The following is a 144,179-nucleotide window of genomic DNA, read 5'->3' on the forward strand; positions in this document are numbered from 1 at the left end:
CATGAAATTAAAAGACGCTTACTCCTTGGAAGAAAAGTTATGACCAACCTAGATAGCATACTAAAAAGCAGAGACGTTACTTTGCCAACAAAGTTCTGTCCAGTCAAAGCTATGGTTTTTCCAGTAGCTCTCACATCCACGTATGGATGTAAGAGTTGGACTATAAAGAAAGCTGAGGGCCAAAGAATTGATGATTTTGAACTGTGGTGTTGGAAAAGACTCTTGAGAGTCCCTTGAACTTCAAGGAGATCCAACCAGTCCATCCTAAAGGAAATCAGTCCTGAATATTCATTGGAAGGACTGATGCTGAAGCTGAAACTCCAATATTTTGGCCACCTGATTTGAAGAGCTGACTCATTGGAAAAGAGTCTTTCCCTGATGCTGGGAAAGATTGAAGGCAGGAGGAAAACGGGACAACAGAGGATGAGATGGCTATGGCATCACTGACTCAATGGACATGAGTTTGAGTAAACTCCGGGAATTGGTGTTGGACAGGGAAGCCTGGCATGCTGCAGTCCATGGGGTCGCAGAGTTGGACATGACTGAGTGACTGAACTGAACTGAGAATGAAAAGAAATGAAATACAGAATCATAACTAAAAGAAGTGAAAGTAAATAAAAGAAAGTCTTAAGAGTGGAGGGACTTTATACGAATAAAGTAAAAATAATCCACATGCATTTTCACAGGCTGTGAGAATCACCAAAAGACACATACACATAAGTCATATGACAAAGTGAGGGTCTCTCAGAAATAAGACAAGATTTTTTTTTTTAAGGATAAAAATAGATGAATTTTAAAGATCTGATACCCAGGAAGCAGCCAATATGCCACAATGGCACTGTTGCAATAAATGTTTAAGATCAAAGGATAACATACAACTGCCTAATTTCCATAAGATTTGTTTAAGAAAAAAAAAAGCTATTAATACCTCAGTCCTTGTTTAAATATTGCTGCCTGAAAGATTTTGGTTATTAATTTTCTCTCAGGTTGAGGAGACAACGACTGAGAAAAATTACTTGGATTTGAGGATCTGGAAGATCTATTTGATTCCTAATGTGCATTAATTAGTTGTACCTCGACGTCGGACCGACATGCATTAAAGAAAGGCCATGAGACTTCCCTGGTGGCCCCGTGGTTGAGAATCCGCCTGCCAAGGCAGGGGACACGGGTTCCATGCCTGGTCCAGGAAGATCCCACATGCCCAGGGCAACTAAGCCCCCATCCTAGAGCCCGTTCTCCGCAAGAAGAGAAGCCAGGGCAATGAGAAACCCCCATCTCCTGACAAGTATAGAAAGCCAGCGCACAGCAACGAAGACCCAGTGCAGTCAAAAATAAATGTTTTTTTTTTTTAAAAAAAAGAAAGAAAGAAAGCCCGTAACATCAGAGAACAGGGTCTTCCGGTAAATCTCACACTTTAGTTTGGGATATACAGATATTTACCGATTTTCCAGAATCAGAAAATAATAAGATACACATAACGTTAACTAATTTGCAATCCTACCCCTAACCTTCCTTTCCTCTTTCTATCCAGTAGTTAGCTCCTCATACCAGCGCTCGATTTACCCGAGCAAACACTGTTTACGCCAAGGGCCTGGCAAAGCTACTGCCTCCCCCCAGTTCCAACCGGATCCCCCAACTCCAGAAGCCCCAAACCCAAGCTCCAGAGCCCTGCACGCGAAAGCGTGGGAACCGGAGCCGGTCGCTCCTCCTCCCTGGCTGGGCGGAGCCGGGCGCCTCCGGGCCAGTGCGTGCGGCCGCGCAAGGCTCTCAGTCGCGGCAGGCGCTGCTGAGTGGGCAGAGGGTGGCCAGAGGTGCGCTCGCACGGCTCTGGGACTGGCAGAGCCAGTACAGGTCTGCGCGCGGAGCCGCGTCGGAGCGCACAGTACCGACCCACTCAGGCGCTTCGCCCCGCCCCGACGTCCGCGCCAGTGGCCTAACCTGCCCGACTCGCCCAACTCGCCTCAGCTCCCAGCGGCAGCAGGTGGCCCCGGACTCCCCACCGTCGCCGCAGCCGAGGTGGGCCACGCGCCCCGGAGCCCTCGCGAGCGGGATGGAGGCGGATGGGGACCTGGAGGAGCTGGCCCGGCTACGCTCCGTCTTCGCCGCCTGCGACGCTAACCGCTCCGGGCGCCTGGAGCGTGAGGAGTTCCGCGCGTTGTGCGCGGAGTTGCGCGTGCGGCCGGCCGACGCCGAGGCCGTGTTCCAGCGGCTTGACGCCGACCGCGACGGCGCCATCACCTTCCAGGAGTTCGCGCGCGGCTTTCGCGGGGCCCGCCGCGGAGGTCCACGCCGGGGCTGGGGGCCGCGAGAGCCCGCGCCCGCCGCGGCCCTGGTGGGGTCCGACCCCGGGTCCGGCAAGGAGGACGAGGGCGACGAGGACGCGGCAGCGGCTCTGGCTGCTCCCTGGGACCCGGCGAGCTCCGGCCAGGCTTGGCAGGACTTCCAGGCGCGACTCGGGGACGAGGTCAAGTTCATCCCCAGGTACGAGTGTGGTTTGGAGGGCGGGAGGTGGTGGTGGTGTTTCCTGTCTTTCCCGGGACCCTGCCGTCTCTCCCCCTTACCTTCGGAGTGTGCAGACCCCTTGGATCCTGTCTCTCCCTTGTCTCCATTTATTGATTCACTTTAACTGTTCCCAGATGAGACCCTTTAAGGAACGAGAATCCGCTCAGCTGCAAAGGGCACTTTGTTAGTTACACAGGCCAGAGTGAAACCCGCAGCGTCCGGAGATTCTTCCAAGAAACTGGTTTAGGAGTGCTCCCCAAACCTCGGCGACTTGATTATATCGGCTCCTACTCCTGGCCTCCAGGCTGCACCCGCAGCGGCAGCCCCGAGCGGTGACCGGGCCGCTAGCCAATTTGGCATTCTCTATAGTAGTTTTTGGTAATTTCTCCTACGTAGAAAACAAAACCTTGGTGTGCATTTATTTTGCTGCACACAAATATTCATCGCTGCTACGTGCTGAACACTTTACAAGTTCTTTCGTTTAATATTCAGAATAACTTTGAGGGTGGACTTTCTTATCTTTGATCGATGGAGCAATTTCGATCTAAAGACTTTAAGGGACTTGTCCAGTTGCTGAAAGAGCAATATTTGATCCCAGATGTTGTGAACTGAAAAACTCTCACTTTTTATACCACAGAATAAAATTATTAAATCACACAATAAACTACTCTTGTAGCTCTGACAGAAATAGCATAGGATCAAGTTACTTTTCAGGCAAAAGGGGATCCCTGCAGGTTCAGGACTTGGTGGGAAAGATACTCAGGTTTTACTGAGATTAATTTGCATCTGTCTCTGCTTCGAGTCATTGTATGTCTTGAGCCATTCTCACATCTTCCTTGGGTGCTACAAACATCTTAATACTATAAAATGTTTTTCTGCTCTCTGGATTTTCATTGAAATTATATGGGTCTCTGGCTGTCATTGTTGGGAAGATCTGAAAGGCATCATTTTGATTGGCAATTCACATATCTGAGACAGAAGACTGAGGAAAGGAAATAGCTCTGGAAGGCAGCAGTGACCTGGCTCACCCATTCACAGCTTACACCTACAGGGCTAGGAGTTCTCACTTCCTCCACCGCCCAGCTTCTTGTCCCTCCAGTTTGAAAAGTTCAGGGAATACTGGGCATGGAAAGTGACTCACTGCAGTATAAGAGGAATTGTGTAGAGAAAGTGGGTGTGATACCCATCTTTCCTGTTATGTATAAATGAGTGAAAATGCAGTGTATCCATCAGGGAAGTTAAAAAAAAAACACTTTGAATAGAAAAAAAAATATGTATATACTTTGAATCAGCTTCCATCTGTAACTTGGTTTGGGTCCAGCTAGGTAAAAAAGGTAATAATATTAAGAATAAGAAAAGGTACACCCATACCATATTTTGTACATACACACACACAAAAACCAATTTTAAGAGTTGTCAAGTCTCAGCAGCAGATATTTGACTCAGCCTCTAAATGATCAAAATTATCTTGTTAAGGTCAGGATACAAGCAGGACTTAATATTATCGGTGGCATTATTCTTATCACAGTGCCTTTCCAATTCTTGAGAACCTATTAAATTTAATGGCACCAGTGTCACCTGGTAGACTTGTGTCCTAAGCCCCTCCCCTGCCCTCTGTGAGATTAACAAATACAATATTTGTCTTCCTGTACTTGTTGAAGAACTAAACTGAGTTGCTTCATCTGATTGTTTCTATGGCAGCCATTAACTGTTTGGGTAAATTGGGTTCCTTCTATTCCACTTCCTCATATAGCTGTTCACCTTCTCTTTCTCCCATTCAAACTTGATAAAAATCTGTTGTTATTGACAATGCCATTGTCATTATTTTAGCCAAATTAATTCTGCAAACATTGTTGAGGGCCTCCTTGGTGCCAACCACTGTCTTAGATACTGTCCTAGGTCCCTGGAGACAAAGAGCAGGAGACCGTGGTTCATGCCCTCAAGTTCATAGTGTGAGTGAAATATTTCTCAAAAATTTCCTTAGAGGGCATGTGAAGGTGGAAAAATTATTTGCAGGAAACTCCACGTACTGTGGGCTTCCCTGGTGGCTCAGTGGTTAAGAATCCGTCTGCAGTGTAGGAGTTGCACAAGACTGGGGTTGGATCCCTGGGTCGGGAATATCCCCTGGAGGAGGGCATGGCAACCACTCCAGTATTACTGCCTAGAGAATCCCATGGACAGAGGAGCCTGGCGGGCTACAGTCCAAAGCATCGCAAAGAGTCAGACATGACCGAAGCGACTTAGCACACCGCGAATTGTGGGCATAGCCCAACAGACTGCCAGCAAGCAGGAACTTTCTCTGAAGTTTTGAATTTTTATCTCAAAAAAGAAGTCGTGTATTTGTTCATTTTACTGTATAATATCTTGTGACTTGGTTTAACATAAAATATTATATTTTCTTCCAGAGGAAAAACTGTCTCTCTGGGAAAGTGTGCCATTTCACCTGGTGCCTTAATTTCCCACCTGACACTCCATCTTCCTCTGGATAGCACCCTGTCCCATGCCTGTCTTTGGGGAGTATTCATGTACAATTTGAGAACAGATATCAGATATAGGAATGTTTGGTTCCTATAGAGGCAAAACTGGGAGTGATTGGTTTGGTTCCTATAGAGGCAAAACTGGTGGTGGTGGTTTCCATTTCAAAGATCATTCAAGCTCTTAGATGACAATGTTAAGCAAATTTGGGTTAAACTCCTCAGTCATTGATAATTGTGATATTAGAGAAAAATAATTTGTATTGTGAAAGAATAAAAATGGTCTCTGGGATGTGTGTTAATACCCTCATAAGTTTGTTTTCCCTTCGAAAACTGAGGGAGTCTTTGCCTTCAAGCCTGGGGAGGGAAGCGTCCCGAGTAGCCGCGTGACCTGCTCACCTGAGGTGGACAGGTGTAAATGGTCCAGAGGGTCAGGATGGGCCATTGCCATTTCCTAGTAAGCTGGAACAAGGTCAGCCAGTAGGTGAAACCAGAACAGGCAAGGCAGTGTAGTTATGTAAGAGAATTCCAGAAGGAGGGTTGCATCAGGCCAAGAAAAATTCATGAAGTGGGGAGAGAATGTCTGGGGAGAAACAGAGAGCAGACTTGTAACCACCTAGTGGAGCCAATTTCTGGGGCCACAGGCATTATGTTGGTGAAAAGAAGGTTTTTACACAGTGGGTACTCAATAAATATTTGTTCAGTGTTCTTTGATTCCTTGCTTCATATCCTGAGAATGCAGTTAGTTCATGCTGTATGCATTCTCTTCATTTCTTTTGTTGGTTCCCTCCCTTCATTTGCAAGTTCCTGATGAGAGCTCGTGTGTCCTGAGATTGGCAAGTAGAGAAGGATACAAGGTGCGTGCGTGTGTGCGTGTGTGTGTGTGTGTGTGTGTGTGCATGCATGCATTGACCATTTGACCGAGGAGAGGGCATGGCAGGAATTCATCTCTCTTGTTTAGTCAGAGCCAGAACTTTTCAGAGTGTTCTCAGTTCCATCTGTAGAAATTTTGAGTGGCATTTGTGGACTGATTAATAATTTAGAACCCCACATTCTCATAAACAGAAGCACAAGGGTCCAGCTGGCACCAAAACCACGATGGACTTGTGAATGGGCACGAGTTTTGCCACAGTATTTAGAGCAGACCCAGAGTGGGTGCCTCTGGTGTAATAAGTGTTCGCACAGCTGATGACCTGCCAGTCAGGGTCAGGGTGGGATTTGTTCAGGCACCAAAATTAGACCCACGTGGTCAGTTGTTCCACATGGTCTGTGCCCTTTCTACATGCAGTGTTGAAGAAGTCTTTTGTTGAATGACTTAGAAACAAGAAATTTAATTGAGAAGAACCAAAACTACCCACATGTGAACTGTCATGTGGATCATCAAAACAGTTTGCTTCAGCAAACTATGAGGATGACAACTAAAATGAAGTGGAAATACAACGGCTGACAACCAGTCCCACTTAACGTGTAGGACGAAGCTACAGTAGGCAGAGGCATAGTTCCCTTTACATTTCGCTTTCTTGGGGTCCACTTTAGGGCTCTGATCATCTTCTTTTGTAACAGTGCCATTGCTTCCTAAGCCCACTTCACCACTTCACAATGTGGTGCTTGGCAAGATGGAAAAGGGAGAGGAGAGAGGGATGCACGGAGAGAGGAAAACAGAGGGAGACGGCTGGAGACCCAGGGTGAGGAGGGCAGGGTGAGAAGAGGCAGGAGACCAACAGGCAGATGGAGAGACACTGATGACTGATTAGGTAGTGCCTCAGTTTCCCCTCTCTTCCCACTCAGTGTGGTTCTGGCGCTGAGCCAGCTTGAGGTGCGAGAGTTAAATTAGCTCTTCTCTGCTTGAGCGCAGCTCTTAAATGTATCTTCCATATGTGAGCATCTGGTGCTTTGGATGGTGTTTGTAGTGTTTAAAGATAAACATATTTGTCACTCATGTGACCAATCATGTCCGGTGTTCATCCAGAAATAAAGATTTGCTCTAACCTTGAGGTACCAGAGTGGGTTGGATCTCAGTCCTGGAAGACATTCAGAGATGTTTTTGACTGTGTGTGATGCTTACCTTTGGCGCTAACTTTGGGGCCTATCAGTGCTAGCCACAAGCTTTCCAGAGATTTTCTGACTTTTCTTCATTCAGAACTGGGTGTGTGTGTGTGTGTGTGTGTGTGTGTGTGTGTGTGTGTAGTGTTGTTGCTGTTTAGATGCTAAGTCATATCTGATTCTTTTGAGACCCCATGGTCTGTAGCCCTGCCAGGCTTCTCTGTCCCTCGGGTTTCCCAGGCAAGAATACTGGGTGAGTTTTCACTTCCTTCTCCAGGGATCTTCCCAACTCAGGGATCAAACTAGCATCTCCTGCCTTGGCAGGCAGATTCTTTGCCTCTGAGCCACCTGGGAAGCCCACCTGTGCATGTGTATAATACACATATTTTATATATTTTTATGTGTCTGTATGTCTCCATATAGATTATATATGTCTTTGTTTCTAACTGTTGCTTGTCTGTTGCTTTTTGTTTTTTCTTTTCAGGGTTATCTGTGTCATTACCCTACTGCTGAGTGGGAGAAACCTGTCTGTTAATACCACAGCCCTTCCTTGAACCTTCCAAACCTTACTCCTGGGCCCGGCAGGCGTCTCTGTGTGGCTTACGTTTTATGAGCTCTGCTTGCTGGTGGTGGTCCCTTCTGGTTCTGATATTGGAATTTCATCTCAGGGTAGTTTCTTTTTGGCCTCTTGGCCCCAGAAAGGTATTCTGGCCTTCCCAGCCTTAGAGGACTGCCAGCTTTGGCCATAAGGACAGGGGGCTGCTCTGAACTCAGATCTCACTGACTGTTCAAAGCACTGCTGTCACGTTTTGAGGAGAAATTGTTTGCTCTGCCCTTATGGTGTGGGTACCAAGTAAAATGCCTAAGACGGGATGCCATTGGAAGACTACTCTCCAATAACTACAGACTCCTCTAGCTTGTCTTTTAGCCTGAATTTTTCATTTACTCCTCTCCTAAATCACTGTTGAAATTCAGTCGTGCTACTCCTATCACTTTGAGCATGTAAAACCTGTTTCTGGATTTCTTCCCAGGTTATATGATTTGATTTTATTTGTAAAACAGAAGTAGCCAAATTTGGCTAATCTTCCTGGAATGGCAACATAGAGGCTGATTGCAGAGCCTTTAGATGATGGTGAGGTTAGGGTGCCAGGGTGATTCAGATGTCTGCATTTTTCTCCTAAGAGAATACACACAAGATACTTTCTTGCTTCCCATATAGCTTGTTAAAGCTTAGTTGTACCTGACTACAGTCTATTGTTGGAGGGAAGAAATGGGAAGAGACAATTTATCATGGGTATTCGGGCTGCTCCTTTCTAACTCTGTTAGTCTCATATCAGGTTATAAAATGGAAAGTAAACACTGTTTCCCAGAGGAAAGTTGTAATGATGGAATGACATGTATGATTTCTTTGGTATTAGTTCCTCAAAAAAAACCAGTTTCATTGCTTCAACTGGTAAATAGGTGGGGTCTTCCAAATTATAATTGCTTCTGTCAGAGTAATTATAAAAAGAGAGAGGTGAATTTTAACTCTTGAGGCCTTCGTCTATATGCCTTATTAAAGCAAGACATATAGATGCAGTAGGTCAGGCATGTTTCTTTCATTTTTCTCTAATTCCCCCAGTATTCATGTGCCTGCCAGTGTCCCAGGCACTAGAGAAACTCCCTTGCAGACCTGACCCTGACCTTCAAGGAGCTTATTATCACCTTTTTGAATACCTAGGAGTTTTTGACACCCAAAGGAGCTGAGATGCAGTATAATATATGCAGAAAAATGCCTCCAGGCACATCTCCAAAATGTAGACATTTCATGGCAAGATAGTTTCTCAAATTGGGGGACCTTTGGGTCTTTATATGTGTGCTTGGGAATCTAGGAAGACTAAACAGTTTTGTTTTCATTTTATGTTATCATTATCTGATAATATAAAGCAAATTAATTTGAGCAGATTTGGGATCACCTAGGAAATGGCAACCCACTCCAGTGTTCTTGCCTGGAAAATCCCAGGGACAGGGGAGCCTGGTGGGCTGCCGACTGAAGTGACTTAGCAGCAGCAGCAGGTGACTGTGACATGACAGATTTGACTGACTGTTTCAGAACCTGCCTCTGTGGTGTTTAAGATAGTGTGGCGTCCACAGAACTCTGTTCCTTGTCATGGGCGGTGAGGAAGGCACAGCTGTGGGCCTGGTGTAGATGACGTGTCCATGTGAATTGAAGGTGACCAGCAACACAGAGTGTTGGGTTGTCTGCATTCTCAGTCGAAAAGTGATTGGGGAACAGGGTTTTGATCCTGTCAGTGTGGCTGGAGAGTGCAGCACACAGGCTTCCAGGACCATGATGCTATTGGCTTTGGGGCTGTAGTTTCAGCAGCAGAGTGTCCCTTGTCAGATTAAATAAACGTTGCTCATTCTCACTCCCTTGATTCTCCAAACATGTGTTGGTCACATAAGTGCTTGGGAGCTGTAAGGATAAGGAGTTTATATCTGGTTTATGTTTGTTCATAGTTAAGTAACATGATATAAACAATGTTTATGTCACCTCTGGAATCCATAGGAGATATTTTCTTTAGTAAGGACTACATGTTTATTAAGTGGAAGAAATACTGTTTCTTGAGAACTTGAAATCCTCAAGAACTATATAAAATGGAAAACATTAGCTTCCCTGGTTTTCATTGCATATCAGTCTTGTCCGTCATTTAAATTGAAGGCATAAAACAAACCAGCAACCCCACTGCTGGGCATACACACTGAGGAAACCAGAATTGAAAGAGACACATGTACCCTAGTGTTCATCGCAGCACTGTTTACAATAGCCAGGACATGGAAGCAACCTAGATGTCCATCGGCAGACGAATGGATAGGAAAGCTGTGGTACCTATACACAACAGAATATTATTCAGCCATTAGAAAGAATGCATTTGAATCAGTTCTAATGAGGTGGATGAAACTGGAACCTATTATATATAAGTCAGAAAGAAAAACACCAATACAGTATACTAATACATATATATGGAATTTAGAAAGATGGTAACTATGACACTATATGCGAGACAGAAAGAGACACAGATGTATAGACAGTCTTTTGGACTCTGTGGGAAAAGGTGAGGGTGGGATGATTTGAGAGAATAGCACTGAAACATGTATATTATCATATGTGAAACAGATCGCCAGGTCAGGTTCGATGCATGAGACAGGGTGCTCAGGGCTGGTGCACTGGGATGACCCTGAGGGATGGGATGGGGAGGGAGATGGGAGAGGGGTTCAGGGTGGAGAACACATGTACACCCATGTCTGATTCATGTCAATGTATGGCAAAAACCACTACAGTGTTGTAAAGTAATTAGCCTCCAATTAAAATTAATTAATTAAAAAATAATAAATTGAAGGCATAAGATCAATATTGTGGAAGAAGTTCAACTTAAAATTGCTCTCAGTCTTAGGATCATTTTTGTTATTTGCCCAAAGAAGAAACTCTTCTTGCCTTTTTCCTATGCCATTCATTCACTGTTTCATTTAAAACACTGTTGTAATCCATGTGTGCTTGGGACTGCACTAGAAACTGGGTGCTTTAAAATTGTATCCAGTCGAAAAATCAAAGTTTCTTGGCTGTTTGCTCTCTCTCCAGAGGTGATGGCACCAGGGAATGTAATGAAGAGGGAAAATCACAAATTCTGGGTCCAGCTCTCAGTGGGAGTCAGGAAACAAGCAAATGAAGTAAATTCAGGGAGTTTATTTTTCTCTTTAGCAAAGCAGTTATCTTGCATGTTAGTGTTACAGTTCCAACAAGAGAGACTCTCGGCTCTGATCAGATTATCTCCTCAGTCCCTCTGGGGGACTGTGACTAATGTAATGGACTGGGAGCTCCTAGACACCAAGGCCTCCGGGGTTAGGTAGGTAATGTCAACCCAGTGGAGTGGAGTTGGGGCCCAGTACCCACCTCTGCATCATCTGCTAGTATAGACACACATGCTGCCATGCAGGAGGTAGGCCTGGTGTTGTCACTGAAGCCAACTTACAAAGGATGGTAAGATATCCAGATTTTATGCAGGAATTTCCAATTTTGTGTTCTCTGTGAAGGACAGAGCACAAAAGTGGGAAAGATACTTTTCCCAGTTTGCAGCCCGTTTCCTGCCTGACAACGTGCACTGGTAAGTTCAAGTGTCAGATGTGATCTTTGCTTTGAAGGTCGTGTTGATATGAACATGTGGTTCCATGGCACTCTAGCTTAGAACCTTAACCATGCTGCTTCTTCCCTGTCCAAGTTTGTGGGATAGTATTTTGACTCAAAGGTAGTCTATATTTACTGTCTTTTTTGCTCTTGCATGTTCTTGTACTTTCCCCAGTTACCAAGTTCAAGCTCATCAGATGCTACTGTACAGTATTTTCTATCTCCCAGTTATGCTGCTCTGATAAGTGTGTCCCTGGGTGAAGAGGGCTGAGCTCTGAAAGCACTGAGATGTCCAAAACACCTGTTACCCTGATGTCTTTCCTTCTCATCATTTGAAGCTAAAGTATTTGTCATAGATTTAAGACATGGATAAAAATCAATCGGCATGGAATAAAAATAAGGGAATTTAGTGATAAGAGGTTATATTTTCTGGTAACATAGTGGTATATCCTTTCATTATTGGAATATTTTTTCCTTCAGTCAAAAAAGATTTTTGTGAGGATGAAAAGATGCTCATCACTAATCATCAGAGAAACACAGATCAAAACTGCAACAGATCATGTTGATGTTTGGTAGAAACCAACACAGTACTGTAAAGCAATTACCATCAATTAAAAATAAATAAGTTTTTTAATTGCAGTGGAAATTGCCACTTATTGGCTGTTATCAAGAAAACAATTATAAGTGCTAGTGAGAATATACAAAAATCGCAACCCTTGTATATTGTCAATGGGAATGTAAATTGGTGCAGCCACTATGGAAAATGGTATGAAGGTTCCTCAGAAAAGTACAAATGGAACTGCCATATGATCCAGCAATCTCAGTTCTGCATGTATATCCCCAAAAAAATGCAATCAGGATCTTGAAGAGATATCTGCACTCCTATGATCATTGCAGCACTAGTAACAATAGCCAGCAGGTGCAAACAGCTCACATGCCCATTGACAGATGAATGAATAAAGAAAATATGGTATATACTTCAGTGGAATATTACTCAGCTGTACAAAAAGAAGGAATTTCTGCAGTATGTGACAACCCAGATGGACCTGAGGACATTACGCTGAGTGAAGTAAGCCAGTCACAGAAGGACAAATACTGTACAGTTCCACTTATATGAGGTATCTAAAGTAGACAACTTTTAGAAAGTAGAATGGTAATTGCCAGGGGCTGGGGGATTAGGAAATGAAGAGCTGCTGTTCAGTGTTATATGGAGCTTCAGTCGTTCAACATGGAAAAGGCTCTACAGATCTGCATGAAAATAGGCAGGTAGGCAACAACACTGTACGCTTCAAAGTTTGTGAAGAACGTAGATTTATGTTACATGCTTCTTAACCACAAGAAAAGCAAACGTGTAGAATGTAAAACTTCTTTTTTTACAGAGGTAAACGATCTGGATAGCTACAAAGGCTCTATGTCTCATATCTACTTGCATCAGTCCAGAATATAGGCTCCCTCAAGGGTTGCCCCTTAAATGTACTCACACCTGTCACGTTTAGGTAACCAAGCAGAAACATCTGTGATAATGACACATTCTGGGTGCTCCTTCCGACCACACGTACTGAAAACAACCGCTCTCTTCAGTTTTAGTTTTGGGGAAATTTTATGGGAATGTTCAGCCATGATATCCCCTCGTGAGTATTACAATTATGGAGCATGCTCAAGTGGCCATTTTGTGGACAGTTTGTGCCAAGAAGACCCCAGGGAGTGGGCATCATGTCTAGCACCGTGTCCACTTGCAGCCAGCTGCCTTCAGCTGCGGTAATGGGCTTGCACTGGGTGGCTGCTACCTGGGTGCAGAGCATTGACATGCTGGGAAATGCAACTTCCAGTTCTGCATCATTCACCTACTAATGAAGGGGAAAGCTAATTGATGCTGTAGGAACACGCACCGTGTCTGAGCAGTCCTAGTCGTGAGTACAAATTCATGGGAGACTAAAGCAAGGCACCAAGCCAGAAATGAGGGTTAGATTGATTCTGTGTGTATGAGTCCAGAGGATTTACATTGGTCTAAAAGGATAATGCAACTATAAAACTCCTAGAGGAGAACATAGGCAAAACACTCTCAGACATAAATCACAGCAGGATCCTCTATGATCCACCTCCCAGAATTCTGGAAATAAAAGCAAAAATAAACAAATGGGATCTAATTAAAATTAAAAGCTTCTGCACAACAAAGGAAAATATAAGCAAGGTGAAAAGACAGCCATCTGAATGGGAGAAAATAATAGCAAATGAAGCAACTGACAAACAACTAATCTCAAAAATATACAAGCAACTTCTGCAGCTCAACTCTAGAAAAATAAACGACCCAATCAAAAAATGGGCCAAAGAACTAAATAGACATTTCTCCAAAGAAGACATACGGATGGCTAACAAACACATGAAAAGATGCTCAACATCACTCATTATTAGAGAAATGCAAATCAAAACCACAATGAGGTACCACTTCACACCAGTCAGAATGGCTGCGATCCAAAAATCTGCAAGCAATAAATGCTGGAGAGGGTGTGGAGAAAAGGGAACCCTCCTACACTGTTGGTGGGAATGCAAACTAGTACAGCCACTATGGAGAACAGTGTGGAGATTCCTTAAAAAATTGCAAATAGAACTACCTTATGACCCAGCAATCCCACTTCTGGGCATACACACCGAGGAAACCAGAATTGAAAGAGACACATGTACCCCAATGTTCATCGCAGCACTGTTTATAATAGCCAGGACATGGAAACAACCTAGATGTCCATCAGCAGATGAATGGATAAGAAAGCTGTGGTACATATACACAATGGAGTATTACTCAGCGGTTAAAAAGAATTCATTTGAATCAGTTCTGATGAGATGGATGAAACTGGAGCCGATTATACAGAGTGAAGTAAGCCAGAAAGAAAAACACCAATACAGTATACTAACACATATATATGGAATTTAGGAAGATGGCAATGACGACCCTGTATGCAAGACAGGGAAAGAGACACAGATGTGTATAATGGACTTTTGGACTCAGAGGGAGAGGGAGAGGGTGGGATGATTTGGGAGAATGACATTCTAACATGTATACTATCATGTGAATTGAATCGCCAGTCTATGTCTGACGCAGGATGCAGCATGCTTGGGGCTGGTGCATGGGGATGACCCAGAAAGTTGTTCTGGGGAGGGAGGTGGGAGGGGGGGTCATGTTTGGGAATGCATGTAAGAATTAAAGATTTTAAAATTTAAAAAATAAAAAACTAAAAATTAAAAAAAATAAATAAATAAAAGGATAATGCATTGCCTATCTGCCGAAAGATTACAGTGAACAAGCTGTGTTCAGGCGAATAGATATCAGTCCACAGAAGTCCACAGATCTATTAGATAGGCTGTTAACAATCCTAATGAACCCTGATGAGAATTATTATAAAATTATGTTGTATGTGAGCATTTGGACCATTAAAAAGTGACCTATTCTGTTGAGTAATATTTAAAATTAAGGTTCTTATTCAACAACTGAATAATAATTCAGTTCTTATTGAATTTAATTTTGATTCAACTGTTTTAGGCAGTGTTAGCATATATTCACTGTGAAGCTGGTGCATTTGTTTATGTGATTAACCCCAGTGAAAATACAGTGATATAAGCCACTGTGTTAGTAGGCTTCACCAAAGCAATAGAGCCAATAAGATGTAGTGGCTAGGGAACAGTATGGGGAGTGTGGGGGGAGCAAGGGGGGCAGGGTTGGATTTATTTTGAGGAATTGGCTCACACCATTGTGGAGGCTAACAGGGCTATAATCTGCAGGGTAGACCAGCAGACTGGAGACCTAGAGAAGAGGTGATACAACAGTTTGAGCCCCAAGGCACTGGGCTGGCAGAATTACCTCGTCCTTTGGGGTACTCAGTCTTCATTTAAAGGTCTTTAACTCATTAGATGAAGCCTGCCCACATTCTGGAGGGTAATCTGCTGTACCCAAAGTGTTAACTGATTGAAATGTTAATCTCATGTCCAAAACACCTTCATGAAGCAATTATCCTTCAATTTAAAATAAATTTAATTTAAAAAGGACCTTCATAGCAACATCCAGACATGTATAACCAAGTATTTAAGCACTGCAGCCTAGCCACATTGCCACATGGAATTAACCATCATAGCTACTAAAAAAAGTTCTCCAAATACTGTTTCTGAGACTCCCTGTTTTATGTGAATCACCTCTGGAGACATCAGAGAGCATTTTTTATTGCTTCCAACTTACAAAATGTACACTAGAAAATTTTCAAATATTTGTTTAAATCTGAAAAAAATCCCACATACATTATATTCCCCTTGTACTATTTCCAAATGCCTAAACACTTCCAATTTTCTGGGGCAGCTTTAAAATTTATTAACACTTTTCTATCTGCTAAGGAAAGGCTTTGCCTCCTTGTGTTCATGGCTCCGAGATGACCCCCTGGGAGAAGAGGGCTTATTCACCCTGGTGTCTACTCCTCCATGCTCACCCTCCAATCTCACTCATTAAAATGTCTGTAACCACACTGAGCCCCTCATGGAAGACACATCTTGAATTTAAGCAGCCTCAGTCGTCTGGCAAGTCACACCAGCACTTACCATTGCTATACTTCCCCAGGCAAATGAACTGCCTGCTCCCCTCCTTTATTCCCTCCCCTCCTCCCTCCCTTCTGCATAAGCTGTGGGAAAAGTACTGTGCTCAGAAGTCCAAAGATGATATTTGAATGAGAAACAGTACAAAACTCCGTAGGGTAGGAACAGTTCTTACTTTACTGTCCCCAACTACTAGTTCTTGTCCCTGAGTTGGTAGCTTAATAACAGGGGTGCAATCCGAGAGGCATAGGGAAGCCCAGAATGTTCCACCAGATCTAGGTCCTAAACTTCCCCCATTAGAAAGCGATGAGCTCCGTACTCAGATTCCCAGGACCAGACATTATTCTGCTCCCAGGAGCTCAGCAGACACTGGTTTTTAAATCATGTCTTTTATCTGAAGCTTGAGGCCTCAGACCAGGGGCACTGGCCACCCCTGGGAGCTTCTCTAGCAATGCAGACACTAGGCCCCACCACAGACTTACTGAAGCATCTGTGCTTTAACAAGGTCCCTGGGTGATTTGTATGTCTTAAACTCTGATAAAGAAATGAGAAGTGAGAGTGTGGGATGTGGTCGAGAATTCCTGTAAAAAGGTAAAGGGGCTTCCCTGGTGGTCCAGTGGCTAAGAATCCACTTTCAGTACAGGGGACATCAGTTTGATCCCTTGTCTGGGAGGATCCCAGACGGCATGGAGCAACTAAGCCCATGTGCCACAACAACTGAGCCTGTGCTTCCGTGTCCATTAGATGCAGCTACTGACACCTGCACGCCCTAGAGCCTGTGCTCCACAACAACAGAAGCCACTATGATGAGAAACCCATGCATCACAGTTAGAGAGAAGCACCCACTCTCTGCAACTTGAGAAAGCCTGCATGCAGCCGTGAAGACCCAGCACAACCCCAGAAAAGTAAAAATAATTAAAAAAAAAAAAAACACATAGAAAAGCCCCAGAAAGAGCATGTGGAACTGAGGTAGAAAAGATAAACATCACCTGCTTCAAAATTTTTGTCTTGGGTTGCCTCTGAACTTGAAATCTGAATTGTGACATGTTAGTGACTGAATTCCCCATGAGCTTGGTGTACAGCTTGCTGACTCCACATTGACAGAATCCAGATCAAGAAACAGCATGTTGTAACAACAGCGTGAATCAGTTTTATATATACATACATCCTCTCCCTCCAAAAAATAACATACCGTTGTAGTACAATTATACCCCAATTAAAAATAAATAATAATGTTTAAAAAGAACTTTAAAAAGAAACAGCATGTTACCTAGAAGCCTCTGTGCTCCCTTCCAATCACTACAGCCCCTCCCTGACCACCAGGCCTGATCTCCTATGTGTTCTTTCCTTATTACGTGGTTTGGCTTCTCGCACTCAATGTTATGCTTGTCATTCCCACTGCTGTAGAGTATTCATTGTGTGAAGATGCAACTTATTTATGCACTTCACAGTTCATGGCCATTTGAGTCATTTCTACTTTGTGGCTATTACATATCGTGCTGCGGTGGGCCATCGGTCACACAGCTTTTGGTCAGCATATGGGCTCACACAATGCCTTGCTTTCTTTTTTCCTTTTTTAAAGAGATGTATTTATTTTTTTATTTTTGGCTGTGGGGAGTCTCCGCTGTGGCATGTGGGCCTTCTCTAGCTGCAGAGAGCAGGGTCTACTCCCCAGTTGTGGTGAGGTGGCTTCTGTTGTGGAGCACAGGCTCCAGGGCACATGGGCTCTGTAGTTGCAGCTCATGGGCTCTAGAGCAACAGGCTGAGTAGCTGTGGTGCATAAGTTGAGTTGCTCCATGGCATGTCGGATCTTCCCAGACCAGGGATCAAGCCGGTGTCCCTTGCGGATTCTTCACCACTGGATCACCAGGGAACCCCCACCCAATGCCTTGCTTTTAATAACTGTTCACAAAATAACTTCAGCTTTCCTTGCGAACTCAGGGTCATCATTATGGAGTCGAGTTTTATTCTGGACTATGGTGTAGTATGTCCCCAGCATTTGTGGGGATCGCAGTTCAGCTTGGCTTTTTGAGTTCCTGTGTGCATTTTCTGTTCTTACTGTCAGGCTGCCAGGTTAGTTTACCACTGTCAGTTCCTCCTTCCTTCCGTCCTTCCTGGGCACCTTAGTATGCTGAAGATGCAGAAAAGCAAAATGATCGGATATACTAGAATTGTGTTTTAAAACCTCCTTTTGAATGCAGGTTATTCCTGGGCCAAGACGAGGTGGCTCACAGGTTGCTGTTCACAGTTTCTTGATTTTCAGTCCTCTTTTGAATTCTTTATGGTGCCAGGTAACTGAGTTTCAGATAGCTGGAATGCTGCCCTTGTTTTAAAATTATTATTATTTGTAGTGTTCTTTTTCCATTTTTATTTATATTTTAACTCCTTGCCCCCTTTTGTTCATTCTGAAAGTACCCCAGGGTAGACACTGCAATTCTAAATTGTCTTTGTAGAAGTTATACCATCTAGAAAAGTAAGCACAAAACGTGCATTTATATTATTATGAATACATGTGAGAGCTGAGATGAATCCACAGGCGTCTGACAAGATGTAAGCTTGCACCTGGATCTTGGGCCCCTAGCCCGAAGGTTGGTTATTCAAATTATTTTTAATGTTCTTTTTTTTTTTTCTTTTGAGTGTTGGGGAAATGCTACAAAAACTGTACATGGGGGTAAACAGATACTACTGCTGTGTGGGTTCCTCTTGGCCACTCGTGGATTATCATCATAACCTTTTTACAGCTCCTTCTTTAGTATCACTTGTATTTAAAGCAATCATTCAGCATTTATTTCCATTTTTGTTTTGTAGCTATTAGGCCATTTGTACTGCTCAGAAGGGATGTTGCCCACGTAGGTGAGAGAGGGTAGCTCATACCTCAGGAACAAGACCTGGAAAACAGGGAAGGATAAAAGTTTGGGGTGAAAAATATAAACTGAAATAAATGTAAATGCATAGCTGACTGAAATTGCTTTTTCATGATCTAATGAACCAGTGAATTAAGATGATGACTCAGTTAAGACTGGTTTTTCTTTGCATGGCTCTCCTGAGTGGTTGAGGTCAGATTCCATCAGGAGATAGGATTTGTAGATCTGCAGGTCATTTGCTTTTTTCATGGGCTGTGGCTCTAGGAGCGCAAAAGTGGACTCTCTTCAGCGCAACCGATCCTGATATAATGTGAGAAAGTCACGCTTCAACAGGATTTTTGGCTACCATTTTTTAAAATCACATTTCAGAAAATCACCCTATAGTTCTTCAGAAAACCAAATGAAAAGTAATTAAACTTTCCTGCAGTTTGCTAGGGAAGGAATGAATGGCAAAGTTGATGAGCAGTGGGCTCTAATCTCAGGAAACTTCCACCTTGTGGAGAATACACCCCAGGCATTGTTGAATGAGACCAAGAACCTCTCAAAGGGTTTTAACTGTTGGAATGTTGAAATTGAAGATGTCAGCATTTTATGTTAAGGTTTTTTGATGTGGACAATTTTTAGAGTCTATTGAAGTTGTTGCATTACTTCTGTTTTATGTTTTGGTTTTTTTGGCTGCGAGGCATGTGAGATCTTAGCTCCCCAACCACAGATTGAACCTATACCCCCTGCATTGAAAGAGGGAGTCTTAACCACTGGACCACCAGGGAAGTCTCAACAACATTTTATTTTAAAGGGGAAGTGTGTTCAAGAAGATTTGTAAGAAAAGCTCTACAACTAATTTTGTTTTAGTTTAATATTTCTTGGTCCATCTCTGCACAGAGAGACTGAAAGACCATTATTGGTTTATCTTTGTTTGATGGTTAGGTAGCAAGGTAGGTAGGTAAAGGCAATGATCCTAAAAGTTGATTAAAAATTCTTCTGTCATATTTTTATACAATAACTAAAAAAATACTAAATGTTTACAAATAGTTTTAAGATAGTTCAAAGATGCCATGTTAATAGAAAAGAAATTCTCATTTAATTACATGATTTTCAGAGCAAATTCTTATAACCTGTGAGAAAAACTTTAAAGAAGGCCAGTGTAGGTCGTGTGTAATCTCCAACAGATCTTCTTGCCAGTATGATGTATACTCAAGCTTAAGGTCGAGATTTAACTGTTGAAGAAAATGTGCCTATAGCTTATGCACCTAACAGTTCTATAATATCAATAATAATTTAGAGTGAAATGCCAGTCATTCAGTAGTTAGTAGTAGGTATTCAATGTATGTTAAAGTACGAATTCAAGAAATAAATTTACTGCTGAGGTAACAGATAGAATACACTTATATCCCAGAATATGCTAATTTTAGGAGAGAAAATGAGTTCTTTCTTGGAACTCATGATTCTGGAGTATGTTAAGAAGTTTGAGAGATTTTAGAAAGACAAGCAAATCTTTATCTTCTGTAGAAACTGGTGATGAGTTATCTATGTAATACAATCTTTTAAGTCCATGTTGATCTTCATTAAATCATGTGATTTAGTTCATGTTTTTGAAATTCACATATATATGTAATAGTATTTATAAACTTAAGTATAAATATTACTTTGTTTCAGTTCAGTTCAGTCGCTCAGTCGTGTCTGACTCTTTGCGACCCCATGAATCGCAGCACACCAGGCCTCCCTGTCCATCACCATCTCCCGGAGTTCATTCAGACTCATGTCCATTGAATCAGTGATGCTATCCAGCCATCTCATCCTGGGTCGTCCCCTTCTCCTCCTGCCCCCAATCCCTCCCAGCATCAGAGTCTTTTCCAATGAGTCAACTCTTCACATGAGGTGGCCAAAGTACTGGAGTTTCAGCTTTAGCAGCATTCCTTCCAAAGTAATCCCAGGGCTGATCTCCTTTAGAATGGATTAGTTGGATCTCCTGGCAGTCCAAAGGACTCTCAAGAGTCTTCTCCAACACCACAGTTCATAAGCATCAATTCTTCGGCACTCAACCTTCTTCACAGTCCAACTCTCACATCCATACGTGACCACAGGAAAAACCATAGCCTTGACTAGATGGACCTTAGTCGGCAAAGTAATGTCTCTGCTTTTGAATATGCCATCTAAGTTTAAGATGTATACTTAGTTTAATTTCTTGAAATATATTTGGAATTCACAGCATTGTTGTAGCCCACTCAGCTTGGAGTTCTGATTTCAGCATCCTCAGCCCCCAAAAACACAAGTCCGAGGTGGAGGAAATTGAAGGGGCCTCTGTATATCAGAAATATTAAAAATCCTCCCAGGACAGTTTCTCCAGTTGACCATTTCTGACTCTTTTTCAGCTTTCTTAGTAAATGTTACATAGCAAATATTGGACACTTCCCCTGCTGTAAACAACGTGAAAACAAAAAGGTGAAAATCAAGTCAAGGCAAAAGGCAGCCAGCAGGAGAGGAGTGTAGATTTTGAAACCTCTTGCCTGTAGAATTCAGATGCAGTCTGGTGTGTTTTCTAGAATCTCTCTTTTCTCACTGTGTTCAGAAGGGGATTGACCTGTTTCAGCTTGGCAATCAGATTCACCATAGTGTGTCTCCTTCCTGATCCTGTACCCTGAAGTCCCCTCCTCACCACTGTCTTCTTTGCCCTCCGTAAGACAGAGTCCTTCGCCTGCCTCAGATCCAAACAAAGCTCCACCTTCTTCACTTCACCTCCCACTGTGTCCTCCTTCCTCAGACTCCAGCCTCACTCACTCATTCATGCAGGATCTGTTGCTGGTCAGATCTCTGAATGCTTCAAGAGATATGGAAAGATATAAGACATCCACAAAAAACTCAGTACATAGAGTTTCAGATAAAATGTGGCAGGGGAAGAATCTTTTTGTGGTTGAATCAGTCAGGGCATGCTTCATGGAAGAGGTGACTTTTGGAAGAGCCTTGACTGATAAGCAGGGTTTGGTTTCTAGGTAGGAAATGCAAAAAGTTTGGGTTTTGGTCAAAGAGTAATATTAAAAGATAAAGCTGTTTCCCAACTCTTTTCAGTCTCAAAAATTGAAAGAAAAAGAAATGTTAAGGGATGGAATGATGTGAAATCAATTAAGATAATACATTTGTCTCCTTTGTTGAAAATTTATGTATTGTTTGTTGGGCATGGTGCAAAATACTTCGGACTATGAGCACCTAACAGTGTTTAGAAAATGGGAAAGTTGAAGGAAATGAGATAGGCAAGTAGAGTGGCCATAGAATGAGTTTCAAACCAGAATTTTCCTATGAATAAAATGAGAAGGACTAATATACTTAAAATTATCTAATATTATCTAAGTATTATATTATTGTCTGACAAATTATTTTTATTATATATGTTGTCCTTTAAAAGAGTTCTGTATAAAAACTTTTTTAATAAATAAAAAATAAAGTTATTTCTAAAACATAAAAATTTTAGGTGTATTAGCACAAAGAAAATCTTTTGTTAATTCCATGAATATTTTAAAATTACATAAGCAGAATAGTTAGTTTTGGAAAATAGGTAAGTGTTTTAATCAGTTACTTTTTCATGTGTACCTCTAATACTTTTCTGAAGAATATATATATTCTTCAGTGTGACCTTATTATGCTTTTTTCCCCCATCAAATTGCTTGTAATCTTTTTTAGTTATATTTTATGATTATTAAACTTGAAATTGTTGGAATTAGCAATTGACTCTTCTCTGAAGGTCATAATATTTTAATTAAGAAAATTATTCTCTGTACAAGGACGGCAGAGCACTTTAAGAGCAAATTATGTGATAAGCTTAGGGCAAATTCTACAAAATGGAAGATATTCTCAATTCTATTTTTCTTTTGATATTGACATGTATAAATATGGACTTCTGTAAACATTTCAGCCCTTGATTGTCACAAATTCTATATTTTTTGCCTCCCTTCAAAGTACTTTCTTTGACAAATATCTTGACAAGTTTCTTAGCTTTTATGAGACAAGACTTATCAAGTAAGTTGTCTCCATTGAAGACCCATGAATGTTTTCCCATACATAGATGCTTCAAGATTATAGGCCTTTTCAAATTCATTTTATTTTGATACAAGATGTAAATTTAAAAGATGTTGATGCTTCTTCATATTTGTGTCTTCTGGTTCATATGGAGAATAAATGTTGACAGACTTTTTTATAAGCTTATTTTTTTCATATTTTATTTATTTAGTTTTGGTTGTGCTGGGTCTTTGTTATTGCACAGGGTTTTCTCTAGTTGAGGCAAGTGAGGGCTACTCTGTAGCTGCGTTGTGTAGACTTCTCATTATGGTGGTAGAGCACAGACTCTAGGGTGCTCAGGCTTCAGTAGTTGCACTGTGCAGGCTCAGTAGTTATGGCCCACAGGCTTAGTTGCCCTGTGGCATGTGGGATCTTCCTGAATCAGGGATCAAACCTGCATCTCCTGCATTGGCAAGTGGATTCTTTACCACTGCGCCATCAGAGAAGCCCCTATAAGCTTATTTTTAAGCTTGCTGCTGCTGCTGCTGCTACTGCTAAGTTGCTTCAGTCGTGTCCAACTGTGCGACCCCATAGACGGCAGCCCACCAGGCTCCCCGTCCCTGGGATTTTCCAGGCAAGAATACTGGAGTGGGTTGCCATTTCCTTCTCCATTTTTTTTAAGCTTATAGAATCTTAAAGACGCTAATAAGAATCTTTTCAGATTTACAGAAAAATTGTGTAGACAGTACAGAGAGTTCGTACATAACCTATATCCACGTTCCCCCATTATTAACATCTTGCATTGGTGTAGTATATTTGTTAAAGTCATTGAAATGATATTGACACATCATTAGCAAATAAAGTCCCTACTTTATTCAGATTTCCTCAGTTTTTCCCTGGTGTCCTTTTTTAGTTCCATCATTCCATCCAGGGCACCACATTGTATTTAGTTGTCATATCTCCTTAGGCCCCTCTTGGCCATCTTGGACAGTTAAATATTTCAAGCAGATTACACATTTATCAGCATCTTTATTAAGGACAGGAAATTTGGTGCATTAGGCATGCAGTTTTGTTATGTGAAGACATTGCTTCTAAAAGGATTTATTTCCCAAATATAAAAAGCATTACCAATACAATTAAGCCATACTAAAAATGGTTAAATCACAGTAGCAAGGACACTCTAGTTACTGTCTATTGCTCTGTAGCAGGGCTCTCCCCCTTCTGTTTTCTATACCCATTCCACATACACCGTGCCTGTAATTTCCTAGTTTCCGGTCAGTTTGGCTGAAAGGCTGCCCTGCAGTGCTGTGCATGTGCAAACTGGCGGGTTCTCCTGGTGGCCTGCAGGGCAACCCTCTCCATTGTTCTCCATCAGCGTTGAGACCAGTCGCAGTGATCTGTCTCCAGCTTCTCTTGCCTATGCTTAATTTGTTTTATCAGTGAGTATTCCTGTTTCCCCACTCCTGAAAGGAAAATCTTAGTTATATTGTGTCTAGAGAGACTCAGGAAAGGAGAGATGAGTTATCACTGATTGTCTTCTGATTTAGCTACACATTAATGAGAATGTTTCCAACTGCACAGATGTCTCACTACCAGCTGAACAAAGGTGAAAAGAGCACATCTACCAACTCATCTTGGCTTATGTTAACACAGCTGTTTATAACTTTAATGCACAGTATAATAACAGTTACTGTTAATGTAACTTTTTGATTACCGAAAAGGCAAAATGATAAATACTAAAGTGGACTGAATACAGGACAACAGGCTTAAACTGGAATTGTTCCTGGCAAACTTGAGAAGGTGATATGTGTCATCTGAAGGGAAAATTTAGCATAGAAACTGAGATGACACTCTTCAGTTTTTCCCAATCCCTCTCTTTCTTGCCAAAATAGACATTTTCAGTGAAAAATAACTATAATACACTAACATTTCACTAACATTACTAAAAGGATTCTAAAAGGATTTATTTCCCAAATATAAAAAGCATTATGATACAATTAAACCATACTAAAAATGGTTAAATCACAGTAGCAAGGACACTAACATTGCTAAATTGCACTAACATTACTAGATTATGCCTACATTTGACTTGACTTGAGGTAAATTCATAGAAGAGAAATATTGGGAGAGTGGATGTGCATTATAAGTTAAGAATTCTGAAATAAAGAGGTGCATATTCCCACATATATCTGTTTATGGTCTGCATATATAAGCACATTGATAATGTGATGTCCATAAATGAAAAAATTTGTTATGGACCTAGGGGCAAGATGTGAGCAAAGGCTTATTTTCCTGGGCATTGCCCCATCCCCATTCCTGTGCTTAGGGCCTTATGCTAATAGACTATAACAGGAATCAAAGTAAGGCCCATTTGGCCCTTTGCCTGTTAGTATAAATAAAGTTTTATTGGCACACTACCAAGCTCATTCATTGATTGTTGTTTATGGCTGCTTTCATGCTACAATAGCAGAGTTAAGTAGTAACAGAAAAGATGGTAATATTTTATATCTGGTGCTATAAGAAAAGATTTACTGACCCCTGGACTATATACGCTTTGCAGACTGACCTCAAGTGTGACCCAACTCTCATTTGTCAGTTTCCCTTGCACTGGTCCCAGAAGACGACATTCTGTCCAAGGGGCTTCCACACCACACAATTTTCTTCCTTTCAGCCTTTTTCCAAAACACAATGTATTGATAGAAGCAGACAGGAAATTACCACCTACTTCTGTCTAACTCATTTGAGTAGAAGAGTCAAAAAGAATAACAGATTGTAACAGTGGCTAACGTTTATCAATTACCCACAGCGTGCCTTGTGCTGTTGAGTGTACTTCAGTACAGTTAATCCTCATTTTCGTGGTAGGTTCCAGTACTATACCCACATTGTACCTGAGGACGCTGGAGCTCAAGAGATTAAGTGTTTTGCCCTGGGTCAAGAAGCCAGGACGTGCTGAGGAAGCATTTTAATTTGGCCAGGCTGTCAGGCATACCCCATGCGCTGTTCCTTCCTGACTTCAGAAGCCCTCAGCTGTTGGATGTGAGCCATCTCTAAACCTTCAGCACAGTGCCTCTTGCTGGCTCTGTCTTCCTCCCTCCATTGACAAACTCCCATTGAAACTAAATTTCAATGATTTTAAATAGAAAGAAATTTTCAATTTGAAATGTTTCTAGACTTTTAATACATCTCCTTAACATGCTCATCTTCCAGGAAGTTTCCATTTTAAGCCTTTATGAGGAATTGTTACCCAAATAAGTACTTCTGTGTGCATGCTCAATCGCTTCAGTCATGTCCAACTCTGTGTGACCCCATGGACTGTAGCCCGCAAGGCTCCTCTGTCCATGGGATTCTCCAGGTGAGAATACTGGAGTGGGTTGCCATGCCTTCCTCCAGGGACCTTCCACTGCCTGTAAGTACTTAGGCAAGTAAGATATTTTGAGGGTGGCATGAACCCAGGAGGAATTTTACCTACAGGAGGTGTATTCAGGCTGGGGGAACTGAGGGATTCAACAGTGGTTGAATACCTGGACCAGGTCATCCTCTGACTCTGCAGCATCAAAACAACTGGAAAAAGTCCAGGCCACTGAACTGGATGTCTTTCCCAGTCTCAGGAGAGCAGCACCAGGTTGAATAGACCATTGTTTGTTTCCTCTAGAAGGGAGAACCAGTCACAGTTCCATAACTGAGTTAATGAAGATCCAAACCTATTGTGAGAACATAGACTCAAATCACTTCCAGTTACAGGGGGCCAGCGCTAGGCTGTTAGCAGGCAGAGGCATATCCTGTCTGGAAAGCAAGCCTTGAATTAATGCTGGGAATTAATGCTGCCCTGTTCTAGCAGCGCTGCTGGAGTTTGGCTGCTGGAATTTATTCTCCATTTAGTTGGGGCTTATTCTGAAAGTACGTGTACTATGTAATAAATTTTAAAATCATTCATTTTCATTAACTTGTATGTCCCCTCAATTGACATATGACAGTCTGGTTTGTTCAAGACAATACTCTGCTGGTATTACCTGAGTAGGAATATATTTATTATTCTTACTCCCAAAGAGAAATAACCATCAGATTTTTTTCAAGTCTTTATTTTAGAGCAGTTTTAAGTTCACAGCAAAATTAAGAGGAAGGTACAGAGATCTCCCACATACTGTACTGCTCCCACACGTACACAGCCTCGCCCATTAGCAACAACTCCCACCAGAGTGGTACAGTTGTTATAGCTGATGAACCTACATTTATACGTCATCACCCAGTTCCTTATTTTAGATTAGGATTCAATCTCACTGTTGTACATTCTATGTCTTTGGACAAATGTACAATGATGTGTAGCCTTCTTTATGGTATTATACAAAGTATCTTCAATGCCTTAAAAATCTCTGTGCTTCACCTGTTCATCTACCTCCCTGCTCTGCAACCACTGACAACCACTGATACTTTTACTATCTCGAAATGTTCCCTTTTTGATAACGTCATGTAGTTGAACTTTGGCCACCTGATGCAAAGAGCTGACTCACTGGAAAAGACCCTGATGCTGGGAAAGATTAAGGGTAGGAAGAGAAGGGAGCGACCAAGGGTGAGATGGTTGGATGGCATCACTGACTCAATGGACATGAGTTTGAGCAAGCTCTGGAAGATGGCGAAGGACAGGGAAGCTTGGCATGCTGCAGTCCATGGGGTCACAAAGAGTTGGACACAACTTAGCAACTGAACAACAACAATAATTTAGTAATATATATTTAAAGTTCCTCCATGTCTTTTCATGGCTTGATAGCTTATTTATTTTTAATGCTGAAAAATATTCCGTTGTCTGGTTGCTGAATAATTATTCCATTGTCTGGATATACCACAGTTTATTAATTCATTTACCTACTAAGGGACATCTTGGTCACTTCCAAATTTTGACAGTTATGAATAAATCTGCTGTAAGAATAAATCTGTGTGGACTTATGTTTTCATCTCCTTTGGATAAAAACCAAGGAAATCGATTGCTGGATCATATGGTAAAAGAGTATTTAGTTTTATTACAATTTGCCTAATTGTCTTCCAAATGGCTATACCATTTTGCATGCCCAGTAGCAGCAAACGAGAGTTCCTGTTGCTCCACATCCTCAGTAACATTAGTGCTGTCAGGGATCTGGGTTTTGGCCATTGTAACATGTATATAGTTATAGTTCATTGTTATCATTTGTATTTCCCTCATAACATGATGTAGAGTATCTTTTCCATATTTGTTAGCCATCTGTATATCTTCTTTGATGAGATATCAATTAAGGTCTTTGATCAATTTTATAATCAGGTCATTTTTCTTGTTATTGAGTTTTAAGAGTTCTTTTTATATATTGGATAACAGTCCTTTATCAGATGTTTCTTTTACAAATATATTCTCCCAGCTTTTGACTTATCCTCTCATTCTCTTGACATTGTCTTTTGCAGAGCTGTTTATTTTAATGAAGGCTAGGTTATTGATTACATCTTTCTTGGATCATGCCTTTGGTATTAATCTAAAATGGCATTGCTATATCCAAGCCTATTCTGATTTTCTCCTAGGCTTCTCTTCTAAGAGTATGACAACTTTGCATTTTACATTCAGATCTGTGATCCGCTTTAAGGTAGTTTTTATGAAGATTATAAAATCTGTATCTAGGTTCATGATTTTTCATGTGGATATCCAGTTATACCAGCATGATTTGTTGAAAGACTGTCTTTGCTTCACTGTGTTCTCCTTGCTCCTTTGTCAAAGTTCAGTTGACTGTACTTACGTGGGTCTACTTCTGGGCTGTCTCTTCTGTTCCACTGATGTGTTTGTCTATACAATCAGATTTTCAGTTCAGTTCAGTTGCTCAGTCATGTCCGACCCTTTGCGACCCCATGAACTGCAGCATGCCAGGCCTCCCTGTCCGTCACCAACTCCCAGAGTCCACCCAAACCCATGTCCATTGAGTCGATGATGCCATCCAACCATCTCATCCTCTGTTGTCCCCTTCTCCTCCTGCCCTCAATCTTTCCCAGCATCGGTATCTTTTTCCAGTGAGTCCGCTCTTCACATCAGGTGGCCAAAGTATTGGAGTTTCAGCTTCAACATTGGTCCTTCCAATGAACACCCAGGACTGATCTCCCTTAGGATGGACTGGTTGGATCTCCTTGCAGTCCAACGGATTCTCAAGAGTCTTCTCCAACACCACAGTTCAGAAGCATCAATTCTTTGGCACTCAGTTTTCTTTATAGTCCAACTCTCACATCCAAACACGACTACTGGAAAAACCATAGCCTTGACTAGATGGACCTTAGTCGGCAAAGCTTTTTAATATGCTGTCTAGTTTGGTCATAACTTTCCTTCCAAGGAGTAAGTGTCTTTTAATTTAATGGCTGCAATCATCATCTGCAGTGATTTTGGAGCCCAGAAAAATAAAGTCAGCCACTGTTTCCACTGTTTCCCCATCTATCTGCCATAAAGTGATGGGACCGGATGCCATGAACTTAATTTTCTGAATGTTGCGCTTTAAGCCAACTTTTTCAGTCTCCTCTTTCACTTTCATCAAAAGGCTGTTTAGTTCTTCTCCACTTTCTGCCATTTAGTTGTCTATAATTTTACATGTTCTATTATAAAGGAACGGAGAAGACAATGACACCCCACTCCAGTACTCTTGCCTGGAAAATCCCATGGACGGAGGAGCCTGGTGGGCTGCAGTCCATGGGGTCACTAAGGGTCAGACACAACTGAGTGACTTCACTTTCACTTTTCACTTTGATACATTGGAGAAGGAAATGGCAAGCCACTCCAGTGTTCTTGCCTGGAGAATCCCAGGGACGAGGGAGCCTGGTGGGCTGACTCTGTGGGGTCACATAGAGTCGGACATGACTGAAGTGACTTAGCAGCAGTAGCAGCAGCATAATAAAGGAAAATAGAAGCTCATGAAAATTCCTGAGGCCCCACATTGCTGGATTAAATTACAGTAGACCGAGGTTTACCTTTGTATCTGTAAACTTGTTTCACAATCCTTTGCTTAATTCTCTGGTTCAGCCAGAACTTTGTGAAGGTGGGAATAGTTAAGATGTAAACTTGATCATGTCATCTCTTCCTTTAAACCTTCCAGTGTCTTACCACCCTCTCAAGATAACTGCTTCCTTGCATGTCTTATCTTTATCATGCTTTCAGGCTCTGTACAGTCACCTTGCTCCTGTTAATACCTCTCCCAATCTAATGCTGCTGGCCCCTCCCCCACTCCAAGCTCCCCAGCCTCTTCCACTTACAGGGACTTCTGCTGGCCCCTCCCTCGCTTCCAAACCCCTCAGCCTATGGTTGTTGGTTCCTGGGAGAGGTTACCCATACCCCACTTCTGCCTCATTCGCATCTAGTCATGTTTCAGGTCATCATCCCCCAAGGCTTGGTCTCGTTCACCTGCTCTGGGCTGTCAGAGCATCTTATACTTAATCTTCATTGTGAGCCCCATAAGGGAAAGTACTCAGTCTGTTACTTAGCATTTTATTTCTAGGATCTAACATAGTGCCCTTTGGATTGTGTGGGTATTTCATTTCCCATGCTCAGATGTTAGGGTCATAGCATCAGTCTTCCAGCCATCCCTAATGTAGAATGATTACAGGGGAGGCCTGATGTGCTGCAGTTCATGGGGTCGCAGAGTCAGAGACGACTGAGCAACTAAACTGAATGTAGAATGATACAGACGTTGGCATGAATACTCTTTGCTTTTGTCTACAGAAAGTCATTTAAAATTTTAAATATATATAACTTATAGTTTAAATAAGTAGTTTAGCTCTCTATTTCAGTGCTTAAAACAGCAAGACATGGAATCTAGGGGGCAAATTTTCCTACCCACCTTACTGGTTCACCATGTTCTTTAGCCTGGAGTGGTGTTGCCTGTATAGTCCCCAGGGTTGTCCTGACACTAAAGGGGTCCAGGCTTTCTAAATACTGGCCTTACTACATTGTGTGTTAGTTGCTCAGTCTTGTCCAACTCTGTGTGACCCCATGGACTGTATATAGCCCACCAGGCTCCTCTGTCCATGGGATTCTCCAGGCAAGAATACTGGAGTGGGTTGCCATGCCCTATTCCAGGGGATCTTCCCAAGCCAGGAATCAAACCCAGGTGTCCTGCATTGCAAGCAGATTCTTCACCATCTGAGGCCCTACTACATTACCAATATATAAACACAGACAAATATGTGCTATGTTAATATGTAATATTAACATATTAAATATGTAAAACATTAATCCTGTGAAAGTGTGTGACCTTAAAATTTTTTTTACCCATCTTAATGATACCTATTTTTTTCTCCTAACTTCAGATAATTTCCCTCTCAGCTTTAATGGAAATATTTACAGTTTGCAATGTCTGTTTTCCAGGGACAATTTTACATTTTTAAGTTGTGACTTTTTCATCAGCAGTTTGCCTCTAGCACTGTCTTTTATACAAAGTCTTATAATTTATCAAACAAGAAGATGAAAAGGCTCAGATTTTAGACATCTAAAACCAGTTGGTAATCCAGAGCATGTTTTTCTCACTTCATTTGATCTCTTTCCTTAACATTTAAATTAGATAATTTTTGGTATGAGTAACTCTCTATGAACAGAGGAAAAAACTGTTTTTCATCTTGGCTGACTAACGCATACAACCCAACCCTGAATTTTTACCCAGTATTTGTCCAGTACACCTGTAAACAGGTCTACACAGTGTTTGTGAATCCAAGCCCAGTTGTCTTATATGATTTAATGAATCATATGATTTAACCCTGGATTTAATGAATTCAGAATGTTCAGAGCCTTGTCACTACTGGGCACCCTTCTTAGCACCCAGAGGTACCACGCTGGGTCAGGGCCAGGAGAAGACAAGAGCTGTGTGTACACTGTTGTGCGGTCTGCTTGTCTAACCTTTGACGTCAGGAGTGAGGACACTGGGAGAGGATGGTGACTCCTGTCCTCTTGGAAGCAGAACAAAAGACTGTCTTGGTACCAAGCAGTGGCACCCAGCCTGTTGAGCTGAAGAATCTGTAGGTGTTTAGCTGCCTGTACAGGGTCTTACATAGAGGGACCAGGTATCATCTTTTGTTCAGATAAAGTATTTTTTGTTTTTGTTTTGTTTTTTGCATCAGGTGTGAAAATCTCCAACTGTACTGCATTCCAGTCTCTTGGCATAATCCCAGTGGTTCTCTAGTTTTACAGATATGGACTAGATGAAGCAAGCGGGCAAAAGGAGGGGGAGTTGGAAGTGTGCAGTAGTGCTTTCCCCAAATAGCTTTAGGTAAATAAGAATTGATAAGGTCATCTCATCTCAGTCTTAGTCATGCCTCCATTCTTTAAAGGAGTCCCTTTGTAATATAGATGGTCCTTATAGTAGTAATATTTATCTTCCTCTAAAATAATTTTCAAAACATCTTGGTACATCAGTTTTTTTTTATTGGAAGTATGCCCTTCGGACCCTTGAACAGCACATTAGTGCTTACTCTAGGCCTAGAGCTAGTTCTTCCCTGAGAGCTAGACTCTGGAGCCAGATGGGGTGAATTGGAATCCTGGCTCTGAGACCAGCATGGCACTTACCTCCTTTCCTCTGTGGTGAATAGCATACCAGTGATAACATCTTCATAGGGTTGTCACGAACGTTAAGTGACTAGTACATGTAAATGCTGAGATCACCCCAGGACTGCATATACTAGGAGCTTAATAAATGTCTGCTTCACTATATAAATGCTTCAGAATAGTCTTTTATTCCTTTGAAAGAGAGTAGATGGTGGCAGTAAAGATTTACCTTCGTCATAGAAGTTTTATTGTTTAGTTAATATGAAGCTATCAAGGAAGGAAGAAGGTAATTTAATCTGGAAGATGATGATTAAAAAAACAAAATAGGAAAGTGTAATGCCAACTTTTTAAGTCCAAGTTGACTTTTACAAAGAACTTCCAAGTCTTAAGCTCTACAAAATACTAACTTCTTTCTCTCATGTTGGGAAGATTGATGTAGTCAGGCAATGTCTTTCAGCGTGGTGATCCAAATACATTTCATCACGTGTTTGGCCATGCTAGAGATTTTCACTTCAGCTGCGAGGGTGAGGAAAGGAGGAGAGAGGCAGAGGAGGAGACAGGTAGTGGTGGGGGTGGGGAGGAGAGAGAGCAGGGGTGTGAGAGTGCAAGCGAAATAGATACAAGAAAGAGATAATGAGAATGAATATCAGCTAGCTTCGAGCTAGCATTGTACAAAGGATTTTAGCAGCCAAGCACAGAAGTGGCAAACACATCATTTCTGTTCCCATTCCATGGACCACAACTAGTCACATGGCTCTAGCAAACCTGCCTAGGGTGCTGAAGAATCAGTTCTCCCCTATAAAAAGAAACAGGATCAACGTTACCATCTTTCTAAATTCCATATATATGCATTAATATACTATATTGGTGTTTTTCTGACTTACTTCACTCTGTATAATAGGCTCCACTTTCATCCACCTCATTAGAACTGAAATAGATCACCAGTCCAGGTTCGATGCATGAAACAGGGTGCTCAGGGATGGTACACTGGGATAACCCTGAGGGATGGGATGGGGAGGGAGGGGGGAGGGGGGTTCAGGATGGGGAACACATGTACACCCATGGCTGATTCATGTCAATGTATGGCAAAAGCCACTACAATATTGTAAAGTAATTAGTTTCCAATTAAATTAATTGATTAAAACAAACAAACAAAAAAAAAGAAGCAGGGTAGATCCCAGCTAGTCCCTGATACAACAGTTAACCATGTAACATATTTCCTGCTAATGGCAGACATTTCCTACAATTAATCTATTTGTACCCTTCACTGTAAACTATTCCTGACATTCTGTATAATAACAGGACCAGCACAGGACCCAAGAGAATGTACATACATTATGCTTCTTTCTTATTTTAGAAATTTTCAGAAATTCAGGGAATTTTATGAGATATCTACTTCTGAACATTTTATTGCTGTACAGTTAGCCAAGAGATAAGGACTCTTGGTGACTATTTTTTTATTTTATTTTTAATTGGAGAATAATTACAATATTGTGATGGTTTCTGCCATACATCAACATGAATCAGCCATAGGTATACATATGTCCCCTCCCTCTTGAACCTCCTTCCCCATCCCACCCCTCTAGATTGTTACAGAGCACCATCTTAATGGCCATCCTTCACAGGCAGGTTCCTATTAACAAGAAAGTTTTTATGCTTTGTATACCACTGGTAGTCAGTACACGAAAAAAGGTAAAGAAGTTAGTGATCCATTAAAGTATGGGACAGTCTAAAAGTAGACTTTTTTTTTTTTTTTGCTGCCCTTTAAGGCTCACTACTGTGGGCAGTGTTTGTACCCAGCTCTGATAGGAATGAGTACCTCGTATCACCAAATAAATTGACATATTCCTGCAGATTTATTAATAATACTTCACATGAGCCATTCTTTTAGATCATAATTGGCCTTTACACACATCAAGCAGTTTATTTTTAAGAGCGAACCCTGGGAGAGTTTATAACTACATGGACACACCTCAGGGCCATGCTTAACTAAGCTTCAGGTTAATGTATACCTGACACTTTGCAGTGTTTCATAGTTATTGGAACGAGTTTGAATCCCATTTCTTCTGCCAAGTTTCAGATGTTTGACACCACTAGGAAGCAATATAATGTAATGGTTGGCCATGTGATCTGTAGTGTCAAATTGAGTTTGAATCCCAACTCCACCATTCAATCAGTATATGACCTTGGAAACTTTCACTGTTTGCTATGGTTGCCTAGGTGTTTCTGATAGCAAATATTTCTGACTGGGTGGCCTAAACAAGAGATTTATTTTCTCACAATTCTGAAGGCTGGAAGTTTAAGATCAAGGTATTGGAGGGTTGCCGGTGAGAGCCTCTCCCCTTGGCTTGTCACTGGCCGTCTAACCGTGCCTTTACATGGTCTTCCCTCGGTATCCCTCAGCACGTGAGCTCCCAGACTTGGGTCAAGGACACCACTAGGCTCACTGACTCAGTCCTTTGTTCCCTAGCAGATCAGCTGCCCAGTCTTGCCAGTTTTTCTTTTGAAATGACCCCAAAATATTTGGCTTTTACAAATAATAACAGGTATGAGGATTGTCACATATAAATAAATGAAATAATTTTAACTGACTATAAAATTATAGGTATATTTACTATTATGATCATAAAGTCTGAAATACGTCTTATAGGGGTTGGTGGAACATGTTATAAGTAATTAGTTGGTTGCCTAATTTTTGTCTATAAATCTATGTGTGAAAGAAGGAAATAGCCAGCAGTGACAAAAAATATCCTTCCCTATCAGACCTGTGAAGAAGGCCTCCATCTTATTAAATCACCACTTTGTACACATTGTGCACCTTTTATAATCATATTGTACAACCTAAATATATACAATTTTTGTTTGTAAATCATAATAAAGCCAGGAAAAAATGAAGTTGCTGTTCACTGTTAAAAAATAATAATAATATGTAGAATAATGCATTAGCATCTCTGATTTCTGTTTTCCCTCCATTCTGGTCATTCTGTTGTTATATTTTTCTTCCTTGGTTCTTATGTATCTCTTTTCAAAACACATTCTGAAAATTTGAATTTTTTTACTTGGTTTTATTTAATTTTTAATTTAATTTTTTTTGGACAGAAAAGAACAAGTTAGTACCTTGTATCAAAACATCAACCTCGTGGAGCCAAGACTGATTCAACCATATGAACATGTTATAAAGAACTTTATCCGTGAGATCAAACTTCAGAGCACAGAAATGGAAAACCTGGCCATTGCAGTGAAGAGGTATTAAAGTCTTTCCTCTCTCCATGGCAGAAGGGGTCCTTTAACTGGCTCTCTGACCGAGTGGCACAAGATGAAACACATTATCATGTTATGATACAGGGAGACTACCCAAACCTGAGGAATCTGGAGCCTTCTGAACTAAGCCAGCACGAGGGAAGCTGAGTCTGGCAGTACTTTGTAGCGTCAGCCAGCAGTCTATCAGCATGTCCCCATGATCCTGTCATATAAACCTTTCAAGGGCTGTGATCCATATGGAACTGTTCAAAGAGTTTCATTATCTTATATCCAGCCACTTGAAACCTACAGGAAACTTTTCATCCAGAGAGAGGCAGGCAGAGACTCTATTTGAAGCCTGACCTTGTCACTGACAGGGGAGTGATTCTGGGTGGGTTGCTTCTCTCCCTTAGTCTCAGGTTCTGCAGCTACAAAGTGAGGCTATAAATTTTCACCTCTTCAGGGTGTGGAGACTTCATGGGTGAGTCATGGGCGGTGCCCTTGGCACTGGGCTTACCACATGGTGAGTGCTCAGCAGTGCTCCTTTCCCTCTCTTTAGCCCTCCTCACCAGCTTAAACTGAAAGTCTGAAAACCTCTAGCCCCTGACTCTCATCAGACAGTTTATGAGAAAGCCACCGCTGGCTCACACAGACTTTTTTAATGGTTTTAACAGCAATGCAGTGCCAAAGAAAAGTTTATATTTGCAATATAAATATAATTTATATGTTGCAATCCAAACATCAGTGAAAACACACTCACTCCCTGTATATATATGTACCCACACAGATACATGAGACACACATAGATATACACATTCGCACAGGTGGCCTGTAAGGATAGTCCTGTGTAAACCCATCGGGAAGAAAGAATGGCATTCTCTCCCCTCTGTTCTCCTTCCCAGCCAGGCTGCTCTCCACTGTGGAGGGAGTGGAACTCTTGGTGCATCTCTCCCCTCTACTTCTGTGCGTAGGATCCGAAGTCAGGCTCTGGTCTAAACACAAGGCCTCTTAAAGGACGCTTCTCTGAGCTGACAGTAACCTCACTGAGGTGTTTAGGTGACTCCTGTAAACATTCTCTTACCTTCTTGACTAAGGACCATCCGTCCTCATGTGTTTTGGGTTGGGGGAGGGCCTCAGGCTTTTCACTCCACCCTTGCATCTGAAGAAGGGATTCCCAGTGTCCTAGCAGGAGCCCTGGACTAAGGTTACAGTGGGCATCCCCAACATGCTGGACACGTTACTGGGAGTTGTGTCTTACTGCCATGGGGTCGCAAAGAGTTGGACACGACTGAGCGACTAAACTGACTGACTGAGTCTTACTGGGGCAAACCATGTGTCATTATAGACCACCCTGATTTAACCCTCCAAAAAAAAAAAAAAGAAAGAAAAAAAGAGTTTTTCAGAAGGTAAGAAGGCAGAGGGGACACATTCGAGAGCAGTCCTGAATGCCCAGATATTTGGCACTGGATGTCTAGAAGAAATGGCTGAGGAAAATGAACATATAAAAGGAGAAACAAACATGTGGCTTAGCTGCTTACAGTCCCAGAGCTGACCAATAAAACCTGAAAGTTTCTGTGGAGATACATGGTGCCTGCATTTGAAATAGCAAGTGTTTTAAACAGACAAAAACTAGATGACAGTCCAGACTTGGTTAACATAACCTCAGCAGGCTGTAAGTGAGGAGGAAGGTAATGGGAGCCAAAAACAGTGATAAGTCACCCAGAATTTTACTTTGGGGTCTTCCCTTCACGCATCAATGCTTGTTTGGAACCTTATGTAGAAATTAAACTAATGAGCAAATTGTATGAGAGGGAGTAAATGAATTAAAAGCAGGTAGGATGGTGTGGTGGAAGCCATTAGACTGGAAGACAAAAGCCTTCTACTGAATCCTGTTTCTCCTTTTATCAACACCATATCATTGGGGCAAGTAAATTGACTCTAAGTCTCATGGTGGCTGCTTTCAAGTCACAATCTAGTTGAGTAGACAAGACATATGCATGTGAAAATTTAGATAATCGGACATCAAGCTGAGATAGAACAAAAATAAAATTTAGGGCTTAATCTGAAGGCTCATTTATTGTAAAGTGACAGATGTCTTCATACTGGACAATTATTAAATAAAACTATCTGAACATCATCTCAAAGAAATTTTCCTGCTTTTAACTTTCTAGCAGTTCAGTATGCTCTGCCGCCATAGAAATAAGATTTACTATATTCATAAAAGAAATAGGAGTTTTCTAAAGGGCAACAATATCTACATTGCAAAACTTTAGGAAACTGACTAGAAATAATTTTTGAGATCTTTTTTCCCACTTAACTATAGCATAGAGCATTGTGTGTTTCATGTAATAAAATTTCAGAATTGTATGTATCCATGGAGGGGTTTTTTTTTTTTTTCAATCCAGTGTTTCAGCTCAGCAGCAAAAAAGATTTTTAGTGTTGTGGCTCAGCAGCAAAAAAAATTTTCAGAATTTACTGAGAGCCTCTCAGTAATCTGGTATCTTTCTCTGTTCTTTGTTACAGTATAGTTTGATACCATTTAATCTATTCTGTTCCATTTATTTAATATCTAGTTTCAATGTCCCTTTACACCCAGCTGGTCAAATTGCCAATCTCACTTTATTATGTGGAAGGAATGGGGAATATTATTTTAAATGGTAGATTTCTCATCTGTAAAATAGCTTGAAATAGCTGAGGTCAGAATTTTCTCTTCATGCTGCAAGGCCAAGAGTATAATGAAAAGGTGTGTACCCTCTTGAATTTCAGAGCCCAGGACAAGGCAGCCATGCAGCTGAGTGAGCTGGAAGAGGAAATGGATCAGAGGATTCAGGCTGCAGAACACAAGACACGGAAAGATGTGAGTTTGTGGGCCCGGCCTGTTTATGCGATGAATCCTTGGACTACCTTTTATGTACGGGGCACGGGGCATTCTCTGGGTACAGCACATCCAGGTTGCCACAGGCACTCTCAACAAGGGCTTTGTTGGTGCTGGTTTTGAGGGGGATAGATGAAGGAAAAAGAGACAGAGAGAAAATAAGCAGTCAAATACAGGGGCTAATTTCAGATGGCAACAAGCTCAGTAAAGAAATATCATGTGTGGTAGACAGGCTGCTTCAGACTTGGAGGTCAGGGGCCTCCTTGAACAGGGGACAGGAGAGCTGAGGCCTAAAAGAGAAGGCCGAACCCATCTTCTTAGAGGAGGTTGGCTTCACCCTTAATACGGCTGTCTCTCAGCCCATGGCCACTACTGCTTTAAATCTAAATTACAAGGACATGCCTGGGGTCCAGTGACTAAGGCTACAAGCTTCCAATATAGAGGGTCCAGGTTTGATCCCTGGGCAGGGAACTAGATCCCACATGCTGCAACTAAGACCTGGGGCAGTCAAATAAATAAATGATATAAAGTGAATAAATCTAGATTACAATGAAGTTAAAACACTCTATTACGGTGGGATATGCTTTTATTTATCAGTACAGGAACTCTCATAGTTGGAAGTTGGGTGTTACCTTTAGTGACTTCCATAGGAGAAATAATTGTCTTTCTTCGTTATAAAGTATATTTGAGTGATTAATGTTTACTGAAAACAGAAAAGAGACATATTTCTTTTGAGTAGCTAACGTTAGGTTGAACATTCTCTTTTTTCTGTTTATTTTCCCCATTAACTCTGAGAAGGAAAAAATTGAGTGAGAAAGGCCTGGTTATTGGCCTCTGATAGACCTGCAATAGAGGAGATCTGGGTTCAATTCCTAAGCTGGGAAGATCCCCTGGAGGAATGCATGGCAACCCACTCCAGTATTCTTGCCTGGAGAATCCCATGGACAGAGGAGCCTGGTGGGCTACAGTCCAGGGGTCACGAGAGTCGGACAGGACTTAGCAACTAAACCGCAGGGCTTAGTTTGCCTCCTGGCTCTGCCCCATCTCAGTTAAGTGGCACTGGAAAAATCACCTGACCTCTGAGCCTTTGTTGTTCCAACTTTAGATAGGATAAGCCACCAACCTGCTTTAAGGAGGGTGGAGCCTGATGGTCTATATGCATGCCTAGCCTAGTGCTGAGGCGTGGTAGGGGCATCATGGCTGTTACCATTCTCCTCTTCCCATTACTCTGCATACCTTATGACCTTTCAGATTCTTCACCTTGCTTTGCTTTACCACATATATGCCTTCAGGTCTCTTTGTTCTCTTATCTCTTAATAACGTGTTTAATAACTGTTTGGATATCATGTCATGTAAATGGCTCAGAGTCCATGGTCCAGGGTTAATGTAATGGTTATCTCATTCTTTTGTTAGCCCTTTATCTTTCTAGTCTAAAAGCAGTAACATCCTAATTTTTCTGCCTTTCCCCTCTTCAGCCATTTAATCTGCACTCATTCATTCATTGCACATATCAAGCACATGTTTTGTTCTGCAATAAATCTCTGCCTCATCCAGCTAAGCATTTCCCAAATTGGTTGTTGGTAATGGATACCCAGGCTTCCCAGGTGGCACAGTGGTAAAGAATCCTCCTGCCAGTACAGGAGACAGAAGAGATGCTGGTTTGATCCCTGGGTGGGGAACTCCCCTGGAGTAGGAAATGGCAACCTGCTCCAGTATTTCTGTCTGGAAAATTCTGTGGACAGAGGAGCTTGGTGGGCTACAGTCCATAGAGTTGCAGTCAGACATGACTAAGCACACACTAGCACACAGTGGATACCTGACCACAGACCACCCGTTATAACTTCATGTTTTGTTCATTATAACGTCTTCCTCGCTTTCCTTGGCTCTGGTACAGGGGTGGTGCATACGTGGCATCCACAGCAGCATTGCTGTGTCCCACAGAAATAGCATAAGCAGCCAGTGAGTCACTGCACAGACACAGTCTCTGAAAACCTCAGCACGCTGCCAGCAGAGCACATTTGACCGTGGGATGACACCTATTTGTTAGTCTGTCCCAGTCTCCTAGTCTGTCTGGAATAACCTGTCTAGGCTGATTGAAGACTTTCCGTAACTTACCTCTACTAAGCATGTCTCACCTGGCTCTCCACGGCTCATTGCTGTGCTTTCACTCCAGCTGTTTTCTTGGCCTTGATGACTCCTTTCCACTTTCCTAAATTTTGCAAAGCTCAGAGAAAGCCTTCCCTTCTCCCCAGTGCCCTGCCATAGTCCTTCAGCCACATTCACCTCCTCCTGACCTTGACTGCTGTTGCACAAGTAGTGTTTAGCCCATTGTGTCAATTAGAGTTTTTAAAAAATAAATGCTCTAACAGCTTTATGGAGGTGTAATGGGCAGGCAATAAACTGTATATACTCAAGGAGTAGAATATGATGAGATTTGTGTATATACTGAGGAACCGCCATCACTGTCAAGATAATGGTTACATTCGCATACTACTGGTTTCCATGCCCCTGTGTCATGCCTGCCTCTCAGCCCCTCCTTGTCAGAACCGTTTGGTATCTTCTCCAGTGAAGCATCTGTCAGAATCTTTTGTTCATTTTTAAAACTCTGTTTGGTTGCCTTCTTTTTTCTTTCTTTCTTTTTTTTTTTTTTTTTTTTGGCCACACCACAGGGCAAAATGTGTGGGTTCTTAAATCCCCAACCAAGGATCAACTCTGTTCCCCTCACAGTGGAAGCATGAAGTGCTAACCGCTGGGAACCAGGGAAGTCCCTGGTTGTTTTCTTATTATTGAGTTTTAGGAGTTATTTATATATTCTTATCTGTAAATATTTCCTCCCAGACTGTGACTTATCTTTGCATTCTCCTAACAGTGTCTCTAAAAGAGTAGACATTTTTGGGGTTTTTTTTTTTCAGTGCAGTTTGTCAGTTTTTTCTTTCACGTATCCTGCTTTTGATATTTGAGAAATCTTTGCCTAACCCAAGGTTGCAATGATTTTTCTCCCATGTTTCTTCTGAGTTTTATTGTTTTAGGTTTCATATTTAGGATCCATTTTGCAAGGCATGGATCAAAGTTTGTATTTTTTTTGCATGTGCATGTCTAATTGTTTCAGCCTATTTGTTGAAAATACTGTCTGTTCTCGGTTGAACTGCCTTTGCACTTTGTCCAAAATCATTTTTCTTTATCTGTGTTGAGTTTATTTCTGGGCTTTCCATTCTGTTCCATGGGGTCACAAAGAGTTGGACACGACTCGGCGACTGAACAACAATGGCAACAATGCTGGTATTGCATTGTCTTGATGACTGTTGCTTCATAAATAACTCTTGAAATCAAGTAAAATTAATTCTTCAACTTTGTTCTTTTTTAAAGTTTCTATTTTAGGTCCTCAATTTCCATAGAATCAGGTTGTTGTTTGTTGTTTAGTTGCTAAGTTGTGTCCAACTCTTTGCAACCCCACGGACCGTAGCCTTCCAGGCTCCTCTGTCAATGGAATTCTCCAAGCAAGAATACTGGAATGGGTTGACATTTCCTTCTCCAAGACTCAGGTTGTCAGTTTTAAAAAAAAACAAAACTCTGCTGGGGTTCGGCTGGACTTCATTGCATCTATAGATCAATTGGAGAACTGGCATCTTAATAATAATGAATGATCCACATACTTAATATATTCTCTGTTTATTTAGGTCTTATTACACTCAGTTTTACATTATAAACTTAAAACTTTACTGGAATACAGAACACAGGATATAAAATTCCATAATATGTTAAGAGAAAAAGAAAATTAAGAGCTATTTAGGCTCATGAGCACTACAGCCCCTGACCTCCAAGGGTGCCCTTTTGCCATTCTCTGTACCAGGGGCAATACATATGAGAAGTACCAGCCTGTAAGCAGCACTTTGCATGGAAATTTGCAGTTGGTGTGATTTGTATTTAGATAAGGGAAACAGTGGAAACAGTGTCAGACTTTATTTTGGGGGGCTCCAAAATCACTGCAGATGGTGACTGCAGCCATAAAATTAAAAGACGCTTACTCCTTGGAAGAAAAGTTATGACCAACTTAGATAGTATATTCAAAAGTAGAGACATTACTTTGCCGACTAAGGTCCGTCTAGTCAAGGTGATGGTTTTTCCTGTGGTCATGTATGGATGTGAGAGTTGGACTGTGAAGAAGGCTGAGCGCCAAAGAATTGATGCTTTTGAACTGTGGTGTTGGAGAAGACTCTAGAGAGTCCCTTGGACTGCAAGGAGATCCAACCAGTCCATTCTGAAGGAGATCAGCCCTGGGATTTCTTTGGAAGGAATGATGCTAAAGATGAAACTCCAGTACTTTGGTCACCTGATGCAAAGAGTTGACTCATTGGAAAAGACTCTGATGCTGGGAGGGATTGGGGGCAGGAGGAGAAGGGGACGACAGAGGATGAGATGGCTGGATGGCATCACTGACTCAATGGACATGAGTCTGAGTGAACTCTGGGAGTTGGTGATGGACAGGGAGGCCTGGCGTGCTGTGATTCATGGGGTCGCAAAGAGTCGGACACAACTGCGCGACTGAACTGAACTGAAGATATAGTAGTAGTGTTAGTCACTCAGCTGTATCCAGCTCTTTTGTGACCCCCATGAACTGTAGCCCACCAGGCTCCTCTATCCATGAGATTCTCCAGGCAAGAATACTGGAGTAGGTAGCCATGCCCTCCTTCAGAGGATCTTCCCAACCCAGGGATCGAACCTGGGTCTCCTGCATTGCAGGTGGATTATTTACCATCTGAGCCACCAGGGAAGCCTTGGAAAAACAGTGAACACACCAGGTCTTCCTGAGTCCTGATAACATGATGGGACTCAGGCAAGTGATGGGGCCCTTGGCTGAGCCAGAGCTTTTCATTAAACGTAGCAGTATTTAATTAGCTAGTTAATCGATGTGCTACAGCCCTCTATCACAATCAAGTAGTGGCCTTAAGAGGTGTCACCCCAGGTAATGTATACATATAGGTTGTAGGATTCTGCAGTTCCTTCACTCTTGTAGGTTTCCATTCTGGAAGTGCTGGGCATCTTAAGTTTGGTTACTTCCCTTATGCCTTCTCACCATGTCTGTGTAGAAGATTTGGGATCAGCCTTCGGTTCAGTTCAGTTCAGTTGCTCAGTCGTGTCTGACTCTTTGCAACCGCATGGACTGCAGCACACCAGGCCTCCCTGTCCATCACCAAAGCCCGGAGTTTACTCAAACTCATGTCCATTGAGTTGGTGATGCCATCCAACCATCTCATCCTCTGTCGTCCCCTTCTCCTCCAGCCTTCAGTCTTTCCCAGCATCAGGGTCTTTTCCAATGAGTCTGCTCTTCGCATCAGGCAGCCAAAGTATTAGAGTTTCAGCTTCAACATCAGTCCTTCCAATGAACATTCAGGACTGATTTCCTTTAGGATGGATTGGCTGGATCTCCTTGCAGTCCAAGGGATTCTCAAGAGTCTTCTCGAACACCACAGTTCAAAAGCATCAATTCTTTGGCACTCAGCTTTCTTTATAGTCCAACTCTCTTGGTTTGACACAAAATGTTTCTCACCTATAGTATTTTGAAGAGCCTATTTAAATCAACAAATTGGTTTTGTTGTGTGTGTGGTTTTTTTTTTTCCAGGAAAAACGCAAAGCTGAGGAAGCCCTGAGTGACCTCAGGCGTCAATATGAAACAGAAGTGGGAGACCTACAGGTGACGATAAAGAAACTCAAGAAGGTAGGTATAGGGCAGCTCGACTGAGGGATAACTTCAGTATCTCAGTGTGTCTAAATTTTTAGCAACTAAAAACATAGGGAATCATATTGAAGCTGTGGATGGATCAGATATCAGAATCAAATTGGACTCCTTGGCAAGAATTTTTTTAAAGGCCTTAATTTCTTTTTCTAAGGGCAGCATATCTTTTGCATAGATCTAATGGATATTTCTGATCCCTTGAACAGTTGTCCATCAAATCTCAGTTTTCTTTCCATGTCTTTACCAAGTGCCCTCGAGTCCCATGTGTCTGGTGGACTGTTTTCTCATGACAGCAGCAACAGTCTTTACTGGTCATGTAGTCCTTCACCAGCTTACTACAGGTTACATGTATTCACTGGATATTTATTAAATGAAATGAATATTTCTCTTCTCTGTAGCAAGTTCCAGATCTAGAGGACCCCTGATCAGAGCACAGGGTGGGAGAGAACCTGTTGAAGTGAAAGCAAAGGCGTGATTGGTTTTGGCCTTTGTTCTATTTGTTTTCTAAAGATTAGGGTCCATTTTACTGTGTGGTGTGCTGGTAGGTGTTTAACAACAGGCTCTGGAGGAATTCCCCTGTGGTCCAGTGGTTAGTACTCTGAGCTTACCTTGCAGGGGTTGTGGGTTAGATCCCTGATGGGGGTAAGATCCCACATGCCATACCTGGCACAGCCTGAAAAAAAAAAAAAAAGCAGGCTCTGGAAAGGGGAGGAAAGAAGGAGGATTTCTGATATTTGCCAATTTCCATAGTATAAATACTTCCACCATTACCAATTTCAAGCTGCCAAGTTGACGTCACTGAATGCAGTTTGGGAAGTCTTGCTTAAAATAAATAGGCTCTCACCTGCTGATATATATTTTCTCCAGCAAAGTATTGGATTCACTTCCTACATGTGGATTGTCTCCATAACTAATAGAAATATCTTAGCTAAAATGAAAACAGGTACTTAAAAAATAGTTGTCCCTGCAAGTGGCACTGTGAATGTGGGCACATCACTTTGCTTCTCTTATCGGTCGTACGATAACCTTTGATGCTCCTTTCAGTGCTCATACTGAATGAGATTAAGTGACAAATGTATTTTGTGGGTTATTGTAATTTAAACCTCTGACATATTAAGAATTCTCCCCAGCATTCTTCTTGGAAAAGTATTATCAATGTCAACCTTATATGTGATTTCCAGAGGTCATTAGACCATAATACAATACTTGTATTACAGAATTTGAATGGACCAATCCTTTGCTTTATGCTAGAGTCATAGATTCTCCTAGTCCCTGTCCTTACTTATTTCCATGTCATCCCAAATCATTATACTAAGATAAAGTTTGCAAGAGGAGACACAGAGGGACTTCACTGGTGGTCCAGTGGTTAAGAATCCGTCTGCCATTGCAGGGGACACGTGTTCAGTCCCTGGTCAGGGAACTAAGATCCCACATGCCATGGGGCAACTAAACAGGCAGGCTGCAACTGCTGAGTCCAAGCACTCTGGAGCCTACCCACCACAACAAAGATCCCACATGCACAGCTAAGACCTGACGCATCCAAAAATAAATAAATAAATATTTTAATTAAAAAAGAGGAGACACAAGAATTTCTTGTCCTCATATAGCATAATGATAAAGACCAAAAAGGCACTGAACAGTAAGAGTCAGGAGTGATGAGACCTGAGTCTTTATCGAGGCTGTGCCAATTCCTTCCTGTAACACCTAGGACAGTTGGCTTCATGATTCGGATGTTAGCTTCTCATCTGTAAAATGGGATTAATAATAAACTGTCCTGTCTAACCGTAATAACTGATGTTTTATTGACTGTGTAGCTTATTAACCTCTTCTTCATTATTTAAGAAAATCGAATTCTCAAACTTTTTCTGAGGAAAGTATAAGTTTCCCACTTTTACCACTGAGGACATTGAGTTCCAGGTTTAATAGCTTGTTCAAAGCCTGACCTCAACTGCCAGTGGAGAAGTAGCCCAGACACCTGCATCCACCACCAGTGAGTGGGGCACTGGGCAAACAGATGCAGGCTGTATCATCAGTGCTTAAAGTAAGGACTGAGTCTGAATGCCTGAGGGCAATCTGAAGAAGCTAACGTGAAGTGAGCAACCCGAACTGTGGGATCACCAGAAAGAGAGAAAAAAAAGAGAACTTTCCCGAAAAAGCTCTAATGTTCAGTCTAGCCCACTCACAAAACAATAGATTGAATGAATACCAAAAGAGAGCTAGCTGACTGCACACAAGCCCCTTCGCCCCACCCTCCCGGAGGCAGGCATGTGACAGCCAGAGCCGGAAGGCAAGGGGCTGCTACAATCTCAGCCCCAGAGACAGCATCTTCCACCAAACTGTGAGCATGCTTCTAGTTGCTAACCATGTCTTCATGGGATCCTGGATGGACAGGATTGACATCTGCCAGGAGGGTTGCAGCCTGAGATCAGCCCCCCAGAGGAGACACATGGCACATCTGAGATGGTGCTCTCGCAAAGCACCCTGAGTGGCTGGGACCAGGGAGGTGATTAAGATGCACAGTCCCCCAGGACAGTGCTCTCACCAAGCACCTGGTCACCTGAATTGCTCGGACCTGGGAAGGGTGCAAAATACACACCAATCCATGTCTATGCCCTTGCAGAGTACACGAGAACCTGATGGACTTAGACCTGGGAAACATATGAAATGTAGGGCCCACTTCAGACAATGCCCTTGCAGAGCACCCTGGAGCCTGAGCAGTATAGACCTAGGAAGCACATGCTACCTTGAGCTGTGGCAGACCCAGTGTGGTCCATACACTGCAGGCACTCCCCACACACACCAGCAATATTTGTTTGCAGTGTCCCTCCCTCCCCACAGCACAACTGAACAAGTGAGCCTAAATAAGTGACCCCCTTTCCCCCCTTGTGTCAGGGCAGAAATTAGACATTGAAGAGACTTGCAAAATAAACAGACAAGAGGGAACTGCTCTGGAAGTGACAGGTGCAACAGATTAAACCCTGTCGTTAACATTGACTATGCATTGGAGGGGGCCTATAGACCTTGAGAACAAGTACAAGTTGGAACAAGGAACTATCTTAAACTGAATTGACCCCACACTGCCCATAATAGATTAAGAGAACAATTCCATTCACCATTGCAATGAAAAGAATAAAATACTTAGAAGTATATCTACCTAAAGAAACAAAAGACCTGTATATAGAAAACTATAAAACACTGATGATAGAAATCAAAGAGGACACAAATAGATGGAGAAACATACCATGTTCATGGATTGGAAGAATCAATATAGTGAAAATAAGTATACTACCCAAAGCAATCTATATATTCAGTGCAATCCCTATCAAGCTACCAATGGTATTTTTCACAGAACTAAAACAAATAATTTCACAATTTGTATTTAAACACAAAAAAACTCAAATAGCCAAAGCAATCTTGAAAAAGAAGAATGGCACTGGAGGAATCAACCTGCCTGACTTCAAAGTTACTACAAAGCTACAGTCATCAAGACAGTATGGTACTGGCACAAAGACAGAAATATAGATCAATGGAACAAAATAGAAAGCCCAGATATAAATCCACAAACCTATGGACACCTTTGTTTTTGACAAAAGAGGCAAGAATATACAATGGAGAAAAGACAATCTCTTTAACAAGTGTTGCTGAGAAAACTGGTTAACCACTTGTAAAAGAGTGAAACTAAAACAGTTTTTAATACCACACGCAAAAATAAGCTCAAAATGGATTAAAGATCTAAATGTAAGACCAGAAACTATAAAACTCCTAGAGGAAAATAGGCAGAACACTCTCTGACATAAATCACAGCAGGATCCTCTAGGACCCACCTCCCAGAGTATTGGAAATAAAAGCAAAAATAAACAAATGGGACCTAATTAAACTTAAAAGCTTTTGCACAACAAAGGAAACTATAAGCAAAATGAAATGACAGCCTTCAGAATGGGAGAAAATAATAGCAAACGAAGCAACTGACAGAGAATTAATCTCAAAAATACACAAGCAGCTCATGCAGCTAAGTACAAGAAAAATAAAAAACCCAATCAAAAAAAAAATGGGCCAAAGAACTAAACAGACATTTCTCCGAAGAAGACATACAGTTAGCTAACAAACACATGAAAAGATGCTCAACATCACTCATTATCAGAGAAATGCAAATCAAAACCACAATGAGGTACCATCTCACGCTGATCAGAATAGCTGCTATCCAAAAGTCTACAAACAATAAATGCTGGACAGGGTGTGGAGAAAAGGGAACCCTCTTACACTGTTGGTGGGAATGCAAACTAGTACAGCCACTATGGAGAACAGTGTGCAGATTCCTTGACACTGGAATCTGGAAACTGGAAATAGAACTGCCATATGACCCAGCAATCCCACTGCTGGGCATACACACCAAAGAAACCAGAGATGAAAGAGACACATGTACCCCAGTGTTCATCACAGCACTGTTTACAATAGCTAGGACATGGAAGCAACCTAGGTGTCTATCAGCAGATGAATGGATAAGACAGTTGTGGTACATATACACAATGACTCAGCTATTAAAAGAACGGATTTGAGTCATTTCTAATGAGGTGGATGAAATTGGAGCCTCTTATGCAGAGTAAAGTAAATCAGAAAGAAAAACACCAATACAGTATATTATCGCATATATATGGAATTTAGAAAGATGGTAATGACGACCCTATATGCAAGACAGCAAAAGAGACATAGATATAAAGAACAGAGTTTTGGACTCTGGGAGAAGGCAAGTGTGTGATGATTTGAAAGAATAGCATTGAAACACGTATATTACCAAATGTGAAATAGATGACCAGTCCAAGTTTGATGCATGAAACAGGGCACTCAAAGCCGGTGCACTGAGACAACCCAGAGGGATGGGATGGGGAGGGAGGTGGGAGGGGGTTCAGAACAGGGGGACACATGTACACCCATGGCTGATTCATGTCAATGTATGGCAAAAACTACCACAATATTGTAAAGTAATTCGCCTTCAATTAAAATAAATAAATTTTTTTAAGTAGTACCTGGCAAAAATAAACCCCCATTTCAAAGATTTTAATTATTTAAAGAAAAATTTCAAATTCTTATGGATTACATTTAATGACTTATATGGTTGTATAATGTTCAAAATTGAATATGTTTAGAATTCCCATATGTGAATGTGAATATATTCCTAAACTTAATGGAACCAACTAAAAGTGAGTTTGTAAATGCTCAACTTTTACTTGCTTTTTCAGCTAGAAGAACAATCAAAATACATAAGTCAGAAACAAGATGTGGCTGCATTAAAGAAACAAATTTATGACTTATCAATGGTAAGAATTACCTTTTCATTTTTGGTAATGTATTTCCTGTTAGACTACTGTTTCTTAAATAAAATCATGCTATGATTTCAGTGTTCCAGGAATAAAAACTTAAAGAGAAATTAATACCACAGTTAGAGAGTCTTTGAAGTACTTCTGACTAAAGGTGTTATAATTTTGGCAGACTTTTCCCTCAATCTATTACCTAATACCTATTGTAAATGCTTTTATTTATTTTTTACTCAGAGCAATGATTATGTGGCCTTTAAACATTTATTAGTTAACCCCTGTGTCCATATAACATCAACTCAGATCTGTTTCCCTAGCTTTGTAAGATGAGGTCTTACTGCCCTATCCTTCCTCTTGCTGTCCCTTTCCATCTTCTGCTGACAATATCTCTAGTATTTCTGTTGCCAGAACTGATAATATCTATATCTGTTTCATCATCTTCATTTTCTTTAGTTTCCAGGTTGACTCAAACACTGAAAGCCAATAATTAATATTTCCTTTATTATAAATCTAAATAGTCTCCCCTGCAGAGCCAAGAAGTGAGCATGAATGAGCTAGAATTGCATTTATTTCTCTCCACTTATTATCCCTGTGCCACTCAAAAAGAGAAGGTCCCCCAGGTTTGCAGTTAGGATCCATTTATGCACTACCAGTTCCAGATTTTGCTACCTCTTAGTTGGTTTTGTGCTTGAATCATGACTTTAAAGAGTTGCTTGCTTCTCTTGGACTCTCTTGGTGGGGTTTTTGGCTACTTATAAAAAAAAACTCTGTCACCTTCATATCCCTGATACCTTGCAACTTCTATCTATTCTTTCCAGTACATGGAATTTGTTTTTTCTTCTCCTGAAAATATTGGAGAAGTTTTGGAGTCCAGGAGATTTCAATTCTTATTGGATTGATTGCTTTTTAAATTTGCTACCCAAATGTCACCTTGGAATTTCTGACCATTTCAGGTAGCCAATGTATGATTCCTGTGCAGCTAGGCAAATATCTCTGTTTACCTCAGGGCCTCTCTTCTGAAAGACAGTCTCCTTGAAGCTCTGTATGTAAAGCTGGCTGTCAGACATGGAACCCCAGTTACCATATGCATGAGGCACGGATATGTACAAAGAGAAGCCTTAGCTTTCCTTTGGGGAATCATTCAGTTATTTTTAAATAACTTGTTGCCTTTGGAATCAGCTCTGGCTTTCTGCTCTTCTTTCCTAGAGTAAGAGCAGGTATGGGCTTGAGAGGCAGCATGACTTAATATACAATTTTAATCTCTGTTTTCAGCCCTCTTCTCATTCTCTGGGCTTCTGTCTGACCAATTAATTGTCTCCGCTCTGCTCTACAGCAGAACCTTCAACACCTATCATCTGGACCTCATTTTCCCCTTCTTTCTTCCCTTTGTCAGTGCATTGCCATCCAGTTTCCTTTTTCCAGCAATGTTTTTAGATCACTTGACTGTTGACTGGCCCCTCTTCCATTCTTTTATTAGTTTATTTCCTTTGGTATTTCATGTTAATAGGGGCTCAAACGGGAAAGAAGACTAATTCATGTGCCCAGTCTACCATGTTTAACCAGAAACTTCCAGTGATTTTTTTTTGTTCTTTTGTTTTTAAGAAAAATATAGAAATTTCCTAACTGCACAGGCTTATTTTTAAGTGTAAAACTTAACAATTTTAGGTGATTTTATGAAAAGTAGCCCGTCTACCTGGTAATAGATACTGTCAATTCCACACACTATCAGTAATTCCACAGCTCTCATTAAGTAAAGCAGATGTTTAAATGTTTGGTCTCTGTTGTTTTACCAATGACATGTTAAAGTATCCTCATGGTAACTCTTACTGTTGTAGTTTTGCACCAAATGCCCAAGTATTTAAAAAGAAGAACAACAACAACAACTTTGAGGATTTAGTTTTGACATTTTAATACTTTATTAAAATTTAAAATTACCTTGAATTGATAATTAGTTCTTTGAACACCAAGGTTTGAAGACTGTGGAGGGGTGAGAGTGACATGCGGGAAAGTTACACTGTACTTGACTTCACGTCTCCCGGTGGAAGAAACTCTGAGTCTAATGACCTGCACTGTTCCTTTCCTCTAGGAAAATCAGAAAGTTAAGAAAGATCTTTTAGAAGCACAGACAAACATAGCCTTTCTTCAGAGTGAATTAGATTCTTTGAAAAGTGATTATGCTGATCAGAGTCTGAATTCTGAAAGGTATGAAACTTCACATTTTACTTTGTAGTTTGAATGGAATGTTTATTAGGGCAACCTCCATGTGAATGAAGCTTAGCTACATAGTAATAAGGAGTTATTTATTAACTTTGCTAATATTTTCTTTGCTTTCTAAAGATTTTATGTTTAGTGTCAGATCTAGTTTTTAATTTTTTAAAAAACAAACTGATTAATTAAATTATTGACTGCTCAGAACAGTGCAGGGCTTAGACATGTTTGAATTAAATGGGAGCAGAAGAATATACCTAAAGTATCAAGAGGCAGTGCTAACTGAGGTGCTTTGAAGGTAGAAATTCCAGCCCTGCAACATAGGCAAGTCCTTTTATTTTCACTATGCTTTAGTTTTGCAATATGGTGTTAATAATATAGGATCTAATACACATATGTATACACAAAGGCATGTAATTATACATAAAGAGGATACACATAGACATTTATATAGGAGTACTATAAATATGAACATGCATCTATATGCATGACTGTATGCATGTATCCCCTAGTACATGTACAATTGAGAAAAATATCTTGTGTTTTGTTTGTTGTTTCCCCAACCTTATTCAGAATTAAGATCCTGTAATGGAAAGCTTCCCCAGGTGGCTCAGTGGTGAAAAAAATCCACCTGCCAATGCAGGAGATACGAGTTTGGTCCCTGGGTCCGGAAGATCCCCTGAAGTAGGAAATGGCAACCCACTTCAGCATTCTTGCCTGGGAAATTCCCTGGATAGAGGGGCCTGGTGAGCTACAGTCTGTGAGGTTACAAAGAATCGGACATGACTGAGCATGCACACGCACAGTGAAAAGCAGTCATACATTTATTAAGTGCTTACTATATACAGGCCCCTGAGCTAGATAAGGAGTTATGAGTGTGGAGTACATTTTAAAAATAGAAAAGATGTGGCCTCTGCTCTTTGAGAACTTCAGATTTAGTTGGGAAGCTTAAAAGCTAAAAGGTTGCAGAGTTAAACAGCATAAGAACTCAACAATGTCAGAAACAGTACCACCAGCAGTGTCACACGTTGGGTTTATTGCCATGAGATGGTAGACAAAGTGTTCTTTATAGTTCAGAAAGGTGGAGACTTTATTAAAGAAGAGACGCTTGAGTTAGCTTGTCAACAAGTAACACAGGTCCCACTGACAACTGCCTGACACTGTCTTTAGTACTTCATTAGCATTAACTCGGAGAAGGCAATGGCACCCCACTCCAGTACTCTTGCGTGGAAAGTCCCATGGGCGGAGGAGCCTGGTGGGCTGCAGTCCATGGGGTTGCTAAGAGTTGGACACGACTGAGCAACTTCACTTTCACTTTTCACTTTCATGCACTGGAGAAGGAAATGGCAACCCACCCCAGTGTTCTTACCTGGAGAATCCCAGGGACGGGGGAGCCTGGTGGGCTGCCATCTATGGGGTCTCACAGAGTCGGACATGACTGAAGCGACTTAGCAGCAGCAGCAGCAGCATTAACTCAGTCACAGTTTCCTATGCAATAGGAACTTTCCTTATCCCCATTTTACAGATGGAAAGAGAGTCTCAGAGACATTCCATGTATGGCAAAATCCAAAGCAGAGGCAAGGACATAAGGAGGGATATGATTAGTTTGGGGAACAGTGGTCAGGCAGGTGGACAGAAAAGATATTTTGAATGGAAAGGCAAAAGTTTTAAAAAATTAAAAAGTTTAAAAACTAGTTTAAGGCTGTAATGTAAGGTCTCAGAATCTTTGGCTAAGGAACTTAAATTCCTAGAGACAGTTGGGAAACTTGTAGCCTCAAGAGTACAAATGGGCAAGTTAGTTATTATGGACAAAATTTGACAGCCTGAGGGTCTGGGGAAGATAGTGATGGGGGTTGTCGGCTTAGAAATGGGGCTGGGGTGGGATAGGGGCTAGAGGGAAGTGGCTGATGTTCTGAATGGACATTTTAAGGAGACGGCCAGGACCGCTTCATAATAAAGCAACAGAGGACTTGTTGAGCATGAGTTTATAGTGAACAGAGAAAGCCTGGTTCTGTGGATCTCTCTGTGGCTTAGGGTGGGGAGGGGAGGGCCAGCAGGGCTGGGAGCACAGAGATGAGAAAGGAATATTAATATAGCTGGGACTGGGGTTGCATAAGGCTTGATGGTACCCCACTCCAGTACTCTTACCTGGAAAATCCCATGGACGAAGGAGCAGTGCACTGCAGTCCATGAGGTCACGAAGAGTTGGACACAACTGAGCAACTTCACTTTTACTTTTCACTCTCATGCATTGGAGAAGGAAATGGCAACCCACTCCAGTGTTCCTGCCTGGAGAATCCCAGGGACAGAGGAGCCTGGTAGGCTGCCGTCTCTGGGGTCGCACAGAGTCGGACACGATTGAAGTAACTTAGCAGCAGTAGCAGTAAGGCTTGGAAAAAGCAGAATAAGCAGAGGTGAGAGAGTGGGTTGGGCTGAATGGGTAATGTGAGCGCCTATGGAGAACAGGCTTAGTAGAAGGCCAGGGGTTCAGTCCCAGTAAGGAATGGAGCCAGGGCAGTGGGCTGGGGTGGAGGAGCTGTGGATGCTGCAGGGGGGAATGGAGGAAGCAGAGCCTTGCAGGAGGAAGCAGAGCCTTGCAGGAGGAAGCAGAGGTGTGGGTATGCTTGTGGCTCACAGGGAGAAGAGGCTGCTAATGGGCTGAGAGAATCTGAGCAGGAGCATGGAGAGACAGAAACCATGGTCAAGGACACAGGACTTTGGAAGAGGTGGAAAGGAGTCTGGGAGAGTAGGTATAGGTAAGGCAGGACTGAACACCTAATGCTCATTCAAACATAAAATGTAATTTTACAGGGATCTGGAAATAATCCGAGAATACACAGAAGATCGAAATAGTCTTGAGAGGCAAATTGAAATACTCCAGTAAGTTCTCATATTTCTCATCACACTTATATTTAACTTATATTTTGTTAGTAAAACACGTGCCACATATAACACGAGTTGCCATATATCAGAGGCTGGGTTCGGAGACCCACACATGTTCCTTCTTGATATGGTGACTTTAGCACATTAGTTTAGCTTTCTGATGCTGCTAATCCTACATAAACTCCTCCAATTTAGGAACAAGATTATAATTCTCTAAAGTCCTCTTAAATCAGGTTGGTATGTCCATTGTATCTTTATAATACATTTATTATACTGTAAAGAACAACAGCCCTGAACTCATCAGCTTTCTGTGCAGCTTGGCACACTGAGGGGTTTCAGGCATCCCACATAGTGCATGTCACATCACTAGGCATACATGATCATTCTCACTCAGTTTATTGTGCCTGGTTAGCAGTATATTTTTCTTTTTTTCAAATCTCTTGGAAATATTGCACCTGCTCTGTCAGCTCTGCAACTAAGCTGCAGATTCCATTCTCTGAGGACCTCACTGACAACACTTCCCTCTTCCCTGACACCCTTTCTCTCTTTTCTCCCAGGCAATATTTTCTTCTCGTTTCACTTCCCCCAGATAATGTCAGGTCAGGCTTGATGATTTTTTCACCATTACAAATGCTTATTAAGCTTCACCTGTGGCACTGATAGAGTTGATATGTTGTAAAAATCCTGTTAATTCATCTGTTCATTTATTCAGCAGGTTTTCATTTAGCACCTTTTATGGTTCAGGTATGCCAGGAGATGACACTCAGAGAGGCACTTAGCCTCTCTCCTTATGGGCTAATCTAGGGGAAGAAGATGGAACCTGATCAGTACTTCTAAATATAATATGCCAAAGGAGAGAGGGGGGCCACGGGGAACCATGTATCTCATAAGGGCATTCTCCTATCCAGGAAGGTCCAGAAAGTGTTTTTAGAGGAAGAAACAATTGAATTGAGTTCTGAAGGATGAATAAACCTGAAGCAGGGAAAGAGTAGCTGGTCTCTAAGGCAGAGACTATTTGATTTTAGAGGTTGCTGAGGCTCTGGCTGTTTAAATGGCTTCTATAAGATATATGGAAAGTAAGTGCCTGAGTTGGGGTTTGAACCCTGAGTCAATATTGGAGCTTTTTTTAACTAATTTATTTTCTAATTGAAGGATAATTGCTTTACAGAATTTTGTTGTTTTCTGTCTAACCTCAACATGAATCAGCCATAAGGTATACATATGTCCCTTTCCTCTTGAACCTCCCTCCTACCTCCCTCCCCATCCCACCCCTCTAGGTTGCTACAGAACCCTGTTTGAGTTCCCTGAGACATACAGCAAATTCCCATTGGCTATCTGTTTTGCATATAGTAATGTAAGTTTCCATGTTACTCTCTCCTGCCCTCTCCCCATGTCCATAAGTCTGTTCTCTATGTCTTTCTCCATTGCTGCCCTGTAGATAAATTCTCCAGTACCACCTTTCTAGATTCCACAAATATGCATTAGTATACAATATTTAGCTTTCTGTTTCTGACTTACTTCACACTGTATAATAGGGTCTAGGTTCATCCACCTCATTAGAACTGTTCAAATGTGTTCTTTTTTATTGCTGAATAATATTCCACTGTGTATATGTACTAAAATTTCATCTGCTGATGGACATCTAGGTTGCTTCTATGTTCTAGCTATTGTAAATAGTGCTACAATGAACAATGGGATCCATGTGTCTTTTTCAGTTTTGGTTTCCTCAGGGTATATACCTAGGAGTGGGCCTGCTGGGTCTTATGGTGGTTTTATTCCTAGTTTTTTCAAGAAATCACCATACCATCTTTCATAGTGGCTTTATCAATTTACATTCCCACCAACAGTGCAAGAAGGTTCCCTTTTTTTCCTCACCCTCTCCTGCATTTATTGTTTGTAGACTTTTTGATGATGGCCATTCTGACCAGTGTGAGATGATATCTCATTGTAGTTTTGATTTGCATTTCTCAAAAAATGAGCAGTATTGAGCATCTTTTCATGTGTTTGTTAGCCATCTGTATGTGGTTTTTTTTTTTTTTTGGAGAAATGTCTGTTTAGGTCTTTTTCCCACTTTTTGATTGGGTTGTTTGTTTTTCTGGTATTGAGTTGTATGAGCTGCTTATATATTTTGGAAATTAATCCTTTGTCAGTTGTTTCCTTTGGGAGAAAAAGGGAATTTTCTCCCATTCTGAGGGTTGTCTTTTCACCTTATTTATAGTTTCCTTTGCTGTGCAAAAGCTTTTAAGTTTAATTATGTCCCACTTACTTACTTTTGTTTTATTTCCATTATTCTAGGAAGTGGGTCACAGAGGATCTTGCTTTGATTTATGTCATATAGCGTTCTGCCTATGTTTTCCTCTAAGAGTTTTATAGTTTCTGGTCTTACATTTAGGTCTTTAATGCATTTCAAGTTTCTCTTTGTGTATGGTGTTAGGAGGTGTTCTAATTTCATTTTTTTGCATATAGCTGTAACATTGGAGTTTTTAACTGGTATATAACGTGCCTGGCAGTACAGAACCAGGCCACAAGTAGGAGGAGCCAGGAGAAAGAAGTGTGATAGAACACAGCAGATCTATCCCCCAGCATGGAGGGGAGAGAAAGTGGGGCGGGCTGGCTTTAGGCCTTTAGGGAACAGAAAGGCCTGCACCAAACCTGTCTTTAACAGTGGAGCTCCCTGAAGGAGAAGCAGTTTCCACAGCATGACTGACTCACTCCTAAAATGCCTGGAGACCTTTAAAGAGAGTTGACACATTGTTAAGTTGCACTTCTAGTAATGAGTTAACATCTCAGTTTAGATTTGAAGGGAAGTGGTAGAAAGTTACAAGAGGTAATAGGTCCATGCTCTGAACATCACAGCCTGAAAAGAAAGTGGTGACATTGATCCCACTAATACTTTCCTTATCTGCTTATGTATTGTATGTATTTACTCTGTAGAACAGCTAACAGGAAACTGCATGACAGTAACGACGGCCTAAGGAGTGCCCTTGAAAACAGCTACAGCAAGTTCAGCAGATCCTTGGTATGCCACAGAATTTTATAACGCATTTTCTTCTTTCTTGTGGTAGAGTATTTTGATTAAAAAACCGTGTATTTTCTTAGAACTTATAAGAATGAGAAAACAATTTCATATAATAAAAGGAGGCAACATTTTCCCAAGTTAAAAAATATGCCAATCCTCTGAATAATGTGTAGATATTTGCCAGCGCTTTGTCCAATGTTCCAGAAAACCAGAGAAAGATATAAAAGGTGTGGCCTGGATCCTGGAAAAGTTTCTAGTGTGGTAAGGACTTAAGGGGGCTTCCCAGGTAGTGTTAGTGTAAAGAACCCTCCTACCAATGCAGGAGACATAAGAGACATGGGTTCGATCACTGAGTCAGGAAGATCCCATGGAGGAGGAAATGGCAACCCACTCCAGTATTCTTGCCTAGAGTCGGACACGACTGAAGCAACTTTGCACACATGCAGGGAATTAAGATGTGCACAGATACCACTAATATAAAAAGTAAGATGTCTCATGGAGGTAGAAATAACTATTTCCCTGTAGAGAGAAGAGAGAGAGTGCTTCTGGCCGAGGAGTTTATGTAGACTCTTTGGTTGTTCTTTGTGATTATGAGATACCAGAGTGGAGACTTCGGGCTTTTAAACCCTCCTACAGAAACAAGCTAAGGCCCATTTAGAATTTTGAGGACCTTTTCCAAACCAGAAAGCCAGAAAGCCTCTTCCCTGACTTTTGGAGGGCAGCTTCAAGGTTGGGGTTCCAGTGCCACAGCTTTGGGTGTGGATGAGTCAGTCACTAAGTCAAATGATGATTTGAGAAGAGACTAATCCAAAGCTGGTATTGCAGGGTCCTGGTAAATCTGGGAGCCAGGATGCCCCTTGAGGGCCTATATGGCAGGATTTGGACTTCAGACATAATGAAGAGACAGAGTCCTTTGGGCGTTTGTTGCACTTTTTCCCTTGCTATCTGTGCATACATTTTCTCATGTAGGATACCAAACTCTCAATTACATTACTAAATTAGTGTACTGCAGGTTTTTAAAATGTATATAAAATGTTAAATGGAATGACAAAATATTACTTCTGTATTTTATGTATTACAGCGCATAAATAATATCTCACCAGGGAATACAATTTCTAGAAGCAGTCCTAAATTTAATCTTCATTCTCCTCAACCTCTGGGCTATGACAGGTATGTTAACACCTTTTTAACTTTTTGTTTGAATTCTGGATCAAAGTTAAAAGGAAAGTACATTTCCTTAGAGGTGAATGAAAAGAATATATTTGGGGCACTAATTTATATTTTCTACTCTCTGTAAATTTCTGAAACATGAAACACGTAAAGATTAAAGTATTTTAAAATGTTTCAGAGAGGGCAAAGTGATTTCTGTAAGATGTTATTATGACTTGGTTTTATGTATGCTCACCCTTACTTCATCCCTATTATGTCTTATTTCTTAGAAGTGCCCTTTGTAAGAGGTGTTTCAGGGAAGCCAGTGGAACTACCATACGTGATGTTGTGGTGTATGATGTTAAGATTCTTGGAACAGTCTGTAAATGTTTAGCAGCTCAGTATGTATTATGCAAGCTATGTTTAAGGAAAGGGAAACTTTCGAAACAAACAGAAATGTAGAGAGTAGATGTTTATGAGTTAATGTACTAAAGGAGTCACAGAGGCTTTCCAGAAGTGAGAATTTAGCTCTGTTTTTAATCAAATGAAGTGAAATATTGGCCCTGCTATAACTTGAGATCTAGCAATGAAAACTGAAAGATTATATTTGTGTATACATGTGTGTACATATACAATAAATCTCCTATATACAAATGAGTTCCATTCTAAGAGCACATTCACAGAGTTCATAAGTCTGACAAAGTTTGCCTAGGTACCCAACTAATACAACCTGCTCTGTAATACTATATTGTAATAGGTTTATAATATTTTCACATAAATAATACTTAAAAAGCAAACTCAAAAAATAAAGCAAACATTTTTAGTCTCACAGTCCAGTACCTTGGAAAGTACAGTAGTAAGTACAGCAGCTGGCATACAGGGGCTGGCAGTGAGTGAACGGGTAAGAAGAGTTACTGAATGGAGATAGGAGAGGAGGTGGGAGATGGTAGAGCTGAAGGATTGTCAGCAATAGGAGATGGAGGGCAATTTCACTCATGCCTGACATTGATGAAATGCATGTTCACATCTTTGAAAGTTCACAACTTGAAGGTTCATATGTAGGAGATTTACCATACGTGTCCAGTGTTGCTACTTAGAAGGCTCATTTTGTAGTGTATCAAAGTTTGATGGTAGAAGTGAGTGCATAAACTGTAGATCTCTAGCCTTCCATTTCTGATGCCACTTTCATATTTTGTGTTCCTTCCCTTTTCATTTGAGAACTTTTGGGCTAAAGAATAATGCGCTTAATATCTTGGCAACAGCAAAATGGCCAGATAGCTTTTCCAAAAGGTCTATTTTCAAGGTTATTGGTGATCACTTTTAATAAAACTTTATCCAAATATCAGAATTTTTCACTGATTTGTGAAATAAAAAATTTTAATGGTATCTCTAGGCATCTGGCTTTTCTGTTTTTGAGTAGTAGATATTACTTTTTAAAATATATGGGTGTGATGCTATTTTTCTTTACTGATGCTTAAGGTCAGTTCTAAGCAAATAAGGGAAAAGCTAGATTACTGAAAATTATTTCAGAAATTTCACCATAATTCATTTTTGGAAATAGTGGACACCATGAATAAGGCTGGTAGTACTAAACAAAGAGCTCCTCAGCAATATGACTAAGGGACAAAGTCATCACATCCCATTGCCTCAAAGTGACAGGAATGTAGCACTTCTGTGCTCATAACCTTGAACAGTCACTAGAGGGCCACCATGATCCAGACTGATGTTCCTTTAGGGGGTAGTTACAGTTTGATATAGGAAGTTAATATTTTGTTTTCTTTTTGACGCTAATGTAAAACTTATTAGTCATCAGATCACAAGAGAAAAGAACAAAAGAAGAAGAAAGGGAAAAAATACCTGCAAAACAAGACCAAAATAATATTTTAAATGACAATAAGATTGTTTTTGTTTAGTTACTAAGTCATGTCCAGCTTTTTTGCAACCCCATGCTCTGTACCCTGCCAGGCTCCATCATCCATGGGATTTCTGAGGCAAGAATACTGGAATGGCTTGCCATTTCCTTCTCCAGGGGATCTTTCTGACCCAGGAATTGAACCTGTGTCTCCTGCTTGGCAGGAAGATTCTTCACATTGATAATTACTTTAATACATTATTGACCAGAGACATATTTATATGTCTTTTGTTACCCAAACATTACTGACAAGAGACATTTCAACATTCACTTATATAACAAATCCCCAGCCACAGACATTAGTTTCTGCTAAAATCACCCCGTCAACAATGTAAATGGACTAAATACTTCAACCAAAAGACATAGAGTGACTGAATGGATATAAAAACAAGACCTATATATGTGTAGCCTACAAGAGACTCACTTCAGATCTAGAGACACACACAGATTGAATGTGAAGGGATGGGAAAAGGACTTCCATACATAGGAAAATCCAAAGAAATCTGGAATAGCAGTACTTATATCAAACAAAACAGACTAAAATAAAGACTGTTATAAGACAAAAAAGGATACTACATAATGATCAAGGGATGAATCCAAGAAGATATAACAATTGTAAATATATCTAAACCCAACATAGAAGCACCTAAATATATAAGCAAAAATTAATGGACAAAAAAGGAAAAATCAACAGTAACACAATAGTAGTGGGGGGGACTTTAACTTTCATCAATGGACAGATGATCCGATAGAAAATCAATAGGGAAACATAGGCCTTAAATGACATTAGACCAGATGGACTTAATTGATATAGAGAGAACATTCCATCCAAAAGTAGCAGAATACACATTCTTTCAAGTGTACATGGCACATTTGCCAGGATAGATTACATGATAGGCCACAAAAACAAGCCTCAGTAAATTTAAGAAAACTGAAATCATATCAAGCATCTTTCTAAAAAACAACACAATGAAATGAAATCAACTACAAGAAAAAACTGTAAAGAAACACAAACACATGGGAGACTAAGCAATATGCTATGAAAGAACCAACAGCTCACTGAGAAAGTCAAAGAGGAAATTAAAAAAATACCAAGAGGTAAATGAAAACTAAACAATAATGATCTAAACCTATGGGACACAGCAAAGGCAGTTCTAAGAGGAAAGTTTATACGATATAAGCTTACCTCAGGAAACAAAAATCACAAATAAACAACCTACCCTTACACCTAAAGCAATGAGAAAGAACAAACAAAACCCAAAGTTAGTAGAAGGAAAGAAATCATAAAGATCAGAAATAAATGAAATAGAAACTAAAAGATATAGAAAAGATCAATGATACAAAAAGCTGATTCTTTGAAAAGATAAAATTGATTAACCTTTAGCCAGATTCATCAAAAAAGAGAGAGGGTCCAAATCAATAGTCAGAAATGAAAAAAGAAAAGACATAGCCAACACCACAGAAATACAAAGTATTATAAGAGACTACTACAAACAACTATATGCCAATAATGTGAACAACCTAAAAGAAATGGACAAATTCTTAGAAAGGTACAGTCTCCCAAGAATAAACTAGGAAGAAATAGAAAATATGAACAGAACAATTACCAGTAATGAAATTGAATTAGTAATTTTAAAACTCCCAACAAACAAAAGTCCAGAACCAGATAGCTTCAGAGGTGAATTCTGCCAAACATTTAGTGAAGAATTAGCAATTATCTTTCTTAAATTAGTCCAAAAAATTGCAGAGGAGGGAATACTTCCAAACTCATCCTCTGAGACCCCCATCACCCTGATACCAAAACCAGACAAAGGTATCACTAAAAAAGAAAATTATAGGCTAATATCACTGATAATCGGACACGACTGAGTGACTTCACTTTCACTTTTCACTTTCATGCATTGGAGAAGGAAATGGCAACCCACTCTGGTGTTCTTGCCTGGAGAATCCCAGGGACGGGGGAGCCTGGTGGGCTGCTGTTTATGGGGTCACACAGAGTCGGACACGACTGAAGTGACTTAGTAGCAATAGCAGCAGCATCACTGATAAACATAGATGCAAAAAAATCCTCAACAAAATATTAGCAAATCAAATCCAACAATGCATCATGGTCATACATCATGATCAAGTGGATTCATCCTAGGGATGCAAGGATTTTCCTGTTTCAATGTGATATACCACATTAACACGTTGAAGAATGAAAATGATACAGTCATCTCAATAGATAAAGAAAAAGCCTCTGACAAAATTCAGCAGCCATTTATGATTTGAAAAACTTTCCAAAAAGTGGGCATAGAGGAAACACACCTCAAAATAATAAAGGCCATGTATGATGGACCCACAGCTAATACCATACTCAACATGAAAAATTGAAAGCATTCCTCTAAAATCAGGAACAAGGCAAGGATGCACCCTCTTGCCACTTTTATTCAGCATGATTTTGGAAGTCCTATCCATAGCACTCGGAGAAGAGAAAGAAACAAAACAAATTCAAATTGAAAAGGAAGAAGTGAAATTCACTGTTTGCAGATGACATGAAACTATATATAGAAAATCCTGAAGATGCTACCAGAAAACTGTTAGGTTCATCAATGAATTTGGTAAAATTCCAGGATACAAAATTAATTTGTATATTAATTTAATTAATGTAAATTATATATTTCAAATTTGTAATATTATAATATTATATACAAATTTGTATATTTGTAATTTATGTATTAATTTTGTATCAATTTAATAGAAATCTGTTGCATTTTTATACACTAACAATGAACTATCAGAAATTGAGATATTTTCATTTATCATCTCATCAAAAAGAATAAGAATACCTAGGAATAAACCTACATAAGGAAGTAAAAGACTTGTCTAGGAAAACTATAAGACAGGGATCCCCAACCCCAGTCTGTAGCCTGTTAGGAACCTGGCTGCACAAAAGGAGGTGAGTGGCAGGGGAGCAAGTGAAGCTTAATCTGTATAGCTACTCCCCATCGCTCACATTACTGCCTGAGCTCTGCCTCCTATCAGATCAGCAGCGGCATTAGATTCTCATAGGAGTGTGAACCCTGACCCTAAAGTCAAGGCAAAATATCCTGCGGTTGCCACAAAATAGAAATAAAGTGCACAATAAATGTAATGTGCTTGAATCATCCTTAAACCATATCTCCCACCCTGGTCCATGAAAAAATTCCCTTCCAATGAAACCAGTCCCTGATACCAAAAGGCTGGGGACTACTGCTATAAGACACCAATGAAGGAAACTGAGGATGACACAAGTAGATGGAAACATATACTGTGTTCTTGGATTGGAAGAATGAATTTTGTTAAAATGACCAGTGCAATCTACAGCCAGTGCAATCCCTAACAGTGTAATCCTTAACAAAATACCAAAGGCACTTTTCACAGAACTAGAAAAAATAGTTTCAAAATTTGTGTGGAAAGACAGGGCACCCTGAATAGCCAACATCATCTTGAAAAAGAATATCAGAGCTGGAGGACTCATACTCACAGACTTCAGACTATGCTACAAAGCTACAGTCATCAAAACAGACACATATATAGATCAGTGGAATAAGATAGAGAATCCAAAAATAAATCCATGCACTTACAGTCAATAAATCTATTACAAGGAGGCAAGAATATACAATGAAAAAAACACAGTATCTTCAGTAGCTGTCCTGGGAAAACCAGATAGCTTTATGTAAAAGAATGAAATTAGAACATTTTCTAACACTATATACAAAAATAAACTCAAAATGGATTAAAGACCTAAGTGTAAGATTAGTACAGTTCACTTCAGTCTCTGTCGTATCCAATTCTTTGCGACCCCATGAATAGCAGCACACCAGGCTTCCCTGTCCATCACCAACTCCCAGAGTTCACTCAGATTCACGTCCATCGAGTCAGTGATGCCATCCAGCCATCTCATCCTCTGTCGTCCCCTTCTTCTCCTGCCCCCAATCCCTCCCAGCATCAGAGTTTTTTCCAATGAGTCAACTCTTCGCATGAGGTGGCCAAAGTACTGGAGTTTCAGATTTAACATCATTCCTTCCAAAGAAATCCCAGGGCTGATCTCCTTCAGAATGGACTGGTTGGATCTCCTTGCAGTCCAAGGGACTCTCAAGAGTCTTCTCCAACACCACAATTCAAAAGCATCAATTCTTCGGCACTCAGCCTTCTTCACAGTCCAACTCTCACATCCACACATGACCACAGGAAAAACCATAGCCTTGACTAGATGGACCTTAGCCGTCAAAGTAATGTCTCTGCTTTTGAATATGCTATCTAGGTTGGTCATAACTTTTCTTCCAAGGAGTAAACGTCTTTTAATTTCATGGCTGCAACCATCTGCAGTGATTTTGGAGCCCAAAAAAATAAAGTCTGACACTGTTTCCACTGTTTCCCCATCTATTTCCCATGAAGTGATGGGACCAGATGCCATGATCTTCGTTTTCTGAATGTTGAGCTTTAAGCCAACTTTTTCATTCTCCACTTTTACTTTCATCAAGAAGCTTTTTAGTTCCTCTTCACTTTCTACCATAAGGGTGGTGTCATCTGCATATCTGAGGTTATTGATATTTCTCCCAGCAATCTTGATCCAGTTTGTGTTTCTTCCAGTCCAGTGTTTCTCATGATGTACTCTGCATATAAGTTAAATAAGCAGGGTGACAATATACAGCCTTGACATACTCCTTTTCCTATTTGAAACCAGTGTAAGATCAGGTACCATAGAACTCATAGAGGAAAATGTAAGCAGAACATTCTGATATAAACCATAGAATCGTTTTTGGATCTGTCTCCTAAAACAAAGGAAATAAAAGCAAAAACAAACAAATGGGACCTAATTAAACTTACAAGCTATTACACAGCAAAGGAAACTATCAGAAAATCAAAGACAACCCACTCAATGGCAGAAAATATTTGGAAATCATATAACCAATAAGGAGTTAATATCCAACATACATAATATCCAACTCATACAACTTAACATCAAAAAAGCAAACAACCAAATTTAAAAATTGGCAGAAGAACTGAATAGACATTTTTCTAAAGAGGATGCTAGTGGCCAATAGGCATATGAGAAGATGCTCAACATCACTAATTATCAGGTAAATTCAAATCAAAACCACAATAAGATATCACCTCACACCTGTCAGAATGGGTATCATCAAAAAAGAACACAAATAACAAATGATATGACCCAGCAATTCCACGTCTGGGTATGTATCTGGGAAAAAAAAAAATTCTAAAAGATACATGCAGCCCAGTGTTCATAGTAGCATTACAATAGCCACAATATGTAAGCAACCTAAGTGTCCATCAGCAGATGAATGGATTAAAAGGATGTAGTGTGTATATATACAGTGAAATACAACTCATGCATTAAAAAAAAGGAATGAAATTTTTGCCATTTGCAGCAACATGGATAGACTTGGAGGACATTATGCTAACTGAAATAAATCATACAGAGAAAGAAAAATACTGTATGATTTCTCTTATATGTGGAATCTTAAAAAATGCAACAAGCTAGTGAATATAACAAAAAAGAAGCAGGTTTACAGATATAGAGAACCAATTAATAACTACTAGTGGGGAGAGGAGGAAGGAGCAATATAGGGGTAGGGTAGTAAAAGGTACAAACTATTAGGCATAAAAAAGCTTTAAGGATATATTATACAACAGAGGGGATATAACCAATATGTTATAAAAACTATAAATGGAGTATATAACCTGTAGAAATTGTGAATCACTATATTCTGTGCCTATAATTTATATAATAGTATACATCAATTATACTTCAATTAAAATGTTTTAATCAAAAGCATCTTGTAAATTTATTTTTATTTATTGCTTTTGTGTCCTTATTGGATTTTAAGTTGTATATTTGTTTTAGTTTTGTGTTTTTTCTAAGAACTCTAAAATATATAACTTGTGTTATATTTTTACATATTTAATCATAATGAAAATATTCTTCAGGCAAAAAGACTAGTTTACTTTTGAAAGGGTATGTATATAAGTTGAGCTTGAGAAAGTCTGCCTGTGCTGCTAAGTCACTTCAGTTGGGTCCAACTCAATGTGACCCCCTAGACGGCAGCCCACCAGGGCCCCCCGCTCCCTGCAATTCTCCAGGCAAGAACACTGGAGTGGGTTGCCATTTCCTTCTCCAAGGCATGAAAGTGAAAAGTGATAGTGAAGTCACTCAGTCGTGTCCGACTCGTAGCAACCCCATAGACTGCAGCCTACCAGGCTCCTCCGTCCATGGGATTTTCCAAGCAAAAGTACTGGAGTGGGTTGCCATTGCCTTCTCTGGAGAAAATCTGATCTATACCTATATTTTTAATTTAGATTCTGTATAAAGGTGTCTTTTCAATCAGGATTTTTTTCTCTGTCATTCCTAATCAGAAATACAAATAGGTTAAAAAAAATGTTCTGACTGATCATAACGTGGAGCTGATTTTTATATATTTCATTATATTATAATGAAACGGTTTCTTTAGGTTTCTTACAGCTTGACCTAAAATCAGTGTCAGAAGGAGAGTTTCATAAAAGATGACACAAATTTAAAAAATGTACACACATTTAGCTAAGCAGATTGAGATATGGTGAGAAATTCCTGTCCCAGGAGAAAGACTTTATAATTGAGCCACATATTTACAGAAAGTTAGGTGATTAAATTACCTTTTTTTAGTTAATTTTAAACATTTGCTAATAATACCAAAATATTTTTGACTTCTCAGGTTTACATGGCATATATTTCTGTAAAGATTACCCTTTCTTGTCTAAGAATATTCATTGAGAATATTTCTCATATCTGGAGATCTCTGTTTCCTTCCCATTTCCTCTTTCTGATGATATCATATCTAGTGGCTAGTATGGTTCCCGATGTGTAGTAGGGGCTAAATAAGTTGTTACTCTTGTTTTCTTTCAATATAAATTTAGATACTTAAGGGAATCAAATGGAAAAGCAAAATAAAATGAGAAAATGAACATTTATAAAATATTGGAGTTTCCCAAGTAGAAAGATCCATAGAAGTCAGGATTTCTAGTTTTTCTATGGTGCACCTTCTTAGGAAACCCCTCCCATCAGAGTCTTTCCAGGCATGTCAATACTTAGTGGCAGAAAACTCATCTCATATGCAAACCATTCCAGGGTCATACATTTCTAACGGCCTGTCATTTTTCACCATGTTGATTAGAGATGTGACTCCCGGAAAAGTTTATCAGTTGGCCCTTAGTGTTAACTCTTCCAAGTATTTGAGGAGAGAAGAAACAATTACAACTTAAGCCAAGTGCACTGAATCATTTCTCAGACTGGAGGGTTTTAAGTCTCAAGTCACAATAGAGATATTATCCGGAAATGAACACACTGTTCAGAATATGGTCCGATCACATTAGAATAAAAATGTTCCCATGTTCTGTATACGTTTTTTGTTAACACAACTTAAGATTGCATTTACATCCTGGACATTCTGATTCTTTTTGTATAAGGATGGTGATTTTTTTAAGTGACTTCCTTTATTAAATGTTTGACTTGATTTAAATGTCTTTATCGTAATCAATTGTTGCATAGAATGAACTGTTTCTTTGAGTTTTTTATTTCCCCTGATGCTTAATCATGGAATACATTACGCTCTTGGTAAGAACAAAAATATTGGTCTTGATTGCGTTGCTGTCTGATTCCATTTCTGTCTGATTCCATTGCTGTGTCATCTTGAGAATCACTGGCCCTCAGGTATAGCAGTCCTCTCCTTTATTACCAGATCATCCCGCTGTTCCTACATGGATGAGGACTGTGACTCGCTGGCCCTCTGTGATCCCATGCAGAGGATGAATTGTGATGTTGACAGCCTGCCCGAGAGCTGCTTCGACAGTGGCTTGTCTACCCTGCGAGATTCCAATGAGTATGACTCGGAGGTGGAGTACAAGCACCAGAGGGGATTCCAGAAGTCGCACGGCATGCAAGAGAGCTTTGGGGGTGATGCTTCGGACACGGATGTAAGCCCTGAAGTCACTGCTTCAAGTCCTAGGCCTGCTCTCCTTTCTTCCACAGAAATACATATCCCACCCTGTTTGAGCTTTTATCTGTCAGAGGCAGTGTTTTAAAGGTTGTACATGTGAAACATAGTTGGGAGAACATTTTTCTCTACCAAGTTAGGGAAAAAGGAAAATAGATTTCCTTTTGTGGCCGCTCTGTTCCCTAACAGCATTGACTGTTGATTCAGCAGCATATTTTTCTTCTTTTTATTTCACAATGTACGTGTGTAATGAAAGACTTTCTTTGTTTTTTAATGACCGACTTAAAAAAAAAAAAAAACAGGTTCCTGATATAAGGGATGAAGAGACATATGGCTCAGAAGGCGTGGCTTCCGTCCTGAACTGGAAGCCCCCAGAATCTGCTAGTGAAGGCAGTATCATTAGCTCCTCAAGAAAGCCCATCTCTGCGCTTTCACCACAGGTACGTGGTTTCAGAGGCACTTCTCTTCATGAACACTCTTCATGTTCATGTCATATAACTTACTAGGAAGAAAGCAGGCACTGCCTTTGTCACCCACTGTGGCTTCCTTCCCCTAGACAGACATGGTGGATGAAAGCCATAAATCTTGCAGCTCGCAGAAGGCTTACAAGATTGTGCTGGCCGGGGACGCTGCAGTGGGGAAGTCGAGTTTCCTCATGAGACTTTGCAAGAATGAATTTCGAGGAAACACAAGTGCTACCCTGGGTATGGTTCTTTTTCAGAGGATAATGGGAAAATGACCTTCCTTAGGTTGATTCTATTTTCTTTAGGTACTATATTCACAGACCCAGAGATCTCTCTCTTTTCCCTCTGTATAATACATATGTACATATGTGTGTCAGTGCTCACATGTCCTCTATAGAGTAGTCCTCTGCTTTGGCCAAGGCCTAAATTTCGGAAAGGAAGACTAACAAGGGACCGAGGTATCCGTTAACAGGGGACTAAGGTATCTGCTTACCCAGTGAGATCAACCAAACCAATTTTAATGCCAGAGATGATGGATTCATTTATTCAGCAAGCACTTCTGGAGTCCTACTGTGAGCCACGTACTGTTATAGGCACTGCTTAGTCGCTCAACTGTATCCGACTCTTTGAGACTCCATGGACTGCAGCTGCCAGGCTCCTCTGTTCATGGGGATTCTCCAGGCAAGAGAATCCTGGAGTGGGTTGCCATGCCCTCCTCCAGGGGATCTTCCCAACCCCTGTCTCCTGCATTGCAGCCAGATTCTTCACTGACTGAGCCACCAGTGAAGCCCTACAGGCACCACAGATACACAGTAAACAAAGCCAGCTAGATCCCAGCCCACCAAGAGGGAAACGGATGAGAAACACATTTTAAAAACAAGGTTTGGGAGAAGTGACCTTTGGCATAGGATGCCCAGGGAAAGCCTTTCTGATCAGGAGTCACTTGATGTTGATGAAGTGATCTTACTGATGGCCAGTTTGTCATCATGGTCAGAATTATAGCCGAGTGTATGTTCCCTCCCCTCCCTCACAATGGAACACATGAATAATACCTCTCAGAACAAGGAAAAGTAGTCTCCTCATTTCCACATTTGTCTAATAGTAAAAAGAAGTTGAAGATATGCAAATTATCATATATTATTATTCTTTATCTGGGCTTCACTGGTGGCTCAGATGGTAAAGCGTCTGTCTGCAATGCAGGAGACCCAAGTTCAGTCCCTGGCTTGGGAAGATGCCCTGGAGAAGGAAATGGCAGCCCACTCCAGTATTCTTGCCTGGAAAATCCCATGGACAGTGGAGACTGGTAGGCTACCATCCATGGGGTCGCAAAGAACTCTTATTTTGATAACCAGAAACCCTAAAACAGATTGGTTACCCTCTTCACAATGGATGTCTTTGTAAATTTATGGTACTGTTAAAACCCTTCAAGATAACAAAGCTGAAAGTTCACTTCAATTTGAGTCATAAAAAGCCTAAAATATTTGGTTCAGTTGCTAGAGCACCTGGCATATATACACACCATATACATGTACGTATATACATATGCATACACACATGGATATACCTGCATATATAATACATATATATGTATATGTATATATAATACATATATATATACATAGGCATATTTGTGGGCATGCACACACATAAAACCGAGTCCATCTAATTACGTGAACACAGAACATAGATTTTCCTTTTGTCCACAGATTAAATCCTTCCCCAAGCCAGCCAACCTGTGATATGCACATGTGGTCTGGCTTATAATTACTATGTGAAGGTCACTCTCATTGAAAGCCAGGTTCTTTCCTCTCTCTCACTGAACTTCACCCTACTGGCTTTTGTCTCATCTAAAGAGGGCTTGAAAAGTAAAATCCAATGGAACTATTTACATCATGTTCTCCATGTTGTCTTACCTTCTTTTTCAGGAGTTGATTTTCAAATGAAAATGCTGATCGTAGATGGAGAACGGACAGTACTGCAGCTGTGGGATACAGCTGGCCAGGAGAGGCAAGTGCTTTCCCCAGAGCTTTGAATTCTGCTGGGGTTTGCACGGACAAGCCTTGTAGGACGTTCGGTATCTTTTGTGCTCATGATAATATAGTTCTGATATAGTGTTAGAATTTTAAGAATGCTCGCTTTTTTCCACATCCTTTCTTTCTTCACTCTTCCATCATCAGTCATGTGAGTCCCTCTAAGCTCCCTTTGAACTGGTGACACATTGGGGAAAAGAGAGTGCCCTTTCCTAATGAGAGAATGTCGGTGAGGCAGCACTCCTGAAAGTGGCAACAGTGTGAGCAGCTGGGGAGCTGGGGCACCAGAGAAGATGGAGAAGAAGACCTGGCAGCTCCTCTGTTCAAGGGAAGAGACGCAAACTAAACAGTAGAGCTGCGTATGGCGACACCCTCTCTGTCTTTCATTGCTGATGGACAGAAGTGTGAAGCATAGGTCTTAATCTTATCTCTTTGGCAACAGACTGAATCTGGTTGTGCAGCAAAAAAGTTTGGCGGTACCTGCCAGCCTCTGTAACAGAGCACCACTCAGAGTATTCAGATTCAACAGTAAACAGTAAACAGACACACACAAATACCTGCCCACACAGAGCTCATATTTTCTAGCAGCATTTTAAAAAACGTGCCCTATTTAAGATCTTGCAAAATATTATACTTGGTTGAGTTAGGACATATAGATTGAGGTGTGCTCTTCCCTTGGGAAGCCCCCCACACCCCATCTGTGTACCCTGTGGTGTTCCACATGGTTGGGTCTTCTTCCAGCCACCCACAGTAAATACTCCCTACCCACCACCCAAAAAGTAGTTTTCTTGGATGTGCCTCTCCTTCCATATTTCTCTGTGTTGGGTTCCAGTAGCTTGTTTCTGGGGCTGACAGTTTTAGAAGTTATGCTCTCAACTTTGTCCTGACTATGCACTGGGCTTTGTAGACTTTCTTGAGATTGTTTGGTGGAGGAAATGATTGACTTTTCTATATCACTAGCGCAGATTCTTCTCCTGTTACCTTTCACTAGGTCATTCTAGGCCTCTGGGATGACCATTTCACAGAATTACGTTGCCTGTAGATTCTTCTCAATTGGGCTTGGTTTTTCTTTTTAATATATTTATTTATGTATTTATTTGCTGCATCGGGTTTTAGTTGTCATGCAGGATCTTTCATTGCAGCACACCGACACTCTAGTTGTGGCACAAGGGGTTAGCAGTTTTGCTTAGGCTTAGTTACTCTGAGGCATGTGGGATCTTAGTTCCCTGACTAGGGATCGAACCTGTGCCCCCTACATTGCAAAGCAGATTCTTAACCACTGGACCAGCAGGGAAGTCCCAAGGCTTGCTTTAAAGATGAGGGGTTGGGGGAAAGTGAGCATAAAAGAGATGAAGAATGAGGCAACACCAAACTGACTGACTGATTAGAACTGTTACCCTCATGCTTTTCTCCAGATTCAGAAGCATTGCCAAGTCTTACTTCAGAAGAGCAGATGGTGTTTTGCTGCTGTATGATGTTACGTGTGAGAAAAGCTTTCTTAATGTACGAGAATGGGTAGATATGATTGAGGTAAGAAATCAAAACACACAACAAAAAAATTACATGGGAGAGTTATAGGCTTGATCTCAGGAAATGCTGTTTCTCCTTTGTAAAAATGAACTCAGAAACCATTGATCTAGGCTCTCAGAAAGAACTGGATGTGGGAGGCAGTGTTCCTCATAGTACTTAGCAGCACTGGTCTCCTCCTTAGTAGCGGGCCAGTTCCCATAGAACCAAAGTGAAGTCTCTCAGTCGTGTCCGACTCTTTGCGACCCCATCGACTGTAGCCTACCAGGCTCCTCCCTCCATGGGATTCTCCAGGCAAGAGTACTGGAGTGGATTGCCATTTCCTTCTCCAGGGGATCTTCCCGACTCAGGGATTGAACCCGGGTCTCCTGCATTCCAGGCAGATGCTTTAACCTCTGAGCTACCAGGGAAACCAAGGACACTAATAAAGTGAGCTTCTGAGTGGTGGTGGGAGAGGGGGAAGTCCTGGGTTTTAATATGATCAGAACCCGATTGGCAGCAAGTGAAAATCCAGACAACCCAAGGAAAAGAGGTTCTCACAAACAAGAGGGTGATGGAGCTGGGTGTGTAGTGTGACTGGAGGTGTAATAAGGGCTTCCACGTGCGCTAGATGTATAGGTGAAAGCACACCAACACGTGTGCTAGAAGTATAAGTGAAATACCATCACCACCTGGCACCACCCAGTCCAAATTCTATAGGAACCGTGTTCTCAACCTTCTTCCGATAGAGATTTGGGTCTTTACATACCCAACGTACTACTAACATACTAGTTGGTATTTTAAACGTGTGGTTACTATCTGTGCTTTCTTTTGCTCAAATGAGATGGTGTCTTTCATCTGAGGAGCTTTCATATCCTTTGTTTCATGGTCAATAATTTTTTAAAGTAGGAAACTATTTTGACCACAGTTAATGTTCTGCCAACATTATTAATCACCATTAATCACCAAAAAACCTACAGTTCAAGCCATGATTCAGTATAGTCTCTTGGAAAAAAAAAAAAAACCTAGTGGCTAATACAGTTTTTCAAGTATGTCTGTGATCTATCATTTTTAACAGGCATTAAGTGCAGTGGTGGCTGAACAGAGAACTGATTGCTGTCTGATCTCAAATCAGCCTCTAGATTCTTTAGTTGGGCCTGTTTCATACCCTGTAAAATATGTTCTCTTTCTAACTAAAATATATGTTCTCTTTCTAAGATGTAAGAAATGACTGGCTGAAAAATGGCAATAAGACTCAATGATAAATAAGCATTTTGCTCAACTGAAAAATCGTGACTGAAAATTATATATACATCAAAAGCATGTTGACATTTATGTAGTATTTTTATTTCACAAAATTTTCTACATGTTATATTCACCTCTGTAACGTATCTGAGAAAGGAAGTAAATGTCTTGTTGTCCTCACTTTTTATGAGAATCCCGAAGCATAGAAAGTGCATGACTGGCTTGTAGTCATTTGGAGGCTGGAGTGGAAGGGAGAATTCAACTTCCTGATTCAACACTGGTTGTTCTTTTGATGAAGCTCCAGAATGAGCAGCAGGCTAAGAAAAACTCCTCCAATATCAAGAAAGGATCTCCAAGGTAGTTAGTGCCTAGAGGAGAGGCATCTACTCAAGGGGACAGAGGAAGCTCTGGGGAGACCAACGAGAGAAGAATGGATAATCCCAACTAACTCACACACAGATATTTAAGGTCTATAGCAAAACTGTTTATTGTTGAAACTTTTGGACTTGATCTCCCTTTTAAGACTTTGGATTATACTCAAGACTAGGAGGCACAGAAGGCAGGGTCAGCCATAGGGTTGAAAAAGCCCTATGTGACGTTACGGCCTATGCCAGGTGCCCTACTGCCATAATTTGCTAGGTAAGTAAGCACCTACTTGCCGTAAGTGATTCATTTAGCTATTGGTGTTACCTTTCATAGGGTCGGAAAAGAGAGAAAATTGTATTCAAGATGAAATATTGAATTTGTTACTGGAGAAAAAATGAGATGCCACTTGGCATTTGACTTTGACTTATCTCAGTGAGTCTTCACCATGGCTCACCTTTTCTCATTTGGGGAAATTCTGTTGGGACAGTTTATATGGCCACTATAATATGGGTCAAAACTAACAGTGAGATAGTTCAGATGCGTGAAAGGATTGGGAAGCAGTGGAGTGTCAGTGGTGAATGGATCCTCTGAATTAATATATTTCACCTGAAAACCACTAGGTTAGAAAATCTTAAAATTATGGCCATTTACCTGTTATTAATAATTTGTTGATTGGATATTTGGGTAAAAGTTGAATGGAGACACTTAAGACATGAAATCTCTTTCCAACTTCTACACATTCAAAAATATTTTGGGCATCCCTGTTTTGTGCATGTATTGGCAGTATATCCATTAAAAAGGCCCTACCCTTTGGAGCTTGTATTCTAGTTCAGTTCAGTTCAATTCAGTTGCTTAGTTGTGTCCGACTCTTTGCAACCCCATGAATCGCAGCACGCCAGGCCTCCCTGTCCGTCACCAACTCCCAGAGTTCACTCAGACTCATGTCCATTGAGTCAGTGATGCCATCCAGCCATCTCATCCTCTGTCGTCCCCTTCTCCTCCTGCCCCCAATCCCTCCCAGCATCAAAGTCTTTTCCAATGAGTCAGCTCTTTGCATGAAGTGGCCAAAGTACTGGAGTTTTAGCTTTAGCATCATTCCTTCCAAAGAAATCCCAGGGCTGATCTCCTTCAGAATGGATTGGTTGGATCTCCTTGCAGTCCAAGAGACTCTCAAGAGTCTTCTCCAACACCACAGTTCAAAAGCATCAATTCTTCGGCACTCAGCCTTCACAGTCCAACTCTCATATCCATACACGACTACAGGAAAAACCATAGCCTTGACTAGATGGACCTTAGTTGGCAAAGTAATGTCTCTGCTTTTGAATATACTATCTAGGTTGATCATAACTTTTCTTCCAAGGAATAAGCATCTTTTAATTTCATGGCTGCAGTCACCATCTGCAGTGATTTTGGAGCCCAGAAAAATAAAGTCTGACACTGTTTCCACTGTTTCCCCATCTATTTCCCATGAAGTGATGGGACTGGATGCCATGATCTTCCTTTTCTGAATGTTGAGCTTTAAACCAACTTTTTCACTCTCCTCTTTCACTTTCATCAAGAGGCTTTTTAGTTTCTCTTCACTTTCTGCCATAAGGGTGGTGTCATCTGCATATCTGAGGTTATTGAAAAGGCAACCAACATAAATAAATAAAATGAATGATAGGAAGTGCTAGATGTAGAAGCAAAACAAGGCCAGGATAACCGGCCTTATGGTGAGGCGGAGTGCTGCAGGTGGTGCAGTCAGGCGGGTCAGACTAGGAGGTCATATTTGAGTCAAGACTTGAAGGAGGTGCCGTTACTTACCCATGTGGCTTTGAGAAGTCTTGGCTGGCTTAAGTGAATATTTGACTAATGGCTTCCATACGATCATGAGCAGTTCCCCACAGAATGCAATTACTTAACACATTAATGGGTGGGGTGTCTAGTCTAGGGGAGGGCTTTTCATTTCCTTCTCTCCTTTGCTTTTACTTCACTCTGATGCATTCTGTTGGAGGAAAATGGTCAGAAGAGAAAGGAAGTATAATTTTAGTTTCAGGGCTCATTTTTGATGCTGTATCAGGTGTGGCACCAAAGTGGGTGAGCAGCCGGCTGTGTTTAGGCGCTGCAAAGAATCATTTCCCCACGTGTCAGTCACCACTGCTGCTTCGCTTGTTTAGGAGCCAAAAGGCTGTTTCTCTAGTCATGTAAGTCTTCAGTTCTCATCATAGTCTGCTGAGGGCGCCTTACTGACCCTTTCATTTCAGACAGGGAAATGGAGTCAGAAACAGGAAGAGACTTGCTGGACTTCACGCAGTCACAGCCGGTGAGCAGCCAGGTGGTGGGAGGAGGGGAGTCTCAAACTTACTTCTGCCTCTCACATCTTCCAGTCAGCCAGCCAGCTCCTCTGTGAAGGCCACGACATGTGCACACGCTAATTGGGGAGCATTATCCTGAGAAACTGGTGCTTTGAATGATTGCTTATCAACTCCTCACAAGAAATATGTTGATCTTTAGGGCCTTTGTATTTTGCTTTTGTCGTAAGCCAGATAGCAGTGAGTGTGGAGCTTTCAGACTCCTTTTTTGTCCCCTCATAGCTGAGGGAATATTTGTGTGTTTTGTACCTGGGGTAATGAAGCCGGCTTGTTATCACCTCTGTTTGGAGTGAAAATTATAGCAAATTATGTGAGCACTACAGCTAAATGTAACTCTAGGTGATGCGTCTTGAGTTTGTATCGGTTTCTGTAGTGGCAAGGATGATGGAGTCATTTGGACCTCGGCCCTCACCCTTAGAACATCTTATTTAACCTCTCTGAATTTCAGTGTTCTGGTCTGGAAATGGGGAAAAGTCTGTCTCCTTTTAGGGATGTTCTGGAGTTTAAAGATATTGTCTGTACACCATGTGGCACACAGGGGGCACTCAGAAAGGCAGCTGTCGCTGTCATCATCCTCGTAACCTGTCCAGGGTTTCATGTGTGCGCCGTTTTTTCTTTTCTTCATGGCAGGATGCAGCCCATGAGAGCATTCCTATCATGTTGGTGGGAAACAAGGCTGATCTTCGTGACGCTGCTGAAGCAGAGGGACAAAAATGTGTCCCAGGGTACTTTGGAGAAAAACTGGCCATGGTAAGAGTATGAGTGGGTCCAAACTAGAAGGGGTCTTTCACTTTTCTCTACGTGTGCTGAAAGGGGTGTTTGACAAACCTCCACTCTGTCTGATGGGTCTTCTGTCCTTACACAGACAGAATTCCCAGTGCCCCCTATCCACCCCATGAACGTAAATAATTAACTACAAGAATTAAATCCCCTGTGGGGATAAAACAATCATGTGATCATTTTCCCCACTGAATATCAGTGACAAAGAGGAGGCAAAATTCTCCCGTCTTCTTCCTCACTCTTCCCCAGTTCCTGGAATCCTCCTCTAGTCCTGGGATCCAGGTAAAGGAATAAGAATGGGTGTCCTGTTTGGAAAAGTTGACTTTGGTTCCACAGGGTCACTGTGCCATGGAGCAGCAGATGATGCAGCGTGTCACCTGGGTGACAGGGTGAAGAGAATTGGTAGACATGTTCTCTTTTCTAAGATTTGTACTCAGTTGGAATAGTATAAAATTATTCTTGGTTGTGCATTTGTATAAGGAATGGGCCTCATTTCTGTTCAGATTACTGTTGTGGGCAGTGCTTATTCTCTTATCACTGTCATTGTGTCAGAATGCTTCGTGGCCCTCTTATGACTTGTTTTACCCAAACAAGGAATCAGATGGCCCTTGGGTCACATAAGTTCTTACCATAACAGTCTCATACTGTCTGTCATCATCAATGAAAAGACTGCTCTATAATATAAACAAGTGATATTTTAAAAGAAGTTTCAGTTTCCCTATTTTAAGTTGGAATTGTTTCTTATTTTAAATGGTATAACTGTGAGCCAAATATGATAAACATTAAAACTAGACAATGAAATACAGACAAGATCCATTCAACACATATTTAATTGTATTTACCAAGTGAAAAGTACTTTATTGTGAGCTGAGCAAAGGGTATAGAACAAAAGAGACCATCCTTGCCCTCACATAGTTTACTGTCTAGGGGAGACAGACATTAAACCTATGTAATCCACTCGTCCCCCTAGAGAGCCATCACTCCTGGCCGCATGCCAACTTTATTCCTTCTCCAAAATTTCTTATTGATGCCCCAAGGTTTGCTTACTTACTATGCATCTCATGTCCGCCACCCTCCTGCATCCTCAAAGGCCATCTCTATTTCACCCAATAACATCCTGACTATGAAATTCAGCAGCAGCACTACCCATTTCTACTAGAAATAAGATTCATTTGGGGAATTATTCTAGCATTTCTGTGGATTGAGGGGGTCATGAGTAAAAGTTTCACAGTAACCTTTCCCCATTGTTTGGTTGTTCCTTTCTCCCTGCTCCAGAGTATCTATCACATCCTCTCCCAGTCCCACACAGGAACCAGGTAAACCACACCTGGCCCCACAGCACACACAGTCCTCCTTTCCGAAAGGAGTTGTTTCCAGCTTGTTAGACAAAGACACACTTCATCAATTACAATTGTAGCAAGTGCCGTGCTGGAAAAATACATGTCAAGAGGTTTTGTAATAGGAATTCCTAATGCCGACTTTTTCAGAGTTAGGAAACACTTAATCTCAACTTCAAGGATGGATTACCTAAAAATCGAAAAGGTAGGTAAAAGTCAGCCTGGTGAAGGGGGTTACTAAGGATATAGGATAACCTAGGTAGTGGTAACAACAGGTGCAAAGGTCCTGAAAATGAACACTCAGTTGTGTCCGATTCTTTGCGACCCCATGGACTGTACAGTCCATGGAATTCTCCAGACCAGAATACTGGAGTGGGTAGCCTTCCCTTCTCCAAGGGATCTTCCCGACCCAGGTAGCAAACCCAGGTGTCCCACATTGCAGTCAGATTCTTTACCCACTGAGCTACAAGGGAAGCCTGCAAAGGTCCTAAGGTGGGAGAAAATTTGGAGCATTGGAGAAATAGAGGGATGGCCAGGGTAACTTGAGCGTTGTGAGGGAGAGTGGCCACTGGTAGAACTGAGAGGTTGGCTGGGGCCCCATACAAGCATACCTAGGCCTTGTCAGCCAGGTAAGCATTTCAATATTGCTTGTAAGGGATGGGGAACATCAGAAGGTCTGAAGCAGAAGAGTGATAACAATCAATGACCGTATGTATAACCACTGGGAGGTTAAATAATAGAGGACTAGAAAATGTCCTTTGGTTTTAGCAACACAAAGGCTGCTGAATGTCAATAGAAAAGGACGATAGTGTGAAGAGGGGTGTGTTAGCTGCTGGCCTAAAGGAGACATACTTCTGATGGACATTTAATTCCTGTGTGGTTAGCTTAAGCTATCATTTTTGTCTCTCTCAAGTTATTTGATAGAGAACATTTGGTGGCATGTGTGACTCTTGGATATAAGAACCTTAAACTATGAAATTTTGTATAGTGGGATGGGTTTTTTTGGGGGGGATGCAAAATAAAAATTCTCTGATTGGGTGGAATATTATTCAGCCATTAAAAAGAATGAAATAATACCATTTGCCACAACATGGATGGACCAAGAGAGCATCATACTGAGTGAAGTAAGTCAGACAGAGGAAAAAAATTATATGATATCCCTTATATGTGGAATCTAAAAAGAAATTATACAAATGAACTTAGTTAAAAATCAAAAACAGACTCACAAACTTGGAGAAGGAACCTATGGTTGCCACGGGGAAGGTTGGGGGAAAGGGATAGTTAGGGAGTTTGGGATGGACATGTACACACTGCTATATTTAAAAGGGATAACCAGCAAGAACCTACTGTATAGCACATGAAACTCTGCTCAGTGTTATGTGGCAGCCTGGATGAGACAGGGATTTGAGGGAGAGTGGATACATGTATATGTATGGCTGAGTCCCTTTGTTATTCACTTGAAACTATCACATTATTTGTTAACTGGATATACCCTAATAAAAAATAAAAAGTTTTTTTAAAAAATTCTTTCAACTAGGAACTGTTACTGGAATAACTAGGCTCATATGTGTTTTTTTTTTAAAGTCTTAAAACTTTGAATCCAATTACTTAACTTATTTTTAGCATACTCAACAGGGGAATATTTTTATTTTATTGATTTTAAAAGTGAACATTCCAGGAAACCTAATCAAAGCCTTCATCTAATTGTATATACATATATATATATATATATATATTTTTTTTTTTTTTTTTTTTTTTACAGACCTATGGGGCATTATTTTGTGAAACAAGCGCCAAAGATGGTTCAAATATAGTGGAAGCTGTTCTCCATCTTGCTCGGTAAAGTTTTGCCTTATATTTGGAAAACTGAATGTAGGATTGAATTTTCACTTAGCTTCTGTATGTGTCAAATATATTGACCGTAAAGTGAATCTGTATTGGGGAACACTGTCTTGTCTTTCAGTAGTGGTTGGAGAAACCGTTTTTTAAAAAAACTGGTAATGCTGCTTGTTCCCTGTGAACATTGGGAAAATACTTCTACTGCCAAACAAAAGCAGGTGCACCTGAGATGTCATTGACATTTCTGCAAAATGTCACCACAAAGCTAACAGTTGACATGTATGAATCATTTCCAGGAACCAGATTTTAAACACAAGAGACCATTATGAATATAACTATTATGACATTTTCCAAGGTAAAGGAAAAAAATTTCACAAAGCAAATTGTATATCATGCCAGTTGGAAACATTTTGTTTACATTCTTACCCAGGTAATTTTTAAGCTTAGACAATGGTGTTAATAATAAATAACATTCTGGGATGTGGATTAGAATGAAAACTGCATCATTGAGGAACTCGGATTTAACTGTATTTCAATCTTTGCAGTATTCTTAGGAAATAACAACGTTTTCTGTTAGACTTATTTCTTCTGCTAGTTTTCTGCCACAAGTGAAAAGATGATTCTTTACTGCTCTAACAGTTTAAATATAAAAAAAAGAAAAATATATAAAAACGTGCATTATCAAAATCCAGCCAATGAACTTTAATTGCTGACAAAGCAAAACCACTTTAGGCATGTAGTTCTTTTTCTGATCATTTGTGAAATTCTGGTTTTTATAAGAATTTCAACTTCAGTAGAATAAAGGGCTCAGCACTACCTTCACCTCAGGTAGGAGGTGCTACATTGCTGCCCCAGCTTAGCAGGAAAGGAAGCTGTAGCTAAGGCGCTCTGCGTGGCTGAGGGCTTCTGCCCAGCACGGTGGAGGAGTGTAGTGTCAGGAGGCTCAAAGTCCAATCTTAAATCTGCCCCGAAAAAACTAAAAATTAAAAAAAAAAAAAAATCTGCCCCGAACAGCTGTGGAGTCTTGACTAAAGCCAACATTTCTAATCTGTAAAATGAGGGAAGGGGCTAAAGAAAATGATCCATAAGGCTTTCCAGTCCTGACAGCCTATGAGTCCATAGATAAGTGTGTTGAGTCAGCCTAGCAGCCACCCTGTTTACAATGTAGCTTTACTTAAAACAGCTATGTGCAGAAGCATTTTGATAACAAGGTCACTTCTTGTGAATCACTCATCAGAGAGCTTTTTAAATTGTTGTTGAGACCTCTAGGTTACTTATGTTAACAATATGTTAAATAGGAAAATTATAAATAAAGCAAATCTGTAGAGCCTTTAATTTGCTTTATACCATGTCATCTGATTGTTTGTCAAAGTACCAAGTCTTAAATGAAAATGGTTTCGTTTCCACCAGTAAGATTACTTTAAAAAGTTTTACAGCCTTCAAAATATTGTGTATAATGCAAAACATTAAATTCTTGACTTGATCTCATAAGATAGTTCCCATAATTCCATTTCGTACCATGTCATGTCTTAAAACCTGAACTAGAAAAGTTTATGGATTTGCACTGTCTGAAACAGTGTTTGTTTTTAAAGGGAGGCCATAAGTGTTTGGTTAACAACCTGGATTCCTTTGCCTTTTCTTGAAAAACCTCTCAATCCCAGGAAAAGTCATTCCTAGAAATTCAGTTTCCCTGTAGGGCTGACAGGACGTTCATTCCATCTACTGTCCATCAGCACGTCAGTCTGCCACCACTAGAGCCACAGGCTTTAAACATTTTGCAATCGATTCAAGTACAACAGGCATCAAATTGGTCAGTGGCCTGAAATTTGAGAAAAACATAAAAAGCTCAGGCTGATATATTAGTTCAGCACCGTTGCTGAACCCACTGGGTGTAAATCTGTCCATAAGACTGATTCATTTAAAATGCTGTTATGCATATGGCAGTTTGGGGTGAGGTGATATAGTTTTCCCAACCTTAAACCTGTTTTAGATGTTTGGAATTATATTTTCCTGATTCCCTTAAAGTGGGAGTGCCTGCATTTTGAGTAGATTTAAGGAAACTGAAGGCCAAGTGAAAAATACAGCCTGTTTTTCTCCCTTAATATTTGCTTTCAAGGTTCAGTAATGTCTGCATTATTATGAGTGCTCAGCATGAAGGCCTTGTAGAGATATCAGGGTATGTAAGATAGGCTGTGCAATTTAAAATTAGAGAAAAAAAAAGAAAAATATGATCAGGCAGCCATATGATACATAGCTGATAGGGGCCTGTTGGACCTCCCAGAAGAGAGAGATGTGAGTTGTCTTGTGAAGATACTGTGTTTACTGTACCCATTGTACAGATAAGAAAACTGAGAATTAGAAAGCTTTATCTGCTTGCTCAAAGTGACACAGCTACTAACTGGCAAAATTAGGACTTTGCGCTACTTTGAATCTCTGATTTGCCTTTTAAATGCTGGCAATTTCAGGATTCTATTTTGCACTCTCTTGCTCTTACTTTCTCTGCCTAATATCTTCCATCCCCGTGGTTCCTAAAACTGTGTCTAAGACAGTGACTTCCAATTTCTGTATTTTTAACTCCCATTTTTTTAACTCCCATCTTTTTTAAAATTCCATGTTCCCACCCACCAACAAATGGAAATTCCTTAGGTCTGACTGACCCAACATAGCTAAATCCTAATGTGTTTTTTGTAAAATTGTTCTTCACTCTATACTCCCCTTTTCAGGAAACTATTAACATTATAATAATTAAAAAACAAATAGTAACCTAGAGTCAGTCTTGACTCCTTCCTCTTTCTTCATCATCTGCCTCTAGTGGGTTCTGAGGCCCTAATGAGTCAGTGACCTCTCTGCACTTTTTCTTCAGTCTGTCCATATTCTTTCTCTAATCAGGGTGATCTTTGTAAATAAAAATCCAATTAATACTTTCCTGCTTGCATGCCACATTGGTGTCCGACCTACAGCAAAGAACCCAGTCTCTTTTAGCAAGTGGCTAACAGTCCCCCAGAGCCAGATCTCAGCTACCTTTCTGTTCACATCTCTTCTTGCTTCCCAAATAAATGATAATCTCTAGACACAGCAAACTTTGCCTCCAGTCATGGCCAGGTTCTTTTATTCCTCTTTGTCTCTTTGTAAGCTGTTCCCTGAACCTGGAACCTCCCTTCCTCTTTAAATGAATTCCTATCCTGCCAGTAGGTTGGCTCCACTGTGCTTGTGTGTTAGCAGCTTTCAGGACCTGGTAACGATTTATTTAGAAGATACCTGGCTCTCTCTCAGAGCTCACTAGTTGAGGATCCCAGAGCCTGGCATAAGTCGGACACTTGTTGAATGACCCAGTGGTCAAGCTTTTGGATTTGGAAGCTGTATTAGTTTTCTGTTGTCACTGTAACAAATTCCTGCTAACCTAGTGGCTTAAGCAATACAAATATAGTTCAGGAGGTCATAAATCTGAACCAGGTCTTACAGGGTGTTATGGGTTGAACTGTGTATCCTCCTTTTCCTGAGTCTTTGTTTCCTCATCTGTGAAGACAGTGATGCTCACCTGTCGTGTGACTGTGTGTGTGTTGTAATAAGGACTTAAGTGAAAATGTGTAGCATAGCATTTATTAACTGGTCTTCAGCAAGAACTAATTTCCCTTTTCTTTCCTACTCAGGTGCAGTGGTTTTCAAAGGTTAGCACATCAGCTCCTTCTGGGGCTGTGCTGACCAGTTTAGTGGCCACTATCCACTAGAAGTGTGGTTATCCAAGCCGAGATGTGCTAGGTGTATTAAATAAATACTGGGTTTTGAAGTCAGTATAAAAATTGTAAAATACCTCATGACTATTTTTATTGGTAACATGCTGAAGTGATAGTATTGTTGTAATACCAAGTTGATTAAAATATATTAATGAAATTAATTTCACCTATTTCTCTTTACACTTTTTACCGTGGCTGCTAAAAACTTTTTAATCACATATACGAATTACATTCTATTAAATAGCACTGCTGTGCTGGGAACATGCCAGTTCCCAGGATCTGGGAACAAAGCACACAAAATGTAGTCCCCCGGGAACAATACCAACTTTTATTTTCTGAAATTACCAGGAGAGACTGGATCTCACTGGAGGGGCCTTGACTGCTCTCCCTCAGATGTTTCATGCATTTACAGTCATGGCAGGGTCTGCTGTGTGTTGCCAAGGTGCTCCTTCCTGTGGCATCTCAGCCCGTAGGACCTCTCTGCTGTTCTCTATCCAGTGAGGAGCCCTCGGCCTCTTACATGGCAGCTCAAAATGATCAGGCCTTATTAATGCCTCATGCGGAAGTGCCAGCACACCATTCCCTCACCATTCCATTGGGCTAAGCAGTTACAGAGCCGGTCCTGACCACGAGGGAGCAGCACAAGCTTCATTCACCACTAGTAGGGGAACGGCAGACACTGACAGGGAAGGTGGAATTCTCTGTGGCTGTCTTGGGGACAAGCTGTCACACACTCCACACCACATGACATTTTCATTCAGCTTGTCTAAGGTGGGACTTCAGAATGTGTGTATTACACAAGCATCCCCAGGGGTAGGAGACTTTCTTAGGGGCCATGGAGACTTCACAGGATCGTGGAGATCTTTGGTGCAGTGTTGCCTCAGTTCAGTTCAGTTCAGTTCAGTTGCTCAGTTGTGTCTGACTCTTTGCTACCCCATGAATTGCAGCACACCAGGCCTCCCTGTCTATCACCAACTCCCGGAGTTCACTCAAACTCATGTCCATCGAGTCGGTGATACCATCCAGCCCTCTCATCCTCTGTCGTCCCCTTCTTCTCCTGCCCCCAATCCCTCCCAGCATCAAAGTCTTCTCCAATGAGTCAACTCTTCGCATGAGGTGGGCAAAGTATTGGAGTTTCAGCTTTACCATCAATCCTTCCAATGAACACCCAGGACTGATCTCCTTCAGAATGGACTGCTTGGATCTCCTTGCAGTCCAAGGGACTCAAGAGTCTTCTCGAACACCACAGTTCAAAAGCCATCAATTCTTTGGTGCTCAGCTTTCTTCACAGTCCAACTCTCACATCCATACATAACTACTGGAAAAACCATAGCCTTGACTAGATGGACCTTTGTTGGCAAAGTAATGTCTCTGCTTTTGAATATGCTATCTAGGTTGGTCATAACTTTTCTTCCAAGGAGTAAGCGTCTTTTAATTTCATGGCTGCAATCACCATCTGCAGTAATTTTGGAGCCCAAAGAAATAAAGTCTGACACTGTTTCCACTGTTTCCCCATCTGTTTGCCATGAAGTGATAGGACCAGATGCCATGATCTTCGTTTTCTGAATGTTGAGCTTTAAGCCAACTTTTTCACTCTCCTCTTTCACTTTCTGCCATAAGAGTAGTGTCATCTGCATATCTGAGGTTATTGATATTTCTCCTGGCAGTCTTGATTCCAGCTTGTGTTTCTTCCAGCCCAGCGTTTCTCATGATGTACTCTGCATATAAGTTAAATAAGCAGGGTGACAATATATAGCCTTGACGTACTCTTTTTCCTATTTGGAACCAGTCTGTTGTTCCATGTCCAGTTCTAACTGCTGCTTCCTGACCTGCATACAGATTTCTCAAGAGGCAGGTCAGGTGGTCTGGTATTCCCATCTCTTTCAGAATTTTCCAGTTTCTTGTGATCCACACAGTCAAAGGCTTCGGCATAGTCAATAAAGCAGAAATAGATGTTTTTCTGGAACTCTCTTGCTTTTTTGATGATCCAGAAGATGTTGGCAATTTGATCTCTGGTTCCTCTGCCTTTTCTAAAACCAGCTTGAACATCTGGAAGTTCACGGTTCACATATTGCTGAAGCCTGGCTTGGAGAATTTTGAGCATTACTTTACTAGTGTGTGAGATAAGTGCAATTGTGCGGTAGTTTGAGCCTTCTTTGGCATTGCCTTTCTTTGGGATTGGAATGAAAACTGACCTTTTCCAGTCCTGTGGCCACTGCAGAGTTTTCCAAATTTGCTGTCATATTGAGTGCAGCACTTTCACAGCATCATCTCTCAGGATTTGAAATAGCTCAACTGAAATTCCATCACCTCCACTAGCTTTGTTCGTAGTGATGCTTTCTAAGGCCCACTTGACTTCACATTCTAGGATGTCTGGCTCTAGGTGAGTGATCACACCATCGTGATTATCTTGGTCATGAAGATCTTTTTTGTACAGTTCTTCTGTGTATTCTTGCCACCTCTTCTTAATACCTTCTGCTTCTGTTGGGTCCATACCATTTCTGTCCTTAATCGAGCCCACCTTTGCATGAAATATTCCTCTGTTAATTCTAAAAGTGCCTCTGTTAATTCTAAAAAAAATTTAGGAAGAGACAAAAGGATTTTTTGGATTTTAACCATCTGCTGTTATCTCCATGATCAAGTATTATTTCAAAATGGTTATAAAGCCATCATTGCTTTTGTTAATGTTAAGCATTAGCTGGGGGTGGAAGCTAGGTTCCAGAGTTGTGCGTGTGGCAGACTGTACACCATGCATAACCACAGGAGCGAGCAACAGTAGTCTGTGTGCGTGTGTGTATGCACCTGGGTATGTGTTTCTGTGTACATGCATGAGTGTGTAGCCTACTGTTCAGAATGCAGATGGCTGGAGCTCACCTGCATGGCTGCAATCCAAGTTCTGCCACTTCTTCAGCTATGTGACCTAAGGGAAATTTCTTAAGGTTTTTTGTTTGCCTTCATTTTCTCACATATAAAATGGGACACAGTAAAATCATACCTGTGAGGATTAAATGTCAACACCTACAAAGCATTTAGCACCCTGTCTGGATGGCACACAGCAAGTGCTTAGCAGTGCAATTTTATTTCTACTGAGTTGTTTATGGTTCTATTTTATACCTCAGTAATCTTCCCTGTCTGTATGTCTCTCTTTCTCTCTCCAGGGAAGTGAAAAAAAGAACTGATGAGGATGACAGCAAATCCATTACCAATCTGAGTGGCACTAGTTCCAAAAAGTCAACCCAGATGAAGAACTGTTGCAATGGTTAACTCCAAACCCTCCTCAGCCCACGAAGCCTTCATTCCCAGAGTACTGAATGTACATGACTTATTTGCTTCTTCCATGAAGTGGTACATCCTATAGACACTTGCGTGGAGAGTTACAGTGTGGGAAATCTGAACTGTGTTCTCAGTCTCTCCAGAATCTCGGCTCTTTTTTGCTGTTTCAATGAGTGATTTGGGCCCCCTGGTTAAATATGCCTGCCTTATCTTTAGAAAGTATTTTTATGCTCATATCAAAGCTATAAAAGAAATTCACTGACATAATTAGATTCATGTGCTAGATGACATTTACTTCCAATATTCAGTACTATTGGGTTGGCCACAAAGTTCGTTCGGGTTTTTCTCCATTTTATAGGAAACCCCAAACTTTTTGGTCAACCCAATAGAAAACTAGTAAAAAGGGGTTACCTTCCTACCTTTGCTGTACACTAGCCTTCTGGTCTTGAACCTGTCACCAGCCCACATTAGATCCATTTCCTCATCTGTAAACAAGCAGCTTGGCCTTTCAGGCCTCAGCTCTCTCAGCTCTGAAGCTCTTTAAGGAGTGAGGAGGAGAGTGTGATGGCCCACGGTTTATAAGGACTCTGGTCGTTCATCTTTTTAAATATTTAAGTATCAATTTTTCTCACTTCTTATACAAGAACAGAATTTAATTGAGGAAAAAAAAAGGTAATGTTTTATGCTCCAGTGGAGACAGAAAAATCTATTGTCTTATATATAAAGAAAACATTTGGGGGACAAAAATAGTTTGTATATTAAAGAGGGTATTTTATAATCTCAAAATACTTATAAAGACCATGGTTTGAATTCACTGCTAAAATTGTAATGAAAAATATAAAGCCACATGCTACTGAAAATACAATGCCCAAGAAAGTTGTCCTACTTCACTTAAAAAAAAAAAAAAAAACAGCAAGAGACTGCAGGTGCTGGTGAAAGGGAGTAATTGAGAGTGACTACTAAGGGTATATATAGTTTCTTTGGGGATGAAGAGAATGTTCTGGAATTATATTGTGCTAATGTTGCACAACTTTGTGAATATACTAAAATCCACTAAATTGTATACTTTAAATGGTGAATGTTATGGTATGTGAACTATATAGGTGTATATATATAGTTTTTAAAATATACTAGTTTAATTTATCATTTTGCCAAATGAAAATATGCAAATTCAAACCTTCCCATGGTTTAAGAGCATAATCTCTTTTCTATAACAGATGCCCTAACACCTTGGCTGCCAGCATTCACATCCTTAAATAATGAACAGTGAAATAAATGTTATGTGTAGTTTTGAAAAATCATCTTTTGAAGAGGAATTGTGGTTAGGGTACAGGTGAGTCAGTCCTTTGTCTGAGGTGACTCGGGACTCATCCTCACCAATAGCCTCAGGGGTCTTGCTCTCCTAAGAAGCTGTGCTGCCTCTCAGACTTCCCCACTGAAATGTCTCCAAGAGCCGAAGGAGTCAATACCTGACCCCAGGGTGGGTCAGCGAGGCGTGGTCTTTGGTTTCAATTTTCAGTGGCCAGAACCAACTAAGTTATTCCCAACCAGAGACTTGAACTTAATGTGATTCATAGGTCCAGGCCCCAAGTAGCCTGCTGAAAAAAATAATAGGTCTTATTTATTGTACTATGTGAGCTAAAAACATCCCTCTTATAGAATTAAAACAACTCTACTTATAATTTTTATGATCAGACCTTAAATTCTCCAAGGTTTTTGGTCTTTTTTTTAATGAAAATTGGGTAGTATGTTAACACAGCTTATAAATAGCCACAACATCCATTTAGCTTTTCAAAGTGTGCCTTCTCTCTACTGGTGAGATCTAGTTCAGTTTTGTTCTTTTTCACTGGGAAGTTGGTTCTGTCTTCAACAACTCTACCATGGATTCCTATTTCCTGTTTTTTGGTCCCAGAGGGGAAAAAAAAAGTTTACATTTTTTACTAAAAAGAAATACCTTGCTGGTGGGGAACTGTCAAACTGATTCAGGGAGGGATGGTTATTTTTGTGCCATGGTGCGATGAAAATTTTACCACTGCTGTTTGCCTCGGTGGCATCTGTGGAGCCCAGGTTAGAACAGACCTAACAGACCTGTGTGTTGCTATATGGTATTCAAGTTTAGGAGTTTGGTGCAGTTGCACAAAACTGTGTTAGTATACATGTTACTGTGTTATCTTTATTTATTTTCCCCCCAGTGTCTATATTTGTCTTACAATATGTATATAATAGTATATACCTTTGATACAGAAGTATTATCTTGGTCTTTGCTTCTGGACTATATGGGCAGTAACCCAAACTGATTAGATTACATAGGTGCCTATGATAAATGAAGCAAACATCTTTAACTATCTTAACGTGGATAAATATTTTTGCAACAAAATTCAAATTAGACTTACAACTTTCAACTTAGACTTACAGCTCTGGTTAGCTATCCTATTTAAAGAAAAGCTACTGCTAGCTCTTTCACTGCCCTGCTAGGAAACTACGTTTATTACCAACATTTGATTTTATGAAGCTGTTCCCAAATTTAGAGGGGTTTTTTGGTAATAACAAAAACAGCTAGTGTTTTTAACTTGAACTTAATTTGTTACTCTACTCATCTTGTCTCAATTACTCCTTGTAGAGATTTTAAAATCACAATTACACTACACTCTTTTTTATGTATCCTGACACACTGGGTATTATTTTAGTTTCGACATGAAAAGAACACTGGCTATAGAGACATTTTTCCCTGTTAACTTTTAGCCTCATGCATTTTCATAATTTATTTTTTTCTACTTGCTGCTTTATATGACATATGTGACATCTGATTATTTAATACTAAATGTGATTTGCATAAGGCCCAAACCACACAACCCTCCTGCTGAAGATAAAATTGAGCTTAAAGATTTATATTCATATTTGTACAGTGATTAGCTTCAGAGTCATGGTTTTTGTGGGCTTTTATTATATGTATGTGTAAGAAATTTCATACATATATATTAAGAAGACCTCTAAGTAATGAAATAATTATTTTATTATTTTGATTTACATGGTTTACATTTTCATAATATTGGCTGTATTTCATTTATACTGTTTCTCTTCAAACCACTAATAATTATCCTATAATGTGTAATTTATGGTAGTACAAATGTCTAAGAATACATTATGTTTTCTGCATCATAAATTCAGTTAAAAAAAAAACACTTGCTTTGGTCTTCTTGTATTTCCTCCAGCTTTGCTGCAGGCATTGCTGAATTAATTTTAGTTCTAGGATGTGCCTACATGAAACTGCGCCTCTAAAACCCTGGCCCAGGCAGCTAGCTGGGGAAGAAAAGGGTGGTGTGTGGTACCGTGGCACATCTCGTCCTCTCGACCAGCGGGGCTACAGGTTGACTAGCTTTGGGGTGTGATATCCAGGAGTAGTGAGGCTTTCGTAGAAAACTGGCAGGACATACTCTGGCCATTCTCATGACCTTGGGTTAGCCCCTTCTCTGACACCCCTCTATACACCTGCCAACAACACCCTGCCTAGCTAACTCCTGCTTCTCCTTCTAAACATCACTTCCTTCAGGAAGTTTCCCTGCTCATCCTGGTTTGGATCCGGCTGCCTGCTCTCACTTGTTTAGTACCCTTTCTAACTGGTCAGCATCCTTACTGACCTCATACTTGTTTAACTAGACATATTCTTTGAGCTTTATCCCGGTTGTTTGCTGCTGCCTCCCCTCTGCTATACACAGTGCTCGAATGGGTGATCAAAGAAAACTGTTTAAATAAGGCAGGCTTTGCAGAGTTTCTGCAGACACACATACACAGAGACATACACACACAACAGAATAACAGGCAGTACATTGTAGTGGCCACAGGTCTGAGCTCTGTAGCCAGCCGGCTTGGGTTTGAACCTTGCCTCATGAACCTTCTAGTCAGTAACTGTGAATAAGGAGCTTATTTAACCTTTGTGTAACCCCAGCTTCTTCACTGGTAAAACAGAGATGATAACAGTACCTTTTTCATGGAGTGGTTATGAGGACTAAATAAGTGTATGTAAGGAAAGTGCTGAGAACAGTACCTGGCACTTTGATCAGTTTAGTTCAATCGCTCAGTCATGTCCAACTCTTTGTGACCCCATGGACTGCAGCACCTCAGGCTTCCCTGTCCTTCACAGTCTCCCGGAGCTTGCTGAAACTCATGTCCATTCAGTGGTGTCGTCCAACCATCTCATCCTCTGTCGTCCCCTTCTGCCTTCAATTTTTACCAACATCAGGGTCTTTTCCAGTGAGTCGGCTCTTCGCATCAGATGGCCAAAGTATTGGAGCTTTAGCTTCAGCATCAGTCCTTCCAGTGAATATTCAGGGTTGGTTTCCTTTAGGATTGACTGGTTTGATCTCCTTGCAGTCCAAAGAACTCTCAGGAGTCTTCTCCAACACCACAGCAAAAGCATCAATTCTTAGGTGCTCAGCCTTCTTTATGGTCCAACTCTCACATCCATACATGACTACTGGAAAAACTATAGCTTTAACTAGATGGACCTCTGTTGGCAAAGTGATGTCTGTGTTTTTTAATATGCTATCTAGGTTTGTCATAGCTTTTCTTCCAAGGAGCAAGCATCTTTTAATTTCATGGCTGCGGTGATTTTGGAGCCCAAGAAAATTAAGTCTGTCACTGTTTCCATTGTTTCCCCATCTGTTGCCATAAAGTGATGGGACCAGATGCCATGATCTTAGTTTTTTGAATGTTGAGTTTTAAGCCAGCTTTTTCACTCTCCTCTTTCACTTCATCAGGAGGCTCTTTAGTTCCTCTTAGCTTTCTGCCATAAAGGTGGTGTAGATTAATTTTTGTCCTTTTGATTACTGTGTATCTCAGCATGTTCCTCTTAGGGTTTAACCTGCCTGGGACTCTCTGTGCTTGGAGAGCAACATGGACTTGGTTGACTATTTCCCATATTAGGATTTTCAGCTATTATCTCTTCAAATATTTTCTCAGGTCCTTTTTTCTCCTTATGGGACCCTCTATAATGCTAATATTGGTGAGTTTAATGTTGTCACAGAGGGGTCTTACACAGTCTTCGTTTTATTTCATTCTTTTTTTTATAGTCTCTTCTGTCGCAGTGATTTCCACCATTTTGTCCTCCAGGTCATTTATCCATTCTGCCTCAGTTATTGTGCTATTGATTACTTCTAGTATATTCATTTCATCTCTCCTTGTTCTTTAGTTCTTCTAGGTCTTTGGTAAACATTTCTTGCATCTTCTCCATTCTGTTTCCAAGATCCTGGATCAGCTTCACTATCATCATTCTGAATTCTTTTTCTGGAAGCTTGCCTGTCTCCACTTCATTTAGTTGTTTTTCTTGTGGCTTCATCTGGGACATAACCTTCTGCTTTTTCTTCCTGATTAACTTTCTTTAATGTGGTTTTGGTTCTAGCCGCTTCTTCTGTCTGCCCTTTGGTGGATGAGGCTAAGAAGCTTGTGTAAGCTTCCTGATGGGAGGGACTAGAGGTGAGTACTGGGTCTTGCTCTAGTAGGCAGGGCCATGCTCAGTAAAGCTTTAACCCAATTATCTGCTGATGGGTTGCACTCTCTCCTTGTTAGTTGTTTAGCCTGAGGCAACCCAGCCCTAGCATCTGTGGGCTCTATGATAGGGTTATTGATGACCTCATGCCAAGGGGCACCTTCCAGGACTGCTGCTACCAGTGCCCCTGTCCCCAAGGTGAGCCACTGCTGACCCACACCTCCACAGGAGACGTTCCAACTCCAGCAGGCAGGTCTGGCTCAGTCTCCTGTGGGGTCAGTGCTTCTTTCCCCTGGGTCTTGGTGCGGACAAGATTTTGTTTGTACCCTCCAAGACTGGAGTCTCTGTGTTACCCAGTCCTGTGGAAGTCCTATAATCAAATCCCACTGGCCCTCAAGGTTAGATTCCCTAGGGATTCCCAGTCTCTTTGCCAGATTCCCAAGCTGGGAAGCCTGACACGGGGCTCAGAACCTTCACAACAGTGGGAGAACTTCTTTGCTATTATTGTTCTCCAGTTTGCGGGTTGCCCACCTGCCAGGTATGGGATTTGATTTTATTTGGTTGTACCCCTCCATCATCTTATTACCGCTTCTTTGTCTTTAGATGTGGTGTTTTTTTGTTTTTGTTTTTGTTTTTTTGGTGGATTCCAGTGTCTTCCTATGGAGAAGGCAATGGCACCCTACTCTAGTACTCTTGCCTGGAAAATCCCATGGATGGAGGAGCCTGGTGGGCTGCAGTCCATGAGGTAGCTGAGAGTTGGACATGACTGAGCGACTTCACTTTCACTTTTCACTTTCACGCATTGGAGAGGGAAATGGCAACCCATTCCAGTGTTCTTGCCTGGAGAATCCCAGGCATGGCGGAGCCTGGTGGGCTGCCGTCTATGGGGTCACACAGAGTCAGACACGACTGAAGTGACTTAGCAGCAGCAGTGACTTCCTATTGATAGTTGTTCAACAGCTAGTTGTGATTTTGGTTGCTCTCACAGAAGATGAGTGTATGTCTTTCTACTTTCATCTTGAACCAGAACCATAAAAGAGAAGTAAATCTTTTGAGAGAAAAAATGAGGGCCTGAAAACTAGAATGGAATCCTTGTAAGTGCAGACCCTCCATTTATTAAGGGGTGACTGGATGAAGTAGTTAAAAGGAAGAAGAGCTCCAACTGGGATTTCATATCTACATGACAGTAAAAATGATGGTGGGTACTAGGATTATTTAAATAGAAACCAACCTTTATATACTGTGCTGCCTCTTGACAAGGATTTCCAGCGTATATATCCGAAAGTCCACAGGATAGGAATGAATCGCCAACAAAGCATATTTTGCAAGCCTTAATATAATATCTTTTCTTTCCAGATCTAGACAGTAAGATGTTTTCATAGCTGAAAATAGGAAATAGGCACAAATCCTTGCTTCAACTTGAAAATATGGAGTAAGATAAATTTTTAAGTGCCAAACTTAGGAATAACTATCCAGTTCTAACTTTTCATCTGCATTTGTTTATCAGGTTTATTTGAGAATCTATATTTCTTAAATGTCCATAGAGTGGGAATTTAGTTCTAAGGACCTTTAACTTGTGACCTCTCAGGCTGACAGTTCAGGAACCACATTTCTTGGCATTTGGCATACATTTTTATAGAGTCCTTGACTGTCTTTAGGATTTTGACTTTCTGAAAATTTTTCAATTTCAGTTTTCTGGTACATCTTCCCATTGATGTAAAGCAGGGTAGAACTCAAGAGCTGGATAAACATCTCTTCAACGGGAGTTTTATGAGTTCCAGTGTAGTTTTAGGAGTCAAATTAATGCTCTTTAATTCGTCACAAATCTATTCTTGATCAGTCATTTCAGAAACAAATACATTTACTCTTAGATGAAATCTAAAAATTTCTTAACACGACCTCTCAGGCCCTCTGTGATCTGGCTTCTAGTTGTTCTCTCACTAATTCAGTTGTTTTTACTGAGCCTGACTGTGTCATGGGTGCAATTCTAGACCCGGGGGGCGGCACAGTAAGACAGATCTTAAGCAGACTATATTCTGGTAGGGGTTGACAACAAACTTCATAAACAAAGAAGATCCACATTTTGCCTCCTCCCCACCTTTCTCCACCCCAAAGCCCCCAATCAGGCACAGGAAAACTTTGTTCCTGTCAAGCCTTGTTCTCTCTCCTCCAGCCCTTTACTCAGCTCCACTTTCTGCATGGAACACCACTCTGTCTGTTCTCGGCATCAGCCTGCCCACCTCCTCTCTGTCCTGTAAGGCTCAATTCAGAGACTCCCAGCAGCTATGCCCAGCCCTGGGATCTGAGCTAGGGCCTCTCCCCCTATGATTTCTATCCCAGTGCCCATCACAGCGCCTGGTCAGACAGCATGTGATGAGCAGGTTACCTGTGTACCTGACATGCTGGATGACTTCTGTCTCCTACAGCCCTTTAGAATTTACTGAGTAGGGGCCCTCAGTGCACACTTCAGCAGCCTCATGACTTCATATTCCTCTGGATCAAGGTCTCAAGGGTTTTTTATGTCACAGACTCCACTGAAGCTCAGGATCCCCTTGGCATAATGTTTTTAAATGCATAAAATAAAACAGATAAGATTATTAAGGAAGCCAATGATATTGAAAGATTATTCCCAAGATATTTAAAATGTTGTGGGGAATTCCCTGGCTGTCCAGTGATTAGAACTCTGTGCTAGGGCCTGGGTTCAATCCCCGGTCAGGGAACTAAAATCCCACAAGCCTCATGACATGGCCAAAAAAAAAAATGAATGAAAAGAATGAAACAAGTTCAAAGAAATAGTTTTTTAAATAAAAATGTTGTGATATTTGACATTACCAAAATGAAAGTTGCTCAGTTGTGCCCAACTCTTTGTGACCCCATAGACTATACGGTAGATGGAATTCTCCAGGCCAGAATACTGGAGTGGGCGTCCTTTCCCTTCTCCAGGGGATCTTCCCAACACAGGGATTGAACCCAGGTCTCCCACATTGCAGGCAGATTCTTTACCAGCTGAGCCACCAGGGAAGCCCAAGAATACTGGAGTGGGTAGCCCATCCCTTCCAACAGATCTTCCCAACCCAGGAATCGAACCAAGGTCTCCTGCGTTGCAGGCAGATTCTTTACCAACTGAGCTATCAGGTATTGATGCTGCTTTATTGGCACATTAAATTACAAGAACTGATGGTACATGTATTAACAACTATAATTGTGACATCATGATGAAGGTAAATGGTATTCTGAGACATCTGCAAAGAATCTAATGTAAATTATAAATATCTGTGATTTCTATTGGTGATACAGTCACAGATACCAATAATCCTCCTAGAGTTTGGTGCTAGCATTTTATACTAAATGAAATGCTAAATTCCAGTTAGTTTAGTAAATAAATAAATAAACATTATTTTTTCCCATTCAACGTAGAAATACAGATTTTTTACCCATAGACCCAGTGGGTCCAAGGCCCCAAGTAAAAACCCCTGCCCTGGGTGAGAAGTTGCAACCATAGACTATTTAGAAGAGAATTCTCACACAGTAATCAAAACTCAAAGCTGGACAGAGCAGTATCAGTCCTCTCCCTGATCCAGTTCAGGCCTGCTTCTGCCTGGAAGCTTGCTGTGGGAAGGGGGCCTTGGTTCCCCTGCTCTGTCCTGCACCCCTGACTACCACTTACTGCTGATATACTCCCCTCCAGGCTCCAAGCAGGGGAGCATGATACCAACATTATAAATGCCATTTACATGTGAGCAGGTCAAATCTCACAGAAGAAAAAGAATGTATGTAGCCAATTGTTCTTGACCATCAAGTGTACTGAAGTTTAAGGATAAAATGTTGTCCTTGCAGGAATTTGTTGTAGTCTACCTCTTGCCTTTATAGCTGCAGCTCTGTGGAGGAAGGAGAGAGTGGGATGAATTGAGAAAGCAGCAATGACATATACTACCATGTATAAAATAGATAACTAGTGGGAAGCTACTATATAACACAGAAGCCCAGCCTGGTGCTCTGTGACAACCTAGAGGGGTGAGATGGGATGGGAAGGAGGCTCAAGAGGGAGGGGATATACATATAATTACGACTGATTCACGTTGTTGTATGGCAAAAGCCAACACAACACTGTAAAGCAGTTACCCTCTAATTAAAAAATTAAATATTACAAATAGAGTACAACTAAAATAGAACTGCAGCTCTGAAGCAAATCTGATTTAATCTATCTTATAGTCATGAACATGAGCTGAGAAAGTTAAGAAAGGTATAAAGATTGGGGATAACTGAGTTGAGAAGCAGAAATATTGAATGTTTTCTGGGGTATGATGGCAATCATTTTTCCCCTCTAAAACTCCACTGAAACTAGAGTCAAATGCATTTTTCTTTTAAAGAATCAGAGCCAGAAAGGCAGAACAGGGACAAAATTATGAATCTGGAAAGTAGCTGGAAAACCTAAGAAGGCTGAATCCTAAGCTAGTAGTGTCGGGAAACTGAGCAATCTAGGTTTACACTGCACATTTCCCAACAGACTCAGGAACTGGCAGAAGCAAGTACCTCTGGAACTAGGGGTAGGGGTATAAGGGAAGGTGGGGTGAAAGCAATTTGAGAAGCAGTTTCATCCTTAAGTATTGTTCTCTCATGCTATACCGTTACTACTCTGACCTAAGTATGGAGATCTATTTTCTGCAGTAAAACAAGGATGCTAGATTGAGGGCTATACAAGGCATGGTTGAGTGTGCTGCTGCTGCTGCTGCTGCTGCTGCTGCTGCTGCTGCTGCTGCTGCTGCTGCTGCTGCTGCTGCTAAATCACTTCAGTCATGTCCAACTCTGTGCGACCCCATAGATGGCAGCCCACCAGGCTCCCCTGTCCCTGGGATTCTCCAGGCAAGAACACTGGAGTGGGTTGCCATTTCCTTCTCCAATGCATGAAAGTGAAAAGTGAAAGGGAAGTCGCTCAGTCGTGTCCAACTCTTAGCGACCCCATGGACTGCAGCCTACCAGGCTCCTCCGTCCATGGGATTTTCCAGGCAGGAGTACTGGAGTGGGGTGCCATTGCCTTCTACGTTGATTGTGCTGGTACTATTCAAAAAGCAGGGGAGTTAAATGACATGTCATCTGAGTGCTCAGTGCTAAAAGCTATTACTACCCACTCAGCTTTCAGGACACTGATGCCTTTATCTTTCAGAGACTGAAAGACTTTCCCCTGGAATACTGACCAGATAAGAGGAAAGACCTTTACAAGAAATGTACCCTGCCCCCATCACCCTACTGAAAGTTCAAAATTGGTAAATAGCTCCCATCACTTGAGCTTTCAATTAGGATGTTAGCTCCTCTGAACAATCGAAGGATCACTGGATTTTTATGGAAAGGCTCTAACATGGAAAATGGAGACCAAATAAAACAGGAAAATTTCAACTTGGGGAAATAGAGCTTATGCAGAGGAAAAAAATCTTTCATTAATATATCTTGAGAGACAGACAAAACTGCTGTAGCCATGAAACAAGAACAAGATAGTATCAATAAGGAACATTCATAGAGCAAAAAATAAGATCTTAGAAATGAAAAACATGACAGCGGAATTTTTTTTAAAGTAAATAATATAGAGTTTTGAAGACAGATTTGAGGAGTCTTCCAGAAAGAAAAGCGCAAGGAAAGAGAAACCAGGAGAGGAAGGGGAAGTATAATAGCCAAAAATAGCTGTTCCAGAAAGAAACAACAGGGAAAGCAGGATAACATAATCGATCAGTAGTCACGTACAGATGTGAGAGTTGGACCATAAAGAAGGCTGAGCACCAAAGAACTGATGCTTTTGAACTGTGGTGCTGAAGAGGACTCTTGAGAGTCCCTTGGACTGCAAGGAGGTCAAACCAATCAATCCTAAAGGAAATAAACCCTGAATATTCATTGAAAGGACTGATGCTGAAGTTAATGCTAAGAGCCAACTCATTGGAAAAGACCCTGATTCTGGGAAGGATTAAGAGCAGGAAGAGAAGGGGACAAGAGGATAAGATGGTTGGATGGCACTATCGATTCAATGGACATGAGTCTGAGAAAACTCTGGGAGACTGTGAGGGACAGGGAAGCCTGGTGTGCTGCAGTCCAGGGGGTCTCCTGGTTTCTCTTTCTTTGAACTTTTCTTTATGGAAGACTCCTCAAATCTATCTTCAAAAATCTATATTGTTTACTTTTTTTAAAAAAATCTGCTGTCATGTCTTTCAATTCTAAGAGTCAGACATGACTGAGGGACTGAACAACAGTATAATCAAATGTCAAAGGCAAATGGTAGAATCTCTCCTCTCTGCCCCTATTGGTTACGGGTTACATATTTCTGGGCTTCCCAGGTAATGCAGTGGTAAAGAACCTGTCTGCCAATGCAGGAGATACAGGAGACGCAGTTTCAATCCCTGGGTCAGGAAGATCCCATGGAGGAGAGCATGGCAATCCACTCCAGGATTCTTGCCTGGAGAACCCCATGGACAGAGAAGCCTGGCAGGCTACAGTCCATGAGGTTACAAAGAGTTGGACGTGACTGAAGCAACTTAGCATGCACGCACACACCTGGGAGGCTGCTGGAGCTCTCTTGCCTGTATCCCACTCCCAGTGCCTATCAGCTGCATGGAATGAATGACACCTGGAGTGAAGATCATGGACGTGGGAAATAGTCCACAGAAGCAGGACATGGGAAGGGGCTGGACCCTTCCCTTATGGGTAGGCAGGAAGAGAAACAGAAAGAGAGATCATGTAGATGGGGGTCTGAGTACCTGGGATAGAAACTGACATGTTCCTGAAGAGGGCATGATAAGAGAAAAGGATGGTTTGCTATCTAAAACCAGCAAAAGAACCTTGGTTCAAAAGAACCTTGAACCAGAAAGCCACCTCAAGGTCCTCCTTTTGGAAGAAGAAGGTAAGTAAATCTCAGCTTCAGTGTTTGCCCACAGTGTAATAAAGAGCAGTGAGTTTAGCACTGAAGCTTCTGGGAGAGTACCACAAACACAAGATTTTCTTTTTATTTTTTTTTTTATTTTTACCTTATTTTGCTTTACAATACTGTATTGGTTTTGCCATACATTGACACGCCACGGGTGTACATGAGTTCCCAATCCTGAACCCACCTCCCACCCCATATCATCTCTCTGGATCATCCCCGTGCACCAGCCCCAAGCATCCTGTATCCTGTATCGAACATAGACTGGCGATTCGTTTCTTACATGATAGTATACATGTTTCAATGCCATTCTCCCAAATCATCCCACCCTCTCCCTCTGAGTCCAAAAGTCCATTCTATACATCTGTGTCTCTTTTGCTGTCTCACATACAGGGTTATCATTACCATCTTTCTAAATTCCATATATATGTGTTAGGATACTGTATTGGTGTTTTTCTTTCTGGCTTACTTCACTCTGTATAATCGGCTCCAGTTTCATCCACCTCATTAGAACTGATTCAAATGTATTCTTTTTAACGGCTGAGTAATACTCTATTGTGTATATGTACCACAGCTTTCTTATCTACTCATCTGCTGATGGACATCTAGGTTGTTTCCATGTCCTGGCTATTATAAACAGTGCTGCAATGAACACTGGGGTACACGTGTCTCTTTCAATTTTGGTTTCCTCAGTGTGTATGCCCAGCAGTGGGATTGCTGAGTCATAAGGCAGTAACACAAGGTTTTCTAAACAGATCTTGTGGTCAAGTTAACTGCCAGCAGCCTATACTCAGCCCTACTGGTGTGTCTCATTTCTACACCACCTACACCTGGGGTCCTTCTCCATTTTCCTTCTTTCCACCTGCCTTGCCTCCCTGCATATTCATGTATATTTTTATATATGTATATTATATGGTGCTAAACTCAAGTCAGCTGTGGCCCCTGCCAGGATTTGCCTGGTCCCTTCCTCTCAGAGGGTGATTCCTGTCCTTTCCCCAGTCAAAGATTCATCATATAACCTTGCTAGCTCTAGCCCTTCACTCCTGTCATCTTTCCCCTTTCTTCATTATGTCTTACTGCATTTCAGAAAGCACCAGATGATTCACCTTGACTGTCAAAAGAAAACTTTTAAGGCTTTGGGAAGTGTCTGGTTCCATTAAACAGACATGGAAAGTGGCCAGGAATTTAGAATTTAATGCCACACATGAATCTTCAAAAATCAGATAAAATGCTCAGAACAGAAGAGGGTCTCAGTTCAGTTCAGTCGCTCAGTCGTGTCTGACTCTTTGCAACCCCATGAATCACAGCATGCCAGGCCTCCCTGTTCATCACCATCTCCCGGAGTTCACTCAGACTCATGTCCATCGAGTCCGTGATGCCATCCAGCCATCTCATCCTCAGTCGTCCCTTTCTCCTCCTGCCCCAAATCCTTCCCAGCATCAGAGTCTTTTCCAATGAGTCAACTCTTCGCATGAGGTGGCCAAAGTACTGGAGTTTCAGCTTTAGCATCATTCCTTCCAAAGAAATCCCAGGGTTGATCTCCTTCAGAATGGACTGGTTGGATCTCCTTGCAGTCCAAGAGACTCTCAAGAGTCTTCTCCAACACCACAGTTCAAAAGCATCAATTCTTCGGCACTCAGCCTTCTTCACAGTCCAACTCTCACATCCATACATGACCACAGGAAAAACCATAGCGTTGACTAGACGGACCTTAGTCGGCAAAGTAATGTCTCTGCTTTTGAATATGCTATCTAGGTTGGTCATAACTTTCCTTCCAAGGAGTAAGCGTGTTTTAATTTCATGGCTGCAGTCACCATCTGCAGTGATTTTGGAGCCCAAAAAAATAAAGTCTGACACTGTTTCCACTGTTTCCCCATCTATTTCCCATGAAGTGATGGGACCAGATGCCATGATCTTCATTTTCTGAATGTTGAGCTCTAAGCCAACTTTTTCACTCTCCACTTTCACTTTCATCAAGAGGCTTTTTAGCTCCTCTTCACTTTCTGCCATAAGGGTGGTGTCATCTGCATATCTATGGCCCCTTTACTTCTCTCTGACAATGTCCAATAATTGGATACTTCAGAGAAATATCTGTTTATCATTAATGTAATTACATGAAATTCTCTGAAACCCTTAGATTGAATGGAGAAAGCTAAGGGAGGAGGTCAGGGGGCTGAGAGGCAAGATGAGCTCTGTAAGCAGCTGCTAAGAAATGTAAGCCCCTCCAAACTACATGTTTGCACAGACTGAATGGAGTTGCTCCTACATACTGTTATAGGAAGCCTCTTGAATAACTTGCCGTACTGAGATATTCCTAGAGCTCTTTCCTGCTTCCTGTGCAGTCAGCCTGCATCCCACCCCTACATCCAGCACCACCACCCAATGCATGATCCACAACCACCAGGAGCCTGGCCACAGAATGGATCTCTTTTTAAGGGCTGAACCCTGGTCTCTAGCATTGCAGGCAGATTCTTTACCACTTCAGCCACCAGGGAAGCCTCAGTTCAGTTCAGTTCAGTCACTCAGTCGTGTCCAACTCTTTGCGACCCCATGAATCGCAGCACGCCAGGCCTCCCTGCCTATCACCAACTCCCAGAGTTCACTCAGACTCACATCCATCAAGTCAGTGATGCCATCCAGCCATCTCATCCTCTGTCGTCCCCTTCTTCTCCTGCCCCCAATCCCTCCCAGCATCAAAGTCTTTTCCAATGAGTCAACTCTTCGCATGAGGTGGCCAAAGTACTGGAGCTTCAGCTTTAGCATCATTCCTTCCAAAGAAATCCCAGGGTTGATCTCCTTCAGAATGGACTGGTTGGATCTCCTTGCAGTCCAAGGGACTCTCAAGAGTCTTCTCCAACACCACAGTTCAAAAGCATCAATTCTTCGGCGCTCAGACTTCTTCACAGTCCAACTCTCATATCCATACATGACTACTGGAAAAACCATAGCCTTGACTAGATGGACCTTCCTTAGTCGGCAAAGTAATGTCTCTGCTTTTGAGTATACTATCTAGGTTGCTCATAACCTTTCTTCCAAGGAGTAAGCATCTTTTAATTTCATGGCTGCAATCACTATCTGCAGTGATTTTGGAGCCCAGAAAAATAAAGTCTGACACTGTTTCCACTGTTTACCCATCTATTTCCCAGAAGTGATGGGACCGGATGCCATGATCTTCGTTTTCTGAATGTTGAGCTTTAAGCCAACTTTTTATTATTTTTGGCTGCACTGGGTCTTCTCTGCTGCATACAGTCTTTCTCTAGTTGTTGTGAGTGGGGGCTACCCTCTCGCTGCAGGGGGTGCAGGATTCTTGTTGCACTGGCTCCTCTTGTTGCAGAGCACAGGTTCTATGATGTGCAGGCTTCAGCAGTTGCAGCACTTAGGCTCAGTAGTTGTGGCGTACTGGCTTAACTGCTCTGCAGTATGTAGGAATCTTTCCTGACCAGAGATTGAACCAGTGTTCCCTGCATTGCAAGGCAGATTCTTAACCACTGGACCACCAAGGAAGCGCCAGAATGGACCTCTTAATGGTGGCTATCATACTCATATTCCCTTGACCTCCTGAGGAGGCATAAGTGGACCCTGTCCTAGTTTCTCCTGTTAACTAGGTTGGAGCAGGAACTGGTCTCCCTGGAAGGAAGACTGGAACCACAGACCATTAAGAAGTACATGGCAGAACAGCATAGCTCAAGGCTGTACTTGTTTTACTCAATGTAAGGTTAAGTATAAGTAAAAGATTTGGAAGACTGGAACCACAGACCATTAAGAAGTTCATGGCAGAACAGCATAGCTCAAGGCTGTACTTGTTCTACTCAATGTAAGGTTAAGTATAAGTAAAAGATTTGGATCACCTCTTTCCCTCTGGAAGGAAACTTCTGGCTAAAGTGGCCAGAGAATCATTTCAGACAACGATGATAAACATGAATAAAGGGCAGTAAAACAAGGAAAACATTACAAAATCCCTGGGCATGTGTTTTTGCAATTTTCAGGCCAAATGTGTGATCCTTGGAGAGGACGCAGACTTTAAGGTCAATTTCACAAGAATGGAATGTGAAAAAAATCATCAGAGTCAGAATCTGACATTTGACAAGTTACTTAATATTTCTGAGCCCCAGTTTCTTCATCTGAGAAAAAGAATAACAGTATATCCAAACCCAAAACATCATTCACTGTTAATGTGCTGGTAATTCCCAAAGCCACTTCTCTGCGCTAGCCGTTCCTCTGAGCTCTAGTTGTACAGTCAATAGCCAGGGGAAGCTCTGTCTTGCTCCAAACAGTGCAAATTAAGTTAAATTTTCCAAACATCCTCCACACCACCAAACTGTTTTCTAATGTCAGGGAATAGATGCCACTATACATCTACTTAGACCATATACCAAGTCAGTCACTGGGTTCTAATTTTGATATCAAGTTGCCCCCCTTTCCTCTATTTTTTACTGTCTCTGCTTATAGTTCAGTTTTTCACCCTTTCTTTCCTGAATAACTACAGTATCCCCAGGGCTTAGAATAGTGGCTGGTACATGCATAGCAATACCTTAGTAGTACTTGAATGGTCTGGATTGAGGGAGCAGATAAATTAATACATCAGTGTGATGAGTGCTATGGTATGTGTTGTCCTGCCACAGGAGGAAGTACTCAGCTGATGAAGATGACTGTTCAGTTGCTCAGTCGTGTCCGACTCTGCGACGCAATGAATTGCAGCACGCTAGGCCTCCCTGTCCATCACCAACTCCCGGAGTTCACTCAGACTCACATCCATCAAGTCAGTGATGCCATCCAGCCATCTCATCCTCTGTTGTCCCCTTCTCCCCCTGCCCCCAATCCCTCCCAGCATCAGAGTCTTTTCCAATGAGTCAACTCTTCACATGAGGTGGCCAAAGTACTGGAGTTTCAGCTTTAGCATCATTCCTTCCAAAGAACACTCAGGGCTAATCTCCTTCAGAATGGACTGGTTGGATCTCCTTGCAGTCCAAGGGACTCTCAAGAGTCTTCTCCAACACCACAGTTCAAAAGCATCAATTCTTTGGCGCTCAGCTTTCTTCACAGTCCAACTCTCACATCCATACATGACCACTGGAAAAACCATAGCCTTAACTAGATGGACCTTTGTCGGCAAAGTAATGTCTCTGCTTTTCAATATGCTATCTAGGTTGGTCATAACTTTCCTTCCAAGGAGTAAGCATCTTTTAATTTCATGGCTGCAGTCACCATCTGCAGTGATTTTGGAGCCCAAAAAAAGAAAGCAGGGTGGCATAAGGGGTCACAATAAAAATGACCTTGAGAGGCATCTTGCATTTAACAATTAAAATATCTGAGTACTTAGTATGTGCCAGGAACTGTGTCAGACATAACAGTCACCAAGACACATGCCTTGCCACTACCAAGGTCATTATCTTACAGGGTAGAAAGTTTCACATGCACAAACCGTCTAATCAAAATATACTTGGATGTCCAGTGTTTATCTCAAAAGTGTTTCTCCCTGTCCCACCACCCCCACCACCCAATCACACATACTAAACCTGCTCCAATCACTGTATTTGCCACATTAGTTAATGGCACCTGTCTCTTGCTAGTTGCTCAGGCCAAAGATACTGGTGTCATCCCTGACTTTCGTTTCTAACAATCAGCTTCCAATACATCAGTAAATCCTATTGTCCCTGCCTTCAAAATGAAACCAAAATATGACCCCTTCTTGGTTCCTCTGCTATGATGATTGCAGCAGTAGTTTCATAACTAATCACCCTGCTTCTTCCTGAGACCATACAGTCTGTTCTCAACACAGAAGCCTTATGTGCTTAGGGAGGGTACTGGCTACAGATGATAGATGGATGGACAGATAGAGGAATATAAAACCATGAGGCCAGATAAGGTCACCAAAGGAAAGAGTGTAAATGGACAGATCTGAGGACTGGACTCTGGGACATTTTGACATTAAGAAATTGGAAGGGAAAAGAAGAACCAGGAAGCAGAGGAGACTGAGAAGCAGTAACCAGGGAGGAAGAAGGAAATCCAGAAGAGTGTGGCATACTGGAAGTCAAGAGCGGGGAATATGGCAAGCAGAAAGTTGGTCAAGTACACAAAAAGTTGCGAATTGACCAAGTAAGATGAGGATGCAGAGTTGACCACTAGATTCAACAACACAGAGATCACTTGTGGCTTTGAGAACAGACTCACATGTGATGGAGGTGATGGCATGACTGGAGTGGATTCAAGAGAGAATGAAAGGAGAGCAGTTGGTGATAGCAAGTGTAATCAATACCTTCAAGGAGGTTTGTTCCACAGAGGTGCATAAAAACAAGGATATAGCTGTAAGAGGAAATGCAACCCAGGGAGAGGTTTTTTAAAAGGGGGAGCAACCCCTCCAGGTGGCTCAGATGGTAAAGAATCTGTCTGCAGTGTGGGAGACCCGGGTTCGATCCCTGGATTGGGAAGATCCCCAGGAAGAGGGCATGGCAACCCACCCTAGTATTCTTGCCTGGAGAATCCACATGGACAGAGGAGCCTGGAGGGCTACAGTCTGTGGGATAAGAAAGAGTCAGACACAGCTGAGCAACTAAGTACCCACGGACATAATGTGCTGGATGCTGGCATCAATGATGCAGTTGAGGAGTGATAAACTGTTACTGCAGGAGAGGAAGGAGAGAAGGCTGGAGCCCTGTGGTAGTGTCGCGGTAAGGAGATAGGAGCCAATATCCAAGTCCTGGAGCTGGTCTTGGAAAAAGCACAGACAGTTGGCTGGTGGTTAGTAGAGAGAAGAAACCGTTAATGAGGTAGACTTTGAACATTAGAAGAAAGGTTGCTCCCACATGTAAGACAGCCTGGGCAAAGTGGTTAAGAATCCACCTGCCAACACAGGAGATAAGGGTTTGATCCCTAGTCTGAAGGGATTCCACATGCCACAGAACAACTAAGCCCATGTGCTGCAACTACTAGGCCCGCGTGCAGCAAATACCAAAGTCCACAGTCTAAAGCCCATGCTCTGCAATAACAGAAGCCACCGCAACGAGAAGCCCGCGCAATGCAGAGAGTAGGCCCCAGCTCACCAAAAATGGAGAAAGCCGAGAAGAGCAATGAAGACCCAGCACAGCCAAATAAATAAACTTTTACGTTTTTTTACAATCTTAAAGGAAGAGCTGGGAAGGGACCAAGGCTGAGGGTAGAGGATGAGAGAATGAAAAACCAAAGCTGAAAGTCAAAGGTGGAGATGGATTCTAGAAGTTACCATGGCAAATTACTACTACAGTGTAAGCACTAGGTGTCCAAGGTGGTTGAGTTGCTGATCATATGTGTGAAGAAGATGCTTCTGGAAGCAGGAGCAGCAGGAAAGGCTGCAGAGATCTTCTAGATGCATGCACCTTGGGCATGAGGCTAGAGACACCGAAATATTGCAGGTGTGGCATCCTAGTGTCCAGCCAAAAACCAGGGACGTCTGTGGGTGGAAAGAAAGAACTGGGAAGCAGAAACACAGAGAGGCTGCCCCGAATGGATGGGAGGGACCTCTGCTTTGCACACCTCGTTTCTCTCACAAGGTGACACTTCTGCATTCTCACCTTCTGACCTACCACAGAGGAGACAAAAGCTGCAGTGAGGACAGGAAGTGCTGCAGCTTCCTCGTGATACAGTGTGGGGGTCTGTGGGGTGCCCCTGCCTCACTGATTCCTAAGGAAATCCAGGATGGCTCAACATACATCAGACCAGGAGGTGGAGGCAGGACTCTTCCTCTGTGAGGACCCAGCATGTAGCACAATGTGTCCTGGAGCAGGATGCAGAAAAGCCAGGATGGGAAGAAGCATGAGTGTCCCTCTGCATGGTGATACTGTGCCCCCAAGGTGAAGAGGCACAAGGCGCAGACCTGCTGAGCCACACCCTCCATTGTTTCCCTAAAGCATCCCCAAAGATCAGAGGAGGTCCTGTGGCAGGCACATCCTCCCAGCCTGCTGGGAGTTGAAAAGAGAGCCACAGAGAAGGAAAGGAGAGGGAGGCCCAAATGAAGGGAACTGACTAAGCATCAAGTGGGAAGCTGAGGTTAATGTGCAAACATCCTGGCTTAGGTGGAGCAGGTCCTTCCGATGTATCCTACCTGCCGGATGCCAGCCCTGGCATCTGCTGCTGACCAAGTCCTGCAACAAAGGGCTGGGGGCAGAGAGATGAGCTGGAACCAAGACCTTCAGGATTTTCAATTTCTCAGCAAAATCAAGAGCTGAGAGAAGACAGGCTCAGAGCCTAGGATTCACATAGGATGGTGTAGCAGGATAAAGTCTCACTCATCCCATCCTATAACCCTAGCACAAGCCTCACCATCCAGCTCCCCCTTGGCTTAAGAGCTAAAATCAGAATGAAAACCCTCACAGCAGAGGACAAACTCCAGAACTGCTGGCAGATGCTAACAATATAGTGGTGCTTGCTTGGGAACTTTGGAGTTTGCCTCTGCGCTCTGACGTACCACCCTGTCCTGACACGGAGCCTTTAGCCTGGTCTCTGCAGAGAGCCTTTCAGAATTCTAGAGAGAGGATTTCAGGCAACTGATTTTCTGCAGTGGAGGGATGGCTTCTCCACAGAATCACTTCTCCTGTAAAACACTGACTCTCAGCAAACAGGGACCGTGGCTGCTTCGTTTCTGTACCACCTCGACAAACACAGGGTGGGCACAGGAATAAACACCACTGGAGATGCTGCTTCCTGTGCCATGTGACAGGAGCTGAGTCTCTGCTCTTCCCCAGTCAGCCAAGCCTGTTGCTCCACCTGCTTCAGGGCAGAGGCCTGACCTGTCAGAGAAGGAAGCACAGAGTCCACTGCAGGGAGAGGAAAGAAGGGAGGACAGCCCTGAGTGCAGGCGGGGACATGAGGAGTGAGAACAGTGCAGGCACGCAAGGTGCCGGGGGAGGCAGAGGACCCGTGCCTAACGGGGCTTGCAGAGGACTGTCCCTTCCCAGGCACAGACACAGTGAGGCCAGGACCCTGCGTACTTGCTCTGATGGGAGCACGGGAGGAGAGAGAGGGCCTGAGAAGGGGCCAGAAGGCGATCTCTGTTTCCAGAAGGAGGGGTGCCTGCTGCCAACTGCCCCCCTTTCCCACCCTGTCCCCCTCCTCCACTGGAACATCTCTGGGTCCACAGCCAGGCAGAGAGCATATTGGGGGCTTTCCAGAGTGTATCATTCCCAAGGTCAAGCCCCACACTGAGGCCCTAGGGGCAGGGCCCCGGGGAGGCAGCCGGACACATGGGAATCCAGACAGCGGGAAGGGAAAGGAAACCATCTCTTGCGGTAAACAGAGCTGGCAGCTGGGGTGCATCAGAGGAGAGGGGCAGGGGAAAGTGAGAGGCCAGAGCACAACCTCACTGCAGTCAAAGACACACGGTTACAGACACAAGAGGACACAATTTCAGTGATGCCACTCAGAAACTAACTCAGAGTAGCCGTTCAGAAAACACACCTCCAGAGACTCATGAACACCCAGCGTCAGACGTGTCCACAGACCCTCACATCACACACGTGGAACAGACACAGCCCCCATCCTGCAGGCCACAAACACAAATGCATTTCAAATCCAGCCTGTAAAGTCTTTCTCCTCCATAAATCCTCTTAGGCCACCTCAGCCCAGGCGTGTTCATCCACCTCTAAACTCCAGTTTGGAATTTCAGTACCATTGCCTGTCCTTTAATAAGGACAGTCTTGGATCCACATGCATACCTCTGCTCTCAACAACTTGGCTGTGTGCTTTGAAGAAATGTCACAGCCAGCAAGTGAGTCCCTATCCTCTTCAGCAGCCCCATCCTTCACTTACACACCCATTCCCACCCCCAGGAGTGTTCCCAGTTTGCCGCAGGGCCCTGACTCTAAGTCAGTCCTCTGATGCAGCAGAAAAAGAATCTAAAGGAAGAGTCAACCAAACAGACCTATTCCATTAAGGTGATATTAGTAGGTTTTACCAAAAAAATCTTTACATTACCTTATGCTTACCACTCTTTACTTGCAATCTGTAACGACTACGTCAGTGTTATTCCATGCATAGTCCAAACGCTAACCCTGACCCTAGGCAGCCACATATGGGGTAATGTCTGCAACTACACTGAGCACACAGACATCACACACTGATGAAGGAAACAGTCATTTGCAGTCCAGGGACCCCATAGTTCCCTCAATAACATCTGCACAGTCATCAGGGCACCCAATCCCTGGTGACCTCAGTACTCAGCTGGGAGCTCAGGAGCACTAGGGCATACCCAGGTCCTTTGGCCCTTGTTAGATGTATGAGCCCTCAGGGGCTCAGCTCACCCCAAGCCCTGTTCCAGGACTAGCTTGGCTTCTGGGCTAAAATTCCTGCCATACCCCTCCCGGCTCCTGTCTGCCAAGCTGGGAGCATCTGTTGTCCTGGAACCCCCATCAGGCAGAAACAAATGGGCCTGAGGCTGAAAGGGCTGTGGCCTCTTCCCAGTGTGGAGGTTTCCAGACTCTGGTGAACCCACACCTAGAATTGCGACCCCAGAGCCTGGCCCGTGTGTCCATCCTAAAGAGGTCACTGCTGACACTGGGGGAGTAGAGGTGGACGGCACATCTCCTCCCTCTCCTCCAGGGTCTCAATCTGGTGACAGAGTGTGTTCACTCTGTGCTCATCAGCAAGTAAAGCTAAAGGGAGTCACATGCACCTCCCTCACTCTCACCCTCAACACACCTCTGTACCTCAGCCACCGCAGAGATTGTCCAATACCACCTAGGCTCCATTGAGAGCTCATCAAGCCCAAATCTTCACCCAACAGACTGGAACACTTCGGTGGCTACTCACATCTCATATGTGCAGCCATCCAAGTCTCTGTGTCACCTTCCTTAATATCTACACCCAGGCTGGCTGGAGGACCAAGAGAGGGGTTGGTTCAGGGCTGCAAGCTCCAAGATATGCACTTAAGGTGCTTGAGAAATTAACAAAGTCAGCTTACCATCTAGATAAACATGATTGTCAAGTACTGCACAAAAAGTGAGATTTTACTCTAGGTATCATGTTACTGTTTCATGAATGCTGGCAGAAGACACAAGACTCCCGGATCTGACGTAAAGGGTTTTATTACTCATATCACAGCCATAGCAAGGGCTTTAGCATAGGTTTATGCATCAGTTTCCCATGCCTACCAAGTACCAAGATGTTGGCACAGGATATATGGTAGATGCCTGCACATACAGGGGGCTGTGTTACAGGAGGAATATCTGTAAGGCAGTAAGGCAAATGTGTATGGCAATGAAGTTTGGTGATTCACTGCTTTTTTAGTAAGAAGAAGCAGGCCTAATCTTTGTCCAGGGGAGATGTTGCTTTATCTGTCAAGGTTGCTTGTTGCAAATTCAATCCTGAGAAATAGTCTGTGAAACAGGGTTTTGCAGTCTTGGCATACCTAGTAAGAACACTCAGGAATCCTAAAGGCCCAAGGTGGTTTGCCTCTCAACAGTGATTAGCAATGGATAAAAATAAATGACTGGTGAAGGAAAAAAAAAAAAAACAACCAGCTTTCTCTGTACCAGAAGTCCCAGGGGAGACACTCCAGTTAAAAAGGAAATCAATTAACAAAGCCTCAACAAAGTATGCTTATTCATTACTTCTTTAACTGATAGGTGCAACTGGGGTTTTCTTGGTCCTTATCAAGGAAGAGAGAAGATACTATCATAGGGACAACATGAATACTGAAAAAACTGGTAAGTTGAGAATGGTTTGGAAAAAACTTCAAGGGGCAGGGGAAGGCAGTGGCAAATAACAGTGGAACCTGAAAGCTGAATAGGTCCATTTGGCAGAATGAAATGGAAAGAATGAGAGCCAAGGACAACCTGAACCTTTCCGTGTTAGAAGCAAAAGTCTCTGAAGTGGCTTCCCATGATTCCCACCTGGTGTTCATGCTTTGTGTAATCTCATCCTCCTGAGTATGGGTGGACATGTGATTTGATTCTAATCCACAGAACACAGCAAAGGGGATGGGATGCCACTGCATGATTATATTACAAAAGACAGTCTTCTACCATACTCACTCTACAGACTACCTCCTGCCTTGATGAAGTGGCCATGCTGGGAAAGCCCATGTGGCAAAGAATTGCAGGTGGCCTCTAGGAACTGTGTGTGGCCTTTAGTTGTTGTTGAGAGTGGTTGTTGAGAGCAAGCAAGAAGCTATGCTCTCAGTACCACAACTGCAAAGAAATGAATTCTGCTAACAAGCTGAGTGAGCCTGGAAGATTCTTCCCCAGTCAAGCCTCCGGATGAGAACACAGCCCAGACAACACTGCATTGACTGCAGCCTTATAAGACTCTAAGCAGGGGACCAAGCTGGTCTCTTGACCCACAGAAATTGTTGTTGTTGAGTCACTAAATCATGTCCAACTCTGCAATCCCATGGACTGCAGCATGTCAGGCTCCTCTGTCCTCTACTACCTCCTGGAGTTGGCTCAGATTCATATCCATTGAGTCAATGATGTTATCTAACCATCTTATCCTCTGAGGCCACAGAGACTATGAGACAATAAATTGTAGGCTCTTTTAAACTACATCTGCAGTAATTTGTTACCCAGTCATAGAAAATACACTGCTGTAACCATGAAAGTAAGAGAAGCATCTGTAATGCAGTAAGGCATATGTCTGCAGTATGGAATCTGTGCATAAGCAAGGCACACCCTAATTCCACAGTATGAGGCAGGGAAGAAATAGAGGAGAAGGCATCTAGGGAACTCCTCTCCCTCAGCTTATTCTATAAAGACGTGTAGCTAGGGAGACCCTTCAGCCCTCCTGATAGGCCTGGAAACATCTCATCCTGCATATTAAATATAAGTTATCCTTTTGTGACTTCATTTTAATTCTTGATATGGTACTGGCAGACATTCCTAAAAGGCTCAAAAATATAATTAACAGTGATCTTCAGAACATGTGGAAGGGTATTCCCCAGGGCTTCCCAGGTGGTGCTACTGGTAAAGAACCTGCCTGCCAATGCAGAAGATATAATAGATTTGGGTTCAATCCTAGGTTGGAAAGATCCCTTGGAGGAGGGCATGGCAACCCACTCCAATATTCCTTCCTGGAGAATCCCATGGACAGAGGAGCCTGGCAGGCTACAGCCCATAGGGTTGCACAGAGTTGGACATGAATGAAGTGACTTAGCACACCTGCACAGGTGTATTCCCCAAGAAATAAAAATGCAAAAGAAACTTCTGAAAAGTAGGGAAGCAACCCAAAACAAAGGGTTTTACAGAGAGGAAAGAGGAGCCCCAGATTTTTCAGTTCAGGAAGGAGGAACAATCGAGATAGTTCCCACAGCTTTACATAGAGTAGGTATTCAATAAATTTTTCTTGAAGAAATGTTGAAAAGACGAGTAAGGAAAACTAAAAGTTTGTTTGTTTTTTTTTATCAGTGTCAGACCCTCTCTCTAGTTCAATGTGGGCCAAAGGGGGATGAGAAGATCAATTCTTCAGAACTCATTTCTAGAAACTATGCAATCACAAGCTCATCATATCCATTGTGTTTCCTCAGAGGTGAAGGCTAAATGGTGAGCCAGGGTTAGTAGGGATGATGTTAGCTAACCAATACAACAGATATGATTTCTCTGCTCATGGAAGAAAGCTACTAAATTTTGGAATTTAGTCAGTTTTCATAACCCATCACATTTCTTTTGGATATTTATCCTAGAGTAGAATTGCTAGGTCATATGGAAGTTCTTTTTAATATTTTGAAGAACCATGAAACATTTTCCACAGCAGCTGCACCATTTCACACTTCCACCAGCAATGCAGCAGGATTTGAATTTTTCTATATCCTTGCAGACACGTTATATTCCTTTTTTCTCTCAAGAACAGCCTTCTGCAGATGTGAATATCTCATTATAGTTTGACTTTTTTTTAAATATCTCATTGCATTTCCCTAATGACTAATGATGTTGAGCATCTTTTCATGTGCTAGTTGACCATTTATATTTCTTCTGTTTGAAGAAATGTATATTCATGTCATGTCCTCTCCTCATTCTTGAATTATGTTGGATTTTTTTGCTCTTGTTGAGATGTAAAAGTTTTGTTTTTAACTGGATATTAACCCCTTGTCAGCTGTAGATCTGCAAATATTTTCTCCCATTCCATGGTTGTCTTTTCACTTTCACGATAGCATCCTTTGATAAACAAAAATTTTAAATTTTGATAAAGCCCAATTTTTCTATTTTTTCTTTTGTTGTCTGTGCTTTTGATGTCATACTTAAGAAACCATTCCCAAATCCAAGAACATGAAGATTTTCTCCTTTTTTCTCTTAAGAGTTTAATAGTTCTAGATCTTAGGCTAACATACATTTTCGTTGCAGTCTCTGATATTTCTTTCCAAATAAAATCTGAAAAACATATTTCATGATTCTAATCCTTATAACCTTTCTCAAATTGCTTAATCTGTCTCAGTTTATCCCTCAAGGGATAATTTCACAAGGTTATTTTAAGAGTCATAGGTTTAAACATTGCTAGTGTAGTGCCTAGCACACTGGTGCTCAATAAACCTTCATTTCCTTTCTTTTTTCCTTCAAAATACTTTCTTTACAAGACCTGCCAGAGTCAGTTATTCTACCTGATTTTACCATTTTCTTCCTGAGGATCAAGTCTAGGGTCTCAAATCTCCTTTCTTTGTTTCAGAGGACTCGCTGGTCCTCCACTCCCCTAACCTTGTTCTCTTATAGAAGTTATTGCCTCCACACTAACATCCAGCTTGGAGCCAACTGAGCTACCACAGAGCATACTCATTCTAATGGGATTTGGGGGAGGAATGGACAAAAGTGCAGCCCCACAGGGCTCCCTCCTCTCGACCATGTTGGAGGGACACAACCTAGGGCACATTGAACCCTGAAGGAGGTCAAGGCCAGAGATCTTTGAGCGTAAGGGAAGATACTCCTGAATCCCTCCCTCCACTTAGATTCCTTCCAGGCAGTTCTGGGGCAGAACTCGGGTCCTCCCGTATACCAGTCCTCTGTGGGGTCCATCTCCACGGTGCAGGCTTCTGAGGCTCCCTTCTGTTCCCGAATCGTCTTCCACTGAAACCACCAGAGACCACCCCTGCCCTCTCATAGGTCTCGAGCTAGCGTCCTCCACACAGGGCCTCCCTGTGGCAGCAAATGCAGAGAGCGCCCTGGAGTCTCCATTCACACGGGGTCTTCCCCGTGTGGCAGCTCCGCTTCTGGCATGCTCCCAGAGGGTAGAAGCAGGGACAGTCCAGGTTCATCCACTCACAAAGGTACGGCTCCGGGGCGGCCACAATCCCACACCTGAGTCCGCGGAGGGCTGTCCGCTGCCCTCAGACGAGCCCCTCGTGGTGCTTGCCCGTTCCCCGCCGCCCCCGTCCCCGCTTACCGGACGGTCAGACTGCGGGACGCTGGCCCGGGGCTGCAGGTCTCCTGCCTGCCGGGGCTGGCCGAGTGCCAACAGGCAGAGAAGCACGCTGAGGCAGAGCAGCCGATGGAAGGAGCACACCACCCTCTGGCCGCGAGCCTGCAACGACGTCCGCGGGCAGGGAGGTGCACGCCCTGCCCTGCCTTCTTAGCCTCGACGCTCGGCCCTCGCGCGGCAGCTAGCCACGGCACGTGCGAATGAGGCTCCGAGGGACCCCTGGAGGGCGGTGGCTCGGCCCGGGCTTGGTGGCCCGCTCATAGGAGCGGTGGCTTCGGGTCCCTGTGGGCGCTGTCCATCAGCGCCTCAGCAACGTTAGTGCCTGCCTGGAGGAGACAGTCTGAGGGGGCCCTCCTCGGGGATTGCGGCTCCCAGTTCCACCACCTTCCTGGGGAGGTCGGAATGATACACCCAGCGGCCTGGGCCGGGGTCTGTCTGCCTCTCCTGTCAAAGCCAGGTGCCCACTCGGGCCTCAGGTCATATGGTAGTTCTGTGTTTAGTTTTTTAAGGAACCTCCATAGTGTTCTTCACATTGGCTGTATCAGTTTACATTTCTACCAACAGTTTGAGAGGGTTCCCTCTTCTGCACACCCTCTCCAGCATTTTTTGTTTGTAGGTTTTTTGATAATTGCCTTTCTGGCAGTGTGAAGTGATACCTCATTGTTGTTTTGTTTTGCATTTAGATAATAATTAGTGATGTTGCACATCTTTTCACATATCTCTTGGCCATCTGTATGTTCTGTGTGACTTCTTTGGAGAGATGTCTATTTAGGTCTTCCACCCATTTTTTGATTGGATTTTTTTTTATATTGAGCTCCATGAGCTGTTTATTTTGGAGATTAACCTTTTGTCTGTTGCTTCTTTCTTGACCCACCTCCTAGAATAATGAAAGTGAAAGCAAAAATAAACCATGGGGACCCAATTAAAGGATTTTTCACAAGAAAGGAAACTATAAACAAGGCAAAAAGACAGCTCTCAGAATGGGAGAAAATATTTGGAATAGATCTTGATTGGCAACCTGAACATACTCCAGGTTCCCCAGGGGCCACTTTTGTAACCTGGTTTATATTTGAAAAATCGGTTATATTTTCAGATGGCTCACTGCTAACGCATGGGATATGCATGTCCCCTGAGATGCAGTGTGAAGCATGCTGAGAGAATGTGATGGGTGGATGAGAAAACAAAGGTTTGTTCATGTTGAATCAGAGACCTATTAGAATTCTGATGGCAGGAAGTCTGCAGATAGGTCATTTGAGGAGGATTTTTGGATGAAGTCAGTAAAGGTCAAAGTGAAACAGAAAAGCTATCTCACTCTCAGGACTATAGTTTATTTTTTGAGGCAAGGTTTGAAATTTTATAGTGGGCAGCCAGATCAAACACAGGAGCTAAAGAATCAGCTTTCTTACCATCTAAGATACTGTTACACAGTCCATTCACATTTAATGTTGTTATTGATATGGTTAGATTTATGTCTGCCATTTTGAGTTGTTTTCTCTGTTTCATATCTTTTTCGCTCTTTCCTCCTTACTGCCCTCTTTTGCATTAAATGACCGTATTCTGAAATTATTTACCTTAGATTGGGACTTGAACACACGTGGACAGGAACGAAACCCAGCCAAAACCCTGCTTGGGACTCTAATCCACATGGCTGGGACTCAAACCCAGCCAAAACCCATAGTACCTGGTTTCAGGACCTAATGAAGCTCCGGTTCTTGTCTTGAAAAACAGACAACAAGATGCCTTGATGTCTCACCGCAGAAAGAATTCAGTGAGAGACAAAGTGATAGGTAAGAAGTGGATTTATTTAGAGAGAAACACACTCCACAGACAGAGTGTGGGCCATCACAGGTGAGTGTAGTGGCGAACAGTGGCATGGTTAGTTTTTATGGGCTGGGTAATCGCCTATGCTAATAAGTGGGAGGATTATTTCAACTATTTTGAGGAAAGGATGGAGATTTCTGGGAATTGGGCCACTGCCCACTGCTTGGTCTTTTGACAGTGCCTTGGAACTGTCATGGCGCCTCTGAGTGTGTCATTTAGCTTGCTGATTGAGGATCAAGGTCTAGTTGAAGTCAGCTTGTCTTCCATCTTGGACCCATTTGATTCTAGTAGGTTTATGTTTTATCTATGTCATGCTTTCAAAAGTTGTGCCCTGTCCATTTCCCTCCTGTTACAATTCTAGTGTGAAATTTAATGATTCCTTTTGATGATCATACTAGGTAATAAGGTTTTTTGTGTGCATGTGTGCTAAATCACTTCAGTCCTGTGGGACTGTTTGCGACCCTATGGACTGTAGCCCGCCAGGCTCCTCTGTCCATGGGATTTTTATATACACTTAATTATTTCCTTAAGATAAATTCCTAGAAGTGGTATTGAGTCCAAAAGTTGGCACATTTATAAGCCTGTGATATCCATAGCCACTTTGCCTTCTTAAGGAGTTGTCACAGTTTACATTCCTACCAGCAAGGCTTTATGTGTTGTTGACTGATCCTAAGTATCAGTCTCATAGAGTTTAGCTTCATTTACATAGCTGGCTCTTATATAAATACTGGAATTTGAGCTGAAATTTAGCAAGTTATGGCTGATTTAATGTTAAGAATTGAGGATCAGCTATGAAAAGGGCTTCCTTGGTATTTAGCCCCTGTTTTTATTTAATGGAAATTTTCTTGATGAGTTTTTATAATAAAGTATAGCTTTTTATCTCAGATCCTACCATGTCTTAGCCAATCTCAGAATGAGAATGAGGACATGGACATATTATTGATCTACTTGACTAGCACCTCAGCCAACCTTAACATTGGAGAGATATATTAATTGCTTTCTTTAAAGCAAGACATTCTGAGTTTGAGCTCTAGATTTAGGCCTAAATTCCTAACACCTTTCCTTCCATAATGTGCAGTCAAAATTTTTCTCCTAGTTCTTTGTGATGATGGGATAGTTCTGTACCTTGATAGAAGTGATGGTTATACAGATTGGTATGTGATAAAGTGGGTTAGAACCACACACACACACACATTTTATCAGTGTCAGTTTACTGGTTTTCATATGTTACCATAATTGTGTAAAACATAACCATTGGGAGAAATTGTGAAGGGTGCAGGGGACCTCTACTATCTTTGCAGTGTCCCATGAGTCTGTAAGAATTTCACAATAGAAACTTTAGGAAAAAAATCTTTCTCTAAGAGTTAGCAGAGGAGCATTTTTTAAATTTATTTTGCATAAATAATGCCTTTACATGGTTCCAAAAGTCTTGTTCTCTCCCTGCCACACCATTTCTATTGCTTCTATTATTTTCTTCTATACCTTTCTAGTATGTAATACTAGCAAATATGGATGTATATTCTTACTTTTTCCAACTTCCCCAAACAAAGGGTATGTGTTAGTCTAGGTCCTCTGAAAAACTGTTGCCAAGATGGAATTAAATGTAAGAATACTTCCTATAAAGACAAAAAAAAGGAGGCAAAAAATAAAAAAAGAATACTTCCCAGAGTTGTATTTGTTGTGTCAAAGGGGAAATGTATGTGTAATTTATAATATTTCTAAAATTGTTCTCCATGGGTATTATAGCATTTTATACTCCCACCAGTGAAGTAAAAGATTGTTGGTTTCTCTTCAGCTTACCAAAAGTTTGTGCTGTCAGACTTTTAGATTTTATGAATGTGGATTTGTGATATGATTTTAATTTGCATTTACGTTATTTTATTTTAAGTAAGTTTGAACACTTTTTCATATTTTTAAGTCATTGATACTTCTTTTTCTATGGATTTTCTGTCATCTGCTAATATTTCTACTTGATTAATAGGTACTTTTTATGTACAAAGGAGATTAGCCTTTGTCTGTAGTAAGAGATGCAATTTTTTCAGGTTGTAGTTTGTCTTTTGGCCTTGTTTATAGTGTTAGGTCATTCAGAAGTTATTCTATGTGGTAGAAGAAATTAATCCTTTATTTTATGATTTCATTATTCTTCTCTCTCTCCAAGACTCTAAAAGAATTATTCCATGTGCTCTTCTAGTATTTTTATGTGTGAGCTTTCTATGAATGATTTTTTAAATTAAATTTTTCCATTGATTTAAAGTTTATCAAATATATGGTACAAAGGTATAAATTCACATTTTTTAAGGTATAGTTGATTTACAATATTATATTAGTTTAGGTATATAACCTAGTGATTCAAAATTTTTATAGATTATACTCCATTTAAATTTATTATAAAATATTGGTTATATTCCCTGTGCTTATCCTTGTAACTTATTTATTTTATACATAGTAGTTTGTATCTCTTAATTCCATACCCCTACCTTGCCCCTCCCTGCTTCCCTCTCCCTGTGGTAACCACTCGTTTGTTCTCTATATCTGTGAGTCTGTTTCTATTTTGTCATATACATTTATTTGTCTTATTTTTTAGATTCCATATATAAGTGATAACATACAGTATTTGTCTTTCTCTGTTTCGCTAAGCATAATACCCTATGGATCCATCCACATTGTTGCAAATGGAAAATTTTCATACTTTTTTTATAGCTAGTGTTCCATGGTATGTGTATGTATATATATGCATACACATATATAGCCACACTTTTTTATCCATTCATCTATTGATGGACAGTTAGGTTGCTTTTGTATCTTGGCTATTGTAAATGATGCGGCCATGAACACTGAGATATATGTATATTTTCGAATTAGTGGTTTTGTTTTCTTTGGATATTTCTTTGGATAATTCCAAAAGTGGAATTACTGGATCATATGGTAGTTCTGTTTTTAGTTTTTGGAGGAAACTCCATGCTGTTTTCCACAGTGGCTGTACCAATATACATTCCCTCCAACAGTGTATGAAAATTCTCTTTTCTCCACATCCTCACCAACATTTATTTGTGGTTTTTTGATGATAACCATTCTGTCAGATGTGAAGCGAACATTTTGGAAAAAATATCTTTTCAGGTCTTCTGTCCATTTTTTAATCAGGTGGTTTGTTTTGATATTGAGTTTATATATTTATATATTTTAGATATTTATATATATATAAATATATATATTTATATATATTTATATATATTTATATATTTATATATTTTAGATATTAACCCCTTATCAGTTATATCATTTAGAAATATTTTCTCTCACTCAGTAGACTTTCTTTCCATTTCATTGATGGTTTCCTTTGCAAAATAGATGACCTTTTAAAGCTCCTGTCACTGAGTCCCAAGGACTCACTGATTGGGCAGAGGCTTCCCTCTGGTGCTTGTGTGCTCAGTCGTGTATGAATCTTTGCAACCCTGTGGACTGTAGACCCCTGGGCTCCTCTATCCACGGGGTTTTTTCAGGCGAGAATACTGGAGTGGGTTTCCATGCCCTCCTCTAGGGAGGGGATCTACCCAACCCAGGGACTGAACCTGCATCTCCTGTGTCTCCTGTACCACTGGTGGATTCTTTACCCTCTGAGCCATCAGGGAACATAAAGGAAAGGCTTATGTTGAGGGACAAAAATCATAGCAGGGGCCTCTCTGTGAGGATTTTTCTTATGAGGCTATGATATGACCCACGGTACATATTAATCAATAACCTTGAAGTTTCCTAAAGAAATTCTATTATAGCAATAATTGAGGTGCTGTAGCATTATCATGGAAGAAGGAAATGGCAACCCACTCCAGTATTCTTGTCTGGAAAATCCCATGGACAGAGGAGCCTGATGGACTACGGTCCATGGGGTCGCAAAAGAATCGGACATGACTGAGCAATTAACACAAAGCATTATCATGGAAGCAGAATCTGACTTTAGCAAGTTTTCTAGAAACAGATGAGTCTGAATCCTTTACAGCTGTGTAGCCCTCCAGAGTTCTCTATAAACGATGAAGCAGGAAGGGTAAATGCGAAGGCCCATGCCCACATCATTTTAAATGAACACATTCATGTGTTCATTACATAAATGTGCACCTGTTTAGGAAGGCACTGATCCCATTGCCCTGTCCACACAAGCACCCTCTGTCAGTGGGTACCAAATCAATAAATAAACCTGTACTAAAGACCTACTCTACGAAAAGGCATAAGACTGTCTTTGGCTCTGACTCCTCAGCTCTGAGACAGAGGAGCAAGGACTGTGTAAGTTGCTGTAGAGGAGTTTGCAGCACAGGTTTTAATGGCTTAGTGGGATGACAGTGACTGGGTTATCTGTAAGGTAAATGGTATACAGGTTGGAGCTGGTGCCAGATTTGCTGAATTTGATGGTTTTTTCGTGGGGCAAGAGGTCAGGCTAATGGGAGAGTGAGAAATGCTGCAGCAACAAAACGATGGCAGCAGCTTCAGGAAGCAGGATCTGATTGGGTAGGAAATAAAGTATCCTGTTCACCTTCTCTTCATCCCACTGGGAGAGACCCACCCTAGGATTCTGGGAATAGCCAAACACACAACATCTGACACTGGATCTCTGCGATTGACAGCAATTTTTTAATCACACATATTCACATCCCAGGGGAGGAGGACACAAAGCACCATGTAGTGCCATACAGGGCTGCTCTCAGATGTATGAACAAACAGGGGCTACAGAAAGCAGGCTTTGTAGTAACAAGAGGGTGAGGTGACCCTTGGTTCCCACAAAAGATCTGATTTGTTTGTTTGAATAATTCCACAGTCTGTGGGGAGCTGAAGCCCATTTGTGCAGCTGGTTCAGCCAATAGGGAAACTAGTGAGTAGGGGACCTTTCCCGCTGGGTGAAGGGCAAAGCTGCAAGGGTAGAACTCACAGTTAGTCCTTTGAGACCCTTAATGTAAGGCTTAGAATGTCAAGGCAGCACATGAAATTTTAGGCTTTATAATACATGTAGGGAAGTAATAAAAACTACTTTGTATATTCCTAAATTATCTTAAATGTAAGGATCTATTTTGGTTTTACATAGATGATAAGAACGATTTTTTTAAATAACATGAAGTAATAGTTTCTTTGTCTTAAATCATTTTCTAAATATTCTTACTTAGGCCTGGGCAGGGGAACAAAACCCTCATGCTAATAGTGTTTTTGGGAATGGTTTTAATTGAAATATAATTCACATACCATATAATTCACCCAATTAAAGATTAAAATAAGTGATTCTTAGTATATTCACAGAGTTGGGCAACCATCACCACCTTAAATTTAAGAACATTTCATCACCCTAAAAGAAACCCCGTATCCTTTAATCATCACCTCTCAACCTTCCCATTCCCTAACCCTAGAAATTCACTTAATCTACTTTATTTATATATAGATGTGCCTGTTTTGGACATTTTAATGTAAACAGAATCATACAGTTTGGTCTTTTGAGGTGGGCTTCTTTCACTAAGCAGAATGCTTAAACGTTTCACCCATGTTTTAGCACATATCAGTATTTCATTTTTTTTATGACTGAGTAATATGGGATATTACTTTTAGGGATATCCCATTATTTAGATGGGATAAACGTTCAAACATTCTGCATATACCACATTCGTTTATCCATTTATCAGCTGATGGGCATTTGGGTAGTTTCTGCCTTTTGGTTATTATTAGAAATACTGCTGTGAACACTCATGTACAAGTTTTTGCATGGACATGTTTTCATTTCTCTGGGTATATGCCTAGCATGAAATATGGGTTGTATGACAACTCTATGTTTGACCTTTTTGAGGAGCTGCCAGACTGTTTTCCAAAATGGCTGCATCATTTTACATTGCCACAAGCAGTATAGTCTCACCAACTCTAGTTATTATCTATTGTATTATAACCATCCTCGTGGTCACAAAGTGATATCTCACTGTGGTCTTGATTTGCATTTTCCTACTGACCAGTGATATTGAGCATTTTTTTCATATATTTATTAGCTATTTGTGTATCTTCTTTGGAGAAATGTCTGTTCATGTCTTTTGCCTGTCTTTTGGATTAGATTGTTTGCCATTTTCTTGCTGCATTTTATGTATTCTGGATACTAGACTCTTATTAGACACATGATTTGCAGATATTTCTCCCATTATTTGGATTGTCTTTTCATTATCTTGACATGTCCTTTGAAGCACAAAAGTTTTCAGTTCAGATGAAGTCTAGTTTCTCTGTTTTTTTCTTTATTTGCTTATGTTTTCAGTATCATATAGAAAAACAATACTGCCAAATCCAAGATCTAAAGACTTTCTTCTATGTTTTCTTCTAGGAGTTTTATAGTTTTAGTTCTTAAGTTTAGGTCTTTGATCCATTTAGAGTTAAATTTCATCTGGTATGATAGGGGCCCAAATTAACTCTTTGCAGATATTCTGTTGCCATTGTACCATTTGTGTAAAAATTCTTTCCCTCATTGAAGTGCTTTGGCACTCTTGTCAAAACTCAATTGACCATACATTTGAGAATCATTCATAGATTCATATAGACTGTATTCATACATACAGTCCATGGGGTCACAAAAGAGTTAAACATGACTCAGTGACTAAACAACAACAAGCTTTACTAGATGCTACCAAACAGTTTACCATAGTGATTGTACCAGTTTATACTCCTGCCAGGTCTGTATGGGCATTTCAGTTGCTCCAGAACTTTGTCATCTTTGGCATTGTCAGTCTTCTTAATTGAATACTTTAAGGTAGGCCTATAATTGTATCTCATTGTGGTTTTAATTATATTTCTGTGACTTCTAATGAAATTGAGAACCTTTTCATTTGTTTACTGGACAGATAGATATCTTTTTCTGTGAAGTGCCTGTTCAAGTCTCTTGCCCATTTGTCTACTGGGTTGTCTGCCTTTTTCTATTGATTTAGATATTTTTTTCTTTAGACCTCTGGATGCAACCCAATTTATAGACTAAATGTCACATATATGTATATAATATTATTGACTATACACATACACACACACATAATCTTTTACCCTTCTGTGGCTTTCTTTCTACTCTCTTAATGGTATCTTTTGATGAACAAAAGATCACATCAACCTTTCTTTATGGTGTTTTATGTGTCCCTTTAAAGAAAAATTTCCTATCCTTAAGGTCATGAAGATATTCCTCTGTGTTATATTCTAGAAGCTTTCTGATATGTTGTGACTACCCTAGAACAACAAGATAGGCTTCCACCCACAATTTGACTCAAATGTCAAGACTGATGATGTCAGAGGCACATGTCAAGAAGTTATGAGAAGTTTTATTGCTTACATAGTTGAGATCTCTGAGGAGAGCAGGACAGACCCTCAAAAGCAGATCCTGAGCAAGCAAAGAGACTGGCTTGGACTTTTTATTGTAAATTTGGTGTTGGGGGCGGGGTAAGGGTTCCCATTTATGGGGAAGGCCTTATGTGAGTCTTCCACCAGTACCAAAGGAGAGAAATCAGGCTTTCTTACCAGTTTCAGCCAATAGAGGGCACAAGGGAAAGAGAGAGGGCTGAGGCTTTAAAAACCTATTGGCAGTCAAACATAAAAAAATGAGTCAGACTCTTTATTACGTGGTTTTACTTTCATCATTTAGATATACTGTACATCTGGAGTTGAATCTTGTGCATAGTTTGAGGTAGAGATTGCTTCATTTATTTTAACTTAAGGATATCCAAATGACCTAGCTGTGTTTACTTGAAAGAGTCTTCCTTTCTCCACTGTTCTGCAGTGCCACCTAGTCATAAATCAAACATCTGTATATTTATAGTCCTGTTTCTGTATTCTCTCTTTTGTTGTGTGACTTTATCTATTCTTGCACCAGTATCACATTTTCAAATTCACTTCAGTTCAGTAGCTCAATTGTGTCCAACTCTTTGCAACCCCATGAACCGCAGCATGCCAGGCCTCCCTGTACATCACCAACTCCCAGACTTCACCCAAACCCATGTCCATTGAGTCAGTGATGTCATCCAACCATCTCATACTCTGTCATCCCCTTCTCCTCCTGCCCTCAATCTTTCCCAGCATCAGGGTCTTTTCAAATGAGTCAGCTCTTCACATCAGATAGCCAAAGTATTGGAGTTTCAACTTCAACATCAGTCCTACCAATGAACACCCAGGACTGATCTCCTTTAGGATGGACTGGTTGGATCTTCTTGCAGTCCAAGGGACTCTCAAGAGTCTTCTCCAACACCACAGTTCAAAAGCATCAATTCTTTGGCACTCAGCTTTCTTTGTAGTTCAACTCTCACATCCACACATGACCACTGGAAAAACCATAGCCTTGACTAGACAGACCTTTGCTGACAAAGTAATGTCTCTGCTTTTCAATATACTGTCTAAGTTGGTCATAACTGTCCTTCCAAGGAGTAAGCATCTTTTAATTTCATGGCTGCAATCACCATCTACAGTGATTTTGGAGCCCCAAAAAACAAAGTCAGCCCCTGTTTCCACTGTTTCCCCATCCATTTCCCATGACCTGATGGGACCAGATGCCATGATCTTCGTTTTCTGAATGTTGAGCTTTAAGCCAACTTTTTCACTCTCCTCTTTCACTTTCATCAAGAGGCTTTTTAGTTCCTCTTCACTTTCTGCCATAAGTATGGTGTCATCTGCATATCTGAGGTTATTGATATTTCTCCCGGCAATCTTGATTCCAGCTTGTGCTTCTTCCAGCCCAGTGATTCTCTTGATGTGCTCTGCATATAAGTTAAATAAGCAGGGTGACAATATACAGCCTTGACCAGTCTGTTGTTCCATGTCCAGTTCTAACTGTTGCTTCCTGACCTGCATACAGGTTTCTCAAGAGGCAGGTCAGGTCGCCTAGTATTCCCATCTCTTTCAGAATTTTCCACAATGTATTGTGATCCACACAGTCAAAGGCTTCGGCATAGTCAATAAAACAGAAATAGATGTTTTTCTGGAACTCTCTTGCTTTTTCCATGATCCAGTGGATGTTGGCAATTTGATCTCTGGTTACTCTGCCTTTTCTAAAACCAGCTTGAACATCTGGAAGTTCACGGTTCACGTATTGCTGAAGCCTGGCTTGGAGAATTTTGAGCATTACTTTACTAGCGTGTGAGATGAGTGCAATTGTGTGGTAGTTTGAGCATTCTTTGGCATTGCCTTTCTTTGAGATTGGAATGAAAACTGACCTTTTCCAGTCCTGTGGCCACTGCTGAGTTTTCCAAATTTGCTGGCCTACTGAGTGCAGCACTTTCTCAGCATCATCTCTCAGGATTTGAAATAGCTCAACTGGAATTTCATCACCTCCACTAGCTTTGTTCATAGTGATGCTTTCTAAGGCCCACTTGACTTCACATTCCAGGATGTCTGGCTCTAGGTGAGTGATCACACCATCATGATTATCTTGGTCGTGAAGATCTTTTTTGTACAGTTCTTCTGTGTATTCTTGCCACCTCTTCTTAATATCTTCTGCTTCTGTTAGGTCCCTACCATTTCTGTCCTTTATTGAGACCATCTTTGCGTGAAATGTTCCCTTGGTATCTCTGATTTTCTTGAAGAGAAAATATCCCATTCTATTGTTTTCCTCTATTTCTTTGCATTGATCGCTGAGGAAGGCTTTCTTATCTCTCCTTGCTATTCTTTGGAACTCTGCATTCAGATAGGTATATCTTTCCTTTTCTCCTTTGCTTTTCGCTTCCCTTCTTCTCACAGCTATTTGTAAGGCCTCCTCAGACAGCCATTTTGCTTTTTTGCATTTCTTTATTTGGGGGATGGTCTTGATTCCTGTTTCCTATACAATGTCACGAACCTCCATCCATAGTTCATCAAGCATTCTATCAGATCTAGTCTCTTAAATCTATTTCTCACTTCCACTGTATAATCATAAGGGATTTGATTTAGTTCATACCTGAATGGTCTACTGGTTTTCTCCACTTTGTTCAGTTTCAGTCTGAATTTGGCAATAAGGAGTTCATGATCTGAGCCACAGTCAGTTCCCAGTCTTGTTTTTGCTGACTGTATAGAGCTTCTCCATCTTTGACTGTAAAGAATATAATCAATCTGATTTTGCTGTCAACCATCTGATGGTGTCCAGATTTTATAATTGCTGTATCTTTATAATAAGTCAAGTTTTGATACCTGGTAAATGATCTTTGTTCTTCATGACTGTCTTCGCTGTTCTTGGTTCTTTACATTTCTATATACATTTTAGATTCAGATTGTCAATTTTCAGACACACATGAAAGATTATCACTGATACTTAGATTGATATTTTCTTGAAATCATAGATCAAGTGAGGAGAAAAATGACATCTTTATAATATTGATAGTACATGAAAATGGTATCTTCCTCATTTATTTTTCTCTTAATTTCTCTGAATAACATTTTATAAATTATGCATGAAACTCTTGCACATCTTTTGTTAGGTTTATTCCTGGCTGTTTGATTATTCTTGGTGATGTTGTAAATTGTATAATTTTTATTTCCATTAGGAAATAAAACAGAATTTGTTGCTAATGTTGTATAAAATTCTATTGATTTTTATATATACTGTATATCTATATATGGATATTGAAGAAGGCAATGGCAACCCACTCCAGTACTCTTGCCTGGAAAATCCCATAGACAGAGGAGCCTGGTAGGCTGCAGGTCATGGGGTCGCTCAGAGTCAGATACAACTGAGCGTCTTCACTTTCATTTTTCACTTTCATGCATTGGAAAAGGAAATGGCAACCCACGCCAGTGTTCTTGCCTGGAGAATCCCAGGGACAGGGGAGCCTCGTGGGCTGCCGTCTATGGGGTCACATAAAGTCGGACATGAGTGAAGCAACTTAGCAGCAGCAGCAGCAGCATATATGGATGTATCTATATATATACTATATATATATATATATATATATGATAGATAGGTATACTTCTATCTAGTAACCTTGCTAAATTCACTTATTTCCAACATATAAATCATCTTTGAATTATAGCTACTTTATTTCCACCTATCCTTACCCTCTTCCTTCTTTTTCATGCCTTATTCCATAACTAGAACCTCCAGTATAATATTGAATATAAAGAATGATAGCAAATATACCTGTCTCACTCCTTATCTCAGGGAAAAACTTTCAACATTTCTTCTTTATATAGGTTTACTTAGTAGTAGTCTGTATCAGATTTCTTTTATTCCTTGTTTAAGAAAACTTTTTATCTCTTGAATGGATGTTTAGTTTTATCAAATTCTTTGACATTTGTTACTTTTTATTTTATAATTTTTAATTAATACAATTAATAAGAATTGTATAATTCTTCTTTCTTATTCTATTAGAAAGAATAAGAAAGAAATTGTAGTGATTGATTTTTCAATCCTAAACTTGCCTTGCATTCCTGAAATAAAGCCAATTCAGTCATAGTGTGTTATTGTTTTATTTATTGGATTTGGTTTGGTAATATTTTGTTTAGGCTTGTAAAATCTATGTTCACAAATGAGATTAGTCTGTAATTTCTCTTTCTCACACTATGCTTGTCAGGCTTTGTTTGGGTTCTTACAGCTGGAAGCTAAGCTAGAGGCACTGGCAATTCCAGATTCAGTTCCTTTCAGTCGCTCAGTCATGTCCATCTCTTTGCAACCCCATGGACTACAGCACGCCAGGCCTCCCTGTCCATCACCAACTCCCAGAGTTTACTCAAACTCATGTCCATTGAGTCGGTGATGCCATCCAACCATCAATTCCAGATTACCATAGTTCAGTCAGGGACATAGAGGATTCAGTCCCTGTGAAGGCTTGTCTGTTTCAGTTATTGCTATGGGCCTTTCAGGGTCCCAAACAAAAGTCCATGGTGTTTACTGGAGCCCCTCCTATCAGGCCCACACAGATGCACACAGACATTTATAGTAACTTCATTCATAATTCTAATTCTTCTTTCCTCTATTCTATGAATCCATTACATTTTCTGATCAGCTTTTTAGCCTCTTTGCTTTTGTCATTGACAGTAGCCTTTCTGCTGCTGCTGCTGCTTAGTTGCTCGGTCATGTCTGACTTTCTGTGGCCCCATGGACTGTAGCCCACCAGGCTCCTCTGCCCATGGAATTTTCCATGCAAGAATGCTGGTGTGAGTTGCCATCTCCTCCTCCAGTGGGCCACATTTTGTCAGAACTCTTTATTATAACCTGTCCATCTTGGATGGCCCTCCACAACATAGCTCATTGCTTCAGTGAGTTATGCAAGCCCCTTCACCATGACAAGGCTGTGATCCACGAAGGCGAGAATTACTATATGACCCAGCAATTCTGTTCATAGCAGCATTACTCATAATAGCCAAAAGACAGAAACAACTCAGATGTCCATTAGCTAAGGAATGGATAAAAAAAAAAGTGGTATATCCATAAAATGGAATGTCTTCAGCTATAAAAAATGAAGTAATGATACATTCTACAACATGAGCAAGCCTTGAAAACACTATGCTAAGTGAAAGAGGCCAGACACAAAAGGCCACATGTTGTATGACTCCATTAAATGTTCAGAATAGGAAATTCCATAGATATAGAAAGCAGATGAGTGTTTGACAGGGACTGGGGAGATGAGTGAATGGGGATCGACTGCTTAATGAATATAGAGCTTATTTTTGAAATGATTAAATTTATCTCAATTTTTTAAAATTGGGGTTCTCTTAGATAAGAAATGGGAGAATCACTGGCTGGCAGCCAATTTCCTATTTTTATAAAAAGGAGAAAGTTTATTGGTCTGGAAAAGTCTTTCTCTTTAATTTTTGAAACTTTTTTTTTGCTTAATATAGAATTTTAGGTTAACCTTTTTCTCCCTTCCAGCACTTTGAAAGTGTCACTCCACTGTCTTCCTTCTTATATAGTTTTTTTATGAAAAGTCTGCTATATTTGTAATTTCCTCTTCCTTATGTTTCTTTTTTTCTCAAGCTGCCTTCAAGATCTTCCCTTTTTCTTTAGATCTCAGCAGTTCAAGTATGATATGTCTAGCTGTATGTTAGTTGTTTATCCTGTTTAATATTCTCTGATCTTTTTGCATTTGTGGTTTTATATCTGTCATTAATTTGAAAATCATTTCTGGCCATTATTTCTTCAAATATTTCTTCTGTCCCATTTCCTTCCTCTGTCTCCCTCTCCCCTTCTCCCCTCCTCACTTTCTGTCTCTTTTGCGTCCTCTTTCTCTCACTTTTTCTCTCTCTCCTCTCCTCCTTCCCTTCCTCTCTCTCCTTTGATGCCAATTGCACATATATCAGACTCTTTGGTATTGTCCCACAGCTCTGGGATGCTCTGTTCTGTTGGGGGTTTCTTTTTCCACTTTTTTGTTTGCATTTCAATTTAAATAGTTCTACTGAATTATCTTCAGGTTCACCAATTCTTTCCTTCTCTGTGTCAAAACTACTGCTGAGCCAGACAAAACAAATCTTTGTGTTACCATGTTTTCTGTTTCTAGTATTTCCAGTTGATCCTTTAGTCCTAGAGTTCTCATCTCTGTGTTGAAATTGACCCACCTAATTTTAAAGGCTTTCCACTTTTTCTACTAGGTCCTTTAACTTTATTAATCATAGTTCCTTTAATTACCTTGCCTGATAAATCCAGTATCTGTATCATATCTGAGTCTGGTTCTGTTAATTGCTTTGTCTCTTAATAGTGTGTGATTTTTTTCTTCCTTCTTTGAATGCCTTGTAATAATTTTGTTGAAAGCTGGACATCTATTGCAAGGCAATAAAGACTGAGATAAATGGTTTTTAAGCCTGGAAATGAAAACACCTTTCCTTCTGCTAGGACTTTAGTGTAAGAGATTGAGTCAGTGTACTCAAGAGCTGACTTGCTTTGGGGTTTTGTTTGTGCCATAGATATTGTCAGTGTATTGCAAGTTTCAAATTTATCTAACATTCAGTTCAGTTCAGTTCAGTCACTCAGTTGTGTCCAACTCTTTGCGACCCCATGAATCGCAGCATGCCAGGCCTCCCTGTCCATCACCAACTCCCGGAGTTCACTCAGATTCACATCCATCGAGTCAGTGATGCCATCCAGCCATCTCATCCTCAGTCGTCCCCTTCTCCTCCTGCCCCCAATCCCTCCCAACATCAAAGTCTTTTCCAGTGAGTCAACTCCGCATGAGGTGGCCAAAGTACTGGAGTTTCAGCTTTAGCATCATTCCTTCCAAAGAAATCCCAGGGCTGATCTCTTTCAGAATGGACTGGTTGGATCTCCTTGCAGTCCAAGGGACTCTCAAGAGTCTTCTCCAACACCACAGTTCAAAAGCATCAATTCTTCGGCACTCAGCTTTCTTCACTGTCCAACTCTCACATCCGTACATGACCACAGGAAAAACCATGGCCTTGACTAGATGGACCTTAGTCGGCAAAGAAATGTCTCTGCTTTTGATTATGCTATCTAGGTTGGTCATAACTTTTCTTCCAAGGAGTAAGTGTCTTTTAATTTCATGGCTGCAGTCACCATCTGCAGTGATTTAGAGCCCAAAAAAATAAAGTCTGACACTGTTTCTACTGTTGCCCCATCTATTTCCCATGAAGTGATGGGACCAGATGCCATGATCTTTGTTTTCTGAATGTTGAGCTTTAAGCCAACTTTTTCGCTCTCCTCTTTCACTTTCATCAAGAGGCTTTTTAGTTCCTCTTCACTTTCGGCCATAAGGGTGGTGTCATCTGCATATCTGAGGTTATTGAGATTTCTCCTGGCAATCTTGATTCCAGCTTGTGTTTCTTCCAGTCCAGCATTTCTCATGATGTACTCTGCATAGAAGTTAAATAAGCAGGGTGACAATATACAGCCTTGACATACTCCTTTTCCTATTTGGAACCAGTCAGTTGTTCCATGTCCAGTTCTAATTGTTGCTCCCTGACCTGCATACAGATTTCTCAAGAGGCAGGTTAGATGGTCTGGTATTCCCATCTCTCTCAGAATCTTCCACAGTTTCTCGTGATCCACACAGTCAAAGGCTTTGGCATAGTCAATAAAGCAGAAATAGATGTTTTTCTGGAACTCCCGCTTTTTCCATGATCCAGCAGATGTTGGCAATTTGATCTCTGGTTCCTCTGCCTTTTCTGAAACCAGCTTGAACATCTGGAAGTTCACGGTTCACGTACTGCTGAAGCCTGGCTTGGAGAATTTTGAGCTTTACTTTACTAGCGTGTGAGATGAGTGCAATTGTGTGGTAGTTTGAGCATTCTTTGGCATTGCCTTTCTTTAGGATTGGAATGAAAACTGACCTTTTCCAGTCCTGTGACCACTGCTGAGTTTTCCAGATTTGCTGGCATATGTGTTTGTTGTTGAGGCTGGTTGTCCACAGATTTTATCAATGTCTGTCCCACCCTCAAGCTTCACATCTTCCTGATGCTATTTTAGCAGTAGATTGCTATTATCTATTACTTGATGCTTACAAGTCTCCTTGACAGGGCAGGGGAGGTGTTCTCTCTTTTTCTGATTCAGTGTCAGTTTTAGATAAACACTGTACCTACCCCACTCCCAACAGGTCTTAGTGTTAAGGCCTTCCTTATGATCCTACCCCACCTTCAGCTGGAAAATCTCTAATGATCTGGGTCCCCTATACGGCAGGGGTTTTTTTCCTCTTTCTCCAGCTACAGCTGGTCTTCACCAATATAAGATTTGCTGCCTGATGACAGGATTTACTGCCCTTCAGCAGCAGCTTAAGGCTTTTGTTCTATAGGGAAGACAAGGGAGAAGGATCTGGGTAGGACTTGATGCCTTTCCCTGCAGTGGCTGTTCTTCCTTCCCTACAGGCCTGTACCACAAGAGAAACTTTCTCAGGACTTGCTTGTTGTCCCAATCTTTCATAAGAACACATGGTAAGGTCCTTGGAGAAGAGTCTACAAACGAGTATGGATTGCCCATGTACCTGTGGCTCCCAGAAGTATTTTGAATTCTCACACTGGCCTACATTTGGCCTTGAGCAACTCCTTAAAACCTAGAACTGAATTCTTACCAGATTGATGGTGTCCAGGTATGGAGTCAATCTCAAATAAGCAAGTGCACCTGTGCTGTATCTCCTTGGAGGCACCTGGCTTTCCTAAGATTAATTAGATTGCTCTGAAACATCAGCTCTCCGAAAAATTCCAAAAAGTTGTTAATTTACAGATTGTCTTGTGATATTTTTGGTTGTTGTTGTAATAGTGGAAGCAGTGCTATCTACAGCTTCCCTCTGTCCTAAGCAGAATCCAAAAGCCCCTAAGAAACTATTTTGTAGTTAAATCTGTTACATGTATTAGAATGCAATTTGTAACTAATACAAGTACCAACTAGCAACATTACACAAATATAAATTCTAAATGGAGCAAAGGTGTAATTCTAATGGAGCAAAGTTTTATCAAGAGATAAAACTGAGTACCTGAAGAATTGGGGAGAACTTAAACCTTTCTAAGTTTTCTTTTTAAATTAAATTTATTTATTTTAATTGGAGGATAATTACTTTACAATACTGTGATGGTTTCTGCCATACATCAGTATGAATCAGTCATAGGTATACAGGTGTCCCATCCCTCCTGAACCACCCCCCACCTCCCTTCCCATCGTATCCCTCCAGGTTGTCACAGAGCACTGGCTTTGGGTGCCCTGCGTCTAAGTTTTCTTAAAACACAGAAGCCATAAAACAAAATATTAATAATAAGGCTAATAAATTTTACTACATACAATGCAGATTTTCTGCATGGCAAAAAAAGATCATTATTAATATCAAATAACAAAAATATTTGCAGAGGGCTTCCCTGGTAACTCAGTGGTAAAGAATCCACTTGCTAATGCAAGAGACATGGGTTTAATCCCTAATCCAGAAAGATCTCCTGTGCCACGGAGCAGCCAAGTCCATGTGCCATAACTACTGAGCCTGGGCTCTAGAGCCTGGGAGACACAGCTGTTGAGCCCACGTACCACAGCTAAGAAGCCCACATGCCCTAGAGCCCATGCTCTGCAACGAGAAGCCACCACAATGAGAAGCCTGCACACTGCAACTAGAGAGTAGCCCCTGCTTGCCATAATTAGACAAAACCCATGCAGCAACAAAGACCCAGCAAAGCCAAAAATAAATGAATAAACAAAAATTTTAAAATACATATTTGCAGAGGGCAGAGATCAAAACGGCAGAAGAGAAGGAAATGGAGCTCACCTCCTCCCGCAAATACATCAAAAATACAGCTACATTTGGAACAAGTCTCACAGAATACCTACTGGACACTGGCTGAAGATCTCATACAACCAAAGCTACAAGAAAGATCACTATATTACCAGGTAGGACAAGATGGGAAAAAAGGAATTGGTACAAGGAATTGTACCCCTAGGAGGGAGCTAAAAAAGGGGGAAGGTTCCCTCACTCTGGGAACCCCTGTCACTGGCTGGGGGATCAGTCAGGACAAATAGGGAACTTCAAAGACTCAGGGGAGAGAGCAGCAGCTGACCTTCTGCAGGTGGAACACAGAGAAAACTGCAAAGACAGCCCCAGCCACCTTGCTGTACTCTCCAGTTGGAAACATGCCTTGGTGATATGCATGGGGCCTAGGTGCTGAAACATGGGCTTCAGCAGACAGACCTGGGGAGAGGACTGGGATTGGCTGTGCAGAGACAGCCCAAAGGGGCTAGAGCATGGTCTGGGCCACAACCAGGGATTTGCACAGAATGGAGCCAGATCCTCCATAGCAGCCTTATTGTTAACACACATGCAAAGAGAGGGGAAAGCCCCCACCATAGAAGCCTCCTTCTCCACGTGTTCACATTGGGTAAGGGCCTGCCTCTAGGAGCTGTGGAAGCACACAAGCACCAGCAGGCTTCTCACACGTGAAGCTGGGGCTGAAATCTGAGCCAGTTCCCTGTGACTGTGTGATTTTGGCAGATTTGTACCACTGGTGGCTTTGTAAATGCAGGGGCTGCAAGATATCCAAGCAGATTACTGGTGCTCCCATGGCTGGAGGGGGTCCAGTGTTAGCAGTGGCAGGCTTTGTGGGTACACACACACAGAAATGGGGCTGCAATCTAGGCTGATTCCTATAGCTCATAGGATGGGTACAGGTGTACAACTACAGTGGACCCAGCAGCTGGATGTAAGCGTATCAGCGGCTTTGTGGGCACAGTACCTGAGGGACATCCAGGCAGATTCCCACAGCTGAGACAAGGCCAAGGACAGTGTACTCTGTGAGCTCACACAACAAGTGACAGGCAACACCACAAAGTGCACTTTCTAGTAGACAGCTCCTGCAAAGGAATACTTAGTAGCTCCTCTCCCAGCAGGAGCACTCCAGTCCCACCTACCTCATACTGCAGCTTAGAACCAAATATGGGGGCTTCTACCGCAACAACTGGGGAACAGACTCTGCCCCTGACAGGGATGTGACAACCACAGAGCAAAGAGGAGGCTCTATTCAACATACAGTGCAGCTGTAGTCACTGCAACACTAATCACACCCACTGTCAAGAGAATAACAGCCAGCACACACTGAGAAAAGCTGTGGAGGGTATCCATACTATAAACAGCCCTCACATCAAAAACATTAGACTCATGCAGGCTACACAGGGATGGTCCCACATAAAAACAGCTCTTCGAGACCACAGTAGATAACTTTCTCCTAAATTCCTAGATGGCAAAGAATCTGCCACAGTGTCAGAGACCTGGGTTTGATCCCTGGGTCAGGAAGATCCCCCAGAGAAGGGAGTGGCAACCCACTGCAGTATTCTTGCCTGCAGAATCCTATGGACAGAGACACCTGGCAGGCTACAGTCCATGAAGTCACAAAGAGTTGGACATGACTGAGCAACTAAGCACACACAGAGAGAAATATAAGTAAAATGAAGTGGAGGAACTGCTCCCAATTAAAAGGATAATTCCCAGGAAAAAACAATGTAACAATCCTTTCCAATCTATTAGACTGCAAGTTCAAAAAGGAGGTAATAAAATACAAAGAATTAAGAAAGGCTGTCAATTTAAAAAGCAGATGACTATAACAAGGAATTAGAATTATAAAGAGGAGCAGATCAAAATTAGACTCACATGCCAAGATGAAAACTGAGCTAATGGCAATAAACAGCAAACCAAATAGTGCAGAAGAATGAATAAGTGATCTGAAACATACAGTAATAGAAATTACCCAATTAGAACAGCAAATAGACAAAAAAATTTCCAGTGAAAGCAATATATGAGACCTAAGAGTCAGGCATGACTGAGCGGCTTCACTTTCACTTTTCACTTTCATGCATTGGAGAAGGAAGTGGCAACCCACTCCAGTATTCTCGCCTGGAGAATCCCAGGGACAGAGGAGCCTAGTGGGCTGCCATCTCTGGGGTCGCACAGAGTCGGACACAACTGAAGCAACTTAGCATAGCATAGCATAGCATAGCATAGCATAAGGGATAATATAAAAGCAAGCCAATCTACACATTATAGGGATCCCAGAAAGGGAAAAAAGAGAAAAAGGGATTGAAAATGTATCTGAAGAAATTATGGCTGAAAATTTTCCAAACCTAAAGAAGAAAATGGATGTCCAGGTACAGGAAGCACAGAGGAACCCAAAGAAGATGAGCCCAAACAGACCTACACCAAGATGTATTATAATAAAAATGGCAAAAGTTAAACAGAGGATTCTAAAGGCAGCAAGAGAAAAGCATATTAAAAGCAAAACATTAATCACAAGGGAACTTACAAGTCTATCAGCTGATTTCTTTACAGAAATGTTGCAGGCCAAAGGGAGTGACAAGATATATTCAAAGTCCTGAAAGGTAAAAGCCTACAACCTAGGGTATTCTACCCAGCAAGGTTATTTAGAACAGGAGTGATAAAGAATTTCTCAGACAAAAACTAAAAGAATAGAGCAATACTACACATATCCTAAAAGAAATATTAAAAGATCGTCTCTAAATAGAAAAGAAAAATCTACAGGAAAAAGAAAATCACAATAAGAAAATGAATCACTTAAAAGAAGATGTGGTACATATATACACTGGGATACTATTTAGCCATTAAAAAGAACAAAATAATACTATTGGTAGCAACATGGATAGAGCTAGAGATTATCATATTAAGTGAGGTAAGAGAGAAAGACAAATACAATATGATATCACTCATGTGGGGCCTTCCCTGGTGGTACTAGTGGTAAAGAACCCGCCTGCCAGTGCTGGAGACATATGAGATGCAGGTTCTATCCTTGGGTTGAGAAGATCCCCTGGAGGAGGGCATGGCAACCCACTCTAGTATTCTTGCCTGGAGAATCCCATGGACAGAGGAACCTGGCAGGCTATAGTCCATAGATCACACAAAGTCAGACACAACTGAAGTGACTTAGCAGGCATGCACCACTCATGTGGAGTCTAATTTTTAATATTATAAATTAACTTCTTAAAAAAAAAAAAAAGAAACAGACTCACAGATCTCGAAAACAAGTTTATGATTACCAAAAGGAAAACATGGGGTGGGGGAGAATAAAAAAGAACTTGAGGTTAACATATACACTGCAATACATAAAATAGATAATCGACAAGACTCACTGTATAGCACAGGGAACTCTACTCAATATCCTGTGATAACCCATGTGGAAAAACCATATTCAGATGTGGATAACCCATCTGAAAAAGAATGAATATATGTGTAACTGAATCATTATGCTATATATCTGAAACTAAAACAACATTGTAAAGCAACTATACTCCAATATAATTAATAAAACAAAAAGTAAATCACTTAAATAAGCCATTACACAGGGTTTTTAAAATAAAAAAAAAAATTGTGAGAGTGATTATAACCATAATGAACAACAAAAGGATAAACATGAAGTTTTAAAAGAAGACATCAAAATCATAAAATGTTGGGTGGGGACATAAGAAAAGGTAGTTTTTTTTTAAGACACAAGCATAAAATAAAACCATCAAACCCTAAAAGGAAAAAAGAACAAAGAAGAAATGCAAAATCAACTGGAAAACAAGGTTTAAAATGACAATAAATGTATGTCTGTCAATAATCACCTTAAACGTCAATGGACTAACTGCTCCAATCAAAAGACATAGAATGGCAAGTTGGATAATAAAAGAAAAGCTTACAATATGCTGCCTACAAGAGATCCACTGTAGGGTGAAGAACACACACAGACTGAAGGTAAGGAGGTGAAAAAAGATACTTCATGTAAATGGAAATGACAGTAAAGTGGGGACAGCAATACTCATATCAGACAAAATAGACTTTAAAACAAAGGCCATAAAAAAAATACTATATAATGATAAAAAAAATCAGTACAAGAAGAGGATATTACACTTGCTAACATATATGCATTCAATATAGGAGCACCTAAATACATAAACAAACACAGACATAAGGGAGAAATTGACAGGAATACAATGCAATAATAGTAGGAGACTTTTAACACCCCACCAACATCAGTGGACAGATCTTTCAGCCAGAAAATCAGTAAGGTAACATATTCTAAATGACACAATAGAACAGTTAGGCTTAATTGATATTTTTAGGATATTGAATTTTTAAAAACCTACAGAATACATGTTCTTTTCAATTGCACATGAAATGTTCTCTAGGATAGGCAACAAGCCTCAAGAAATTTAAGATTAAATTTAATCACTTCAAGTTTCTTTTCTGACCTCAACAGCTTGAAACTAGAAATCAACCACAGAAAAAGAAATGAGAAAAAAATGATTACACGGAGCCTAAACAATATCCTACTAAAAACCCAATGGGTCAATGAGGAAATCAAAGAGGAAATTAAAAAATACTTTGAGATAAATGACAATGAAAATATAACCATACAATATCTACAGCAAAAGCAGTCCAAAAGAGGGAATATAGAGCAATTCAGAGCAATATAGACCTTCCTCAAGGAGCAAGAAAATTTCCAAAAAACCTAAAAGAATTAGAAAAAGAACAATCAAAATCTCAAATTAGCTGCTGCTGCTGCTAAGTCCCTCAGTCATGTCCAACTCTTTGCGACCCACTGGACTACAGCCCACAAGGTTACTCTGTCCACGGGATTCTCCAGGCAAGAATACTGGAGTGGGTTGCCATGCCTTCCTCCAGAGGATCTTCCCAACCCACACGTCAAACTTGCATCTCTTAACATCTCCTGCATTGGCAGGTGGGTTCTCTGCCACTAGTGCCACCTGGGAAGTTTGTGAGATCTTATTCCCTGACCAGGGATTGAACCCATGCCTCTTACAGTGGAAGCAGAGTCTTTACCACTGGACTGCCAGTGAAGTCCTCTAAAGTTAGCAAAAGAAGTATTTGAAATAATAAAGATCATGAGAAAGTCAATTCCTAGGCAGGTTGATAAGAAGTCCAGGGTCCCCAAGGAAGAGAAAGGAGTCTGGGGTTCTCAAGGAGGAGGAAAGGACATACTTTTTTTTTTTTCTCTCTCTCTCTCTCTATTCCTTAGTCTAGTCACATAAAACATTTTTTTGTTTAAGCCAGGAACTGATGATTATACAACAAACAACTCAGTTTAACCTCTCTACTAAGGATTATATAACAATGTATCCTGCTTCAGGACAGTTTCTCCTTCTTGAAAGCCTTCTGACTAATCCTGTTATTTTAGAATGTATATTACGGGAGTGGGTCTGGTAAGATCTTTCTATTGTTAGTTCTAATCCTGTCATCTTAAAATGTAAATTGTGGGAGTGGGTCTAGTAAGATCTTTCAACCTTGAAACATTCTTTTGATTTATTATAATAACCAATTTAAAAAGTATATAATTCCCTTTGCTAAGACTAGCCAGGGGGACACTCTCTGTCCCCCTTCTGATGTCTATGTCAGAAGCTTTCTCTGTCCCTTTTCATACTTTAATAAAACTCTGCTACACAAAAGCTCTTGAGTGATCAAGCTTGGTCTGTGGTCCCAAAGCTAAATCTTCTTCGGAGATCAAGAATCCAACACCGTTCACCATACCCTATCAGTCAGAGAGGAAATAAAGTAGAGATTTTTAAAACAATAGGAAAAAAATCAATAAAATCAAGAGCTGGTTCTTTATGAATTTATTTATTTGTTTTTGAAGGATAATTGCTTTACAGAATTTTGTTGTTTTCTGTCAAACCTCAACATGAATCAGCCATGAAAAGTGAAGTTGCTCAGTTGTGTCCGACTCTTGCGACTCCATATACTGTAGCCTACCAGGGTCCTCTGTCCATGGGATTTTCCAGGCAAAAATACTAAAGTGGGTTGCCATTTCCTTCTCCGGGGGATCTTCCCAAACCAAGGATCAAATCCAGGTCTCTGCATTGCGAGTAGATGCTTACCATCTGAGCCACCAGGGAATGAATCAGCCATAGGTATACATATATCCCCTCCCTTTTAGAACTCCCTCCCATCTCCCTCTCCATCCCACCCCTCTAGGTTGATACAGAGCCCCTGTTTCAGTTTCCTTAGCCATACAGCAAATTCCCATTGGCTATCTATTTTACATGCAGTAATGTAAGTTTCCATGTTAACTCTTTCCATACATCTCACCCTCTCTTCCCTTCTCCCCATAGCCACAAGTCTATTCTCTACGTCTGTTTCACCATTGCTGTCCTGTAAGTAAATTCTTCAGTATTACTTTTCTAGATTCCATATATATGCATCTGAGTATGATATTTATCTTTCTCTTCTAACTTCACTCTGTATAATAAGTTCTAGGTTCATCCACCTCATTAGAACTGACTCAAATGTGTTCCTTTTTATGGCTGAGTAATATTCCATTGTGTATATGTACCAAAACTTCATCCATTCATCTGTCAGTGGACATCTAGGTTGTTTCTATGTTCTAGCTGTTGTAACTGGTGTTGCAATGAACAATGGGATACATATGTCTTTTTCAATTTTGGTCTCCTCAGGGTTTATGCCCAGGAATGGGATTGCTGGGTCATATGGTGGTTTTATTCCTAGTTTTTTAAGGAATCTCCATACATTCTTCCATAGTGGCTGTATCAGTTTACATTCCCACCAACAGTGCAAGTTTAGTTCAGTCACTCAGTTGTGTCCGACGCTTTGTGATCCCATGAACCACAGCACGCCAGGCCTCCTTGTACATCACCAACTGCCGGAGTCCACCCAAACCCATGTCCATTGTGTTGGTGATGCCATCCAACCATCTCATCCTCTGTTGTCCCCTTCTCCTCCTGCCCTCAATCTTTCCCAGCATCAGGGTCTTTTCAAACGAGTCAGTTCTTCACATCAGGTGGCCAAACTATTGGAGTTACAGCTTCAACATCAGTCTCTCCAATGAGTACCCAGGACTGGTCTCCTGCAAGATGGACTGGTTGGATCTCCTTGCAGTCCAAGGGACTCTCAAGAGTCTTCTCCAACACCACAGTTCAAAAGCATCAATTCTTCGGCGCTCAGACTTCTTCACAGTCCAACTCTCACATCCATACATGACTACTGGAAAAACCATAGCCTTGACTAGACAGACCTTTTTGGTAAAGTAATGTATTTGCTTTTGAATATGCTATCTAGGTTGGTCATAACTTTCCTTCCAAAACAGTATAAGAGCATTCCCTTTTCTCCACACCCTCTTCAGTATTTATTGTTTGTAGACTTTTTGATGGTGGCCATTCTGACCCATGTGAGGTGTTATCTCATTCTAGTTTTGATTTGCATTTCTCTAATTATGAGCGATGTTGAGCATCTTTTCATGTGTTTGTTAGCCATTTGTATGTCTTCTTTGGAGAAATGTCTGTTTTAGTTCTTTTTTCCCACTTTTTGATTGGGTTGTTTTTCTGGTATTGATTTATATGAGCTGCTTGTATATTTTGGAAATTAATCCATTTCTTTACACTAACTGAAATATCAGTATGGGAAATTTTTTAAAATATCCTTTTTTAAATTATATCAGGGAGTTCTGGTGGCCTAATGGTTAGGATTACAGGCTTTCACTGCCATGGCCTGGGTCCAATCCTTGGTCAAGGATCCCACAAGCCACCAAATTAATTAATTAAAATAAAATGTCAAAAAAATAAAATACTTGACCAAAGAATAAACTTGACCAAGGCGGTGAAAGACTTATATGCTGAGAACTATAAAACATTGATAAAGGAAACTGAAAGTGACTCAAAGAAATAGAAAGCTATCTCATGCTCTTGGATTGGGAGGATTCAGTTCAGTTCAGTTCATTTCAGTTCAGTTCAGTCGCTCAGTCATGTCCGACTCTTTGCGACCCCATGAATTGCAGCATGCCAGGCCTCCCTGTCCATCAGCATCTCCCGGAGTTCACTCAAACTCACGTCCATCGAGTCAATGATGCTTGTTTAAATGGCCATACTACCTAAAGCAATCTACAGATTTAATGTGATCCTTATCAAATTACCCATGACATTTTATGCAGAACTAGAACAACTAATTCTAAAACTTTTATGGAACCACAGAAGACCCAGAATTCCAAAGCAATCCTAAGGAAAAAGAACAAAGCTAAAGGCATAACACTGCTAGACTTCAGACAATCTTAAAAAGCTACAGTAATCAGAATAGTATGGTATTGGGCAAAAAACAGACATATGGGTCAATGGAATACAACAGAGTCCAGAAATAAACCCACACACCTGTGGTCAATTAATCTTTGTCAAAAGAGGCAGGAATATACAACAGAGTAAAGACAGTCTCTTCAGCAGGTGGTACTGGGAAAACTAGATAGCTGTATGTAAATCAGTGAAGTTACAACACTTCCTCACACCTTACGCAAAAATAAATTCAAAATCGCTTAGTTGTATAAGACATGACACCATAAAACTTCCAGAAGAGAACATAGGCAAAACATTCTCTGACATAAATTGCAGCATGTTTTCTTAGATCAGTCTCCCTAGGCAAAAGAAATAAAAGCAAAAGTAAACAAATGTGATCTATTCAAACTTAGAAGGTTTTGCACAGCAAGGAAATCATTGTTGTTCAGATGCTAAGTGGTGTCTAACTGTAACCCCATGAACTGCAGCATGCCAGGCTTCCCTGTCCATCACCAGCTCCGAGAGCCTGCTTAAACTCATGGCCATTGAGTCAGTGATGCCATCCAACTATCTCATCTCTGTCACCCCCTTCTCCTCTTGCCCTCAATCTTTCCCAGCATCAAGGTCTTTTCCAGTGAGTCGACACTTCGCATCAGATGGCCAAAGTATTAGAGTTTCAGCTTCAGCATCAGTCCAGTCCATGAATATTCAGGGTTGATTTCCTTTAGAATTAACTGGTTGGATCTCCTTGCAGTCCAAGGGACTCTCAAGAGTCTTCTCCAACACCACAGTACAAAATCATCAATTCTTCAGTGCTCAGCCTTTATGGTCCAACTCTCACATCCATACATGACTACTGAAAAAAACCATAGATTTGACTATACACACCTTTGTCGGCAAACCGATGTCTCTGCTTTTTAATACACTGTCTAGGTTTGTCATAGCTTTTCTTCCAAGGAGCAAGTGTCTTTCAATTTCATGACTGCAGTCACCATCCACAGTGATCACCATCCACAGTGATTTTGGAGCCCAAGAAAAAAAGATCTGTCACTGTTTCTACTTTTTCCCCATCTGTTTACCATGAAGTGATGGGACCAGATGCCGTGATCTTCATTTTTTGAATGTTGGGTTTTAAGACAGCTTTTCGCTCTGCTCTTTCACCTTCACTAAGAGACTGTTTAGTTCCTCTTCGCTTTCTGCCATTACAGTGGTATGGCCTGCATATCTGAGGTTGATGTTTCTCCCAACAGTCTTGATGCCAGCTTGCGAGTCTTCCAATCTAGCATTTCACACGATATACTCTACATATAAGTTAAATAAGCAAGGTGACAATATACAGCCTTGACGTACTCCTTTCTCAATTTTGAACCAGTCCATTGGACCATGTCCAGTTCTAACTGTTTCTTCTTGTACTGCATGTAGGTTTCTCAGGAGACAGGTAAGGTGGTCTGGTATTCCCATTTCTTTAAGAATTTTCCAGTTTGTTGTGATACACACAGTCAAAGGCTTTAGCATAGTCAGTGAAGCAGAATTTAGAATTTTAGAATTCCCTTTTTCTGTGATCCAGAAGATGCTGGCAACTTAATTGCTGGTTCCTCTGCCTTTTCTAAATCCAGCTTGTACTGGAAGTTCTCAGTTCACATACTGGTGAAGCCACTCTTGAAGGATTTTGAGCATAATCTTGCTAGTATGTACAATTGTGTGGTAGTTTGAACATTCCTTGGCATTGCATTTCTTTGGGATTGGAATGAAAACTGACCTTTTCCAGTCCTCTGGCCACT

The 144,179-nt window shown here is 41.3% G+C and overlaps 1 protein-coding gene across 1 annotated transcript; it reads left to right on the plus strand.

Moving 5' to 3' along the window:
* Positions 1 to 1,749: 1,749 nt before the first annotated feature.
* RASEF (RAS and EF-hand domain containing) lies at positions 1,750 to 88,700 on the plus strand. The gene is made up of 17 exons (XM_069573925.1): positions 1,750 to 2,481; positions 35,233 to 35,379; positions 38,140 to 38,230; positions 43,869 to 43,964; positions 49,220 to 49,297; positions 51,381 to 51,496; positions 54,314 to 54,382; positions 57,320 to 57,404; positions 58,486 to 58,574; positions 68,223 to 68,457; positions 68,780 to 68,917; positions 69,034 to 69,181; positions 70,867 to 70,948; positions 72,387 to 72,501; positions 77,070 to 77,189; positions 80,319 to 80,395; positions 87,288 to 88,700. Exons 1-17 carry the CDS (start codon positions 2,051 to 2,053, stop codon positions 87,391 to 87,393), a joined length of 2,223 nt encoding a protein of 740 aa, XP_069430026.1. The 5' UTR covers positions 1,750 to 2,050; the 3' UTR covers positions 87,394 to 88,700.
* The last annotated feature ends 55,479 nt before the right edge of the window (positions 88,701 to 144,179 follow it).

This window comes from Ovis canadensis, chromosome 2, assembly GCF_042477335.2.
Source record: "Ovis canadensis isolate MfBH-ARS-UI-01 breed Bighorn chromosome 2, ARS-UI_OviCan_v2, whole genome shotgun sequence".
NCBI classification, from domain to species: Eukaryota; Metazoa; Chordata; class Mammalia; order Artiodactyla; family Bovidae; genus Ovis; species Ovis canadensis.

Bases quoted from the DNA above. Each gene is read 5' to 3' on its own strand.
- RASEF (XM_069573925.1), top strand. From the start codon at position 2,051: ATGGAGGCGGATGGGGACCTGGAGGAGCTGGCCCGGCTACGCTCCGTC. The intron at 43,965-49,219 runs GTAGGTATAGGG...TTGCTTTTTCAG, and splicing joins CGATAAAGAAACTCAAGAAG to CTAGAAGAACAATCAAAATA. The intron at 57,405-58,485 runs GTATGCCACAGA...TATGTATTACAG, and splicing joins GCAAGTTCAGCAGATCCTTG to CGCATAAATAATATCTCACC.